This window comes from Phocoena phocoena, chromosome 7 (assembly GCF_963924675.1).
Source record: "Phocoena phocoena chromosome 7, mPhoPho1.1, whole genome shotgun sequence".
Classification (NCBI taxonomy): domain Eukaryota; kingdom Metazoa; phylum Chordata; class Mammalia; order Artiodactyla; family Phocoenidae; genus Phocoena; species Phocoena phocoena.
The window spans coordinates 48,622,643-48,766,821 of NC_089225.1; the positions used below are offsets into that span (position 1 = coordinate 48,622,643).

The 144,179-nt window shown below is 35.8% G+C and overlaps 1 protein-coding gene and 1 non-coding gene across 12 annotated transcripts; one reads left to right on the plus strand and one right to left on the minus strand.

Moving 5' to 3' along the window:
- The first annotated feature begins 19,090 nt into the window (after positions 1–19,090).
- On the plus strand, positions 19,091–108,894 carry LOC136125949 (sodium channel protein type 2 subunit alpha). Of its 11 annotated transcripts, none has more exons than XM_065880958.1 (26): positions 19,091–19,357; positions 20,267–20,385; positions 30,928–31,017; positions 31,750–31,878; positions 32,264–32,355; positions 33,426–33,698; positions 36,654–36,717; positions 38,280–38,421; positions 38,563–38,769; positions 40,561–40,848; positions 45,791–46,138; positions 51,898–52,030; positions 56,327–56,565; positions 62,415–62,588; positions 64,496–64,852; positions 70,494–70,973; positions 80,671–80,791; positions 89,124–89,278; positions 90,878–91,051; positions 94,758–94,880; positions 95,879–96,160; positions 97,464–97,517; positions 100,288–100,425; positions 100,791–100,895; positions 105,677–105,947; positions 107,699–108,894. In XM_065880958.1, exons 1-26 carry the CDS (start codon positions 19,091–19,093, stop codon positions 108,892–108,894), a joined length of 6,021 nt encoding a protein of 2,006 aa, XP_065737030.1. The 11 variants fall into 11 exon arrangements, with proteins under 11 accessions (XP_065737030.1, XP_065737037.1, XP_065737028.1 ...); XM_065880965.1 differs by having other exon boundaries at positions 45,791–45,991; positions 97,464–97,521; positions 100,292–100,425; XM_065880956.1 differs by lacking the exon at positions 32,264–32,355 and adding an exon at positions 32,451–32,542 and having other exon boundaries at positions 45,791–46,177.
- On the minus strand, positions 88,132–88,237 carry LOC136126208 (U6 spliceosomal RNA). The gene has a single exon (XR_010656096.1). It is a non-coding gene; the product is annotated as a U6 spliceosomal RNA (small nuclear RNA).
- Positions 108,895–144,179: the final 35,285 nt, after the last annotated feature.

The window sequence follows — 144,179 nt, forward strand, 5'->3', positions numbered from 1 at the left end:
CTATGCTGTATAGTATTGGAATTTGTGATGGTTCTATCAAGTATATTGGTTTCCTCTAATTATCTAGAGATCCTTTAGGCAGAGAGAAAGCTTTAAATTCCCAGTTGTTATAACTTTGCCATTTGAACGGTCCAGTGGCCCAAGGAAAACAAGAGCTAATCACAGCGGGGGCAGTGTAAGCTTGGCATCCAGGATCAAATCTTGGGAAATAAAGCATTATTTCCTGAATTCAGTTGTCTTCGTGGGGAGCAGTATTCCTATAATTTGTCTGGCATGGCTGCCTGCACCTGTTGTAAGCTGTGCAGAGACTTTGCCATCCAGTGAACATCCCAGAAATATTGGTGAAATCTGCAGTGTCCTATGATTGCTACAAAACCTACTCTTCCTCCAACCTTTGCCATAGGCTCCAGCAGTGATGATGCTGTTCTATGGGCACATTTTTCATTTATTTCTGAGTGAAAACTGATCTATCTTATGCCCGCAGTTCTGCATATGTTTGGCTTTCCTTCAGTCTGCTGCTGGTGGTCTATATCTAGAAAGACACTTATGGCATGTGCAGATCTGTCTTCCTAGTTTCCAGAAATGATACACATTTTCCCTCCTCAACTCGTCTCAGAGTATGCAACGCTCTTTTCACTTGCATCTGACATTTGAGAGGGTGGTGCATTGAAAGGAGAGGAATTCTGTGTCTGTGATTGAGAGACTGTTTCACCCAAAGTAAGTGCCTTCAAAACCTAAGATTAGTCATGAATAAAGGAAAGAGATATAGTAGAAGTATTCACTGACCCTAATAAATATGTATAGTTTTATTTACTTAATAGAAAACAATTCCCATTTTTATTATTCAGTTCAAATAACTTTTGTTCCTTTTCTTTTTAAAAATCTCGTAGCTTGTTTCTCTTCTTTAGAGATAACAAATCATTACCAGTGAAAAGAGGACTGGACTGGGAATCAGAAAAACAGAGCTCTGGGCCAGATCTGATACTAACTACCTATACTCTTAAATTCTATAAGCTTCAATTGTACCACCATTAAAGTGAAAAAAAAATGGACTACATTCTCTCTGAAGTGCTCCATAGTTCTTCTAGTTCATATTAATAGAACCATTGATGATGACATGTTTAAAAAACTATAGAGTTATAGGTGGACAAGGTTATTTCTTGTTTAGAAGACACGAGGTTCCTCTCACTCCACGTCTGGAATACTAGTAAAACAGAAGTTATGCAGTAGGTAAACAGAGTGCTGTAAATGATTTATACTTGGCTTTCCCCTACTAACTTTCTCGGTCCTATTGATTTTGTATCACTTGCAGAAATAAAGTATGCTGAATTACCTGAAGTAGGGGTACATCTCTGAGGTGAGAGTGATTCGGGGGATACCTCATATGGACCTTTTTTTTTTTGCTGCAAATTATCCTTAATAGAGAATATTGCTATGGTTCCTTCTTCACATGCTTGAGCATCCCATCATTTTATCACTCTGCATCACTGTGTATGATGTTGAATGTGTTTTAGCTGTTTGAAAAAGAGAAAAGTTATGATCTTTCCATCTTACTAAAGTGTTGATTTGTAATAAATTGTAGTTTACTATCACTAATACTGTTTCTTTGGGTATTGCTTAATCTGTACAATGAAAAGTGGCTTTTGAGTACTATAGTTATCTCTCAAATGGAATGGCTTCTGTTTTTTGTTTTGTTTTGTTTTGTTTTTTGCGGTACGCGGGCCTCTCACTGTTGTGGCCTCTCCCGTTGCGGAGCACAGGCTCCGGACACGCAGGCTCAGCGGCCATGGCTCACGGGCCCAGCCGCTCCACGGCATGTGGGATCTTCCCGGATCGGAGCATGAACCCGTGTCCGCGGACTCTCAACCACTGCACCACCAGGGAAGCCTGGCTTCTATTTTTTTAAACTGATAATGAAAAATATTGCAAGCGAAAAAAAAAAGTTGCAGCTCAACGTCTTAAAGTCAACTAGTGTTTTATCCAGATGGCTATCCTGTTTGGAAATGGTAAAAATGTACAGACTACGGTTCACAAAATACTGAGGTCTGGATGTTTTGCTTTTCTGTGTGTATGTCTTTTATGTTCATCTTTAATAATGATTGGTACTCTTTTAGCATGCTCTTCCACCTTATCCCTTAATGATGAAGCTGCATTTTGTTGAATTTTTAAGTATTGGTGGCTTTTTTTTTGTTTCATTATTGGCCTCTTTGGTGAAGCTTTAACTCAACTTTCCTTTAAATGAAAATTCCTTTATTCACTTTTTATATTGATTGACTGTTTAAAATATCAGAATATTCTTTCTTAATACTATTTTCATGTTCAGCCAAGCTAACAAAATTCAAATAAAGGAAAAGGTTATTTTTTTACTTTTTTGTTACATTTCATTCTACTATAATAATTTTTTAAATATTTTATATTAGTAAAAGATAAATCTAATTTTTCAACTCCTTTTTCTGGAAGACTATTATTTTTTTCCTTATTATAGAAAAAACAGTCTATGATAATCTAATGAACTGTGGAAATATCCACTTACTCTTAAAAAACATATGTATCTTATATTAATAAATGTTATGTTTATTAATCATTCAAACTTCACTCCGTTTTTTTTCTTTTATGAAATAATAAGAAATATTCATTCTTCACAGTTCAATATCCAGCTGACTTGGATTTCTTCCTGCAAAAGATTCCGCACTAGTATCCTTGATTTTACTCTTCCTCTTTCTCCAATATCTCAAAGCTGAATAATTTTTCTTTAATAAAGCTTTCATTCTTTTTCCTCTATAAATTTGGGATGGCTTCACGTGCAATTAGACTTTAAGATGAAGATTAGTGAGGGCTGGGAAAACCAGAGAAGTTGTCTACCTCCTGTGCATCAAGTCCCCTGGACAAGAACCCTGGAGTCATTTTGAGCTTCTGCAGTTCTCCTCCACCAATGTGAAAACTTAAAGCTTTACTGAAGCAACCTCAGAAATGCTCAGATCATCTCCTCCTGATCCCATCGCTTCTGCCTCATTTTGACATTCGTTGTCTTTCATCTGGGCGCTTACAATAGGCTTTTGTCTTACCTTGCGCCTTAAAAGGCTTCACACTCCAGACCTCTTCCACACTATCAGAATAATATCTAAGAAACAAACCTGGTTGGGTTGCTTTTCTGAATAATGTTCCCCAAGAATTCCTGTGCCCATAGTATAAAGTCCAGATTGCTTAACTTGCACTTGAACTCCACCCCATGGACTTTATACTCCAGTCCATATACATCCAGTTCTACTGGATATAAAGCCTGGGGAGATGGCAATGGTCACAGTCTGACCTGGTATAGTATACCTAAAATAAAATTTTGAAATCTTAACACTGTAGCAGGAAATAGAGCCATGGCTAACATTTTACAATTTACATAGATGATTTTAGTCAGCGTACATGGTTAAGAACTTGGACTCAGACATTAGGTTGCCCCAGTCCAAATTCTGACTTTTCTAGTTAGTCATCTGTTCTTGGACAAGAAATAAACCTCTTTGGACTTCCTTGTGTGAAATAGTTGTTCCTAACCCATAGGTTATTGTGAAGATTGAATTAAATAATACAGTGTACATGTAAAACATTTAGAACGGTACTTGTCCTTAGTAAGATTTCAACAAGTATTAGCTTTTTCTGACTAATTTTTTAAATGTTGGTTATTATGATGTTCTATTGTGTTACATTTCTGGAGAAGTCAGATAGTAAATTTTTCCTAATTTTAAGTTTAAATTCATCTCACACAAGGACATCATATCCTCTTTTATTCAAATGGGGAAAAATGCGAATATAATAATGACACTATATATGTATGAATTATTACCTAAATTTATGTTTTTTTAAAAGTCTCCTCCATTTCTCTATTTTTATTATTATATCTTATTTCTTTTGTAAACAACCAAAAAATCTGCTTCTTATCAGTGATAATTTAAATGACCTTATTATTCTTTCCTGTATTTTCCAATCCAAATCTTTTCTTCCTTTTTTAAAATCAATATCTGCACAGGACTTTACTCAGAAGATTGAGGTGATCAGATGAATTTGATCTTCTCTGTTGTCAATCTTAATTTAACTGTATTTTCATCCATTTACTTGGACTTTTCCCCATACTTAATGTTATTCTTCTTGATTTCAAAGCTTAATGATTTATTCTTTGTTCTTGACCCTGTCCTATCCTCATATTCCAAGAGAAAGTCCCCTTAAGCAAGTACTCTCTCCATATCTTTAATTTCCTATTCTTCATTAACTCCTTTTGTTCTGCCTTCGAGCAAGCATAGCTCTCTCTTACATTGAAAAATGATGTGCTCTTTGGTTCTATTTTGTCCCTGTTTTTCTTGCCTTGAAAGTGAATTTCTTAAACAAGTTTTGTGTACCAATTTCCTTTATTTCTTTATAACGTACTTGTTGCTTATCTACTCTCACTACTGTACTAAAATTGTAATCTTACATGTGTATTAGTTTAGTATTTTCATATTAATATTTTATAATATTTAAGATATTTTATAATACACACTTTTCTTCTTAATATTTCATTTTCCTTCTTAAAAACTTCAGCAAATTGCACTGACCTTTGGCATTCTATTTGACACCTTCCCCGCTCTCCCCTCTAATATCCTTCCCTGATTAGATCTGCAATTTGATCTAGGCAAGACCTTCCACTTCAGTTCAATTGATCTTTTCATTTGCTAATGCCCTGACCTGTCTTGTTTTCTCTTGTAGGTCAGAGCCAAGCCCTGCTTAGGGCTGAGCCTTTGATTATGATTTCCCTTCCCATAGGAATGTCCTCTTCTTCTGGTACAGCCTTTAAAGCTTAGCCTAAGTTCCACCTCATCTAGGAAGCTTTTGTTGATCACTTCAGCCCTCAATGCCTTTAACCTCTTATAAACAGAGAGGGATATAAAATGAATTCTTTTGGGGGGAGAGTCAAAATATGTAAGTTGCACTCTTGCATCTGTTGTGTATTTGCTGTGGCCAGTGACATAGCTGACTAAAAACTTTAGCTTCTTCATCTATTAGATGAAGTTATTCATACCTCCCTGATCTACCACCTAGGGTTGTTGTAAGTGATAAATATAACGTATATACAAACATTTTGTTAAATTAAAAAAAATCTGTCACAAACAAATCAACTCGTTAGCTGTATTGTTTTTGTACATTTTTCTCTTATGCTGTTACTGTACTCAGTACTGTCATTTAAATTTCCATGTGTTTATTTGGACTAAATTAGGTTTCAAATTCTTTGGGCGGGGCTGGGGGGGCAAGGAAGATTGATAGTGATATGATCAAAGACCAAAAAGAGCCAACTCCCAATGATCTTAGAGCTAATTATCTTGGGTACATAATTGGCTTGTACTTCCCTTTAAAGTGTGAATCCATGTCAGAGGAGCTTATAGTCTTATCTCGACCACATGGAGAGAGTAAATTGAAGATACCTGATAGAAACACTCTATCAACTGAAAGAGGGTCAACAAGAGAGTAAACAAAGATGGTTAGCTTGCTTCAGCTCACCTAGGTCTGGCTTGGTGTAGTCACACAGACTTACTGGAAAACAGGAGGTAGAAGAAAGGCAGTAGAGCTTGGGCTCATCCCATTTTCTTTAGTTGAAGTATAATTTGCATAAAATAAGATATGAATTAGTTTAAGTCTTGACAAATGTATTCCTTGTGTAACCACCATCTTGATCAAGATGTAGAACATCTCTATGCCCAGAACATCCCCAATGCCCTTTCCTGGTCAATTCCTCCTGCCTCCAGAGACAAACACTGTTCTGATTTCTATCACCATATCTTAGTTTTGCCTGCTCAAAAACTTTACATAAATGAAACCGTGAAGTATGTGGTGTTTTTTTCTTGGCTTCTTTCACTCAACACAGTGTTTTTTTTAGATTCAGACATTTTGTTGCATATATAAGTAGTTCATAACATTTTGTCAAGTAGTACTCCATTGGATAAATACACCTTTATTTATTTTTCATTAACCTATTGATGGACATTTGAGTTGTTTCTGAGTTTTAGCTATTATGAAAAAGGTGCTATGAACATTCCTGTATAGGTTTTTCTCACTTGTCTTGAGATTCTCAGCAGACTGGATAAAAAACAAGATCCAATGATATGCTGTTTTTAAGACACACATTTTAAGTATAAAAATACAGACGGGTTGAAAGTAAAAGAATGGCAAAAGATATAGCATGTAAACACCAAGCAAAAGAAAGCTGAAATGCCTATATTAATATCAAATAAAGTAGACTTCAAGACAAGGAATATTAATACAGATAAAAATGGTCATTTTATTGGGATAAAAGATCAGATTTGTAACGAGACATAGCATTCTTAAATGTGTATGACAAAATCATAACATTCTAAAACAGAAGAAAAAAATGACAGAACTAAAGTGAGAAATAGACAAATGCACAATTATTTTTAGAGATTTTAACAGTCTCTTTCAGTAGTTGATAAAACAAGTAGAAAAAAACCTGTAAGGACATAGGAGACAGATAGTATTATCAATTACCAAACATGAGGCTCAAATTGACAGTTATAGAATATTAGTCAACTACAGAATATACATTCTTTTCAAGTGCACATGGAACTTTCACCAAAGATCATATGCTGGGCCATAAAATAAGTCTCAATCTATTTGATTATTTGGCTACAGTGGAATTAAGTTAGAAAACAATAAGACATCTAGAAAAAGTCCTTTTTTTTGAAAAATTAATCAACTCACTTTTAAGTCAATCCATGAATCAAAGAAATCATAAGGAAAATTAGGAAGTGTTCTATACTGAATGACAGACTGCAACATGTTAAAAGTCTGTGTGTTTATGTCTTTTAACTATAATGTTGTCTCAGGAACTGAGTAATCAAATTTACATTTTCTTCAGAAGAATTGGGGAAGAGAATGGGCAGAAAAGCAGACTAAAGGCTTAGAATTATAGGGATCAACCCACCATCAGCCAGTGTTTGTTTTTTACTACAGTTGTTATTGAGTCACTGTACCTTGGTTGAACTAATAGGTAATATCCTTTCAATGTCAATAAAAAGAATGCTAAATAAATGTTTTGGCAATTTCACCCTGATAAATCCCATACTGGGATGTGTATGGTGCTTCCATTTCCATCCAATGAAACACTAGCAGAAATAGTCTAGATAGCGTTAATATTAACAGATTATAACTAAAGAGTAAGTTAGATGGTGATTAAAGAGTTGAATAGACAACCAAGGAAAATTGAGAAATCTCTGTTCTGAGATCTGAGACAAAGCCATCTGTCTCTGATTTTAGTTCAATCCTTAATGAATATAAGTAGTCTGACTAAATGATCTCTGGGGAGGCCCCCTTCCAAACACAAAACCTATGATTTTAATTAGCATTGGTTATGGTGCCAATACAAGGAAAAGAATTTGCTCAGTGCCATAAAGAAAGTAGGGGTTTAATTCTAAATATAAATCATATCTCCTAATTTGCAAATTCTTTTATTTGGAAGAACATTTTCTTTATAGAACTCAAACCATTCTCTCTCTCTCTCTCTCTCTCTCTCTCTCTCTCTCTCTCTCTATCTCTCTGTATCTTTTATGAGAAACCAAAAGAACATTCAGTTTGCAATTTGTGATCATGATTCGAACTTTTAAAAAAATGTGTGTCATTTCTTGCCCTTTGATAATTTCCAAGTGATGAGGCTGCTTTTATAGATCGGTCCTTGCTTTTAATGATTTCAGTATATTTTGGTTGGGAGTGAGAAAAATAAATGGGAAATGTCATTCATGAATATGAGCCTGGAAGTGAATTTGTAGAAGGCAAATGATCACTTTATTGGGGAGAGGCGGTATGTTTTCCTGAGGCTTTTGCCCTTTTCCCTTTTTAAGCCTGCTATTTTTCCTGTTTTAGTTTGCAGATGAAACTGGTACGGCAATATGGTGGGAGGGAAATCATGTGACCTGACATATGTGGGCTTCTGCATCTATGTGCATGGATAGAGAGCTGTTCAAAATCTAACCATCTTATGAGTTCTAATCATACTTTTATAATTCACATACATGGAGTTATGTAGGGAAACTTTTAAACATAGAACGTAAGTGGTCATTTCTTTTTGTTTAAAATACCCTTTCTCCATTCATTTCTACAGGCAAATTTAATGTTTTAATAATATGAAGAAAAATAATAAAATGAGTAAACAATGTTATAGGGCTCTACAGTTCAAAAAATGGTTTACTTTAAATCTAATTTCATCCCAACAGCAACCTTATGGATTTGATCAGGACAGGAATTATCCTTGTTCTAAAGAGAGGGGGAAAAGAAAGAAGAAATAGAAATAAAGAAAGAGAGAGAGAGAAGGGAGGGAGGGAGAGAGGCAGGAAGGAGCCCTTAAGGCTTGAGAGAAGAGTGGCTAATTCTCTATTTGTTCTCTCTAAAATGTATTAGGAGTGATTAGAAGCCAGGGAATATGCTAGTGAAGATAGCTGCCACCATGTTGAATAGACAAATGCATTAGCAGCACACTTTTCATACATAAAAACAAACAAACAAAAAGTTTTGTAAGCAATACCTGTTTCACAGCTGTGATTTTAATTGGTACTGTATCTTTTCATTGGTCTATTTTAAAACTGCATCACGGTCCCAAAGGAATATCCCTTTTCTAATCTTAAAATTTCAACAAATATTTCTAGGCATTAAGGATAGGCAGCATTTTGCTTTGCCTGCTTCTCTGATGTTGAGCTGTTTCTAGCTGCTAAATTTGGCTGCTGTATACTCCGTATCTATCCATAAGGCAGTTCTTGGGTCCACTCTGCAGACGGCCATCCAGATTTAGATTTTTCTGAGGCACCGGGCATGGTTATCCTGCTTTTAACATCCCCATTTTGTGCTCAGGCTAAGGACATTGAGTGGCAGTGAGCTTTCCTTCATTTCTGGTATGATTGTTGCTTCTCAGGTTCTGGCTTGGGTTCTGATCTTGACATTTATGTCACAGGTGTCCCCGGTGAAACTGCTGGGAAAGCAGATGGCAGGCCTAACTGAGGTTGGCAGCATCTGCTGCTATACTCACTGTCCCTGCTACCTGCTCCACTTTCTTCTTCCTGTTGATATGTGTTGCTTTGCATGGTCATTTCATTCTTTCAATGTTATTTACCTTTCTTTAGGCCTTTCCAAACCTGAATACCTTTCTGCAACTCTCAATGCATTTGCTTTGCTTGCGACCCTGTCATCCAGGAAGGCTCATGACATGGCTGGCTTCTGTGAGTCCTTCAGGGATTTTGCTTGAATGTTACTTCCTCAGCAAGACTTTCCTTGACCACTCTATTTCAAATTACAACACACCCTTCTTCTCCCTCACTCTCTACCCTGTCTTTTTTTTTCTCTCTCTCTCTTTCCTACATTATCTTTTTCCATAGCAATTACCACCACCTGCTATATTCTATAATTAATTTTCTTGTACATAATCTGTAGTACTGGGATACATAAAATATAAGCTTCATGAGGGCAGAGATTTGTCTGTAAGCATCTGGAAGAATGCTGGGTTTTAGTGAGCGCTTAAAAATTTTTTTGGTAAATGATATACTGGATTGTAAATAGCAAAAGATCAGACTTCTAGCTTTATATTTAGTCTTATTTATTCTGCTTCATATGGTGTTATTTGTAAGAACTTGAAGGGGTCCTAGCGTCTGTCATACAGAGTGAAGTAAGTCAGAAAGAGAAAAACAAATACCGTATGCTAACACATACATATGGAATCTAAAAAAAAAAAAAAATTCATGAAGAACCTAGGGGCAAGATGGGAATAAAGACACAGACCTACTAGAGAATGGACTTGAGGACACGGGGAGGGGGAAGGGTAAGCTGGGACGAAGCTAGAGAGTGGCATGGACATATACACTACCAAGCGTAAGATAGATAGCTAGTGGGAGGCAGCCGCATAGCACAGGGAGATCAGCTTCGTGCTTTGTGACCACCTAGAGGGGTGGGATAGGGAGGGTGGGAGGGAGATGCAAGAGGGCAGGGATATGGGGATATATGTACATATATAGCTGATTCACTTTGTTATACAGCAGAAACTAATACAACATTGTAAAGCAATTATACTCCAATAAAGATGTTAAAAAAAAAAAAGAACTTAAAGGGTATAGGGAAAAAATGGAATAAGTAGCATCTTCTGTGTGTGCTGGGTAATTTACTTATCATCTTCAATCCTCATTATAATTCAAGTACTTTGTTCAAAGAACCACAGCTAGAAAGTAGCAGAGTAAGGATGCAAACTAGTTCTGTCTGGCTCCAAAGTTACTGCCTTTTCTTCAGAAGCCTGGTGTACACCAAATAATAGTAAGTCAGTTAGAGCTCCTCAAAATGAGTGATGTTGCATAAATCAAGAAGATGAGTGCCAGAAAAGTTTGGTGGGAAAAAAAAGAACCTTAAGTTAGCTCCCTAGAAAATAAGCAACAACCCCAAAAGAAGGAAATCCCAAACTATTTAGAGCCATAACCCTCTTGGCTTAAGTGCCTGGACCTCCAAGGTAACTAATTTTTAAAAGGAAGACATGTATCTGGACACATATTTGCTGAAAATATATTTTTTACCATGTGAACTCAACAAAGGCAAATAGATTCATTCTTTATCCTAAAAAGAGGCAAGAAAAACTTCTACCATTGCTTTTCAGTGTTTTCTTATTGCATTCCAAGAAGCAGTAATTGATTGTATTTTTAAAACAAGCCAGATTTTATGTTAAGATCCTTTTTTACTGTGTCTTCTTTCTGACCTCTTTTGGTCTAGTTATGCAAATGCAAATTAAGTCTCATTTTTAATTCAGTTCCACATATTTATGAGAAACCACATGATGCAATAAGCACTGGAGAAGAAGGTGGTTAGCAGGTCCAGACAAGCTCCCTGCCCTCATGCTGCTCATTACCAAGCAGTGGCAACCACTGATGGGGGAGACAAAATGTTTTTATCACCATCTTCTGGATGTTAAGTTATCTCTAATCCAGAATTTATGTAAAATACCATAATAACTAATTTAATTTTGTCTCCATTTTTCTTACTTTAGTAAAAGATAATTTGATGCTCTGCTTTTTAGGCAATCATACAATCTTGAGGTTGGAAATATTTTTGGAATTGTTTATTCCAATTATTTGCCCAGATAAGCATCCTTTCTACAGTATCAGCTTGAAATCTCTCTGGTAACTGAGAATGACTTCTTATTAAAGAGTAGCTATTTTGCTTTATGCAGGTCTAAGAATTTGAACATTATTATTTATATCGAATCAGTTTTTTTCCTATGACATTCACATGCATCTTAGATCTGTTCTCTTGAGTCACAAGAGCCTGTTGTACATCCAGGCCCCCTTCAACATCACAGCTTGTTCAATACTGTCTCTTTGAGATCTTTTGTTTTTCATTTCTTTTATTGGGTATCTACTTTGTGCAAGGTATTGCTTTATGAACTTCAAGAGTTACAAAGAGGAGGACATCATCCACTTATCTCAAGGCAGTTACATAAATACAACAAATAGTGTGTAAAAAACAAGTGTTATTTAGCTCAAAAAAGTGAAGGACATAACAGGATGGAAGGATGTGGAAGTATTTATGGAAAATGCAGTATTTGAGATTTAAAACTGCTATTGTCTCATCAGGTTGAATTGGTAATATAGTGAATGTCAGGTCGTGAAAACGGCATAATCAATTGCTTGGAAGTGAAGGTACAGAGATCACAGTGCAAGTTTAGGAAAACTTGAACAAATTATTTTGTCTTTATGACAGGTAGGGGTAGGGGTTGACAGGATGTAAGACTGGAAAGAAAATTTGGAGCGTCCTTTAAATGTCAGGCAGGGGAATTTGTACTTTATGTGGATGGTAATGGAGAATCCTTGACGATACTTGGATGAGGATGACAAATGTAAGGCTCTAGTTTCACTAAAACCGACCTAGAAATAGTAATTTAGGGACAAATTAAAGCAAAGGAAAATGTATGTAGAGGTATGCATTAAGAAGTAAATACTACACTATTTTTCTACCATAAATATAATGGAAATTCAGAAAATGAAGAAGAAATTTCTTAACGTTTTCCAGAACAATGGCTTGTGAAGAATTGATAAGACTGTGAAAAGCAAATACATGAATGTTGAACTTTCTGGGCTGGTGAAATAAGCTAGAGAAACAGAAACAAACATATCTGTGTATATGTGCACAAGTGTGTGGTGTGTGCATGTGTGATGGAGAGGAGAGGCAGTGACGATAGTAGTCTGACTTTAGGTTAAGGGCACGTATTAGGAAACGTGAGGTCAGCTCAAACTATAGAGGTGGCATAATGTATGCAGTCACGTATAAAGTTCTATATAACTGAAACAACAACCACAAAATCAGAAACCTAGAATTAGTTGGTGTCATGACACATAAATTATCCCCAAAAGGAAAGAAAGTGTACTCAGTAAAAAGACCAAGAAAGCTCCTGAGTAAATATAGGGTTACGACTGTTAATTCGTCAGTGATTTACTGAACGGTTTATCTCAGGTGAGTACTATGCTAGACACTGGAAACCACAAACAAAAATGGGATAAGATAAGGAAGATGGGATAATGGAGAGAGAAGCTTTACAGAAATGACTTTAATAAAAATTTCAAATGACAAACAACAGCACTAAGGTATCTCTGAAAAAAGGAAAAGAAGCCAGCATTTACTAAGCATCTGCTATGTCCCAGTCATAGTTCTTAGTTTGTTCTTATAAATTTATTTCATAAAACTCAAAATGAGCCTTCATGTCTACTGATGAGAACACTAAGGTTCAGAGTTTAAAGCTTATTCCAGCGGAAGTCAAGCGAACCCTACAATAGCAAGATTATGAAGGGGAAACTGAATTACCCTAGTGGGTCACCAGTTTGTTTAATAGCAGTGGGCTTAGTGTACCCTACAAACATCTTAGCTAGAGATGGGGATCCAGTGACTTAAAAAAATCAGACTTATTTCACATTATCCTTTTTAATTTGTGTATCAATGGTACATTTCTCACTCCTGAGGCAAAATGGGACAATGAAGTATATTTGAATTTGAAATCAGACACATGTGAGTTTAAATGCTGGCTCTGTGTGACCATGTCAGGTTACACAGCCTATGTAAGCCTGGATCACCATCACATTAGAAAAGTGACCACAATACTACTTCCTTCACAAAATATTACAAGAATTAAATGTGGCAACTAATAGCAAGAACCAGGTAGAGTGCCAGAATTTAGGTCATGCTAACATGATGTGAAGAAACAAATCCATGGTCTCTTACGCACTCATTCTCATTTCTAGTTCTTTGTCTCTCTGAGGCACACACATGTGCGCACACACACACACACACACAGGCATGCACAAATTTTGTATCTAGGACACTTTGGAATGTAGCTATCTTTTGAGTATCGTTTTTCATTCCAAAGACCTGCTCCTGGCTCTGCCTGATTATTCTCTCCTGGGGAAGATGCCCAGACATTCAGATTTACTATCCCACTTACGAGGTTAGAGGCCACTTTTTTCTCCCCTATAAAAAAGGATGAGGGCTGAGGGGGACAATTTTAGGTAGCACTCTTCAGTGAAACAGAAGGAAGGAAGAAAACTGAGCTGGAAATATTCAAGCCTTTGGAGAACATGGAACTATCTCACTCTCATGGGGAGGACCATACCTTAGGAAATTTCCTTCCTTAGTTGACTCTTAAGATCCAGAAATAGAATTCAATGATTCTAGTATGATCGATCCATCAAAAACAAACTAGTATGTAATCAGATTAGAGGTGAACTTCCAGTTGATAAGTCATTTTGGCAGGGTTGAAGTATTTCACGGATGTGAACATGCATTTAAAATATCTGAAGATAAAGAAAGGTTGTAGAAACAAGTTGCCACCCTACCTGCAATAAAATGAAAATGCTTGTATAAAAATGGAGGGATGTTTCCTATATAATTTATTTTTTCCCAGGAAATTTGATGAAAGTGATTATTGTTACCTTGAATGATATTTCCCAGGGATCATGATAGCACTGGAGTACATCTCTGTTAAAGAAAAACAAAATGTGTTTAAAAAGATAACAGTCATTTAAAGGAATATCTATGCTTCTATAAAGAGTGTTGCTCAACAAATATATGATTATAAAATATTGAAAATAAGGTTTTTAAAAAGTGTTGTAACTAAAACTAGCATTTAAAGAAAAGTGACATTTTATCTGAACAGTACGTACTGAGCATATGTCTTTTATTTTCTGTTATGCTCTTTTTCTAATCTGTAGTGAGAAAACATGTAAGTCTGGTAGTTCAGAACTTTCTCACTCTTACGGAAATTGTTAGTTACGGAAATGATCTAGTGGATCAAGGTTAAAGGAAGAAGGATATGCAAAAACACAGTAAGTGATGATCAAAAAGTTCATGAGAAAATAGAGTCAAACCTATAGATTAAGGAAACTAGAAAATACAGAAAATAAATCTCCAGGTAATACTTAGCAAATCTTCCCTTAGCTTATGTTTCCAGTATTACTTTAATGTGCTGAAGAAAATTAAAAATTACAATTGTAAAATAGGATTAAAAGATCACTTTCAGAAAAAGATATTCCTTAGTCTTTCTCAGCTTTCTTAACTCTTAGGTACAAAATCGTCTAAGGTTTTTGAGCACTTATCCACAATCATCAATTATAAACTATTTTATAGTTATTTCCTTATCCATAAAATGTAATAAGCCACCAATTTTCTTAGTATAAATTTAATTTTAGAGTACTTATTAATATAAATGTGAATCTTTGTGGAAAGGAATTGAGTCATATACTATTATTTCTTTGTTATTGCTCTTTCATATCACTGTAATACAACTTTTTGTAGATATCAGCATGGGTAATAATATCCTTAATTTTTCTTTTATATTTTAATTTAGAAAATTAATGTTCCTCTTTTATAAGTGAGACAAATTTTAAAAACAAGACATCGAAAGGAAAACAGAAATGTCATTGGAATTTAGAAATCCAATTCTTAATATTCTTTCCAACCACTTAAAATTATATTGCTTGCCTTTCCCATTATTTATGGGTCTTCCAAATATAGTGTCTGGCCTTGAAAGTTGTAATACAAAATCTTCTGTCTGAAAAGTAGTACAACTGAATGAAATTTAAAACCATGTAACATGTCATTTAGCATTCTCATAAAATGTCAGCATGATGTTAACAAGGGTCATGGCAAATGCACGAAAAACTACTATGTTGACTTCTGAAAACGTCATCCTGGGAAATCAGTAACAAGAGACTGTGATTCTTATCTATATTTTACAAAAGACATTTTGAGACGGAAAAAATAGGTGTTGTTCATCGTATGTCTTGGATGTTTTGGTAAAATATTTTGTGTTCACCATTTTAAATATCCTAAGACACACTCACTGGCTAGGATCAATGGGAAAGAAAGGGGTGACCCTACAATTAATGTAAATGCACACAGCTTGGTGTGTTCCTGTTACTGAGTGATTCCACACCCCTGACCGTTCATAGGTTTCAAGTAGGATTTCCTCCCTAGTCCAGGATGAGGCATTGGCTTAGGAGAAGCCAATCAAAGCACAAAGCATTGCATCACCCTGGACAGCCTGATTACTTCAGAATGAGCATGTGACCCAACTGAAGCCAGTGAGATGTGCTGAGAGTTTTTCTGGGTCTTTGTTCCGATTGGATTTAAATCTGGGGGATTGGGAGGCCAGAGATGCTATAGCATCTTACTACAATGAGGAATGAAAAGCTATCACCACAGAAGTCAGAGCCAAAGGTTGCAGTATGATTAGGTGCTGGTAACATCAATTGGGCATGCCTATAGCTAGCCCCAAACAATAAACCTTGACAATGAATTCCCATGTTGCTTTCCTTTCTTTCTTTTTTTTTTTTCTTCCTCCCTTCCTCCTTTTCTTTTTCTTTTTCTTTCTTTCTTTCTTTCTTTCTTCCTTTCTTTTCTTCCTGTCTTCCTTCCTTCCTTTCTTCCTTCCTTCCTTCCCTCCCTCCCTCCCTCCTTCCTTCCTTCCTTCCTTCCTTCCTTTCTTTCTCTCTCTCTCTCTTTCTTTCTTTCTTTCTTTCTTTCTTCCTTTCTTCCTTTCTTTCTTTCTCTTACCTAAGCCACTTTGGGTCATTCTTTTGCTTCTATAACCAAAGCAGACATGCTAGAATGATTAAAAAATTCTTTTTGGCTATATCTTATTCTTGCTTGTTTCAATCAAATACCTTTTCTAATGAAAATGGTGAAGCTAGAAAATATGTAAAAAATATATTGACAATCATTATGACTGTTTCTGATTATAATTGATGCCACGTAGATTTTTATTTAATCTTTATTTTAGGATTTAGTTATATGAGGTGTTTTTATTCTTTGTTTTTGTTTTGTTTATGGCTGAATAAAGCTCACAGATTTTAAGTTTGAATCCTGCCTGTGTGATCTTAGGTAACTTTTCCTAACCTCAGTGTACTTCCTTTCTTCAGTTTTCAAATAAGGATCATGAAAGCCTTTATCTGATGGAGTTACGGAGAGGATGAAATGATATAGTGCATACAGACTCAGCCCGGTCAGTGACAGGCACATAGTTAGCCTGCAAATCTTAACTATGTTATTAATCTAAGTATTGGCATCTAGTATCTTACTGGCTTTCATTTTTTTCTGGCTGCTTTTCAGCCGCTTAAATTAGAGATAAAATAATATTGGCATCCCATTAGTTTAGTTTTATTTCTAGGGAAAGTTAACTTAGATAGCACAAAGGCCACCTCTTTGTTGAACTATCAGAGCCCTTTATTGGATTTCAGATACTCTGGGGCTGAGGCTAATGTTAAAGCTCATGTATGTAAGACTTTCATTAATATAATTGCTGTTTTATGAGTTTTTATTTTTAACCCTTCTTTATTTACTTTCTTTTTACTTTGAGTTATTTGTGTCGATTCAATTTGGCTTAGCAAATAAAAAGCATGAATGGAAACATTATCAGTTAACAAAATTAGTAATTCAAACCAGCTAAGTCTTAATGTTCTGTTCTAAGAAAAGCTTGTAGAAGATTAGAGCTCCATTACTGAGAGCTTTGGGCTGCTTCAAACATGCTTCTGTGTGTACACTGAGGGGTTTCTCTTCACAGTTCCCCGCCCTCTAGTGGTAGTTATAATAATGCCATTTTGTAGTCCCCGCACAGGAAATGCCTGTTCTTACTTCAGTTACCAGAATCCTTTCACAGGAAGTTAGGTGTGGTCTTTGAAGGAGAATTAAAAAAAAATGAAAAAAAGAAAAAAAGCATGATGGAATTTTAGCTGCAGTCTTCTTGGTGCCAGCTTATCAATCCTAAACTCTGGGTGTAAAAGATTCTGCAGGGGTAATGTTTTAATATTCTTATTATGCTTATTCTCTGTGATGCTTCTTTACCTTTACAGTAGAATCCTTGGGGGAATCTGCAGAGGACCACTTTCATTTTGAAGCTGCTGTCTGCATGTTTTAGCATGTCTCTTCTATTAGAGCATCCAGGCATGGCAGGTTCCTCCTTGAAGTGTGCAGGGACCTTCTTCACGCCTATGCCTGTCACTAGGCCTAAGGGTCTCTGGGGATGGGTGAGGAAAATGAGGGATGTATTGGAGGCTCTGTGATACTGAGAGGGCAGTCTTCTAGCTGGTGGCTGAAAGGTCCTGGTCTACTTCAAAAAAAAAATGTGGAAATGGTACAGTAACTTATGTTATTTTAGATTTCCCTGTTTGATCTAGCATATCTACAGAAATGATCTGGATGTGAATGAATTTTACTTTTAGAAAATGCACCTCATGTAATTAAATGGTAATTTTCATTCCTGTAGGGTAAGGGTTAAAATGGATTGATATTTTAAAAAGAAGGAAAAACAGATAAGTGATTGTATATAGATGGCATTCTGGAGTCAAGATTTTGGTTGTATTATTTCAAAAAACATAGAAACTCTTGCCACTGATTCAGAGATAACGTCTGAAATGATTGGTGTGCTCTCTTGAGCTATATATGTTAGCCCAGTAAAATATGATTAGAATACAGTAAAACTCCATTTATGTTATCACAAAGACCAGCATAATAGGAGTTCATGTAAAAGATAAACTATCTTAAACTTACTATTTTTTTCAAGTCCAAATCTGCTACGTGGATTCTTAAGAAATGGGCACTGTTTGAGAAAATGAGCTATCTCTACAGTATTTCCTAAGGTACTGCAAATTTGTTAATCTAAGAAGCAATTACACTAGCTAGCAGCAGGTTGCTAAACCAGGGGGTCCAAGCTCCAGACCTCTTGACGTGGGTGACTTCCTGCCTGGTTTGGCAGGAGCTGGGTCCCTTCCTGTGCAGCTTCCGAGCAGTTCCAAATGCAATCCGGCATTCCCTGCTCCTTCCCGCTCCCTTGCTTTCAAGCAGTATCTACCTATGTTTCCACAGCCTGGCATTTCAGGATTTCCAGAGCTCTTTACCAGGTGCGTTGATTTTGAATAAGCTCTTTGAGGTGGAAAAGTAGGCCAAAGGGAACATGGAAAAAAATGGAGAGATACATGCAAGATCTTTGCACAGCCCAGGTTCTGCAGTTTTTGGTAATTATTCATCTCTTGTTATGGATCTCGGATATTTTTTTCAGAAGGGATGCTGAAAAAGATGGCTGCCAAAATATTCACACAAGTGAAACAGCAAGCACAAACCAGTATTCTCCATTTCTGAGCTCTGAGTTGGATATTTTCACTTAAAACATTTTGGGAGTGGGAGATTAGATTACCTCATAGACACCTACTGAATGTGAAAGATAGATCTCCATGCAAGCAGATGAAAGCATGCAGGAGAATCCCCTGAGTGCCAAGTGCAACTTCCTTAGTAAAATATTACAGATAGCTTGGTTTATATATTTTATCTCAGTATCATGTAATTGGCTACAGTCACGTTTTATCCTAATGACCGTTGCTTTTTTTCCCTCTCTCTGTCTCTCTCTGTCTCTCTCTCTCTCTCTCTCTCTGTCTCTCTCTCTGTCTCTCTCTCTCTGTCTCTCTCTCTGTCTCTCTCTCTCTCTCTCTCTCTCTCGTTTCCATAGCACTTTCTTATGCAAGGAGCTAAACAGTGATTAAAGGAGCAGGATGAAAAGATGGCACAATCAGTGCTGGTACCGCCAGGACCTGACAGCTTCCGCTTCTTTACCAGGGAATCCCTTGCTGCTATTGAGCAACGCATTGCAGAAGAGAAAGCTAAGAGACCCAAACAAGAACGCAAGGATGAAGATGATGAAAATGGCCCAAAGCCAAATAGTGACTTGGAAGCAGGAAAATCCCTTCCATTTATTTATGGAGACATTCCTCCAGAGATGGTGTCAGAGCCCCTGGAGGACCTGGACCCCTACTATATCAATAAGAAAGTGAGTTCTTAGTCAAGTTGCCTTTACTTCCCCTACTTCCTAATTGCTTCCGGGCTAGGGCCAGGGATGTCAGGTGAAGAATGTTGCGCCTCGTCCCCTCTGTCTGAAGTATCATTAGGGTACTAGGTAGGCTTGACCATGTAATGGCCCCATTACCCTAGAAGCCTTCTGGAAGCACTCATTTGAACCCATGTCCAGGACAGGCAGGGAACTGAAGGGGCATCCTGCAGTGGGGGAAATGAGGAAGGGCAAAAGTCTGTTTACCTTACAGTGTGGTGAAGCAGAAAGTTAAGACAAGGAGTATATTTTTTTATGCAGTAAAAATATTTCCAGGAGTAGTATCCAAATTCCTCTTTACAATATCTAGCTCTACATAAGGTACTTTGATCTTCAGCAGGTTTATTCCTTCACACCATAAACTTTGCCCATTCCATGGCTCCCCCCAGAAGAAATAAAAGCAGGTGGCTTTTAAGTGCCCAAAAAAGAGTGTGATCAAACACCACCTCTGGAAAACCCTGAAGTTCCTCTGAGAAAATTTTTATCTAACTGAAAAACGAATCAAAGCCGCATTTTTGAGCTCTTTGTGGGTTATAATTACAGTTTTTAAATACTGATATTAAAACTTGATAAGGAAAAAAAATCTTGATAAGGATGCTAAGTATTCCTATGGCAGTGACTACAGATTTTCTTTATGTTCTTAAATCCTCATATCACTTACGAAATTTAGGAGAGTTTATAGGGCTCAGAAAGAGAAAGCACACAGCATCATGTCATATGTTGGTAATTAGTATATTATTATATTTTGTAAGACAATATTTCTAAAAAGTTGTCTCACTTTTTTCTTAAAATATTCTTAATTTTAATACTAAGATTCTAAATTCTGTTTTATGTGTTTGTTTTCTTTTTCAGACGTTTATAGTATTGAATAAAGGGAAAGCAATCTCTCGATTCAGTGCCACCCCTGCCCTGTACATTTTAACTCCCTTCAACCCTATTAGAAAATTAGCTATTAAGATTTTGGTACATTCATATCCTTTTTTCAAATAGTCATTTAATATGATTTTGCTCTTTGACTGACTTATTGAGTTGGGAATTTTTCAGAAATATGCGTGGTTGGCAATGTTATGTGCTCTTTCTTTCTTTTTCCCTCTTACTCAACAGTTCGCATTATTGCAAAATGGGATCATAGGTAAGTGAAACACTTTGCCCCATCTTCCAAATATTTCTTCTTTCCCTGACTTACTACTTCTTTCTTTATTCTTTCCTCCTCTTCTCCCTCTGAATTGCCTACTACATCCAAGACTTCTTCATTAATTTTGACAGTATTACCAGGCTCTCCTTTTATAAGTCTTCAAATTTTACAAGGTTATCTATATAATGGGTAAATTCTGTGAGTTAATTTTCTTCATTACTTTACATTTGGAAAATATATGCATAATCTGAATTATACAATTTTATATCTTTTTCATCTGAATTTTACTACTTTCTGCTTTTCATTTTAGCATTTGAAAGCTTTGAGTTATAAATGTTTATAATTGTGATGGAATACACATTAGCCTTTCAAATGTCACTTTTTTGGGTCACTTGTTCCTATGTTTTATTCAAGTCTCAGGTCCTGCTACAATTATCTCTTTCCAAAGGTTTAATTTCTATTTATACATATATATCCTCATTTCATGCTTCATTCTCCTCATGAAGTATCTACTTCCTAGAGATGGAATTGATGACGCCTTGGTGGGAGATGGTGATTTGATTTACTCCTGAAGGTAAATAGAGTAGTTGTGAATGAGAAGTTTTATTCCAGGCCAGGGACAGTGATCTGGCTGACAGCCAGCCCTACAACAACCAAGGAAGCAAAGGTTTGCAAGACTGGCTGTGCTACGCAGAGGCATTTACAGGAAGCGCACAAAGGCCTTAGGATGAGGAACTGATATATATCAGGAACTAGAGGTAAGGAAGGGGAAACTGAAAGTTAAGCAAAGTCTCAGGTAGGACAACTTTAAATTTTGTTTCCTAATTAGAAAGAGTCATTGCCTGCAATTTACAACATGGTCAGCCCAGGGCTTGGCTTTAAGGCTTACAAAGTAAAAACTTAACTTCCTCTAGCAGGCCCAGAAAATATTTGAATTAGATATGGTAGGGAATTAGAAAAGATAAGGAATTCAAGAGATGGGATAAGCTTGGTACAGGGAAGTCATCTAATTTCTGGGTGGAGGGGCTGTAAAGCATGTCCCCAGACTTGCCTGGCATTGTGGCAAATGATGTCTTTAGAAGCGTGGCATTCTGGAATTCAGTTTCCTTTTAACCTCTAGGTCATTCCTTTTTCACCCCCGCCACCAGTTTTGCATAGACGTCAACATATTTTAATTTCATACGTTAATTTCATGTTTTAACATTTAATAATTTTTTGTTAGTTTTTTTTAAGCAATAATGATTCCTTACTTCTGTTTTTCAAGTAAGAGAACCCAGTTGTACAGGGAGAAAAAATGCTTTGAGTTAGCTTTAGGAATGAATAATGAAATTGAGATTTAGATTTGAGTCTCTTGAACTATAAATTATGGTCCATTATTATGTTTGAGTATTTATAATCTGGGCACTGAATAAATCTTTCCATAAATTATTTATTATATTTAAAAATAATTATACATCCCTATATAATCACAATTTATACATGAAATTATGTGGAAAATTCAGACTTAGCCCAATGCTCTGTTCATAGTAAATACTGAGAGAGTACATATTGAATAAATAAGTGACAAATGAGTCAAGAGGTTAAATAATTAGATGCAAAACAACTGACAAAATGGAAGGTTTGAAGAGGTCAGAAAAATCGATTTTTCTTGAAACTGAATGATGAAATAAAATTAAGAAAGCCCAATGTTATAGGAAAAGGCAGGATTTTTTTGTTGTTTTAAAACTTTTGTGGGGAGATAGTATTTTTTTTGAAAATCTATAATCTCCACTCCAAAAAGTTCTATATTAGGAGACCCAGGAGCCCTAACTTAATGCCGTCTGGGAAAAGAGACTTCCAGTGGTAGAGCATGAGAGCAGTTTTAGAAGTTCTGATCAGAGACTCTGGGCATTGAGGACCGAGTTTATGGTGGGGGCTATTCAGGAATCAAGATACAATTTAATTTGAAGGTTTGCACTTGCTTCCCAGTAGAAAAGAAAACCTCCAAGGGGCAAAGTTGTTAGGAGGCCTGCAGTGGTGCAAGTTGAAATGTGAAGGCAGCCAGGTAAATCTAAGACTTGCCAAACTGAACGGTTGACTCTCCCAGAACCTTACAAATGGCATATAGTTACAGATTTCTTCCAACGTAGAAAAAGTAGATTCTTAAAAATCTCTGATTGCCTGAATTAAAATACTATATTTCAGATATCTCACCTTGGAGTAGAGATATGAGAAAAGGCAGGTAGACTGATAGACACATTCTTCAGTCTTTTGGTGATAAGGCACATTTGCCTAGAGATCCTCGTAAACTTTGATGTAAATAATACTGTACAGTTTGCAGGTGATTTTCCCAATGATTTTGTCTTATTCCTCACAACGCAAATCCTAAGCTCAAATCCTGGTTTTCTGACTTCAAGTGTCTTTTGCTATAAGATAACCATGCTTGGGGTTGGTAATGGTGGGTCTTGGGCACAGTTAAGAGGTTGTTGTGTATTTATTATCATTAGTTTATAATCCAGAATATGGCCAGTCACAATCAAGAAATTTGTATCTTAAACCTAGATTGGTATCTCTATTTCCACCGAAAATCCTGACTTATTTCTTAAAGAGTTGTTATCTTCATTAGGAGCTGTTGCATATCAAATTAGCTTTGTTTCTTGATTTTGGCAGAAAAATCTTAGCTTAATATATTTTTGTGAGGGTATATTTTGAAAACTGAAAATGCTGTTGATGTGCCCATTACCTTGTTTCAATAGTTAAATAAAATATGGTTATATTTTCTAGATAATAAACAAGTAAAAAATAATCCATATTCCTAAAATTCCCTATCAGAATTTTCAATGTGTTGCATGTCAGTTTTTATTATTTTACTTTAATACGCACACTCTCCTTTACTTTGCATTTGTTACTCATTCATTTGTTCATTTGCAAATATTTACTAAGTACCTACTGTGTGGCAGATGTTCTTCTAGACACGGGGATGCAACATAGAGCCAAACCTAGTCCCTGCTCGCATGTGGTTACATTCATGTGTATGTGTGTGTTTGAGAGGAGAGAGATAATAAAAATAAATCAGCTAGTGATAAGTGCTATTAAGAAAAATAAAGCAGTGTAAAAAGAGAAGAGTGGCAAGGTCCTGTTTTAAATCATATGATCAGGGAAGTCCTCTATGAAAAAAATAGCATTTGAATAGAGAGTCAAAGGAAGTGAGGGAGTGAGACATGGAAATCTGAGGGGAAAAGGGAATAGCAAATATGAAGGCAAAGGATAAAAATGGAAGTGTACCTGGTGTGCTCTAGAATCAGCCACGAGCCCAGAGTGCCTGGAGGAGAGTGGGAAAGGCAGAGAGTAGGAGAGGCTGAGGTCAGTGAGAGTGAAGGTCGGAGCTGAAGTTGTAGGCTGTGGTGAAGACACCAAATTTATGCTGCATGAGATGGGGAGAGATGACTGGAGGGTTTTCAGCAGAAGAGTGTCATCACCTGACTCAAATTTGAGAAAGATCACTCTGGCTGCTGTGTGGAGAACAGGCTGCCTGGGGGGAAAGAATGGAAGCAAGAAGATAGATTGGGGGCTTACTGCCATTATGAAGGCAGGGGACGCCGGTGGCTTGGCCTTTGGTGGAAACAATGAGGGTAGCAGATGTCATCAAATTCAGATGTGTTTTTCAGAAGAGCTGAACGGGATATGCTGAGCAGTTGGACATGGGGTGTGAGGGAATGAGCAGAGCTAAGGAAAACTCCAAGTGTTTAGTCTGGTCAAGAAAGAAAAATGCAGTTACTTGAGCTTGGGACAACATTAGGTGGAGGGATATGCTGGGTAAAATCAAAAGTGTGGATTTGAACATATTTTTTTTTCTGAGGGGTCTATTAGACTTTCAGTGGAGGAGTTGAGAAGTTAAATGGAAATACAAGTCTGGAGTTCAGAAAAGGGTTGGGCTGGAGGTATAACTGAGAGATGTCAGTGTATGGATGGTATTTAAAGTGATGGCAAAGACCTGAAACACTCCAAATCACACAATAATGCAGAACTACCTATCATTCATAAGGGGTAGGAAAATACACAGCTTTTGGTTTCAGAAAACCTGGATTCAACCCCCACCTCTGATATTTACTTACTGGCTCCATGACCTTGGGCCAAGTTACTCCAACTGTTTTGAATCTCAGTTTCTCCATCTATAAAATTGCAATCGTTATATATACATCAGTAATAATAACTACATAAGTACCTGACACCATGACTAACACTTGGTAGGAACATGATAACTGGTAGCCAGGACAGCTATTGTTGGTAGTAGTAGCTACAATTCTAGGAGCAGCTGCTGCAAGATTAGCAAAGGAACACTCTCATATTGTTTAAGGAATTCCACAAAGAATTCTGTACAAATCTCTACTGTCTTGAGGCTTGATTTTGCAAACAAAATGTTTATACAGCACCAGAGTTAGGAGCTGTTAATCGACCAAAACATAATGTGGTCAGTTCCAGCCTTCTCATTTTGCAGATGAGTTCATTGAAGCCCACACATGTTTAGTCTTTTTCTAAGACTACATTTTATATAAGTGGCAGAGCTAAAACTTCAGGTTAGGTCTTTTGCAATTTCCATCTAACAGAAGAAAATTGATTTCTGAACCCTCGGGTATAAATAATGTACTGGGGGCATTGCCAGTATCTCTGTCTCTGTGTATTTCAAAGGTTATTTTCAGTGGCTCCAACTTACTATTTCATTAAATAGGAAGTGAGCTTTTTAGCTCATCCCAAAATTATATGGTATCTATGTAGAAATTAAAAAATCACGGTTTTCATCTATGTAGAAATCAAAACCCCAAAATTATATAGGTCTAAGGGAAAGGAGGGTAAACAGCTTATGATTTCTATTTTTCCTGCTTTAATGCTCAAAAGTTATCACGTAGTTAGGAATTTGTTAATAACAAAATTAAACAACTCAAGAGTTAACATTATGTGTGTCACATATATATGTGACATTTAGTCAATATTTCTGCTGTCTCACAAATATGCATCAATATGTAGAAAGAGGCCTGTCTTACTTTGCTTTGAATTCTCCATTTTTATGTTAGAAAACCTCTTACATAAAACTATCTTCTACCTCTAGTTCATATATATTTTAAGTTGAAAATTTCTCTGCAACTTCTCTGGATATTATGTATTATTACAAAGCCCCTGGACAGAACAAACGATGTCTTCTCCTTAAGAATAACAAAGAAAAAAAAGAATAACAAAGAAACGCCCTACATTTTTATGTTGAATAAACAAATGATTAATAGTAATAAAAATGATTGTATCCTCTAAGAAAAGTATTAGGACTCTTATCTGCATTTACACAAGAAAACTGAGCCTTAAAGAATTAACTTGCTGAAGCCCATGTGTTTGGTAAAGGATGCATCTGATCCACAGTTCATCACTTTAAAACTCATGCTGCTTCATCCTACCTACATGGATATAGAGGTAGACATCTAGTTTCCATGTCAAAAGTTACATAAACCATTTTCAGTATAAACTTGAAGTCTTTCCTCATCTTACACACATAGGAAATATTTTAGACTTGCCAACTGACGGGTTAGTATCAATCAAAAGGTTAACACATTTTTATTAATATCTGGTATAGAGAAATTAATAGATTTTAAAATCCTTTTTTTCCTGATATTATATGAGGTTAACCTACCTCTATTTTATTTTATATACAAAGTCTCTTAAGGAAATACTATTCTAGGATTCATTGTTCTTTCAAAAAATGTACTTTAGTTGATGTCATGGAATATATATTTAGAAAATAAATATATGCGTTTTGTTACTAGTTCTAACCCCTTGAAATCTACCTTGACATGGAGTTTCTATACTTTTTCAATGTATGGTATCACCAATACCATGTCTACATTTTTTTTCATATTTGTATATTTGTTATCATTATCTGAAATCCTACTATTTCAATCACTCACCAAACTCCGAGAATCTTAAAGATATGTGACTGATAAAATGCATTTATAGTGATTTAAAAAAGTAATGGGTTTTGAAACTCTCTATTTAGAGATTATCTATTAAACTAATAGCATAAAAACCTGACTCTAGTTATCTCTTATTTGGTTTAAAAGCAAAATAGTTTTATTTGCTTTCCTTTTTGAGCATCTGTCAGGATCTTTAACTTAAGCATATTTTTATTATTAAAATGATAGTCATACAATGTGAAAAACATGAGTTTGAGTGTAATGACTTATTAATTTTGACTTACTGGGTAATATTCACTCTTTCTATTATTTATTAATATTTGAATATATATTTTACATTATTATATATACTTAATTTTTATCATTATAAGGAGTAAATATTTTTAAGAGTCATAAAACCATGGCTTAGTCTGTTACGTGACATAAATCTCATGAGGCTATCAATTTCCACTTTATATTTATCCAGTGTTCTCTCTTTCAAAAAAAGTGTAGAAACTTGTGAACTTGATATATGTGAAAACAAATTTCATGCTGTATTTCTGATCCATATTAATAAATATATCATTAAAAAGGGAAAATTTACTTCACTTAGTAATAAACAATCTTCTGAACTGACATCATTCAATAGTCATCGGACACTGCAAAATGGCAAAGGTATGGTGGTGAACAATATAGACATGGCCCTTGTGAAGCTGACTGCCTAGCAGAAAAAAAAATCAGTGTTAAAATCAGTCATTGGAGGAATGGTATCAGGTGCTACAAGTATGTATTACTGATAGACCTAATCAGGAAATGTGCTATTGTGCACAGCATTTTACTGAAAATAACTTTTAATCTGAGTGCTGGAGAAAAAGTTGGAATTGGCTAGGTGAAGTGGAGAGCATGTCCAGGGAAAAGAGGTGATATTTGCTAAGATCCTGACTTGAAAAAGAGCTTATTTAATTCCATGACCTAAAACAATTGCAATAATATTGGACTGGGGAGAGTGGAATGAAGAGTAAAGAAGCTGAAACTGGAGAAGTAGAGAGGAGTTAGATCTCCTAGACTCTTCACTCTTTGTAAGATATTTGATCGCCATCCTAAGGTAGTGGAAAGCTATTGAAATTACATTTACAAAGGTCATTTGGTACAGTATGCAGAAAGGATTGAAAGGAGTCAAACATGGATTCAGAAAGACCAGTTTAGATGAAATTGCAGTAATCTAGGTTAGATTTGATGGACACCTGGGCTATGTAGTGATATGAGGATTGGGGGAAAAGTTCACTGAATCCAGGCATAGCAGGTAGAATTGACAATATTTGGTGTTAAGTTGAATGTGGAGGTTTAAGGAAGAGAAAAATGCAAGATCACTCCTAGGTTCCTGACTGGATCATGAGCCATTTTCTGTGATACAGAGATGTCAAAGGGGCAGTATTTTAGAGGGGCAGAGGAATAGGATGAAAAGATTTTTAGTTTAGTTTTAGAACTGAAAAAATTTGAAGTGTCAATGAAATGAGTAAATATAAATGCAGATGTAATATGTACAATTGGGTACCATGGACAGTTGAGTTCAGAAGAGAGGGCTAGTCTGGAGAGAAATACTTGAGATCAGTGGGCATGTAAATGTACTTGGAGCTATGTATGTTGATGAGCTTTACTAGGATAAATATAGCAGGAGAGGGGAAAATGGCTTGGATATCTGATGTCCTTTTCAAAAAGGGAAATATAACATTTCAAAGGATACAAAAAAATTGTCCATGAGACATGAAAAATCAAGGGGTTGGGACTTCATGAAAGCAAAAATAAGAGAACATAATGAAAGGGGGAAGAAGAATCATGCTTGTCAAATGCTGCTGAGAGAGCAAGTCAAATAAGAACTCAAAATTATCCTTTTGTTTTCAGGGACAAAACATGAAGATGTTTGTCATATTTAGAAAGAAAACTGGTAGGCTAAGGATGTGATAGATAAATGAGGGAAAGTAAAGATAAACATCTCTTCCAAGAAGTTTGGCTGTGAAATGGAAAAGAGAAGTAGTTAGTAGTAAGTAGTTAGAGGATTGTGGGTTATAGGAAAGTATTTTCTTTTTTTCCTCCGAGATAAGAGAGACTTAAGCAAGTTTGTGCTGATAGGAAGAGGTAGATAGAGTGGGAAGTGTTAAAGGTAAGAGAAAGAAGAGATAAGAGATTTCTGAAGTGTTCTGGAAAGGTAGAAGGTGTCCAGAGTATGAGTAGAGGGATTGAAAACTCCCCCCATTGAAACAAGAAGGAGGAAAGGATCTTATTACATAGAGGTTTGTCAGTTTGGGGGTGGGAAGTAAAGACATGGCATTCTGATCCTATCTCTTCTCTCAGTGAAGTAGGAAATAAGGTCATGAGTTTGAAATGGGGAGGGAAGGAAGAAGATTGGAGGTCAGAGAAGAGTGAAGAATATTTGGAATTGTCTTTGCAGAGTAGGAGGTGCAGTGAAGTGGAGAAATATTTAGACTGTGTTGAGTGTGGGTGAGGCTGGGAACCATGTATTTTGAATGGCGCCAACCGACCAAGAGGAGTCATTTTCTCCAGTAGAGCCTAGCAGCCTAACAGACACAGAGGATCCTCTAGTTTTATATACTAATAGCAAGTCATCTTTAATTTTGTCTTACTTTTTGTTTCTTTGTAGCAATAAAGGAAAAATGTTTCTTCTTTGAAATGGTGTTTTTCTGTGTTCTCTAGGTTGTAGTGCCCTCATGTGGCTGATCCACACCATTCACTTATGACTGTTTTCATGTGGATGCATTTTAACAAGCTGAGAATCAAGCATGTGCCTTGCATCACTGCCAGTCAAAATGAAAAATCAATGATTGCTTTGACTAAAGTCAGTTGCGGGTGCAAAGAAGCTTCCTTTATAGATTAATACATAACACAACATATAGATAACACAACACTATTCTATTTTACTACACTTAAAATCGTGCTGATATGTTACTATGTGTAAATAATGTGAAGATTTATAATAAAAATAAAGAGTGAGGGCTTCCCTGGTGGCGCAGTGGTTGAGAGTCCGCCTGCCGATGCAGGGGACACAGGTTCGTGCCCCGGTCCAGGAGGATCCCACGTGCCGCTGAGCGGCTGTGCCCGTGAGCCGTGGCCGCTGAGCCTGGGCGTCCGGAGCCTGTTGCTCCGCAACGGGAGAGGCCACAACAGTGAGAGGCCCGCGTACCGCAAAATAAATAAATAAATAAAAATAAAAATAAAGAGTGAGAAGTGATATTAATAGCATTTATTCACTGGAATTTTTATACAGTTTCTAAATCTATATTGATAAAGCTCTTGTTTTGCATAAGTACAGCTGAATCCTTCTTGTGCTTTTTATTAACTATGAAAGAAAGTTATTTCAAGTATTACTACTGAAAGTTTTCTTAAAGAGCTTTTGTTGCTGTTTTTCAGTATAAAGGAGAGTGAACTGCATTGGCTATGCCTACACAGGCAAAGTGGGGTAGAGTGAAACAAACCACATGTTTCTTATAAGTAGTGTTCTCTATGATTTAGGAAATTAAGAAAGTAATTTATTGAGTATCTACCATGTACAAGGCACATTAAATTGCAGGAGGTTTAATATATTTTAACTAATTTGATTCTGACAGCAATCCTGTGGAATGGTTATTCTTTCTCCCTTTTATAGCAAAGTGAACCAAGGCTTAGGGAAATTATAAGTAATTTGGCCACAGTTACAAACCCAAGAAATGTCAGTACTAACACCAGCCATCTTCTCTTACTATTCAGAATTTAACGAGCAATCACCGTATATTATATATTCCACTTAGAAAGAATTTTATTGAAGATATTCCACTCAGATGACCCTTAGGATGGAGTTATAATGCATTCAGTTACAGTCGGCCCTCCCCATCCATGGGTTTCATATCCATGGGTTCTACATTTGCAGATTCAACCAACAGTAGGTGGTGTACAGTGTTCAGGATCCATGGTTCCTTGAATCTGAGGATGCAGAAACCATAGATACAGAGGGCCCACTATGGGACTTGAGCATCCGTGGATTCTGGTGTCCGCTGCAGGTCCTGGAACCAATCCCCCATGCATAATGTGGGATGACTGTAATTACTGGTATTCTCTTGTTGAATTTTTGTCAGAGTCTTCATACATGCTGAGCTTGCACTTCAGTCGTTGAGTCTGTCATTAAAGAAAGAAAAAAACTTAAATTGATAAATTACTTACCAATCAGCTAATTTCTTTTCATTTAATCTTTTTCATTACTAAAATCACATAAGTAGCCTCCAAATAATTGATGGCTTGGCCTGACATGACTTGGTTATGGAGTTGTTAAAATTACAGAAATGGAAAAAGCAAACTCAATAATAAAATAATAAGGGCATAAAAGTTCTAAACTTCATGGTGGTGAAAGACATATGGTGTATGAAAGTGAAATTTTCCACTGAATTTTGTCTTCCTTGACGGTATTCTTCTACTTTATTCAATGTGCTCATTATGTGCACTATTCTTACCAACTGTGTATTTATGACCATGAGTAATCCTCCAGACTGGACAAAGAATGTGGAGTAAGTAGAAGATTTAAAAAAAAATCTTGCAATATTGTTGTCCCTTTATGTGCATTTAACATCTTGAGACCTCATCAGTTTCTTTAGCAAATCATACTAGCTACTACAAACCAGTTAGACAGTGATTCAAGTTCATTTCAACCACTGATTTTCTGTAGGACAAAGCTTGCACTGGCTCATTAAGTTGCTCCAATTACTGCACTGATTTGACTGCCAATATTTGTAGCTCTTTATCTTCCTTATGCGTCTTACACTCTTTCAAAGGTAATCAGTGATTACTAATATCTGATGATAAAAACTATACCTAGTTTGTATGTTCTTTTCCTCATGGCTATCACCTTTCTATGTTTTATTAGTATATATTTCATTGCTGTTAATGATGTACATTTTATTAGACAAAAAAATCTTCATTTATTTTTGTTAATAACTATTTCCTTAAATTAGACCAAAACTAGTGTATTTCAGGTAATATTTTCATATAGAACCATATTATTGGGGCTTTCAAATGAATTAATGTAGCAAATACAATACTCATTTATAGTCAATGAGAATGTCTTTCAGAATGTAATGTTTCTTTCTTCCTTAAGTACTACCTAAGGTCTACATTATAGGGAGACCAATACAGAACTATATGGAAGCCTCTAATTTGTATTTGTTGTTTTTCTCCTTTAAGATATGTACATGTAAATTACCTACTAGACCTTTAATGTGGGCTTGGCTATTTTCTCTCAGGTACACCTTTACAGGAATTTACACTTTTGAATCACTTATAAAAATACTTGCAAGGGGCTTTTGTTTAGAAGATTTCACATTTCTACGGGATCCGTGGAATTGGTTGGATTTCACAGTCATTACTTTTGCGTAAGTATCTTAATACATTTCCTATCCGGGAAGAGTAAATCATTAGTGGGAGCCTACACTGTATTTCTCCTTGGTGGTTTCCCTTAACAGATCAAGCATTTTTCTTGGTTATGTGAATTTAGGATATTTTTCTTCCAATCAGATTGTGCACTTTGGAGAAATTAGGGACTATCATAGTAAATTACATGGCTTTGATTTCAATTAATGCTGTAAAGCAATAAAATAAATTTCCCAAGTAACAGAGATTATGATTGATGACAATGCCATTTTTCTCTTAATTGGGAAATCTGATGGCAACACTCATTGAAGTTGAAAGATCTTGATGAAAGACCAACTTAGACTTAGATTTCCCTAAATTCTGAATAACTCTGATTTAATTCTACAGGTATGTAACAGAATTTGTAAACCTAGGCAATGTTTCAGCTCTTCGAACTTTCAGAGTCTTGAGAGCTTTGAAAACTATTTCTGTAATTCCAGGTAAGAAGAAACTGGTATAAGGTGGTAGGCCCCTTATATCTCCAACTGTTTCTTGTGTTCTGTTATTGTGTTTGTGTGTGAACTCCCTATTACAGATATGTGACAGAGTTTGTGGACCTGGGCAATGTCTCAGCGTTGAGAACATTCAGAGTTCTCCGAGCACTGAAAACAATTTCAGTCATTCCAGGTGAGAGCTAGGTTAAACACCGAGGCTGACTTTAGCAGCATTGGTGCTACAATCACAGCTTTTGTGCGTAAGCCTTGTTGCTTCTCACCTATTGCAAATAAATTTGTAAAAAAGCAAGAATCAGTACATCATATTTTGGGTGGATTTGATTCTTTGCTTTTACTAGTTGCTTTCTTTAAAATGATCTGTTCTAAATCAGCCTTTGAGTTTAACAAGTTTTTGCATGAGGCATTTGCAGTAACAGGCTACATGGTTTGCGTCCTGTAACATCAAGCTTTCTGCATAGAAGCTAAACTGTAAGGCATTCAAACTGCTGCAGATTTGACCAGTTAGGTCTAAAACTGGTAATTTTCTTAACTTCAGATAAATGAAAGAGCAAGGGATAGCATGAGTGCTGCATGGGGCTCAGTTTTCAGATGTCTTCCTTTTTTAACCCATACTCAAGCTTGCAGAATTCACAAATATATAACCTCATAGCTCAGTGACTTCAAGATTTCTTACTACTTTATTCATATAGATTTTTATAAAATCAATAAGAGGTTAGGGAGTAAGACATCTGCAAATAAAGGCAAAAAATTTATACAAGGTTGATGTTTAAGCATGAATAACAAAACCATTTCTTTTGCTCTAAGGAGTATTTGGAAATACACTTTTGGTTTATTTCCATTCACGGTTTTCTAATGAACGTACAAATTCTGCTTTCATTCATTTTCACCGGCTAGCAGGCTTTTCATGAAAATGTTATTCAATCACAAACATTAAACTAATATTGTTGGCATTCTGCATGACATCTTTATTTTCCAGGACGAGCTCATGATGTTTTTGTCTGTGAAGTAGCTGTCGAATAGTATATTTAAATTCCTCCCTTTGATTTTATGTGTAGGCCTGAAGACCATCGTGGGCGCCCTAATCCAGTCAGTGAAGAAGCTCTCAGATGTAATGATCCTGACTGTGTTCTGTCTGAGCGTGTTTGCACTAATAGGATTACAGCTGTTTATGGGCAACCTGCGAAACAAATGTTTGCAATGGCCCCCAGATAATTCTTCCTTTGAAATAAACATCACTTCCTTCTTTAATAACTCATTGGATGGGAATGGTACCACTTTCAATAGGACAGTGAGCATGTTTAACTGGGATGAATATATTGAAGATAAAAGTAAGACATACTCTTTTGACCATTAAGCTGTTTAGTCCTTTAAATATTAAAATATATATATAGTGAAAATTGTCTCAATTTTGATGTGAACCAAATTACTTAGACCAATTTAACATAATATATATGATACAGAAGTCAAATGGTATCTTACTCCTTTTTCCTTATCTTTCAATCAATGCGATAAAAGTTATCGTTTGAAGATGTGTTCTTTTCCTAAACCAGTCTTGACAGCAATACAGTATAATGCTTTATAAACAAAAATATTCATTTGTTGGGGATTGATCAGGAGTTTTCAGTCATCTTAATAAATAAATCAGTAGTTTGAACTATTCAATGTATTTTGCTGAAATGGATTATTAAGAAGACTGAGGAAAAAATAATCTGGCCCTATTTGGTTTGACTCAATATATGTTTTGAGTGCATATGATGTATCTGGAAATGGAGAAACTAAGATGAAATCTGAATTTGTGTACTCATCAGAAAGTTAAGCAACCTCAGTCCAGCAAGTTACTTATTGATGAGAAAGTGCAAACTCAAAACCTACCTTTATAATATTCTTATTCCAGTTTATCTCTTTGGTATCAATCATTGTGTTAGAGTTGTTTATCAATACAGTTTGATTTTATTTTAGAGATGGACATCAGAATATACTTATGATTTAGTATAACTTCTTATCATTGAAGCCTGCCCCTCTGTCATTGGAATGTCCAAGTCCCTCCCTCTCTTTTTTTTTTTTTAATTAATTTATTTTATTTATTTATTTTTGGCTGCGTTGGGTCTTCGCCGCTGTGCGGGGCTTTCTCTAATTGTGGAGCACGGGCCCCAGGTATGTGGGCTTCAGCAGTTGTGGCACATAGGCTCAGTAGTTGTGGCTCACGGACTCCAGAGCACAGGCTCAGCAATTGTGGCGTATGGACTTAGTTGCTCAGCGGCATGTGGGATCTTCCCGGACCAGGGCCCGAACCCATGTCCCCTGCATTGGCAGGCAGACTCCCAACCACTGTGCCACCAGGGAAGCCCCTCCCCTTCTCCTTGTGCAATTAGCTAGCCTACTTCCATTGATCTCTTGATTATCAATACTCCATTGGGATACTTAGTCTGAGGTATCCTTCATGGTTTTTAGAACCATGTGAAATTTTATCACTTCTCACATTATATTAATGTTTTAAGAATTAGTATTCTCATGAAGATTTTTACTGAAGAGATTAAGATTCTTTGGACAAGTGAATAAATAAAACAAATGATTTCATTATTTATGAAATTTCCCATTTATTAATGTTATAATAACAGCACAGTGACAATCTTTGCACATAAATCTTTTCTCTATTTCTGATTGTTTCCTTCAGATAGATTTCTATTAGTAGAATTTTGGGGGGTTAAAGGGTATGACGACATTAAGGCTAGGGAGACATAGTGTCATATTGCTCTCCAAAGAGGTCAGACCACTATATACCTCCTATAGCAGTGGCCATCTTACTGAATTCTCATTAATATTGATTATTACCATATTTTAACATCTTCTGATAGAAGGAAAAGTGTATCCTCTTTTTCATTATTAATGTAGTAGAATCTATAATTGTTTATTAGTATCATTAGCAAGTTATATATTTAATGTAATGTGAATTATCTGTTGACATTTTTACCTGTTATTCTATCAGGCGATAGTATACTTTGGGAAATTCATAAGATCTCTGTAATTTATCAAGTATGTTAACATTCTGACTTTTTCTGGCGAATATATTCTCCAGCTTGTTTTTTCTTCTTATTGTTTGTTTTTGATCCCTAAGTGATTCTAATTTTTAGGCAATCAAGTCATCAAAATTGTTTTCTTTTTTTCTATAGCTAAGATTATAAAATGCTTCTGGATTCAGAAATAATAAAAATTTTCACCTAGATATTCTGCATGTAAAACAGCCACCTGTATATTCTGCATTTAAACAGCCACCTGTGTAGTCTAGATTGAAAAGAAAACCTACATATTTTTATATTATATTAATGGACTTGTCTTTAAATCTTTAATCCCTAAATATCTAGAATGATTTTTTGATATATGTTATGAGGTAAGGATCTAAAGTTTTTTGTGAAACTATGACCCAGATTGACCTACATAATATATTAGGGTATTCCTTGAATATAGGCTTTTAAGTATTCCTGAAAACTATAGTAAAAATTTTTTTGTGGGGGTTATGTGTGTGTGTGTTTTTTTAATGTATATGTGTCTGTATGTTTTTGTATGTGAATATGTAAATATGTATGTTTATATATGTGTATGTTTCCTGAGATCATCTTTGCAACTTATTAAATTTATATATAAGGTATTCCTTAAGAATAAAAAATAAGTATACTTAGAAAATACATATCTCCAAAGAAGCAAATTTATCTTGAAAGACAGTATTCAAGCCAAAACTCAAAGCAGAACACTTACTTACAGTATCATGGAAAGAGCAAACAGCTCAGTCCACTTTTCACAAGAAATTAAGTTAAAATTGGTAGGGAAAACAAAGGTCTGAATCTAGTTTGGGTCCAGGCAAAGCATAGTTGTAAAATAAAATGTTATTTCATGGCAGCATTTAGAAGCAACAAGGCTTTCCTATCTCTCACTTTTTGTGCCAAACAGCCTTAATTTGACAGCTATTTTTTGAATTATCCCAAGCAATTTGAGTTTATATTTGCAATAAATGCTGATAGAGAATGCTATAATAGTTATTCCTTACCAAAATTTTCTTTCTAAATCAATCTTCTAAACATTTGTTTAATCAAAAATGTTTTTTGATATTTGTTTAATATTCAATTATTATTAAAATATTTTCATTGAGCCCTATATGCATTTATTATTTTATCAATTTCATCATGGTTTAAGAAAAGGTAAGCTTTGTTACCTAGGCACAATGGCTGAAGTGTTTTGAGGTTTTTTTTTTTTTAATGATTCTTTCTATTCTTTGCTCTTTTAAATAGGTCACTTCTATTTTTTGGAAGGGCAAAATGATGCTCTGCTTTGTGGCAACAGCTCAGATGCAGGGTAAGTGATGTTTTGTGTTGAGTCTCAGTCCACACTGTTGCGTAGGCCTTAATAACCTGCTACCTTCCACCCATCCAGCCCCCGCTTGCTCCTCATTCAAAGCCCTGCATAAATTCCACTTCACGCTGACTCTCATAATAGCTGGGATAAGTGTGGATTCTCACCTCCTTCACACACTCACTCATACGCAGCAATTATTTTTCCATACTAGGTCACAGCTAATCTTGCAAATTAGTTCAATGGAAAATATAGGGAAAAGCAGTACATATACATAAGAAGCTTAAGTTAATAGAATTCATAAGCATGTTCTTTTATAAGTGTGATATTCTATATAAGCTAATGTGGTCTCCATGGCATAAAATGTAAGATATCTGAAGATAATGTCAATATCTGAGGTGTGGTGAGTACATGTTAAGCATATTTTAGCAAAGCGGTTGACAGCATAGACTGGAGAGTTTACATGAATTCAAACCCAGACGTCACCAGATAACGTCACCTCTCCTTGCCTTGATTTCCCCATGTGATAAATAGGAATAATTATAGGGTGGCTGTGAGAATTAAATGGATTAATGAATGTTTAGCTATTACAGCATTCAATAAGTACTTTTAATTATTATGATTGTTATCATGTGGATGCTTATTATTAAGAAGTATTGTACCTGGAGCTAAAGCAAGGAGGAAAATTCAGAGAAATAGTTACCTTTCTCTAGTTGACAAGATTTTAGAATCATAGACAGAAATCTAATGTTCTTTCTGTGGAAGATGATATTGTGGACATTAGTAGCTAATACCTGTAGCAAAATTCCCAATGGTATCAGTGTCAGGCTTTGCATTTGGCTCATGTGATAAAGATTGTGCTGCCTTTATCTCCAGATCTTAGTGATAAGTAAAACAGACTGATTTTAACTCTTTCTCTGTACTATACTAAATGTTTTACATATGATATCGTATTTGATGATTGTAAGTTTGGGAGGCAGGTTCTGTTATTAGCCCTTTCTTACATATGAGGTTCTCCAAGCCTAGCAAGTGTGGGAAACTTGCCCAAAGTCTCGCAGCCCAGAAGTGTCAGGCACAATATTGAGGCCAGGTCAGCTTGATCATTAAGGTCATATTATGAAACCTTCACTCTGCAGACTCATTCATTCCTCTCAATGTGACCCCACCATCTTTTCTTTAGCCCTCTTGCCTACCTCCACATTCAGCACACTTCTGCCTCTAGATATCTTCAGTGAAAATCAAATCTTTCCCTGTAGACTTATTTTTCTGTTCATGTTCACAAATCCCAAAAGATAGTAATCATAATATGATTGCTTTTATATGGAGACATGATAAATATAATAATGACAATTATGAATCACAGAGGAATCCACAAATAGACTTAGCAGATTCTGTTGTTATGTAAATCAGTCCACTTAAGTGCTGGGTTGAGCACTGGCTAAAGTGAGAGAAATCTGCTTTCCCTGGTGTCTCATAAAATGGATATTGGCGTCTATAAAAACAGGAAAGCCAGCCATCCAACTTATAGTTACTGACTTCCTCTCTTTCCTTTAACCTAATAACAGCCAGTGTCCAGAAGGATACATCTGTGTGAAGGCTGGTAGAAACCCCAACTATGGCTACACAAGCTTCGACACCTTTAGCTGGGCTTTCTTGTCCTTATTTCGTCTTATGACTCAAGACTTCTGGGAAAACCTTTATCAACTGGTGAGAACAGATAAAATGATTCTTCTGGGAAGCATGAAATACTGAGATCAAGAGAATTGCTATAATATACTTTATTACTTAGAGTGTGAGCTTATAACATCCTGTATAAAGTTTAATAAAATATCTCTTCTATTTTTGCAGACATTACGTGCTGCTGGGAAAACATACATGATATTTTTTGTGCTGGTCATTTTCTTGGGCTCATTCTATCTTATAAATTTAATCCTGGCTGTGGTGGCCATGGCCTATGAGGAACAGAATCAGGCAACGCTGGAAGAGGCTGAACAGAAAGAAGCTGAATTTCAGCAGATGCTTGAACAATTAAAAAAGCAACAAGAAGAAGCTCAGGTATAGTAGCAAGCTTCGAGCCTTTTTGTGTTTGTTTATCTCAGCTCTCTGACCACACTGTCGAGATCAGAGTCGTTTAACACACAAAATCAGCAGTGGTAATTGATATTCGAAACAAGTCAGATGTATTTGGTAAGTGTTAGGAGCCTGTTTGGTTATTAGGAGATTATTATTTTGTTTTGATGATTATTTACAGTCAATAGTAATGGCGTCCAAACATGATGAATTATAATGAACTTTGTTGACCTTTTTTTCTCCCTTGTGACCTTTTATTCACTCAAGCTCACAAAGTAGTTATACCTACATGCCTTCAGTCGAAGTATTTTCTTAATCTTCTGAGGAAGCAGAATTCAGTTATAATTGCTTCTTCGTTAGTGTTGCTAGAGGTGGGAAAGGTCAGAAAACCAGGGTCAAACTGAGAAGATTATTTCATAGAGTCTGGAAGAAAGACAAAGACCTATTTAATATTTATTTTCTATTTCAAGTGTTTAAATGCAAGTTTGTGGATTGCATAAGGAAAACACTGGTACATAAACATACTAAATCATTACATTCTTTGCCTACCACTCTGTAAATCCTATAATTTGGACTGTTGAGGCTTCAAAATAAGGCAAGAATTTCTCTAGTTATGTTTGTTTGACTTAATGCCACTAATCCAATTGCCTATATTCGTCTTTTCTTGAATGTAGAGTACAGTTCCCTTTTAACACAGAATATCCTGAATATCAATATGTAATAAAGATCAGATAAACAAAATATACTGGGCTAGCAGCAACAATACTGAGCACTTTATCTTTCCAATAACTGAACTGTTGAAATTTACAATATCAATATGTAATAAAGATCAGATAAAATATACTGGGGTAGCAGCAACAACATTGAGCACTTTTTCTTTCCAGTAACTGTATTGTTGAAATTTACAAATTCATTCAGATGCCATGATCTGGGATTTTCTTATATACAATCTGTAATCTGCTTTCGTTATGCATTTCTTAGTGAAATAATCATTTTAAGTCAAAGAGAAAAAAAGGTTTATTGAAACAAAATACTTGACTGAATTAAATTTAATAATTTAGACTGGCACTAAAAGTCATTGTCAAGTGGAAGTGTGATGGATCAGGTTAAAATAGGAAACCTTTAGGGCTTCCCTGGTGGCGCAGTGCTTGAGAATCCGCCTGCCAACGCAGGAGACACGGGTTCGAGCCCTGATCTGGGAAGATCCCACATGCCGCGGAGCAACTGGCCCCGTGTGCCACAACTACTGAGTCTGCACTCTAGAGCCTGTGCTCTGCAACAAGAGAGGCCGCGATAGCGAGAGGCCCGCGCACCGCGATGAAGAGTGGCCCCCGCTCGCCGCAACTATAGAAGGCCCTCGCACAGAAACGAAGAGCCAACACAGCCATAGATAAATAAATTAATTAATAAATAAAATAAATAAAAACAAAAATAGGAAACCTTTAGTTCTTAAATTCTTTCCTTCTTATGATGTTGTTTAAATCACAGAAAAAATCATTATGATAGTTGAGTATCGTATTCATCTTATTAGATAATTAGAAAGTGTAGTGTGAGGCTACAGGTTGAAGATCTTCATTAAAGTCACATGTATCATCTTCCACTTTTCATTTTAATTCTTTAATCGGTCTAACGACGATGCATTGTTTTACAAATACATACTAGAATGGAGAATCATTTTTCAAAATCACATACTCATGATACCAAAGATGAAGTAAGCGGTAACATAGAGTTTTTCCAAGTGTATATACAACTACCATCTCCCTTGAACCCTTCTAGGCAGCAGCGGCAGCAGCATCTGCTGAATCAAGAGACGTCAGTGGTGCTGGTGGGATAGGGGTTTTCTCAGAAAGTTCTTCAGCAGCATCAAAGTTGAGCTCCAAGAGTGAAAAAGAGCTGAAAAACAGACGGAAGAAAAAGAAACAGAAAGAACAGTCTGGAGAAGAAGAGAAGGAAGATGGGGTCCCCAAATCTGAATCTGAAGACAGCATAAGAAGAAAAGGTTTCCGTTTTTCCTTAGAAGGAAGCAGGCTGACATATGAAAAGAGGTTTTCCTCTCCACACCAGGTAAAAATATTAGATTATGTAAATTGCATTGTCAGAACAAACACAATTTTTTAAAGATTTGCCAGAATTTGGTTAGATAAAACTGCCTTCTTCCTGGATGGCACAATGCTTTCAGAATGGTAATGATCATTGAGTGCTTTGGTTATCACCTCAAGGAATTTGTGAGTTTTACGACTTTTTGGAATTCAGGAATGCATTTTTAGAGCATAGATCCCACTGGGCTTGGGAAGGCTTGTGATTCTGAGACTTCTCAGGGCAATTTTCTACATGAGGAATAATCAGCAGATGGTTACTGTCCCTTCTTAGCTGTGGTGCCTGGACCCAGTGAATGGTAGGTTTTCTGAGTGACAGGTTCCTAAAAGTGAAGAGTGGATTCTTTCAGACCATCTGTGCAGTTGTTCCCATGCATGTGCGAACTTCATATGAGGAGTGTATTCTTCGTGTCCTTGTTTCAAGGGAAACCGAAGCAAAATTTTTCTAAAAATGTAATCAAAAATTTTAGGTAGACATGCACTGAGAAGATTTATGACACTAAGTAAACAGTTGTGCTTAATTGCTCTTGATTATCTTTGTCTCATGTTTAATGAGACTTACATGAAAAGAATTCCTTGACTTACATAGTGTAGAAAATGATATCTAGATGCTTCTGGCTTATGTACCAACACAAGCTGCTGAAACTTTGAAATTTAGGATCCTTAATTGTCTTTGAAATTACCAAGAGAATTACCAGAAATACAGTTTTTCAGTAGTGAAAGGTTAATATCCATACAGTTAACAGTCACAGTTTGAACAGCACCGATAACAGTGATAATAGCTAACACCTATGTGGTGCATTTCTACTTGAAGCCACTCACTACAGCCCTAGGGTGGTACTATAATCTTCATCCGTAATCTGCAGATGTGAAGACAGGGGAAGGCTGGTATTCTTCGCTGAGTGCCTGTTTTGTGCTTGGCATTCTTCTTACTCTACCATAATTAATGTTAACAGCCCTGCGTAGTACTACTTTCACTATTTTTTAGGCTCAGTGAAGTTAAATAATTGCCCAATGTTATCTGGTTATTAAAGGTTGAAGGGGCATTCAGATTTATCCTGACACTGATACCCTTGAACTTTCCACTGTATCAGGCTGACTAGAAAGAATATCTTAAAAAAAAAAAACTTTTTTTTCCCTGGCAGTCCAGTGGTTAAGACTTCACCTTCCAATGCAGCAGGGTGCAGGTCCAATCCCTGGTCAAGGAACTAAGACACTGCATGCCATGTGGCATGGCCAAAAAAATTTTTTTAAATAATAATAATAAAAGAAATAAAAATATTTTTAAAAATCTTAAGAAACTTGAGGAAATTTACAATTTGGTTTCATTTAAAAGATACGTATATTTAGGATTATACATGCTGTTTGTACATTTTTTAGTATACACAGTCTCACATAGCCTTATGTTTAATACATATAAATTTTTATGTCAGCCTGATTCACTCCAAGTCCAGGTTACATTATAAGATAGGATAAGTTAAAGGCTTAGTGAGGTTTAATTCAAATTTGAAGTAGAATTTGTTTTTAAATAAATATCAACATTTACTCACCCCTATTCATGTTGTTGTCACAATCATTATGATTACATTAGTGGAGATACTAATCTTAATAAATGTGAATTTTTAAAAATCAAATCCCCTTTTTAGAGCATTGTTTGTTTTGAAGGAAGGGAAAAGGAGAAGGAGGGAGGGAGGAAAGAAGGAAAGTAAGTTACCTGAGGAAAAACTACCTAAATCTGAACTGCAAACCAACAGATACCACAGAGTTATTCCAATTTGCTTCATTTCAAGTCCTATAGAACTAATTCTAGGCAAAATAGTAAAGTCCGAAAATGTTAGGCTCTATCCCATCTGTTTCTGTAAATTTTGTCCAAAGACATAACATTTTCCCCATACTGTCTTCTTAAAACCTCTGCTTCCTAATTGGGCATTATAGGTGATCACTCATACAACATGTAACATCTGGCTCAAATTGATATTCGTTTCTGAAGTGGTGTGTGTATAAAAATAGAACTAAAGATTTTTATCTGATAAAGAAGTAGACAAACAAGTAACTAAGAAGATGGAGAGGGCAATGGAGAGGCACAGAGAGAGAGAGGGATAAAGGAAGAGGAAGAAAGGGAGGGATGCTGAAATCATATTAATCCCACTTTGCAAGACCCTGTAAGTACTACTGAAAATAGTGAACCAGGTTCTTAACCTGGGTACAGTGATGAAGGGTCCATAGCTTTTGTTAGATTTTTCAAGGGCCTAAGGCCCCAAAGTATTAAAAACTATTGTTTTGTAGTGACATGATAGGCAACTGTGTCGGTAACCATTTCTACTTTCATATTGAAAAAAATATAACGAATACTTTTATCATAGGATTGTAATTTTCTCAGTAGAGTAAGTGGATTGTATGAAATATTTTTTAGACTTCAATATGACTTGTTAGTGTGGGAGAAGGGAAAGAAGAAAGTCAAGAGTGCAATCTCTAATGACGTCTCAAGACAACCTGAATATTTTATTTTGAAGCCTTTATAAGATACTGTTGACTTTCTGAAGTTATTATTTCCCTCCATATTTGTGATAAACGAGGAGTTTTTAGAGATCCATTTGGTATGGCAGATTTTTTCTTACTGTCCATCCTCTATTTGTGGTATAGCATTTGATTGCTATGGATTTATGTAATCAATGTAAACAGTGGAAGTTGATGCTAACAGATGGGAAACAATCATTTTTCATATAGCTGCCATATGTAAACTATGCTCTTGTGTGGCATAATTCACCTTTGAACTTTGAGAAACACTGTGTGCAATTTAATAACATTTCTCTCTAGCCCTTCTATTGGCTCTAATTGAGGGGAGTACTTGTAGTTAAAAAAAAACTCTTACTAAGAGCGGTACGTATACATAATTTCTACTTTATTTCTTATTGCCAAGCATTTCTTATCTGGCTTCTTTTTGAGGTAATGATAACCAGTAGGTCAAAAGTTCTGTAACTGTTATGTCCTTATAGCTAATTTAAAGTCCCTTGTGAAAGGAGAGAAAGGAGACATGAAAGAAGTTGGATAGTGTAGGAGAAGTTTTAAAAATACTCGTATTGGGGACTTCCCTGGTGGTCCAGTGGTTAAGACTCCACACTCCCGATGCACAGGGCCCGGGTTTGATCCCTGGTCAGGGATACTGTGTGCTGCAACTAAGACCCGGCACAGCCAAATAAATAAATAAATATTAAAAAATAGAAAAAAATAAACAATACTCATATGGAAACAATAAAAGAAAAGAATAATGAAGTTGATAACAGGATGAAAAAACATGGGTATAGGAAAAGAAGAAATAAGTTCTGCTGTGGGAGCAGATCCGTATTCTTAGATGTGTTTCTGTAAATAATGAATAAGATCATATAACATAAGATAGTGTTTAAAGATTATAGACATTTTATAGATGTTATTGAGAAAATCATTCTTTAGCTGAAAATAAAATTAAATGTATACTTATTAGTCAGGGAATGTAAAAAATATATAGGTACAAAATAATAATTTTAGTTAGCTTTAAATCCTTTGGAGATAAAAAGATGAAACTAGTAATGGTTAAATGATAAAGTTGGTATTCTATTAATAATCATAGAAATTCAACTTAAGCCAGCTTAAGCAAAAAAGAGGATTAAATTATATAAATGATATCAATGAGTAGCTTTAGGCACAGCTAGATCCAAAGGCTCAAAACATGTTATCAGGGCCAAGTATTACTCCACATCTCCAGGCTCCTCCAATATGCTGATAAGATGCCCACCATGGCTCCAAACTTACATTCAATATTTTTTAGCAACCTCAATCGAAAATGCACCTCTTTCTCAACAATTGTACAAGAAATTGGTGACTGTCAAGGGACCATGCAGGGTCTCCTACCCATTTTCAAAACAGGCTCTATGGCCAGAGGCATGGAATACACTCATTGACTAGACCTGGGCCATGGTCTTGCCTGGGGAGCAGGTCTTGGAGATAATCGGGGTACTGTCAACAGAAAAAGAACAAATGGGTATTGGACAAATAGAAACAAGTGCTCACTAGAGTGAGGTTGTAAAAGTAGACTAGTAATAAACAGGAAATGATTCGTTGTGCTCAATGGTACTATGTTTGAGAATCAAAGTAAACTGAATGATAACAATGACATTGTAGTCATCTAGAAAATTGTCAAATGGTTTTGACCAGATAGTTAGTGAAGACCAGGTTTTTGTAAATATGGTGCTCTTGAGATTTCTTGAGACAGAAGAGTGAAAATCAGGGAATGAATCGTACAGTTCTTTCAGCTAGATTTGTTTAAATTATTCATGAGGACTGTTATAAAATATGCAAAGGGAAGGAGAGAAGTTGCTCCTTGTACTATAATTAAACAGACCTACTAGCAAGATTGGTTTTATTTTCCTTGGTGGTGAGATCTGCATCTGGGTGTGGGCACTGGTGAACTCTTACTGGTGTAGTTTTGGCTTCAAAGGATCAAAACTTAGTTGTGTGCTTAATTGCTTTCCACTGGATTGTTAAATAAGAATAGTTTCTAGAGAAGGGTCTAGCAAAGATTTCAGTTCTAGGTGCCAGAAATGAGACAAAACAGTCTTTGTGTGTGGGGGGGTACTTATGACTATCTGAAGTCATGGGTAAAGTAAAAGAAAATGGTAGAAAATGAGAGCTCAGAAGATGAAAATCAAGGAAAGGAGGAAAAGGGAGAGCAAAACAAAAGACCTGTACCTAGTAGAAAGTGCCAGAACCCCACCAGCAGTTGCCACAGGAGCCCTTGCTTCCACCTGTCCAATGCCTTACCTTTGGTGAGTCAACAGCTATGAAATGAAGAGTCCAGGCTCATATTGTTCAGGACACCAGCACTTAATTCTGTTCATCTGTTTTTTGTTTGTTTCCTTTCTTGTTATTGATAGTCTTTATTGAGCATCCGTGGCTCCCTTTTCTCTCCAAGACGCAACAGTAGGGCGAGCCTTTTCAGCTTCAGAGGTCGAGCCAAGGATATTGGCTCTGAGAATGACTTTGCCGATGATGAGCACAGCACCTTCGAAGACAATGACAGCAGAAGAGACTCTCTGTTTGTGCCGCACAGACACGGGGAGCGGCGCCCCAGCAACGTCAGCCAGGCCAGCCGCGCCTCCAGGGTGCTCCCCGTTCTGCCCATGAACGGGAAGATGCACAGTGCTGTGGATTGCAACGGCGTGGTCTCCCTGGTCGGGGGCCCTTCTGCCCTCACATCTCCTGCTGGACAGCTCCTGCCAGAGGTGAGGCCAGTGAAACCTGCAGCTGTTGGCGAGGGAGCTGTGGCTGGTTGCAGGCAGGAATGGGTTTCGATATCCACACGTGTGAATTTTACAGAGTCTAACGTTCAAAGGCCGAAATAAGTTATGAACTTATTTTGTCAAATTGTTCAATTCAGACTTTTCTCAAATGAATTAAAAACGTAGGTTGGGTCTCATAGACTATAATTAGAAGTATTCCTTCATCATTATTACTACAGAATGAAACTTGCCAAAAAGTATAGCAACAATTTATCATGCATTATGATTAGTTAATATAAGCAAAGTAAATGCAAGAAATGATATAAATACTTATCTTAAGGATCTTGTTATCTCTGTTCCTTTAAAAGAAGAACTTGATACTTCCACTTGAAGTAGATAGTATTACTAAATACATCTAAATCCTGCAATGCAACATTCTTCCTCTTGGAAGGTCAGAGTGCTGTAACATTTTTAGCACCCAGTCAAATGACCATTGTACATCTGTGTGGTAAAGAAGCCACTCGAAGTACCTGGTAAAGTTATGTGTTGTAATTATTAGGGCAGATTTCAATTTTTATATTACCGTCATGAATTTTTAATTAACATAGTGGCCCTAAATCATGCATATGAAAAAGGGTCTCAACTAAATACCAGACACTTACAGGGATATGTTATTGACGTTTCCTTTGTAAAACATAGGTGCTTTTTAAGTTTGGTATTAAATAAGATTTCATTTGCCAATATAAAAATATTCTAGCAATGTCATTGGTTATACTTTATAGCTTACAGAGTCATATTAAAATCTTCTCAGTATGATTTTTTTTTTTTTTACACAATTCTACTCATTATAGTTGGACGAGCTCTTTAAGCTACATTAAAATCATATGGAATCAGCTTTCAGTCATCTAATAGAGGAGATTCTTACCTTGGATTATAGACATAGCCACTGATCTTCACTTTTTTCACATAGCCTCTCCCCACCACTTTCTCCCAGAGAAATGTCCAGGTATCCTGGAGTCAGATCAAATCATGAAAAAAGTAGAACTCTGTTGTGAAAGAAACTGGAAGAATGCAAAGGGATTGTCAACTTCTCTTAAAAAATAATCATGGCTAACTATGTGCTAGATACTGTCCAGAACACTTTACATGCATTAATTCATTTAGTCCTCACAACAGCCCTTTATCGTAGTTACTAATATTACCCTCATTTTATAAGGAGGAAACTGAGGCCTGTGCATGGTGGAGCTAGGGTTTGACCCCAGGTATGCTGACTACTGAACCTACATTCTATGTGTATTGCAATATTACCTCCCATTAATTTTCTTAAATGGAAAAGAAAACATGGCCAAGGAAACAAAAACTTTCATTTTAACCCAGTGTATCTCAAAATATATTTCATCCTCAGACTACTTACATCAGAATTCCGTGGGATACTTTTCAAAGTGGAAATTCCTCATTTCCCCCTCCCTCCACCCCTGGCAACCACCATTCTACTCTCTGCTTCTCTGAGTTTGATGACCACAGAGTCCAAAATTTCATTTATGCAAGATAAATAAATTCTGGATATGTTACTATATAGTATAGGACCTAGAGCTAACAATACTGAATTGTAGATTTAAAATTTGCTAAGAAGGTAGATCTCATGTTAAGTGTTCTTACCCCAAATAGCAACAACAACAATAATAAGAGGAGTGGAAGGAAACTTTAGAAGGTGATGGAAATGTTTATGACCTGACGGTGGTGATGGTTCATGGGTGTATACTTATCCCCAAACTCATCAAGTTGCGTACCTGAAATATATAAAGCCTTTTACATGTCGATAATATCTCAATAAAGTGGTTTAAAGAAAGAAATGGAGATTTCTGGGCGCACACTTACTCAGACCAAAAGGCCGAGGAGAGCAAGATCAGGGATTTCTTCTTCCTTGAAAAGTATCTCACATGGTTCTTACACATAATAAAGTATGAGTATCACTGATCTTGATAAAGGTTAATTAAACAAACAAAAATAAATCCACAACTTCTTTGCATAAATACAAAGAGAATGTCAGTCTGTCAGAAGATATTTAGCATTTATCAATAATTACCACAAAATCCTGTCATATCAGAGAGGGTGGGATAAATCTCTGAAGGCAAATTGGGGCAGTTTGAAACAAAGCCTAGTGTGATCTCTATTTCCTGCTGCCTTGTGTCCATCCTTCAGTGCTACAGTCAGGCGTGAGGCAGGGCACTGCAACATGAGCTGCAACATATGGTGTCACATGAGCTGAAAGTGCAGGCCAAAGAAGGGACTTTGCAAGACTGCATAGAGGAAAAGAGAACAGAAAATAAAGAGCTGCAAACAAATGCCACCCTCCAAAGCACACAATATCCTACACTTTACACATAAATTCAACTGAAGCAATGTAACTTAAGAAGGAATTTCCTTGGTAATATCATTAGAGATTTTGGAATCTAGCACTAAAAATTAGACAGATATAGGATTACACATATAATTTTATATAGAGCAGAAGTGACTAGATGACCTTTAAGCGACCCTATCTTTTCTTTCTTTCTTTCTTCCTTCCTTCCTTCCTTTCTTTCTTTTCGTTTTAACATCTTTATTGGAGTATAATTGCAATGGTGTGTTAGTTTCTGCTGTATAACAAAGTGAATCAGTTAATACATATACATATATCCCCATATCTCTTCCCTGTTGCGTCTCCCTCCCTCCCACCCTCCCTATCCCACCCCTCTAGGTGGTCACAAAGCACAGAGCTGATCTCCATGTGCTATGTGGCTGCTTCCCACTAGCTATCTATTTTACATTTGGTAGTGTATATATGTCCATGCCACTCTCTCACTTTGTCCCAGCTTACCCTTCCCCCTCCCCATATCCTCCAGTAGGTCTGCGTCTTTATTCCCATCTTGCCCCTAGGTTCTTCATGACCATTTTTCTTTTTAGATTCCATATATATGTGTTAGCATACAATGTTTGTTTTTCTCTTTCTGACTTACTTCACTCTGTATGACAGACTCTAGGTGCATCCACCTCACTACAAATAACTCAACTTTGTTTCTTTTTATGGCTGAGTAATATTCCATTGTATATATGTGCCACATCTTCTTTATCCATTCATCTGTCAGAGGACACTTAGCTTGCTTCCATGTCCTGGCTATTGTAGATAGAGCTGCAATGAACACTGTGGTACATGACTCTTTTTGAATTATGGTTTTATCAGGGTATATGCCCAGTAGTGGGATTGCTGGGTTGTATGGTAGTTCTATTTTTAGTTGTTTAAGGAACCTCCATACGGTTCTCCATAGTGGCTCTATCAATTTACATTCCCACCAACAGTGCAAGACGGTTCCCTTTTATCCACACCCTCTCCAGTATTTATTGTTTATAGATTTTTTGATGATGGCCATTCTGACCGGTGTGAGGTGATATCTCATTGTAGTTTTGATTTGCATTTCTCTAATGATTAATGATGTTGAGCATTCTTTCATGTGTTTGTTGGCAATCTGTATATCTTCTTTGGAGAAATGTCTATTTAGGTCTTCTGCCCATTTTTGGATTGGGTTGTTTGTTTTTTTGTTATTGAGCTGCATGAGCTGCTTGTAAATTTTGGAGATTAATCCTTTGTCAGTTGCTTCATTTGCAAATATTTTCTCCCAGTCTGAGGGTTGTCTTTTCATCCTGTTTATGGTTTCCTTTGCTGTGCAAAAGCTTTTAAGTTTCATTAGGTCCCATTTGTTTATCTTTGTTTTTATTTCCATTTCTCTAGGAGGTGGGTCAAAAAGGATCTTGCTGTGATTTATGTCATAGAGTGTTCTGCCTATGTTTTCCTCTAAGAGTTTGTTAGTGTCTGGCCTTACATTTAGATCTTTAATCCATTTTGAGTTTATTTTTGTGTATGGTGTTAAGGGGTGTTCTAATTTCATACTTTTACATGTACCTGTCCAGTTTTCCCAGCACCACTTATTGAAGAAGCTGTCTTTTCTCCACTGTATATTCTTGCCGCCTTTATCAAAAATAAGGTGACCATATGTACGTGGGTTTATCTCTGAGCTTTCTATCCTGTTCCATTTATGAATATTTCTGTTTTTGTGCCAGTACCATACTGTCTTGATTACTGTAGCTTTGTAGTATAGTCTGATTCCTATAAGTCAGGGAGCCTGATTCCTCCAGCTCCGTTTTTCTTTCTCAAGATTGCTTTGGCTATTTGGGGTCTTTTGTTTTTCCGTACAAATAGTGAATTTTTTTGTTCTAGTTCTGTGAAAAATGCCAGTGGTAGTTTGATAGGGATTGCACTGAATCTGTAGATTGCTTTGGGTAGTATAGTCATTTTCACAATGTTGAGTCTTCCAGTCCAAGAACATAGTATATCTCTCCATCTATTTGTATCATCTTTAATTGCTTTCATCAGTGTCTTATAATTTTCTGCATACAGGTCTTTTGTCTCCTTAGGTAGGTTTATTCCTAGATATTGTCTTCTTTTTGTTGCAATGGTAAATGGGAGTGTTTTCTTAATTTCACTTTCAGATTTTTCATAATTAGTATACAGGAATGAGAGATTTCTGTGCATTCATTTCATATCCTGCTACTTTACCAAATTCATAAGTGACCCTATTTTTTCCTTCCAACTTTGCCTTTCTCTGACAAAGCAAAATATTTTAAATTCTGAGAGGCAACTTTTTGATTTAAAGAGCTTTAGTTTCAGAGAGGGGTTATTTCTTTTCTCATTAATTTTACTTTTCTTTCACAGTAAAATTAATTTTAGAGCAACCTAAATGAATGTTTATTCCCATTAATGACAGTCCTATCAATTGAGTGGAAAGTCTGCTTTTGATATGTATGCATTAGAGACATGCAGGTTAATAAAATAATGTTAAATATTCATAGCACAATAAAGTAGATGAACAGGACTCATATTACTGTTTTAGAAATAAGGAAAATCCTCAGAGAACTAAAAGTGACTTATTTATTATTAGCACTCAGACCCACATTAGGAATACTTGAGTTTTGCCCTTTTTTCCTGTGACCATTAACTTCATTATTTGAGCTCCTGACATAGGAATAAATTTCTGCCCATATTGAAATTCTGTTGAGTTTATTTTGGAATAGAAACATGTCAAGTCATTACAACATTGCTAAAAATCAAAGAGCCTCCCCCCCCCCAATTTGATGTTTTGCCTTAAATTAGAGTTTCAATGCCAAGGATGGGTTGTCTTGTAAGTGTAAGACAAAGTTATAGATAGTTCTAAAAATTAGTTTTATTATTAAGGATGTTGGGAAATGTTACCTGTCTATAATGAACAGAAGCATTTTAAAGTGGAATTCTCATTTTAGGAGAACATATTAGGGAAGCCTTTAAAGTTCTTTTCATACATTAAACCACATGAATGTATATAAATAAAGATCTAATAGCTCAACCTGTGAGTAAATCAAGGAGTGATATGCTTCAGTTTGAAGTTCTAGATAGGACTGGCTGAAATGCTAAAAGGTTATCTATCCTGTAATAGGCATGATCCCTCCAGCCCAAAGCTCCAAGATGGAAGAATTAGAAAAGTCCATCTTGATCACAAACCCAGGCATCCCTGAAAGCTGAGAATATGATGGGCTTTTAAACACTTCCAAGAATGATGATTCCAGCAATGTCTTAATGAGCTGTTTACATCTGAGAAAGCATGGTGAATACTTAAGTAACACCTATTACAGGAACACTTTGGATTTTGCTACCCTTAAAAATAATAGTTATTTCATATGAAAATTTTTTTTAGGGCACGACTACTGAAACGGAAATAAGAAAGAGACGGTCCAGTTCTTATCATGTTTCCATGGATCTGTTGGAAGATCCTACAGCAAAGCAAAGAGCAACGAGTATGGCTAGTATTTTGACCAACACCATGGAAGGTATGTCAGAAGTCTTACACACAATTACTTTGCGGTGCTCTGGTAATGATGAAAAAAACTCTCATAAGTTCTAAGAAAATTCTTCCTGACTTGACACCAAATCATCATTATGTCTTTTACTAAATAAAAGTAAAATCCATGTACAACACATGGATTCTATTGTCTCATACAGATTTTTACATTTAGCCTCCAGGAATCTACTGCAAATTCGAGGTATACTTGGAATACCACTTTGGTAGATAAAGTTCTAAGTTGTAGAAGCTTCTTATGTGCATGACATAAAAAGGAATGTAATGATAAATGTTTATTTTTATGGTGATGCTAACCCATTTAAATTGTATTAACTGCTTGAGACTCAAGCTATAAACTCTTTTGGTTTAACCAGATGTATAAATGAAAAAATGAGAATTAGGGTTTGATATTAACCTCTTTGAAGCAAAGTTTTCAAAATTTTGTAAAACTACTTTTGTCTCTCTCTGATCAGATATTACAATATCTCAGCTTTCTCTTTAGTTGCAGATTATATGTGAGTAGTGAATATATTGTTTAGAGGTCTGGATCTTATAATTCCAAAATAAAGACTTTGAGGACAGCTTGATTTGCGATCAATCATTGGCTCTGTGTGTTAGCTTGAGACTCTACACTTGTTCCTTCATCAGTAAAGTGTGGGTAATGACGTTTAGATTAAAGTTGTTGTAAAGATTAAATAAGGCCTCATATATAAAGTACCTATGTATGTAGAAGCACCTGGCATGTAGAAGACAGTCAATAAATATTATTATTGGTTGTTTTATTGTTGTTTTGTTAATTCACATGTTTGTGCCTTTCTATACTGTAAGTGAATTCAAACATCATCAACTTCAGCTACTTGGAAAATACTTTCATGTAAAATATATTCTATCCTCCTCCCTTGCTGTCCTTTCCCCTTCTCTCCTTTTCTCTTTTATAACCCCTCCCTTTTCTTCCCCTCCGAAGTGTGTGTGTGTGTGTGTGTGTGTGTGTGTTTGTGTGTGTGTGTAGATGTGTCAAAGGAAAAAGAAAGATGGAGAATGAAGGAGAGAGCGCGAACATGTGCTCATGCCTTTCTTCCTGTTAGTTATAGTTTCTCTTGACACTGGATAGATTCTTGCAATAATTATTTTCCAGTCTGAAGGCAAAGATCCCGTGATACTAATATCAGTACCAAAAGCCTAAAAGTCACAGCTAGGAAAATCTCACAGTGTAGATGGCCTTACATATCACAGCCATGTCAGTTACTGCAGGACCCAATTTTCATAATGTCCTAATGCAATATCAGAAATCTTTTCACTGATTTCTATGGAATATTAAACTCAGTACGTTCTTCCCCAACCTCGCCTGCGTTAGCTTGCACTCCCTCTCCCCCCCCAGCTGCCAGTAGCTTGCTCCTCCCTGTCCCTCCAGGTAAATCTTTTGAAGATTCTCTGGTCTTCTGCTCCTTGCCATAGCAAAACCACTGAGAGGAAGCTGCCAGTGGTTCTGCTACCGATGTCAGCAGCATGTCTGCTCCCTAAAGCGAGAAGTAGAGAAGGAGACAGGGTAAGTCTAAATTAACAGTCCTACTTTGAACTTCTGATAGCATTAAGTTTGGGCTAACTTAAGAAATTACTTAAAAAACATCAACCCACCGCCACAAGATTGGACTTGTCCACTAATTAAGATACGGAGTTAAAAATGAGTGCACCCACGTCGCCCTCCATGCAAATGTGTCTCATGGACTTGCTTAGAATGAAAAGGATGTCCTAGAGATAAGTGTAACTTAGGAAGCAGGAGACTGAGTGTTTGGTTTTAATATCTGCAGAGCTTTTAACTTTATATTTATGTGGGGGAAAATGGCTGAGTTTTCATTCTGTTTTTCATTGGTTGTGTAGAATGCAAAGCCTACTTTTTTTTATTCGATTATATCTAAACATTTTGAATCTGACATTAATCAAGGCTTGTTGTTAGCAGTACATAGCATATACATGCAACTAGAGCTGTCTTTAATATAATCCTTTTTTGTTCCTAATAACAGTGGAAAGGTGTCTTAGGTTGACATAATCTGTTTATTTGGAGATCCTTCCTTCTATGTCTAATCATGGTTTAGTTCACCTTTCCTTTTTGGAACCAGGCTTGTTGATCCAGGCTGGCAACTTTTGTTTTCCTTCTTTTGAACTACAGCTAAGTCTCCATTGTCCAGGCAATGAATGAATGGCCTCCTACTTAATGACACTGTAGGAGATAAGGAAAAATGAATTGTTTGCTTTTCAAGTTTTTAAAATGCAAAAACCATATGGAAATGTTTCCAGGTCAAATCCTTGGGAAGGTGGTGGGAGGGTGAGGTACAAGCACTGAGGAATTGAGGGGAGCCAGCAAAAGATCTAAACTGGGCTGTAAATGATTTTCAGTGTGGATAACCCACCCAGGAAAAATGGAGACGTGGCTGTAGTTCTCCCTGAGTGCTTTGTTTTGTTTCAAAGTGTGATATTCTTTTTTATTTTTTTATTTTTTAGCATGAATAATTGAATGATTTTATTTTAGAATTTAACAACTCCGCTCCACTTTTTCCTGGTGTCAAGACGAGCAACACTGGCTGCATTTTGAACTTTTCTCTGATTTACTTTTTCCACACAGTTTCTATTTGCTTCTCTTTATCTGCTAAATTACAAGTAACATTTTAAAAAATACTTATTCTGACTGTACATAGGCAAAGAGCTTTTTCAATTCTCTTTTGTTATTTACTGTAAGTAGTAAAGCCTTTTTACCTTCAGTATAAATATGGGTTTATTCGGGAGTCTTAAAAGCTTATACAAAACAGTGCATGATAACTATATTTATATTTTTCTTCTGATTTACAATTCAACTATTGTTTACTGTTTACAAAATTACATTTAAGAGAAAAGGAAATAAGCTGGGTGCTTGAAGAATTTCAGTATATAAAGAGATAATTGAAGAATCTACCTCTCATGGAATTCTGTTAAAAATAATAAGGAAATTAATTTACTTTAGGGAAGTAGTAAACTTTATAATATTGGTAGTGAATGTTTATCAGCAAAGCAAAAATCACTACCTATGGTCATGTTTGTCCATTGCATAAACTCTCTTGAAAAGTTTAATTCTTAGTAAACTGTACCAGGTTTGGAGGGATATTCCAGTTGCCACGGTAGTAATACTGAAGTGACCAACCAGAGTCATGCTATGGATGAACAAAGAATCTTTTCCTCTATTTTAGTGCTAATCGGTGATGGTCTTACATTTGGCAGAGCAGGTAACAGAGTGCAGCAATGATATTGGCAGAAAACAACAACTTCTGAATTCTTTTCTCACTCAAGAGTTGATTAAGAGAGAAATATACCAAAGGAAAAGAGCAGATAATTACCCACTTCCTAATTCTCCCAAATTCTTTGCCATTATTTACTAAGTTTCAGTATTTACAGTATCACCTTATAGATCTGTGCATTTCTGTCTTTTCTCTCCTATTATTTAGTTGAAATTCTTTTTGAAATCATTGTATTTTTTAAAAATAAATGTATTTTTATATGAAATCTTATATCATAGGTTTGGTGTGATAGTTACACATTTTAATATATTAAAATAAATGCATACCATTAAAATTTATGAATTCTACATATGTTCTACCTAAGCTCCTCTTGTATTTTACCAGTAGTACATAAGTCCCATTTTGTGAAACAGTTAAGTTTTCAGTTTCTTAGGTTTGATATTTCCTTTTCTTTTGTGCCATCTAGTTAAATTAAGAAATACTGCTGAGTTTAATATACAGGCCTATATCTAATTAGGCTTAACTAGAAACTTTTTAACTAAGACTGGTGACACTGACAAAACTATCTCATTAAAATACACGAAGAACATATCTAATCCAAGAAACTGAGATTCAGCATGACTGATAAAGGTTTTAAAGACATCTCCTGAGAGGTGTTCTTTGATAATGTATGTCTTGCTCTATCTGGAACATAGATGAGCTTTAAGTATACTTAACACAAGTCCTACCCATTAATTTCTGATAGCCTTAAAGATAATTATCAGACTATTTAATATTGTAGATAGAATCTTGGAAACCATGTTTAACCAAGATAAGTTTGGAAAGTTTACTAGCCTTTCTGTGCCCACACTTTTTATGACAGCTAATCCACTGTAAGTGCTTTCCTGCTCAACCATCAGATTAACCTATAATGCCTTTTAACAACTTTAGATTTTTAAAAAATCACTTGCAGTTTAAACCAAAGGCTGCTTAATAGGAAGGAAGCAGTTTTCATAAGTATTCTAACCTTTTTCTTCCAGAACTTGAAGAATCCAGACAGAAATGCCCACCCTGCTGGTATAAATTTGCTAACATGTGTTTGATTTGGGACTGCTGTAAGCCATGGTTAAAGGTGAAACATCTCGTCAACTTGGTTGTGATGGACCCTTTTGTTGACCTGGCCATCACCATCTGCATTGTCTTAAATACCCTCTTCATGGCCATGGAGCACTATCCCATGACGGAGCAGTTTAGCAGTGTGCTGTCAGTCGGGAACCTGGTAAGGCTCACTGAGGGTTACTCTACCCATTGAAAGAGTTCATGATTGCCTTAATGAGTTTCACATATCACTCTCAAATTAAATATGAATTAATTGTCGTATATACCTGGACAGCAAAAGTTCAGCATCACTTTTTTATAACAAAAATATACTGCTACAGTTTAGCAGTGGAAAAGATTCAAAGATTTATGTATAGTTTGATTTAGAATTAAATATAAATTGCCCATTCTTTACAAAGATTATTATGAATTATGGAGGATATTGATTTATGGTAAAATCCTGATGTGTTTCTCAGGTATTTAGAATAGATTCTTTCAGACATGTCTACATTTGCCAAACAAATTATAAAATATGCCAAGTCAGATAATTTTGAAATATCATCTGTTCATAACTGAAGATGGATTTTTAAGAGAGGAAACATCATAGAGGTTATTATTTCTGTTTGAATTTGTCCTATAAATTTAAGAATTTAAAAATGATTAATTTTTGTATACACTTTTACTTAAAATTTTGTATTAACATTCATGGATACATGGTAGAATGATAGAAATGAAAGTAAAGTGGTCTTTTACAGAGAAACAAAATGAATAAATTCAGGCAACAAAAGTATATTAATATCAATATGAGGCTTATTAAGTTCTCATGAACCTCCCAACTTGATAAATGAACATATAAACAGGTTCTATATAGATAGTAAATGATATATTCTGAAGTATAATACACAATATTTTTAAACTCTGAAGTAACCACTATTTTTTTATTATAATCCAGATAGATCTTAACTGCTAAAGTTAACACATATATGCTGACCACTTATTTTGTACCAGGCATTATATTAAATGGTTTATGTAAAATCCCTCTCTCTAGGTTCCCACAAAGTCAGTCCTCAGGTAGATACTATGAATGTCTGCATTTTACAGTGGGAGAAACTATACCCATGAGAAATTCACAGAGCAATGGAAGCTCTGAATACTGTATCAGAGACTCTAAAAGATATTTCGGAGACTACTTTAAGCTCTGGCCAAAAATCACAAAACTTTAGGAAAGAACAATAACATTACCTGGTCCAAATTTTTTCACATATATAGGAATCACTTCAACATTATCTATAAAAAGTGAGCAAGAGATCAAAGAAGCATATGGAGGTGGATATTAGGAAACAACTCAAATGGGCTTAAGCAAAAATAAAGATAATTCATTACTTCAAGTAACTAAAGTCCATTTGGGCATAGGTCCACATTTTAATCTGGCTAGATTCAGGTTCTCAGTCAATGTCATTGGGAGTTAGCATCTTGCCAACTTTTTCCCAGTATGTTTTTTCATCTCTGTCTGGGTATTCTATTGATGGTAACAGTCTACCAACTTTTATCCTGACACAGCTCTTTAAGCAGAAGGATTGTGCCTCCTAACTAGTGGTTCCAACAAAAGCCCAAGAATTGAATATCATTGGCCTGGTTGGAGTTACATGACCATTTCTAAGTCAGTCAGTTAATCTGATTCTAGGGTTAGAATGCCCTATTTGGCCAAACCAGAACCATGTCTTATCACTGGAAGCAGAGTAAATGAATACAATTATGAAGAAGAAAATTAGGTCTACCATTATCAGAAGAAGAGAGAGTGGATGCTGGAAAGACGTAAACAACAAATGGACAGTTCAAAATAGGACTTGTCTTATGTGTTAAGGAAGATAATGAAATAGCAGAAAATATATAGACAGGATTCACATTCTTCTCAAGTACATATGGAATATTCCCCAGCATAAGCGATAGGTAGGTCATAAAACAAGCCTCATTAAACTTAAAAAGATTGAAATCAAAGTATTTTTTCTCACAAAAATAGAATGAAATTAGAAATCAATAAACAGGAATTTGGAAAATTTATAAATATATGGAAATTAAAAGCAGACTTGTAAATAACCGATAGGTTAAAAAAGAAATCACAAGAAAAATTAGAAAATACTTCGAGATGAATGAAAATGAAAACACACCGAACTGAAATAGTGCCTAGAGGGAAATTTATGCTGTAAATGCCTGTAGTAAAAAAATAATACTTCAAATCCATAATCTATATTTTCACCTTAGGAAACTAGAAAAAAGAAGAGCAAACTAAATCTTAAACTAGCAGAAGAAAGGAAATAATAAAGAATAGAGTGGAAATGAATGAAATAGTGAATAGGAAAACATCAGAAAAAAATCAACAAACCCAAAAGTTGATTTTTTGAAAAGAGCAATAGAAATGACAAATCTTAAGCTATACTTACCAAGAAAAAGAGAGAAAATTCAAATTACTAAAAGCAGGAATGAAGAGGGGACATCACTATTGATCTTACAGAAATAGAAAGGAGTATACAGAGTACTATAAATAATTGTACCAACAAATTAGATAACCTAGAGGAAATGGAAAAATTCCTAGAAAGTAACAAATCACTGAAACTGACTCAAGAAGAAATAGAAAATACGAAAAAACTTATAACAAGTAAAAATTGAATTAGTAATCAAAAAATGTTCCCACAAAGGAAAACCTAGGCCCAGATGATTTCTTTGGTGAATCCTACCAAATATTTAAAGAATTAACACCAATCCTTCACAAATTGTTCCAAAAAAAAAAAAGAATAGAAGGAAATACTTCCCAAGAGTTTGGAATTTAAAGCTGACCAAGATGGAGAAATTGAACAAAGACTTTGGGCTTTCCTTTAAAACCCCAAAGGGGTTACACTAAAGGAGTAAAGGCTATGTCAGAGAACCAGAAGATTCAACTAGGACAAAGAGCAAACCAAAATAGCTGTGCCCTACTTAAGTATTAAACCTAACTACCATAAGTTCAAAGTGGCCAACCTATAATTTAACTTCCTGCTAGGACAAAAATCAGTACTTTTTAGAGAAAAATAATTGAATCAAAACTCTCTACATTATTCACATCACATAAAAAATTACATGATATATGAAGAAATAGGAAACTGTAACTTGAGTTGAGAGAAAAAAATACTCAATTGAAGTAGATCCAGAGATGGCTGAATTACTAAAATTAGCATTAAAGGACATTAGAGGACCTATTATAAATACATTTAACAAATTGAAGGAAAAAAATGGTCATCAAGAATAAACAGATGGAGAATATGAGCAGAAAAAATAGAAACTATATAAAAGAATTAGCTAGACATTTTAGAACTGAAAAGTACAAATTTGAAAATGAAAAATTCACTGGATGAGTTTAAAAGAAAATTGCAGATGTCAGAAGAAAGTGTCAAACTTGAAGCAAACCAGTAGAAATTATCCAATTTGAACAGCAGAGAAAAACTTACAGGAAAAATGAACTAAGTCACACTAATCTGCAGAATACCATCAAGTGGTCTAATATTTACATAAGGGAGACTCAGAAGGACAAAAGAATGGAACAAAACAAATATTTGGAGAAATAATGACCAAAATGTTCTCAAATTTGATGAAAGATATTAACTTAGACACCTTAATATTAAATTGTAAAATTTCAGTGAACATCAACAAGGATAAATATAAAATTAACTACATTGGACACATCTTAGCCAAGCTGTGAAAACAAAAGAAACTTTTAGAAGCAGCCAGAAGAAAAATACGTATTATATACAAGGGATTAACATCTCGTCAGAAACAGTTCAGGCCATAAGAAAGTGGCCTGATGAAAAAAAGAAGTTAAAACATTATTCTATGGTGAAACTATCTATCAAAAACTAGTGTGAAATAAAGAATTTTAATATAAACAAAACCTTAAAAAAGTTGTTACACCGGAATTATGCTGCAAGAAATGCTAAAGGAAGTTCTTCAGGCTGAACGGGAAGAATGTATTAGATGGAAATTTGAGAATGATGGTCACTAGAAATGAATAAATGTGGGTAAATAGAAAATACTGGTTTTTTTCCCTTAATTTCTTGAAAAGACAACTGATTATTTAAAGCAAGCATTTATAGCATATGTAAGTATAAACTATATGAAAATATTAGCACATGTGATTGGGGTGGCCAAGATTTCTTGGAAAAGAGACAAAAAGTGCTATACATTATTTAAATATTTATAGAATATTCAAACAATAGAATTCTACTCAACAATAAAAGGAGGAAAAACTGGTAATACATGCATGGGTGAATTTCAACTTGAACTATTCAAGAGATATTTGGAAAAGTTAGCAAGACTCTCATGTTTCTGAGCTGGCCACCGAGGTAGAGAGTCATTCCATTTAAGAGAAGCAAGGTTGTGCAGAGAAAGTGATGAAATGAATTTTGGACCTGTTGAATTTGAGGTACCTGTGAGACAGTTATCCAGTGGAGGTGTTGAATAAGGAAATAAGGATGTAGTTCTGGAATTCAGGGGATATGCTTGAATGGGAAAATAGATCTCAAAATGTAAAGTTATTGTAAAAAGAAAATTAGATTAAGAAGGTTGAGGACAGAAAGACCTCTGAAAAAATCCAGTGTTGAATGATTTGTTGGAGGAGGAAAAGCAACTGAGAAGTATCCAGGGAGATGTGGATCACTGAAGCCAGGACAGAAACTATTTTAAGGAACAAGGAACAGACAACGTTGTGAAAAACTCCTAAAGAGGCAAGCAAGATAACTATTAAAAGTTCAATTGAATTTATCAATGGCAGTTTCGGTTATGTTGGTGAAATTGGTTAAAGCAGTTTGTGCTGCTGGCAGGTCAGGGGGTAAGTTAAAGAAATGGAACTAGTGAGTACAGACAAGTACACAAACTCTTAACGAAGTTGGGCTATGAAGAGAAGACAGATGGTGGTAGCTAATGGGGGAAGTTGAATGCAAGGAGAGTTTCTTTTATGATGCTGGTGGTAGTTTTAAGGTGGAGAGGGACTGAGTATCTGTTGATACTTGTAAAATCCCAAAAGGAAGCAGTCAGTAGCAGGAAGAGGTTGAAACTACAGGTTAATTGATAAAGTGAATTCTTCAAGAAGTCCAAAGAAGATACATAATTGCAGCTGCAGAAATTAGAGCAAAGCAGTGACATGTCTTTAATTTTTAACAGGAAAAGAAAAAGCAAAGTATGGTGTGGATGTAAGTAGTTTGGTAGATATAAGGAAACTGAGTAAGTTCAGGTTGACTGACTTCCATTATCTCTGAGATGCAGAAGTACTGAGAGTGGAGAATAAAGAAAAATGGTTGAAGACACGTGGAAAATTTAAAATAGTTGTAGAGAAAGAAAATGGAGAATAGAGAATGCTGCTTCTCTTTGGCCAGGAAAATAATTTTTTTTTTTTAAAAGCATCCTTAACATCTATAGGGCTAGTGGTGACCTTGTTTATTACAGACAATATAAAGCCTTTTTAGCACCAGCCTTGCCTGCAGGGCCAAGGGAGGGAACCAAACTATTAGGTAATTATTTGGTGAGTTTTTGGAGGGCTAGGGAGAAGAATATTAATTTTATTGTCTTAATTCTTGTATTCTTTATCACTTGATAAACCTTAAATATAGTAAACAATTAAATATTGATTTGAATACAAACCATTTGAGGATACTAATTTCCTGGACCCAAACCAATTTTTGTGTGTGTGTGTGTGGTACGCGGGCCTCTCACTGTTATGGCCTCTCCCGTTGCGGAGCACAGGCTCCGGACGCGCAGGCTCAGCGGCCATGGCTCACGGGCCCAGCCGCTCCGCGGCATGTGGGACCTTCCTGGACCGGGGCACAATCCTGTGTCCCCTGCATCGGCAGGCGGACTCTCAACCACTGTGCCACCAGGGAAGCCCCCAAACCAATTTTTAAAACTCAGAATTGAATCGTGATTTGTTGGGACTAAATTAAATTGCTCAATAGTTATTTATGTTTTCAAGAGTCTTCATTTGTGTAATAAACATTTCTCCCTTAGGTCTTCACTGGGATCTTCACAGCAGAAATGTTTCTAAAGATAATTGCCATGGATCCATATTATTACTTTCAAGAAGGCTGGAATATTTTTGATGGTTTAATTGTGAGCCTTAGTTTAATGGAACTTGGTTTGGCAAACGTGGAAGGATTGTCAGTTCTCCGATCATTTCGACTGGTAAATTAACTGAGAGTAAACATAATGTTTTTATAAATAATTTAATTAGTAGTCACTCTTTTCTAGAAAAAAATTACAAGATTTCCCATAGCTTTAATATTATTTGAATATACTTCTAACAAAGCAGGTGGTAATTTCTTCTTCCTCATAGTTTTAATGCATAGATTAAGTTTATTCAAATGAACAGGCAATAGTTCTGTCCTTAGTAATTGAATTGCAAGGCTAATGGGGAGAGAGAAAATGGAGGTCATAGATAAACGCATATCAAATTAAACAACACAATATGTACCTCTCAGCTATATAGGGGTTTGCTTACCCATGATAAGGCTTGGTTGCGGCTTTGGGTGGGCTCATCTTTCTACCAGAGGCTAAGGGATCATGGAGTTGCCCACTTTGCCCCCTTAGAAGCCAAGACCCGGGACTGGGTAGAGTGTACAGGGAAAGAAGACAGAGCTCCTATACATCTGCTCCTTCAGCCAGGTCAGGAAGTCACCAAATACACTCTCTGAGAAGAGTTGCCTGTGTTATACTTTAATTTTAAAGAAAGGGTCTTTCATTTGATCTTTATATTTCAAAGTTTATGGATCTTTTACAGATGAGACAAAATATCACTTGACACATTGCCATTTGAAGTTTGGTATGTTTTATTGTGCTGTTTATTTGAGTTGGCTCTAACTTTTTGTGATTTATTTTGAAACAACAGAGGTTGTATATAGTTAGTAAAGACAGATTCTTATAGGCAACTTATCTTAACAGTGATTAGTTTCAAGACTTTGTTGTGAAGTCTGTTTAGAAACTCCCTTACCACTTTCAAATTTGTGTTAAGATCCTTAGAGCTGTGATTTCCTTTCCTAGTCTTCATGGATAGCTGTAGATCTTAATTTGAAGCTAGAAGGATGCAAAAAAAAAACAAAACAAAAATTAGCAATGATTATATAACAAGTAAATATGGGCAACTACTTTTAAGAAGCTTAGTAAATCTTTGTGATAATGTGATGCATTGGGGAGATAGAAGGCATAATAACATCAGTGTCTTGCTTAGTATACCATGCCCTTTTGCATTAATTATTCTCTGGGAATAAATTAAAATTTTTGGTTCTTATATCTGCTCCTTTGGGTCACCTAGCTGCCATTAAATAATGCACTACTCTTGACCTGACATTTACTGAAGCATCGGAAATAAAATGCTGCTGCTATTTAATGGTAAATGGTACTCTAGAGGCTTCTAATACAACCAATGTGTCAGGCACAGTAGTGGAGAGCCATTCCACACTATAATGAGTTGATTAATTAAATCACTGAAGACATAAAGGTTGACAGAATACAGCTTTTTACTCAAGTCCAAGTATTTCTTCCTTGAATATAATAAATCTCCTTTAAAATACAGCCTAATATTATAGCAAGCTACAGATGTAGCAGTCCAGATATTTAAAGAAATTAGTTGGTTTTTCTCTTGTACCTTATATAAGTGTCGTTTGCACTTGTGCATTTCAGCATTATATTTCAAGTACACTGAAAAATATATCCACTTTGGGCTTTTAAATAATGAGAGCCTCTACTTTTCTGAAAGAGTCTTTTCTAATTAATCACCACTAATGTTAGATATCTCAGTTCCTTACAGAAAAACAAAAAGAATCGTATAAATGCTTATGTGAGATTCAGGAATATTTGGTGAATCTTATTCTTTGAATGCTGATGAAAAACCGTATAATTATTTTATTTACAATATAAACTATTTCAAAATGAAAAATATCCCATGGTAACAAACTAATACATTTGCCAGATAATAGTTTGGCATATGAATAATCCATCATCTAAAATTGAGACACTGTAGACTTTTCCTACAAACAAATATGCAGATTCTTCAGAATGCAGAGCAGTAATGGCCTTCTTGCTTTTGTTTCCAGCTCAGAGTTTTCAAATTGGCAAAATCTTGGCCGACTCTGAACATGCTGATAAAGATCATTGGCAATTCAGTGGGGGCTCTGGGTAACCTCACCTTGGTGTTGGCCATCATCGTCTTCATTTTTGCCGTGGTCGGCATGCAGCTCTTTGGTAAGAGCTACAAAGAATGTGTCTGCAAGATTTCCAATGATTGTGAACTCCCGCGCTGGCACATGCATGACTTCTTCCACTCCTTCCTGATTGTGTTCCGAGTGCTGTGTGGAGAGTGGATAGAGACCATGTGGGACTGCATGGAGGTCGCCGGTCAAACCATGTGCCTTACTGTCTTCATGATGGTCATGGTCATTGGAAACCTGGTGGTATGTGGTAAAACATTTTTCTCATTTTCAGTAAAAGACAATGTAACCATGAAAAAGTATGTTCAACTGAGGAATGTTTTGAATGTTTTTTTTTTAAATCAATTCTCAATTTTCATGGTGGCAGGAGTCAGGTATAGCTCAGACTATTGAAATCCACATGAACTCTTTTTAAGTATTTCCTTATTCATTATTTTTATTTTTTCCAATTTTATTGAGCTATAATTGATATGCAACATAAACTCTTAAAATGTCTTTTGAACCAAAGCTGTTCTTCATCTCTGTACCTCTTATTGATCATGGAGAGGGCCATTTTTGGCTTTTATATTTCAGTTCTTGTACTAAGCATGGAAGTGCCATGAAGAACAGTCATTCATTTTATTTATAAGTACTAATAATAGTATCACTTGAAAATGTTTCGAATTTGGGTTCTCTACAAGTTGGAGTTTAAAAAAAATAGTGATAATCTCAGTCCATTAAAAGCACATAAGGTATTGTTGCCTAGAAACTACAGTATGAACAAGTAACACTGACTCAAGAATCACTTGTTTATCATTTCTGTGTAAAATGAACCATGTCCAACACATCTCTGCTGAGTCCTGGAGGCATGGGAAAGATGATAGGAAGATATATATGGCATTGTGATATGACATTTACCTAAACAGGAGTAAAAATAGGAACTAGTAAGTGAAAAAATGTGAAAGTGAAGTGTTATATGTCAAGTTCACAAGATGGAAACTTTGCTTTACAGTGGCAAGGATGATCAGGCAAGGCTTTGTCAAGGAGTTCAGCCCTGAAATATCTTTAGTGAGATGTAAGATTTAGCTCGGTAAGAAGAAAGGTAGACTGTCCCAAGCCAGGGAACAGTGGACCCAGTGGTTGGGGAAGAAAGGACAGTAGATTCTCTAAGAGGGATCAGGCTCTTATACTTTAAATATAAAGTTATTATACTAAGGTGCTTGATTAGGCCCCAGTCCAGTGGAATAGTCATAACCAATATTTTAAAGTATGCAATTTATAGACTTAATTTCCTTTCACATCAAAGCAACTTCCAATTCCCCAGAGGAAAAGAAAAGGGAGGGGGAAAAAAAGCAAAAGATTATTATTTATTTCTATTTATCCCAAGATTTCAACCTCCTCAGTATTAGCTTAGATAATTCTAACCTCTTCTTAAAATAACAACAAACATGAACAGTGTACAGTCCAGAAATATGAACAGTGGCCTAAAACAATAAACATTTATTAATTATTTCATAGTTTCTGTGGGTCTGAAATTTGGGGGCACCTTATCTGGGTGCTTCTGGCTTTGGGCCTGTCATAAGGTTGCTGTCAGGATGTTGGCAGGGAACTCAGTTATCTTGACTAAGACAGGAGGATCAGCTTCTAAGAAGCCTCACTCTCATGGCTATTGGCAGGAGGTCCCAATTCCTCTTTGTTGGCTGTTGGTAGAAGGCTTCAGTTTTTCTCCACATGTATCTCACCATAGGGTTGTTGATTATTTCATGACATGGCAACTGGCTTCTCCCAGAGCAGGTGACACAAAACAAAGGGCAAGGAGAAAGCCCTCTTTATGTTCTAATCTTGAAGTCACGTACTGTCACTTCTGCCATATTGTATTCATAAGAAGCTAGTCACTAAAAGGAACTCACACTTAAGAAAAAGGGATTAGGCTTTCACTTTTGAAGAGAAGAGTATCAAATAATTTATATACATAAATATATATATATATATATATATATATATATATATATATATATATATATATATATATATATATATATATATATATATATATATATATATATATATATATATTTTGGTTTTGACCATGCTGCGTGGCATGCAGGATTTTAGTTCCCCAACCAGGGATCAAACCCGTGCCCCCTGCAATGGAAGTGTGGAGTCCTAACCACTGGACTGCCAGGGAATTCCCCTGTAGATTTACTTTAAAGCCACCACAATTCCAAATACAACTTGCTTGCTTTCAGAAAAGTGCAATATTGCATAGAACAGAAAGAAATGGTCATAAGGTTAATAGAAAAGAAACAAAGAAAAGGTCATAGGTTTGATTTTAGATTTGATTTGATTTCATTTATATATTTGGCATACATTGGAAGAAAAGAATAAAAGGCAGAGAACAGAACCCTTTATGACAACGAGTGAGCAGATCAGACACAAGCAACAGGGAATTCATAGTGGGAGTAGTAGAAAGTAAGTTTGGGGCCAAACTGTGTAGAGTTTAATTTATGAAAAGGCTGACTTTGCATAACAAAATTGGAGTTTTTCTGTAGGCAATTCAGAGCTACATATGGCTTTTTATCAGGAAAGTGACAATGAGCAAGTGGGATTTTGGTAGAATTCATGTAGCCAGAAAACACAGAGTGAACTTAAAGAGAAGGAAACTCAACATATCACATGTCATCTATTAGTTTACTGAAATAAGACACATGTCTCTAACTGTATGGAGGATTCAAGTTGAAAGAGAATTTCACGAAGTATCCATGCCTATGGATGACATTTAATATTAATTTGGATGGCTGTATATGCATAAAAAGATATAGCCTATAAAATAATAATTTCCATCTATTGGCATAAATTTAAATTCTGTACATTAAAAAAATTTTTTTTTATTTTTGGGTGCATTGGGTCTTTGTTGCTGTGCGCGGGCTTTCTCTAGTTGCGGCGAGCCGGGGCTACTCTTCGTTGCAGTGCACGGGCTTCTCATTGTGATGGCTTCTCTTGTTACGGAGCACGGGCTCTAGGCACACGGGCTTCAGTAATTGTGGCACGTGGGCTCAGTAGTTGTGGCTTGCAAGCTCTAGAGCGCAGGCTTAGTAGTTGTGGCGCATGGGCTTAGTTGCTCCGCGGCATGTGGGATCTTCCCAGACCAGGGCTCAAACCCATGTTCCCTGCATTGGCAGGTGGATTCTCAACCACTGTGCCACCAGGGAAGCCCTAAGTTCTGTACATTTTTTAAAAAATTAAAGAATCTCCCTTTTTTTTTTTTTTACTATAAGTTAAAAAATAGTCCTCCTTTTGTGATATCTTGGATATTTTTTCTGGAGTAACTAGGTAGTAATAGTATCTGTCATGTTTACCACTATTAAGGAAATGTGTTCATATCACATTTGCTTAAATAAGACTGACTGAAACTGATGCAGTGCGTCCTACAATCCTTCCTTCTCATCCTCACCAGAAAGGATAATGTCCCCCAAAGACAAGCTGACATAACTTCCTGTTAACACATGTAAACTTCTGTATGGTGCTCCACCACGAGAAGTGTGAGTAACCACTGCCTAGTCCACAGACAAGACAGAGGTTTGGCCACAGACTGCTTTTCCCCAGGCTATTATTCTTGGTTTACTAACACTATGGCCAGAAATCCTTTTATAGGTTCAAGGCAAGTGCTGCAGAAGGAAAATACAATTTTTTGAAGATTACCACTTCTAGAAGTAGCCACCGCAGTCTCGTCTGTGTCTAAGAGAAGGTGGAGCATCAGCACACAGGAGGGATGTGAAAGTTTTGGGTTCTTCTCACCAATTAGGAATCAGGATGGAGGGACTTCCCTGGCGGTCCAGTAGTTAGGACTCCACATTTCCACTGCAGGGGGCACGATCCCTGGTTGGGAACTAAGATCCTGCGTGCCCGTGGTGCGGCCAAAAAAAAAAAAAAAATAGAATCAGGATGGAGACAGTATTGATACGTGCAATATATTTCAATCCTGAACCCCAAATGGAAATTATTATTCCAAGAGACTGGGGGACGTGTGAGTCATTTTCACTCAATGAGCTATCAGGTCTGCCCATGACCACGTGTGAGACAGATTTCCAGGTTTCAGTCCCTGAGTAAGTTAGTTGAACTGTATTCCCTTAAATTGCCTTTGATCACAACCAACACCTTGGCCAGTTGTTATGCAGATCAATCCCCTGTGGTAACAAAGGAGCCCTAGAAAGAGATTAGCTTGCTCACACAAACATTTCCAAGAAAAAAGATAAATTGAAAGATAGTATAACAGAGAGTAGGTTGTATCGTAGTATTAATAACAGTGATAATAACAGCTAAACTTTCTCAAGGGTTTACATGTGCCAGTAGCTTTGTGAGAGCCACATGGATTTTCTAATTGAATCCTTACAACAATCTTGTAAGCTTAGCACTGGGAAAATTGACAGAAACTGGATTCTTACCCAACATTATAATTCTAATGAGAAAGGGGAGCAGGCCATATAGATATAACAGTAAATGACACAAGTAGATACCTGTTCCAATGCTTTGAAGAGGAACTGTAAGTTGGATCTCACTCTGGGAAGGTTGATATTTGTCAAGAAAAAGTTCATTAATAAACCTTAGGAAATCAAATCTAGAAAAAAATTATGGTACCAAAATTGTTTTATAATGGATAAAACCCAAATGTAGCCTTTAATTTTTTTCTCTTGCATCTGTTTTTTCATCCAAAAAGTAAATTCAAGGCAAATCACAATAAAATATAACTTTACTGGTAAATTTCTGATGTGAAGGAGCAGGTCTTAGTATGAATACTAGCAGATGTGGTATAGCAATTGAAAGATGTCAATGTAGACTCACAGAATTATGTGCAGTCCTTGTTGGGTCTTATAGGTTTTTACCTTTCTTACCACAATTGGTTAGACTAACTCGTACCGGTTAGACAAAGGAACTCTGAGCCTCATTAGCTTATTTGGAAAGATAGGAATATAGCGAGAATGCAGCATCCTTTTCATTGGAGTTTTACTTAAAATTTTTTCTAGGATTCCTCTTCTGTACTATTTACTTTTTGTCTTTGGATCCCTTCAGGGCCATATCCTTTTTTGTTCTGTATGCTTGAATAGTCAGGGACTCATGAACATTATCAATCAAATTCTGAAAAAAATTATATTACTTGGTCTTGTGCCTATGGGAGTACTCTGTTCCTTAGTAAATTACCTCTTTTTGAGTGTACACAGTGGGTTTATGGTCACTAATCTTTTCACTTACTCATATCAGTGGGTCCTATTTTTGGAGACCCAAGTTATAGACTAATTAGTGGTCTCTAACCATTTCTTTATAGTATTTCCAACCACTGTATAAATCTAGTGGCCATTATTTTCTGAACCAAAAACTGGGAACTTTGATCTAGCAGTAGATATGTATATTTTTTAAATAGACAAGTTATCCAAAGTGCAAAAATTGGTACAAACACATAAAAATAAAATCATATTTAAATATATTGGAATCATCTTTGGCTTCAGGAATAAAACTATAATAAATTATCCGTGTCCTGGAAAACCCAAGTTACATGGGGAAAATACTTAACATCCCAATAAAAGGTTTTTTTCTTTTTCACTGTATAGATATCTAGATAGCTAAAATTTTAAATTTGGAATTGAACTTAATATAGAAGTTTTACGCAACAGTGGTTTCAGTAATTTTGCAATGACTAAAAAGGAATTAGTGTTAATAGTATTGTTTTATATTGGCCAGGTATTTATTTCATTCACCTTTTTTTTTTTTTCCAGGATAGTTTACCATAAACTAGAAAGAATACCTATCAGCAAAAAGTGAGGTGTAAGAACAGTTTTGGAAAATTTGTAGTTTGGAGCAATAGAAACAACAGAATGTTTTGATCACCAATTTTCCTATTGTGTTTTAGGTTCTGAACCTCTTCCTGGCCTTACTCTTGAGTTCATTCAGTTCTGACAATCTTGCCGCCACTGATGATGATAATGAAATGAATAATCTCCAGATTGCTGTGGGAAGGATGCAGAAAGGAATTGATTATGTTAAAAGAAAAATACGTGAATTTATTCAGAAAGCCTTTGTTAGAAAGCAGAAAGCTTTAGATGAAATTAAACCTCTCGAAGATCTAAATAACAAAAAAGACAGCTGTATTTCCAACCATACCACCATAGAAATAGGCAAAGACCTCAATTATCTCAAAGATGGAAATGGAACTACCAGTGGCATAGGCAGCAGTGTAGAAAAATATGTTGTGGATGAAAGTGATTACATGTCCTTTATAAACAACCCCAGCCTCACTGTGACTGTACCAATTGCTGTCGGAGAATCTGACTTTGAAAATTTAAATACTGAAGAATTCAGCAGCGAGTCAGATATGGAGGAAAGCAAAGAGGTAGGAATTTCTACGTCAGAAGATACTTTGGTGTTATGTATGCTTTAAACTATCAGACTTTTAAAAATTATATTTTCTTTCTGTAAGAAAATAGGAAATATCTATTGACACAATTTCTATGGCAAAATTGGTGATAGATAAATTGACAGTACCTTAATATATAACTAGACAAATGATATGTTGACTCATTTTTTCAAATATTCACCATTTTGAATTATTGATAATATGAATATTCAGATTAATATGAATTTTTGCGGATTTTAAATAATTTTTGATTTGTGAACACTGCCTCAGTTTATACACTTTCTTCCTTATAATTCTCCCACAATGGTGGTTTTTTTGTATGTACTAGAACAATACTTGGTGAGAGGGCAGTTCCAATTCTCATTTTGCTACATTCTTGGCTCTTATGGAATAATTTATAAACTGTGATCTTATTTAGTTTTCACAGGCATATTTATTAATGGAAGTATGATTGGGATATTGACTTGATATTTACATATAGTTTCATGTTTCCTGAAGTAAATAATTTTTTAAAGGAAGTGAAGGTAGTGATGAAGAATCAGGTTGAAAATGTTTTTAACCCTACTGAACCCAGTACATGCTCTCTAAACAAACAAAAAGCCTTGATACATTATAGAATGTAAAATTCTAAATTTACCAACTACAGTTAAGAGTCTTGGTAGTTTAAAGAATTCTTTGATTTACTAGAAGAGTATAAATACCAGGATATGTTCCTGGTTTGTTTATAGGTTAATAAGCACAGAGTTGGGAATAAAGAGAAGGAATTAAAACCTTGATGTTTAACTACACAAAAATGAAGACAGAATTCCCAACAATTAAAGCTTGCATAAACAAATAAAAATAACAACGAAAAAAAAAGATTCATTCTTTTTTTGTCATTTGAAGTGATTGGCAGGGAACAAAAATACCTCTATTATTATTCTCATCCTAAGAAAGATGATTTGGGGGAGTTTGAGATGCTGAAGGGTACAGTTTAAGTAGTGCAACAAAGTCACAAAAATTAGGGATCAGTTAATAAAATTATGAGCAAAAATATATTTCTAAGAAAGGAACCTTAGATATTTCAATCAGTATTACTATATTTATTCTATAAGATTACTGAAGAAGACGCTATTTCCATTTGTTCTTGTTTGTAAGATAGGTAGTATTGCTAATTCAGTGATTACATAGAAGTAGGTGTTAAATGTGAAATTCAGAGAAAGTTTAAATATAGGTACTAAAATTAGCATATAGGTAACAAGGCCATAGCTACTAGTTTCACAAAATAACAGATGAGATTAAAGGGGAAAATTTTAAAACCTTATAGCCTGGGACAAATAATTGCTGTAATTAGTTGAACTCAACTGTTCACTAATAAGATCATTATTTTAAAACTGACTAATATCTTAAGATCTAGTTAATAAAATGTTGGATAATAAGCATATTTGATTGGGCTATGCTGAAAGGGTGGGGACTAACTTCTGGCATGTATATTACTAGAAACTAAAATTAACATTTGGAAGATAGAATTTGGTCATTAAATTTTAATATATATTCCCCTCTCATTATTTTGACATTATACCTAATAGCAAATATCTCCCTTACAGTACGGAAGTCAATTTTTATTTTTAGCTAGTAAAAAATGTATTAACTAAGAATGAATTATGGAGAATCAAATGTTGAAGCCATCAGTCAATTTAAACTTCCGGCTGAGGATCTTTTGAGGTATGGTTAACTCATCATCCAGTCTTCCTAATTTTCAGAAATTTTAAAGCCTCAGACTTCTCCAAAGGAGCATGTATTTTGCCTCATCTCAAACCATTGTGTTTGACATTAGAGAATTATCTAGTTAAGGTGGGGCTTATAGAAGGAAAAATCCAAACTCTTCCCAGTTTCTCTTGTTACCATTGAGCTTTTTCATCTGTTTTCTGTTTGAGTTAGGTACTCCAAAGTAATATATGTGAAGTCAGTACTTTGGAATTGGAGGCAGAGAACTGATCTGCCAGTTGAAAGTAGACAGAATTATTTTATTGCTTTAGCTGTAGAGTCCTTTCAATACTTTCCCATCATAGTGATTGTTACTTGTGTGCTAAAATTTATTATTTGGTGAAATTTTTAATTATGGCTTTATATCAGACTTCCTAAATATAAGCTCATAGACAAATAAAGGATTAGAGCAATAGTCTAGGAAGGGACTATGTGCATGTTTTAATTTTTTGGTATTTTACCTTGTAACTCTACACTAGAAAACAAAAGAGAACTGACATAATTATTCAAGAATTGCAAATATTCCCACCTCAGATATCTTTTTAGTGCTCTGCCTTCAAGTTAGTTTTGTCTGGTCATTTTCTTAACTGGTAGGTTTGGATTGTGCTGTTAAATATCACATGTGGAGTATTAATAAATGGAATAAGGCTAATTGACATTCTTTGCTAAATGATTTGAAAAATTAAAGGAAAAAAATGGAGCACCTTTTAATTTTTGGAATGCCTAATGAATTCCTTTTTATAGGGCAGACTAACCAAGTGGACCCAGAGGTTGTTTAGGTGTTTGAACTAAATCCTCTTCTATTTTATCTTTGCCAAATTTGTGTGATTCTTTGACAGCTTTCTGTAGATTCTCTAGAGTATATTATTTTAAATTCATATCTTAATTATATGTTTTAACTCATGTTATTTTGACTATATATAATGTAATTCCTTTCATACTTTGTGATTTTGAATGATTGATTTTTCTTATAGAGTTTTAATAATGTTGAAGCCGCAATGATTATTTTTCAAAGTGAAATTTACTAGTGCAATATGGTGACCTTCACTGCTTACCGTTCTTACTTCTCACAGGGGTAAAATCAAGCTGGAGCCATCAAGAATGCAGCTCTGGTGTTTTTTAACCAGCCAGAGGCTCGTGCCACCACTTTTATCCAGGTTACCTAAGCAAGTTGTACATATATAAATATAATTAGTTTCTAAATGAATTTTGACTGGCCTGCATGTTACTCAGCTACATTCCTTGCCCATCCATTGGCAGTAAAATAAAAACATGCACAGCTGCTCTTACGCTGAGTCATAAAGCATGGTCAGGCAAGTCTGGCAACCCTAACTTTTTTTAAAAAATGAGTTAGCTGCTAATTTTCTTACATAGATTTTTATAGAAATTACATTCAGTGAAAAGTAAAAGTGCATGCCTTTATGAATTATTTAGTTACCATTTAACATTACAGAGTTTTGAATGTGCTAAGGGTCTAAAAGGAGAAATATAAGATACTCTTTGAAAAACTCTTGCAGAAAGCTTTCTCTCCCCTGCCCTTTTCTTAAATAAATAAAGCCCCAATGAGTGTACTTTGTTGGTATTTTTTTGTTCAGTGTCATATTAAATTTTTCTGAAGGGTAATCTGCAAATTAAAGCAATCCCTTATTCATGTGCAAACTTCCTAAAGGATGTTTTAATGTGATTAGAATGTAAATGAATTGGAATGTTATGTTTTGGCTGCTACCAGCATGGGTACAATTTTTATCTGCTTCATTTCAGAGAAAATGCCATCTCTCTATTTAGCACTTTACCAAAAGTTCTTTGTATTTAGAATACAATTCCCTTGGAGAATCTGTTGATATTTACCCCTAAAACTCTTGAGAATGAAAGAAAAAGGAAATACATTTTATACACCAAAAGAAAGGAAGGAAGCAAGGAAGGAAGGAAGGAAGGAAATAAGTGTTATAGGTGGTATATTCATTCTGAAAAGAGATCTGGAATCCACTTTCTTCATCGTGTTGCTCCTCTGTACTTGGTGTTTTTGCCTCTCTTTTATTTCATCCAGACCTGCTGGGAAACTTTCTCTTGAAGAATATTATTTAAATATATCATGCACTGCAAATTCATATAGGAAGAGAATCAGTGTGAGCTTTTGCTCCTTTCGTGTTTATTAAATGAAGGGACTTCCTAGTCACGCAACTAAGACAGTGAATGTAACACCTTTCTATGGGCTCCATTTGGAGGACCTTTCATTTCCTGATGTTGAAATCACAGTTTTGTGCTAAAATATGTTAATCAAATTGCTCAACCCAACTTAGTTATTTTCAAGAAATGTTAATTAAAATGTTTTGTCACTTAGATGCAGTTTCCTCTCCTTCTACCATTAAAATCGTAAAACAACCCTAACATAAGCATATTTGCCTCTTTGGAAGGAGCAATAATCATGCCATTTTGGGAACATTCTTTTATATCTTAGAACAAAATATTCAGTCACTGGCACTCTACATTCATGAAAGATAATGCCTTATATTGGAGGAATGAAACCAATATCATTGATCATATAAAGTGAGACCCAAGGTAAAAAATGCTCACAACTAAACACAGATACATACTAAAAACATATACACAGGGACTAGAGAGAATTATTTTTTCCTATTATATGTTAATTCTTCAGAAAAGTGTGAGATTTGACTCCTTAGGATAATGGCTTGTTTTTCCTAGTTTCTTAGAAAGAGGTAAGTTAGTTTTCTTATTCTCTGAGTATCATTTTCCAAGTTCCTGTGTAGAGAGGTGTATGAGGGAAAGTGACAATCAGGAATATCGTCTACCGGTATTTAAGAGATTTAGCTGGAGTAAGTGTGGTGGAACACAAACTAAATAGAACTGATGCAGATGACTTCATTTATTCTCACCCTCACATTATTACACTTTCCAACTTCCTTGAATATGTCTCTGGCCAGAAAACGTTGTCTGCTCCCTAAAAGAGTAGTATACTGAATTCCAACACAAGGGGTAGGAAGGGAGAGAAGGATGTGTAGAGATGGTTTGGGTAAGCAGTGGTAGAGTGGTTTCAATAGAAACCCATCTATAATTTTATACTGGAGAATGTGTAGTCTTCAAGGGAAAGTTTTCCAGTGGGAGAGTGATTAAAGGATAAAAAAAGCTCTAAATATCCTTAATGTAAGAACAAAATTGACCAAACGTGTCTTTGGGGCACTGTTAATATGCTGAGGGGTAAGTCAGCATGACGTAAGGGTTACTTTTGCCATCCCAAGACATATTTAAGACCCTGCTATTTATGGATCATAGAATTTTATAATGTATCTATTATAGAGACAAAAATGATTATCTGATAATATAGTATGATGATAATGATAGTTTTGATTTTGCCTTCTTCCTTATTAAGAAGAGCAGTTCCTTTCTAGTATTAATGTATCACTTTGGCCTTAGGCCTATCCCAAAGTAAGCATAACCATCACTTTCATTGTTTCGATGTTAAGATTTTTCATGTAAAATGACCTAGAGTTCTTTAAGTACAGATTAGGATCCATGTGGAACAAAAGATTGCCATTTGTGATGACCAAAATAGTTAGATATGGAATATTTGATTTAATCTATATTTGAATTATCTCTTTTCTAAAAAAATTCCAATTTCTTTTATTGACTAAGTTTAGAATATACATTTTCCCCAAAATATATACAATATTTACTAATTACGTTTTCTCAAAAATATATCTTAACTTCATAATAAGAAAAAAAAGTGTGCCTTTGAAAAACTTAACAAGAAGTGATGTTTTCCCTCCCTTTTTCTGTTGTGATTAATTATTTTCAAAAATACTTTTACTTTCTGAAAGAAGGACTATGAGTTTGGCATGTAGATGTTTAACAATAGTTTGCAAAGTAAAAGTTAGAAGTATAATGTTTAAAAACGTGAAGTGAAATACTGTGTGTCTTGAAATTTATTTATTACATCATTAAGCAAAATATGATTCTGCCCTGTTTAACTCCTATGATTATAATTCCCCAGCACTTAGAGGAATCCAGCAGATTTTCAATAGTAAGAGCCCTGTAACATGAAGTTTTCACTAAAAAAAAAAGTTCAGCTAATATTTTCATCTGAAAATAAATGATTGTCAATGCCAGGCATAGCAAATAACAGTTTGTTATTCCTGTTTGATCTCTTGACTATCCTGACATTGAGGGAACATCCATATTTTCTTAAAGGTTGAGTAAGGAAGGGCTGTTCTAACAACATCATTCAGTCCACTTGTCTTCCAGCAAATAAGCACAAATAATAAAAAAGGAACCTAAACATCTAAATTTTACCAAAGGGAAGAATAGAACTTGAAAATAAAAAACTGGTTCTATTTCTAAGTAGTTAATATATTGGTCTCTTACTCATGTGGCATTTTACAGTGAATGGTGCCTAGATTGGAGAATTTACAAATAATCTTTATTTGAAAATTCTTCTTTTAAGTATATGAGTACTAATAATTCCATAAAATGATGTGTATTTGATAATTCTAATTGGTGAATTTGCACTGTAGTTAAAATTAATCATAATTATGACCTTATCTGAAGCTGAAGAGTTTTATATTCTTAATTTGATTCATTTGGTTTTTATTGGCTCTTTAAACATTTTAACTGTTTTCGTCAACATATTTTATGATATTATGATATTTGCCTCTTATGTGATTTTAAGGAAGTCATTGAACTGATGTTATCAAGAAAGATTTTATATATCAGAATTTCTTGCCTATATCTCAGGCTTATTGTTTAAAGTAAACTTCTGTTTATAAAATATCCCAACATATGTTTAGCTTCACTCTACATTAATACATATAAAGATATGAATATAAGAAACCAATACTAAGTTCATGGTCATGAAACATGGGAATCAACAGTATCCCAACACTATCTTGAACCTATGATGTTTAATTACATATCACATCTACTAAATGTTTTAAATTGATAAAGATTGGCTTAACTTATGGATCATCAAATAAATTCTCTAGGGAATCCTAGCAAAGTGGGATACAGAAGACCTAGAGTCCAGCTACTGACTCAGTATGACTTTTGACAAGATGATTAAAGCCACATTTCCTTCTTTAACTAGACACTGGGTTGGTTGGTGTTGAGGATTAATGTGTACCCTAGATTTTTTTTTTTATTTGTAAACCAAATAAAGTTATTCAAGTAATAAATGTGACAGGTAGATCCTGTGCTGTTCCACATCAGGGAAAAGGTGGAGGAGGATGAGATACTGCCTTTCCTTAGAGAGGTTCCATTCTTTGCTGGGATTGTAGATCCATGTACATAGAGTAGAAACAGGAAAAACATTGTCAAAATGAGTCAGTCTTAGTTTTCCTGACTCCAGAGTTAAAGTACAGTTTACTTCGTAGTTTCATCATAGGTCTGGTTAATTGGAAGCCTGATGTTTAGACAGCACTCCAGATTCTAAGGGTTGTTGGTCATTACCTACACAATTTAGAATCTTGAAGGATTTGTGTTTCTCTGTACTTACATGAGAATATTACATGTATTCCCTTGAATGTAAAAGTAAGTATTAGATAGGAGGTGTTAGAAGTAGTTAGTGGTAGAATAAAATAGTGCATGCGTTGGTCATTCATTCATTTACCCAATAAACATCTATTAAACACAAACATTGTGATGGGTCCTAGGGATGTGCAGAGGCGGCAAAAGCATGATCTTTGCTTCGAAAGATTGTCTGGTGAGATACATCTTCTAGAAAAGCAGAATACTTTTATGTTGTACTTTTGAAAAAGTAATGATTTGACCTTTAAATATATAAATGTTTGGCTTCAATTAAAAAGATATCTATTAATTCTATGTCAGTACTAAGGCACTGCAGTAAATGAAAGGCATTGTAGTTGATGTTACAGAGATCCTCTGGAAACTTTTGAACCAAGATTCCCTGGAATGTGTTGTCTGGTGACTTCTCCCAATCCCTGCAAGGACTAGCCTTCATTCTTTTATGAAGAAGTTCATTCATTCATTCATTTTTTAAAAATTGTTGAGTACCTGACGTGTAATATAGCCAGCACTGATGCAGGCTCTGATGCAGTCATTTGCCAATGTGGAGCACCCTGAATATGGATTCTCATTTACCCCCAGATCATCCCCCAATCTGTAATTGCAGTGTTATCCTTTTTCCTAAAAGGAATGTTTTCCATTTGTTATTGTGGGCTGTTTGTAGTTAGATTATATATGACCAAGCTTCACTTATTCTGATTACCTATGTCATGTTTCAATATCCAGTAAATGATAAGATCAGTATTTTCAGGTCCCTAATGTGTAACAGCTTTATGTGAATCAGATGGATGGGACTGATAGGTTAATTTAGCCATTTCTTAGTCAATTACATGTTTATAAACACAGCTACACTTATCAGAGTCTAATCAAAACATGAAGGACAGGAAATTAGAAAAAGTCATATATTTCATTTAAAACAAAATATATTCAAATTTTAACAGTAAAGATATTATAATTGAGTATCTGTCTAGTATTGTGATATACTTGGTGAGTAGAAAAAGAAATCAACAAACTTCAGGCACCTTATAATATATAATCCTTGATTTAAGTAGTTTGGTTAGATTTAAAAATAATCCTGAACGAGTTCTAATTGAGGATACATATATATTTATGCTTCTATCATTGGTATTGTTAAATTACACACACAAAAGCATTTTCAATCTTATCTATAGCTTATATAAATATTTTTACTTTATCAGCACCACTATGCCAAGGAAATATTTTATATAAAGAAAATTATTTTCAGGAAATAAAGGAACCAGCTTCCTCTGGAAATCCATACAATCCTTAGCCCAAATATAATGTTTCCAGTACTGACTACAACATCTATTTTAGAGTGGGTTCAACATATTTCAATGTGCATTTTATCATATGCTTACCTCATCCCCTTTATAAAGCAGCTCCTATCAGCTCAGCCATTTCCTAATGTTATGCACTAATGGTAATAACATTGTAACAGGTCCGAGAATGCTGTGGCCCAAACTACTCTGATTCCATGTGGCACTCATACCTGGCCCTGTGTCATTCCTGCAGCATTTTAAGACCAGGTTAAAGACTGGATCCCTTCATTTATACTGATCCCATGAACGACCTGACTTGGCTAAAGTTTGTTGTATTTCAAGATTTAAAACAACTTCTTTCTATTATATTTTTCTTTCGGTGGTATTTGATTTAACCTAAAGGAAAACAAAACAACAACCAAAGATTCATTTCTGCCTTTATTAACCGGAGAGGTAAGAGTGCCAGAGTAACAAGTAGTTTCCAAATGCACAATGAAACACAGGAGTGCATTGGCCAAAGAGAATGCAAAATATCAGCTCTTGCTATAAAGCTAACAATGTGCTGCTCTTTTCAGAATTAGAAAACTATAGAATATATTTAATAACAACAAGTGGTATATGTTTTCATGTCAATGAAAAGTGGGTAAATTTAGATTGTTGCTGTTTATGTGCATCTGATCAAATCTTTTCTGCATTTGACATGAAAATACACTCATACAGCTTTTGTTGGTTGGGTCACAATTTTAGAATAAAACAAACTAGACCATTTGCAAACTCATTTACAAAAGCAAGATCACAGACCACAATACTACTCTGGCAGCTTACGTAAGATCTCTGCATGATTTTATTTCAGAATCTCTCTCTATGCAGGAGCTTAATCAAAAAATATTTAAGTTGTTAGCACCGTGTTTTTAAAGAAAAAAATTTTGTGGTGCTGTATCTAATCTTGTGACCCCCACCTCTACTAAAGCAGACTGGCATTATGTTTAAGATATTCTTAAATTACAGATCAAGGAAATGAATACAGAAGACTTAAGGGCACGCCTTTGAAATTTTTATATTGTAGATTAAAGAAAATATTTTAAAAGCTTTTCTGTGGAATTGATTTTCAGAAGCTAAATGCAACTAGTTCATCTGAAGGCAGCACTGTTGACATAGGAGCTCCCGCTGAGGGAGAACAACCTGAGGTTGAACCTGAAGAATCTCTGGAACCTGAAGCCTGTTTTACGGAAGGTGAGGAAACAATGTGTGTACGCTCATTAGACTTCTCTGATCTAGCCATCTATTCTCTCCCTCCCGGGCTTGCTCTAATCATCCATATCTATCCAACAACTCTTCCTTTACTTGTCTGTTTGTTGCTTTTTCTATATCAAAACACAGATGATTTTTGAAAAGGTAAGATTTAATTTATGTAATCAGATATTCTATTTTTGTGAATCCTGTTCAACTTTAAGAAATGCTGTTAACTATCTGGGTTTTTTGGTGGCCTTCTAGAATCTTTGATAGGAGAGAAAGCCAAATCATACATCTCTCTCTTTAGCTTTAAAATAAAAAAGAAAACAATTTTAAATCAAAGAAGTAATTTATTGTTTACCGTTTTGTCAGGTCATAATGGGTATGAATTGATTAATGTATATTTCAAACTGTCCATGAATAACAATTACCTGTATCTGTCAAGGTCAAATATTTTGTATTAGCTCTGAATGATACTAGATTGTAGATAATGAAATGCCAAAATATACTGAGTCATATAATACAGGGCTCCATGCCATTTGAGTAATACTAAGAGGATTTTGTGAAGAAAACTAAAATTATGTTATCTGAAGTATGCATCAGTTATCTCTTGAACAATAATGTTGTGTATCAAACCACCCAGAACTTCTTATCATATAACAAAAAAACATATTTTTGCTCACAAGCCCATGGCTGGCTAGGTGGTTTTGCTGATCTTGGTTAAGATTAGTCATACGGCTGAGGTCTTAGATGAGACTGCTGCCTGACTCAGCTCCATCCACACACTGGCCCAGGCTTGTTCTCATAGCGAAAGCAAAGGAGCAGGAGAGGAAGCCTAAATGCCAAGCACTTAATCCTCCACTTACATCAGGTTTGCTCCTGTCCTGTTCACCAAAGCAGAGTCGCCAATCCAGATTCAATGTGGGAATGCGCTACATACAAAGAGGCGTAAAAAATTAGTGCAATATTACAGAGTATGAAATTCCTTATATTTCTTATATAAATCACTATTGTAGGTACAGAACTTTTTCTCTAAAGCCCTAGGAATCACTTCATTCTTAACTCATTTTTTTAGTTAACAGCTATTTAACAATTCATACTATGTCTTAGACCCAGATTCAAAAATAATTGCTTAAGCAAAAGTTTATTTTAATAATAATGACTGTAGTAATGCTATTTAATTACAACTGATTCTAAAAGTGTTTCATTCATTTTCATTTTATTTAAGAACGTTAAAGCAGTTTTAATTTAGACTTAAGCTAACTTTAAAAATATGTGATTATACAAATGTTGGAAATCAAAATTGAGGTCAATAGATTCAAGGCTTTTGCAGATGATTATGTTACATACACCTATTGCTTTTGGACTTAAATGCATTGGAGAAAACAAATATTTATATATTAATTGTCAATTTTTAAATTATTTCAGAGAAAGAGCTATTTGTTCAGCATAAGTTATGAGGGAAGCCACTTTTCTTCACTATTTCCTCCAAAATTCTGCACACATTTCAGTGACGTTGATTATGAAAAAAATTATGACTTTATGAAACATTTAAGTGGTATATCACAAAAATAATTTCTGTAGCATTAGTTATTACTCCTTCCAGACCATTAGCTTATTTTTAGGGTCACAATATATGCATAATAATATTTATGGTAATATCAGCATTTGTCTTTTGTGAAGTTGAAAAAAAGCATTTAAGTATGAAATGTCACCAACATAACATTATAGAAAACAAAAATAATACATAGACACCCACCAACCAACTTTAACAATTTGAATATTTTTGTAATATTTGCTTCAGACTTTTTATTTAAGAATAAAACAGGTACAGATTTGGCCCCTTTTGTTCCCTTTCAGTATCCCATTCCCTTGCTTTTGTCTCAGAAGTGAATCAATATCCCAAATTTGGCATTTATCCTTCCCACTGATGTTGGTCTTTTTATGTTAAACAGTGTTTTTTCATCCCATATCCTCTTTAGGGGGAAAAAAAACCCTTAAATCCAGTTCCATTTAATTCATTACAACAAATATTTTCAGGGCATGTAATTCTTCTTAATCCTTTGGGAGTCAGAAATGTGAGAAAGATCTTGCCTCAAAGAAACAAGAAATACAATGCTATTTCTTTCTTTCTTGAGAAACTAATAACATTTAAGGGGACTTCATTAAATTTTCATGAAACAGGATATGATCTGGCTGACGTTATAAAGTATCATCTGTTAAATATTTATGCATTAAAATATTAAGCTCCTTCAAAATGAGGTTTCCATTTTTCTATTCATTGAAGGAGAGCTCTCTGTCATGGTTAAAGCTCTATGTCATGACTCCTCTCTCACACCCCAGCTCCCCAATATACTGTGTGCTGCCAGGTCCTGTCAACTCAGCAGTATCTTTTGATTCCTGACCACTATCACTAGCATTACCCTTGCTTTCACTTTCTTTAACGTTAAGTTGACTGAATCTCATAGACTCTGGACTCCTTTTCCATCTTCTCTCTTCTAGTCATCCACTGCCTTGTGCAAGTAAAGATCATTCTAAATCAGTATTCTTATCAGGTAAATCTCCATAACTCCCAAATAAATCCCTCAATGTTTTCCCCATTAGATAGCACATAAAATCTAAGTTCTCTAACTGAATCATTCGGGTCCTTTTGAGATTGGCTTTAGAGTGTCTTTTCTAGTCTTGACTCCCAATTCTCTGCTTCATACAATTTCTAGACTTTTCCATCACCAAAGTTTATTAATATCACTTTTTCTGCATTCCTTTACAGCTCCATGTACTAGACCTGATTCTTACGCATCCTTCAAAGTCTAGCCCCAAGTCCACTTTTTCTGTAAAGCTCAGTATTAGAAATTTATTTTTTAACATCTTTATTGGAGTATAATTGTTTCACAATGGTGTGTTAGTTTCTGCTCTATAACAATGTGAATCACCTGTACGTATACATATATCCCCATATCTCCTCCCTCTTGCGTCTCCCTCCCAACCTCCCTATCCCAACCTTCTAGGTGGTCACAAAGCACCAAGCTGAGCTCCCTGCGCTATGCATCTTCTCCCCATTATTGTAGCTGTCTGTTTTACATTTGGTAGTGTATATATGTGCATGCCATTCTCTTACTTCATCCCAGCTAACCCTTCCCCCTCCCCGTGTCCTCAAGTCTGTTCTCTACGTGTACATCTTTATTCCTGTCCTGCCCCTAAGTTCTTCAGAACTTTTTTTTTTTTAAACTCTATACATATATATGTTACAATACAGTATTTGTTTTTCTCTTTCTGAGTTACTTCACTGTGTATGACAGATTCTAGGTCCATCCACCTCACTACAAATAACTCAATTTTGTTTCTTTTTATGGCTGAGTAATATTCCATTATATATATGTGCCACATTTTCTTTACCCATTCATCTGTCAATGGATACTTAGGTTGCTTCCATATCCTGGCTATTGTAAATAGAGATGCGATGAACATTGTGGTACATGACTCTTTTTGAATTATGGTTTTCTCTGGGTATATGCCCAGTAGTAGGATTGCTGGGTCCTATGGTAGTTCTATTTTTAGTTATTTAAGGACCCTCCATACTGTTCTCCATAGTGGCTATATCAATTTACATTCCTACCAACAGTGCAGGAGTGTTCCCTTTTCTCCATACCCTTTCCAGAATTTATTGTTTGTAGATTTTTTGATGATGGTCATTCTGACCAGTGTGAGGTGATACCTTATTGAAGTTTTGATTTGCATTTCTCTAATGATTACTGATGTTGAGCATCCTTTCATGTGTTGGTTGACAATCTGTATATCTTCTTTGGAGAAATGTCTATTTAGGTCTTCTGCCCATTTTTGGATTGGATTGTTTGGTTTTTTTTGATATTGAGCTGCATGAGCTGTTTATATATTTTGGAGATTAATCCTTTTTCCTTTGATTCATTTGCAAATATCTTCTCCCATTCTGAGGGTTGTCTTTTTGTCTTGTTTATGGTTTCCTTTGCTGTGCAAAAGCTTTTAAGTTTCATTAGGTCCCATTTGATTATTTTTGTTTTTATTTCCATTTCTCTAGGAGGTAGGTCAAAAAGGATCTTGTTGTGATTTATGTCATAGACTGTTCTGCCTATGTTTTCCTCTAAGAGTTTTATAGTGTCTCGCCTTACATTTAGGTCTTTAATCCATTTTGAGTTTATTTTTGCGCATGGTGTTAGGAAGTGTTCTAATTTCATTCTTTGACATGTAGCTGTCCAGTTTTCCCAACACCACTTATTGAAGAGGCTGTCATTTCTCCATTGTATATTCTTGCCTCCTTTATCAAAGGTAGGGTGACCATATGTGCATGGGTTAATTTCTGGGCTTTCTATCCTGTTCCATTTATCTATATTTCTGGGTTTTTTTGCCGGTACGATACTGTCTTGATTATTGTAGCTTTGTAGTATAGTTTGAAGTCAGGGAGCCTGATTCCTCCAGCTCTGTTTTTCTTTCATAAGATTGCTTTTGCTATTTGGGGTATTTTGTTTTTCCATACAAATTGTGAAACTTTTTGTTCTAGTTCTGTGGAAAATGCCATTGGTAGTGTGACAGGGATTGCATTGAATCTGTAGATTGCTTTGGGTAGTATAGTCACTTTCACAATGTTGATTCTTCCAATCCAAGAACATGGTATATCTCTCCATCTATTTGTATCATCTTTAATTTCTTTCATCAGTGTCTTATAGTTTCCTACATACAGGTCTTTTGTCTCCTTAGGTAGGTTTACTCCTAGGTATTTTATTCTTTTTGTTGCAATGGTAAATGCGAGTGTTTCCATAATTTCTCTTTCAGATTTTTCATCATTAGTGTATAGGAATGCAAGAGATTTCTGTGCATTAATTTTGTATCCTGCTCCTTTACCAAATTCATTGATTCGCTCTAGTAGTTTTCTGGTAGCATGTTTAGGATTCTCTATGTATGGGATCATGTCATCTGCAAACAGGGACAGTTTTACTTCTTCTTTAACGTTTTGGATTCCTTTTATTTCTTTTTCCTCTCTGATTGCTGTTTGAAAACTTTCAAAACTATGTTGAATAACAGTGGTGAGAGTGGGCAACCTTGTCTTGTTCCTGATCTTAGTGGAAATGGTTTCAGCTTTTCACCATTGAGAATGATGCTGGCTGTGGGTTTGTCATATATGGCCTTTATTCTGTTGAGGTAAGTTCCCTCTATGCCTACTTTCAGGAGGGTTTTTTATCATAAAAGGGTGTTGAATTTTGTCAAAAGCTTTTTCTGCATCTATTGAGATGATCATGTGGTTTTTCTCCTTCAATTCGTTAATATGGTTTATCACATTGATTGATTAGTGTATATTGAAGAATCCTTGCATTCCTGGGATAAACGCCACTTGATCATGTTGTATGATCCTTTTAATGTGCTGTTGGAGTCTGTTTGCTAGTATTTTATTGAGGATTCTTGCATCTATATTCACCAGTGGTATTGGCCTGTAGTTTTCTTTCTTTGTGACATCTTTATCTGGTTTCGGTATCAGGGTGATGCTGACCTTGTAGAATGTGTTTGGGAGTGTTCCTCCCTCTGCAATATTTTGGAAGAGTTTGAGAAGGATACATGTTAGCTCTTCTCTTAATGTTTGATAGAATTCACCTCTGAAGCCATCTGGTCCTGGGCTTTTGTTTGTTGGAAGATTTTTAATCACAGTTTCAATTTCAGTGCTTGTGATTTGTCTGTTTATATTTTCTGCTTCTTCCTGGTTCAGTCTCAGAATGTTGTGCTTTTCTAAGAATTTGTCCAGTTCTTTCAGGTTGTCCATTTTATTGGCATATAGTTGCTTGTAGTAATCTCTCATGATCTGTTGTATTTCTGCAGTGTCAGTTGTTACTTCTTCTTTTTCATTTCTAATTCTATTGAGTCTTCTCCCTTTTATTCTTGATGATTCTGGCTAATCGTCTGTCAATTTTGTTTATCTTCTCAAGGAACCATCCTTGAGTTTATTGATCTTTGCTATCGTTTCCTTCATTTCTTTTTCATTTATTTCTGATCTGATCTTTACGATTTCTTTCCTTGTGCTAACTTTGGGGTTTTTTGTTCTTCTTTGTCTAATTGCTTTAGGTGTAAGTTTAGGTTGTTATTTGAGATTTTTCTTGTTTCTTGAGGTAGGATTGTATTGCTATAAACTTCCTCTTAGAACTTCTTTTGCTGCATCCCATAGATTTTGGGTCGTCGTGTTTTCATTGTGATTTGTTTCTAGGTATTTTTTTGTTTCCCCTTTGATTTCTTCAGTGATCTCTTGGTTATTTAGTAGCATATTGTTTAGCCTCCATGTGTTTGTATTTTTTACAGATTTTTTCCAGTGACTGATATCTAGTCTCATAGCGTTGTGGTCGGAAAAGATACTTGATAAGATTTCAGTTTTCTTAAATTTACCAAAGCTTGATTTGTGACCCAAGATATGATCTATCCTGAAGAATGTTCCATGAGCACTTGAGAAGAAAGTGTATTCTGTTGATTTTTGATGGAATGTCCTATAAATATCAATTAAGTCCATCTTGTTTAATGTATCATTTAAAGCTTGTGTTTCTATATTTATTTTCATTTTTCATGATCTGTCCTTTGGTGAAAGAGGGGTGTTAAAGTCCCTCACTATTATTGTGTTACTGTCAATCTCCGCTTTTATGGCTGTTAGCATTTGCCTTATGTATTGAGGTTGTCCTGTGTTGCGTGCATAAATATTTACAATTGTTGTATCTACTTCTTGGATTGATCCGTTGATCATTATGTAGTGTCCTTTTTTGTCTCTTGTAATTGTCTTTATTTTAAAGTCTATTTTGTCTTATATGAGAATTGCTACTCCAGCTTTCTTTTGATTTCCATTTGCATCGAATATCTTTTTCCATCCTTTCACTTTCAGTCTGTATGTGTCCCTAGGTCTGAAGTGGGTCTCTTGTAGACAGCAGATATACAGGTTTTGTTTTTGTATCCATTCAGCCCATCTTTGTCTTTTGGTTGGAGCATTTAATCCATTTACATTTAAGGTAGTTATCAATATGTATGTTCCTATTACCATTTTCTTAATTGTTTTGGGTTTGTTATTGTAGGTCTGTTCCTTCTCTTGTGTTTCCTGCCTAGAGAAGTTTCTTTAGCATTTGTCATAAAGCTGGTTTGGTGGTGCTGAATTCCCTTAGCTTTTGCTTGTCTCTAACGGTTTTAATTTCTCCGTTGAATCTGAATGATATCCTTGCTGGGTAGAGTAATCTTGGTTGGATGTTTTTCCTTTTCATCACTTTCAATATGTCCTGCCACTCCCTTCTGGCTTGCAGAGTTTCTGCTGAAAGATCAGCTGTTAACCTTATGGGGATTCCCTTGTAAAAAATATGGAACACTTCATGAATTTGCCTGTCATCCTTGTGCAGGGGCCATGCTAATCTTCTCTGTATCATTCCAGTGTTTTATATGTGCTGCCAAAGTGAGTGCAGTATTAGAAATTAATCTGCTAGTAAACTCTCACAATACCTATTTTGCTTTCTATAAATGTAATATCTGTGGGCAAATCTCCCCTACTCAAAATACACATTCTTTTTAGACAAGGCTGTGTTTCACACATTCTGGTTTTATAATTTGTCCAATACAATTCCTTGAATAAACAGCTATTCAATAAATATTTGTTGACAAGCCTTTGATATAGTAGACTGCAAAGGTGTCTGTTACATTATTGCTGATAATAGCTAGAGTTAAAGAAACATAAATATTCAATAATAGGTGGTGTGATGAATTGGGAGACTGGGATTGACATATGTACACTAATATGTACAAAATGGATAACTAATAAGAACCTACTGTATAAAAAAATAAATTAAATAAAATACAAAATAATGTTCAATAATAGTGGAATCTTTATATAAATTTTGTTTATGTCTGGTAATCTTATTTAGAGAAGCATGTGAAACCTTTCAAAATTCTATTTACTTGTAACAAAAAGGGAAATGTTTATATTATACCATTAAGTTAACTAATTAGAAATCAAATATATATAAAGTCTGTATATGAGTGGAATCATACTCATAGGATAAGGATAGGATGGAAATATCAACTTTTGGTGATTTTACTTCTTTCTGTTGTTCTATAATATGTTTTTATAACGCAATATAATTCATTATAATAGTCCCATAAACACTACAAAATAGTTGTTGAATGAATGAGTAAAAAAAGTATAGATGATTTCTATTTCTACAAGTGAAAGCCATAGTAAAAACTAGTTATTTACAATATATCAGGTAATAATGTAGATGAATCTCACACCAACACAAATATACATAATCAAAGAGTAATTTTTTTCTTCATTTACTTTGACATATTTTAGACTGTGTGCGGAAGTTTAAGTGTTGTCAGATAAGCATAGAAGAAGGCAAAGGGAAACTCTGGTGGAACTTGAGAAAAACTTGCTATAAGATAGTGGAGCATAACTGGTTTGAAACCTTCATTGTCTTCATGATTCTACTCAGCAGTGGGGCACTGGTAGGTGAAATATGATTTGCTCTTTTACTTTTACCTGAAGTTCTTCACCTTTCCCCTTAATGAACCTCCTCTTACATCTTTTTACAGCAAGGTGTTTGTGAATATGAGAGACATTGTATGATATTTTTAGCACACTACTTAAATAGTAATTTTCATTGTTCTGGAATAGGCCTCAAATTGAATCAAATTTAGATCAGTATGATTTTTTGTGAATATTTAAGGAAGGATCTTTCTTTTAGTCATCAGAACCAGTTCCTGTTAAGAATGAGTATGTAGACATGATATGGGATTATCAGCTAAATATCAAACTGTTTAACATAAGCTCCATTGCTACATAAAACCCACCTGTCTTGTTCATGCTGATTCACTAGTGCCAATCACATTGAATGGCAAATAGTAAACTAACTTAATTACCAATGAGTAGCAAAGTGAAAGCATTACAAACTTATTTTATATCTGATTTCATTCCACAGAATGGTCAATTTGGTCAAAATATTGATTAATATAATGAAAACAGTGTGTCCCGTTTTCCATTTGGTAATGTAAATGTGGTTACATTTCTTTTATTTGTTTATTTTTCTATTAGTTGCTAGTGTTTGGTGAGTTGATTTTAGTAGGAGGATCATGGCATTATATCTGGAGGCCTCAAAGCCCACCTCTGATTTGATTAAGGATTCTGCAGCCTGTCATGTACTTGGAGCAAAGAAGGTCAGCTCTGTGTTTTAATGCCAAGTGGAGAGGGAACTGTGACATCTTGTCGGTGACTAGTGCCCTTGCTGTAGCAGCTCACGGTTGTCAATTATACCCAGTCAGAGATCACCAAAATGCACCAACATGCACAAAGGCTGGCTTCTGAGGGGGCTTCTAGCTTCAGCTATAGATAGAGTTGAAAAGCATTTAGGCCCTTGTATTGAGCCCCACTTACAAGCCCAGATCCCCCTTTTCTCCAAAAAAAAAATAAAATTCTCCTTTCTCCTTGATCCAGACCACCAGGTTACCCTGATAGTTTCTCTTGTAAGAGGACTGAATTAGATAAATGCTCTTTTCATTCCAGAAGGCCTAGGGACTCCTGCAAATGAATTCCCCCTCCCTTTCCAAAGAGCTCTGCAAAATAATGGCAAAGGGAGGTTCTAGATATACACCACACACATGCCCAGATTGAGCAAGAGAGATAGAGGAGCAAGCTAGAGATCATAATCCATTCCCCTTTCCCAGGCTAAGGGGGCTCCTTGCCTTACATTTGCATTACTGAAGGGCTACAGTCCACAACTCTGCACTGAACAAAGCAGATCTGCTTGCAGATGATTTTCTGCCTCCTGCTGTAGAGAGAAGCAGCTGGCAGTGTCTCAAAAATTTTAAGCTCTTTTGGGGTACCCTGATACCAAAATTTAAAAATTATTTGAATTAATTGGTTGATAAATGCTCAGTCAACAGTCATTTGCATATAGATAACTATAAAGCAAAGTGCAGCTCTGGGCAGCACAAAGTGTTCCACCCTTAAGCACCTGAGAACAGGCTTGCAGCATGTTTTTCTCTAATAAAATACCAATTAGAGACAGTTCATGAAAATGAAATTCAGTGAAGCTTTTTCACTTACAGGCCTTTGAAGATATATATATTGAACAGCGAAAAACCATTAAGACTATGTTAGAATATGCTGACAAAGTTTTCACTTATATATTCATCCTGGAAATGCTTCTCAAGTGGGTTGCATACGGCTTTCAAGTGTATTTTACCAATGCCTGGTGCTGGCTAGATTTCCTGATTGTCGATGTGAGTATTCCGAACATTCTTGTTTCATTCTGTTGGCATGTGAACGATATGTGCTAGCAATGGTGCCTGGCGCATAAAAGGCACTCAGGAAGTACTGCATGGCCCCAAATATAAATGATGGTTCCCATCTTCCCAATAAGAAAATACCCCAAAACAATTTTTTTGCTGGTTTAAATGTATATACTTTCAGAGATGAAACAGTCAAATGGAACTTATTGTATGTATTGATTTAGTTTAAATTAATATTTAAGATTCCAAGTTATACAAAATAATATATTACCATAGAAGTTTTGCTTTTATCACTCTCACATTTCATACAATAACTGTATTTAAATTCTTCAAGGGCATCTTTGATGTTACTATAGTCATCATCACCAGAGCCTGTTGCAAAGTGTTTGTCCCACAGGTGGATTACTAATTCCAAAAAATTTGAAAGTCCAAATAGCAAGAGACACTTCTTGATTTGTATGATGGCAGAAACAGATTGGCTATTGGACCAATTATTTAAAAATTTTGTGAAACCACGAAGGTGTTGAAAATAAAGATGCAGTATCAGAATATGAAGCTTTAAAAATATGAATATAAGGTTATTCCCTGATTTTTGAGGGAGAATTCTGAGGAAGATCTCACCTTTTTTAATGCATATAATATCTTAACTAAAAAAAAAAATTTAAATCACTTTCATTTAGTTTTGGAGATTTACTTCTTAAACCCCTTTTAAATTAATAGTCCATTTTGAAAGACTAGAAAGGAACTTAAAGGCCTTTTGTCTAGAAAAGACTAGGCGAGCCAGTGAGAATAGGGGACAGGACACCTGCGGGGAGGGGACGGGTGATGCTCAGAGCTAAGGGAGGAGGAGGGCTCTGGAATTTTCAGGAAAGCACAATGTGTTAAGTAGTGTACTTTAAAGATAATATTCTGTTGATTATAATAATTCCTTGGCAATTAAAGATGTATTTTGAAATATAAAATTTACATATGTTGCTAGCAAAGAAAAAAATGGACCCTTTCATGGAGAAAATTATTTTTTACAACTTCAGGTGAAAAATATATCAACTTTTAATTTAGTAGGAGTTTTCTGATCACCAAACAGAGGAAAAAATTTGTAAGAGAATTCTTTAAATTTAAGAGACAAAAATATCTTTTTTCCCTTGAATCTGCCTAAAGCAAATCTATTCTTAAATAACATATAGAGCTACATGAAGAATTATATCAAAAGTTTACCGGCAATGAAATAAGACAATAACTAATACTTAAAACCACATCTGTGTGGACATTACAAACAAAGGAAAAATATACCAAGACAGTACCAGTTATTATATTTGTATAATGAGATTATGGATGATACTTTTCTTTATTTTCTGTATGTGTTATGATTTTTAATAAAAATATCTGGTATTTAATATATCTATGTGATAATAAAGGCATTAAGTCAACACTACCTAAATATAAAGAAATTCTTAAGAGAAATCTAGTTGAAGTCTATAAGCTGCTACTCATATTACCTAGCATACCCTGATATTTACCTTCTTAGATTTAAGAAAACTATTATGATAATGTATTAAACTAATCCATACTTTGCTTTATGTCAAATATATTTATTGAGCATCTATTTTGTTATGGAAGAGACAAATATGAATGCCACTTTTCTGGGCCTATGGGAGCTCACAGACAACTAGTGAGGACAGATAGCATACAGCGAGAAGATGACATCTATATTAAAAGTGCCGTCTGCTTCACTGAGGAAAGAGCAAAGGCTTCATGAGGCCAGGGCAGTGTGAGCTGGCTTTTGAGGGATGACATGTCAGCAGGTACAGATGAGGGGAAGGACACCAAAGCCTTAAAGACACTGATGCATGCCAAGCAGGGCTTGTTCACAAAACAAGTGAGGGAAAGCGTTCTGTAATTGGATGATAAGGTAAGAAAGGTAAGTTGGAGAAGAGGTTGAAGGACCTGAGATGCCATACAAAGAGATTTAGATTTACGATTTAGTAATGAAGCCGCTAAAGAATTGTCTATGGAAAGTGACAAGAAAAGCTCGCTCTTTCAGGGAGAGAAATTTGGTGGAGGTGTCAGTGATGGAATAGAAGGAGATTACTATTTACAGGCCAAAGACCAATAAAGATCAAAAAGAGAAGAGGGGGCTTCCCAGGTGGCGCAGTGGTTGAGAGTCCGCCTGCCGATGCAGGGGACACGGGTTCGTGCCCCGGTCCGGGAGGATCCCACATGCCGCGGAGCGACTAGGCCCGTGAGCCATGGCTGCTGAGCCTGCGCGTCCAGAGCCTGTGCTCCACAAAGGGAGAGGCCCGCGTACCGCAAAAAAAAAAAAAAAAAAAAAAAAAAAGAGAAGAGGTTCTACAGATATCTCCTTTTCATATTCAGCTACACAAGACATGTAAATTTGAACATTTTACTACTTCTTTAGCCAATAAATACTACCCCGGTTCAGAATTTTTTTTCTTATGTCTAACTTTTATCTTTCCTCCTTTAATTTATGCCTAGCTCTTTTTCATTTTGTCTTTAGAGAAGATAAAGTACTATAGGTCCTCTTGTTTTATATGTAGAAGATCTTCACAACAAATGATAATTCAGTAACTATTTTTCAGTTATCTGTGAAGTGGAGACTTACAAAGCCTAAAAGTTTAGATTTTAGGAAAAATATAAAAACCACTTCAGAAATTTTTATAGATTAATTTTTTCTAAATTTAAAGGTTTTTCTATCTCAGAGGACATGTGCAAAATTAGTTTGAATAAGTCAAGTTTTGTTGTAAAAATTTTCTCTGTGCTTCACTTATTTTTCTTAAAAAATGTATTTTTTAAATACACACTAACACCATATTCTTAAAACCTATATTACACATCTGTTTTCAGTTTTCTACTTTTGAAATTCAGGTGCACTTTAGGAGAAAATATCTTTTTTTAGTTTATATGTCTTTAATAAGTTTTCTATGTATTTTCAAAGGAAATCAGACATTTCTGTGCCACCTATGGCAGTTGTTCTTTTCCTTTTTAGCTGAGATTTTACAACTTCTATCAAACGCATTAGTCATCTATGTAAATGACTAAAGAAAACATTTTTCTGACAATTTCTAATTAGTTATACCAAAATCTCAACATTTTTTAATGAATTATTTTAATTTTCCCTAATTAATGATCTTATGCCCTCACACTGACATTTACAGGAAGACTAAGCCACTGTTTAGAAGCCTAGATCTTTCTGAATGTGTTTATATTCAGAGTCAATAGTGGTTTGCGTAGTTTACTTGCATACTTGTACTAAGTTTTAATTTCTCTTTCAGGTCTGCTCAGTAATATGAGAAATGATAAAGTTTTACAGATCTATAGATGAAAATTTCATTTCGGTGTCATTCTTTTTCTTGCTTTACATTTAATTTTTTTAAATTTTCTTGTCAAGAATCGAAAAAAAACACATATAGTTTCTTCTTTTTCATAAGTTTATAGCAGTAGTTTTCAAAGTGTGGCTCACAGGCCAGTATCATTAGCCTCACCTGGGAACTCGAAGAAATGCAAATTCTCAGGCCCTTCCTCAAACCTTGGCCAGCGATTTGTGTTTACAGCAAGCTCTCCAGGTGATTCTGATACTCACTAAAGTTTGAGAACTACTGGTTTATTACATAGAGCAAGGTTGAACTGTATAAGCATTTTTGTTTGTAAATGAGAAAATTGTGTTGCTTTTTCTGTATAGGTCTCATTGGTTAGCTTAACTGCAAATGCTTTGGGTTACTCAGAACTTGGTGCCATCAAATCCCTCAGAACACTAAGAGCTCTGAGGCCATTGAGAGCCTTATCCCGGTTTGAAGGAATGAGGGTAAGACCAAATGCTTTAGAATTTGTTGGAATTAGAATTGAGAACAAACTGCTGCTTTGAACCTTAGACATGACAAATCCATGCTGAATTTGTGTCTTCTACATTCAGACTCACATAACCAATCAATCAGTAATATTTGTCAGACATCCATAAACTTGACATTGTTGGAGGCACTCACAGAACATAATGCCTGAATGGTTGCTTCTAATTAGAAACAATTAGATTGCTTCTAACTAGATTTGTTCACTCTGTGGGAAATTTCTAGCATGTTGTATAGGCTTCTGATGTGAGTCAAGATTAGCTATATTCCTTCCATTTATAAACGTGCACAAAATCCCACTCACTGTAATTTGAAACCACCACATTGTTCCTCATCATTTTTCTTCCCTGTTCCATAGGATGTATTTTGAGCCTTTTAAAGTTCAAATCTGGCCTTTTCGCTTTCAAACGAAGGCTGAGATGGCTAAAAAGTAGGTCATCTGTGGAAATCTAACACTCATTTAGAAAGGTGGTACAAAAGAACTCAGAGGAATTTGTGCTGCCATTTGTCATCCCCTGGGGCACAAAACCTGAGACCACATACCCTCAGCACTGAGGAAATGGTGATGCCCTGTCTCCCTACATTTAGCTATTCAGAAAAGAACTTTTAGATGCTTTTTTTTGTGATATTTCAAAATAGTTACTTAGGACTTTCTCTGAATGTTGCAAAAACAACCAGAAACAGATGATGTGTGTAGGTGTGTGTGCTCCTATGTTTGTATGCACATGATTGCATAGAAAGGAATGGCTAGCTCTTAAATTCTTTTCACTTTACCAATTTAAAATCTACTGTTTTTGAAGTAGCTGTTTTAATTTTTTAAAAAGAGAATCAAACTTTCAGTACTAGAATGATTTTCATATTTTCTATATCAAGTTTGCATATATAATGACCAAATTCCTAGCCTTTCCATAGATCTGACTCTCTTTTCACTTCTTTTTCCATCTCATTTCTGTGCCAGGTTGTTGTCAATGCTCTTTTAGGAGCCATTCCATCCATAATGAATGTACTTCTGGTTTGTCTGATCTTTTGGTTAATATTCAGTATCATGGGAGTGAATCTCTTTGCTGGCAAGTTTTATCACTGTATTAACTACACCACTGGAGAAATGTTTGATGTCAGCGTGGTCAACAACTACAGTGAGTGTAAGGCCCTCATAGAGAGCAACCAAACTGCCCGGTGGAAGAACGTGAAAGTCAATTTTGATAATGTGGGACTCGGGTATCTTTCTCTACTTCAAGTAGTAAGTAACCACCTTATTATTCACTGTGATGTATTATGAAAAGGAGTCCAAAATTCTTCTTTCTCAGTGTTTGCAAATACATACTTCCTCAAGCCCATCTGCCTAGATTCTTCCTCAGTCATGGCCGAACTGTCTTTTCTGCACCATGTTGAAAACTGGACAGCTCTACAAAGTTTATAGTCTCTCAGACTAAGCCTTAGGTTCCCAGCACAGGTCTTTGTTATTGAGATTTCTGTGTAGGTTCCTACTGTTTTCCCCCATCCCTAATCTAAGCAAAGTAGAGGCAGTGGCCTGAGGGTGGGGTTAGAAAGGCGGTGGGGAGAGGGGTGGTAGATTTCTGTCCTCCTTCTCAGGTACCAGACAGTCTCTAAACCCTCGCCAAGTCTCCACCCGCCCAATCTTCACCAACACCGTAACCAAATGTACCCTCACATGAACTCTACCTTGATTCCCCTCTTCCTTCCTGCTGCTTGAATGCTTTCAGATAGGGAGATTGCTCTCTTGCAAATGAAAACCTTCCTATCAAGTCTACTATGTCTGCTATAATTTCATAAAAATCCATTCAACTTCTCAACTGACCACTCTAAGTCATGTCCACATGCTCCCTGAGATGATCCACCTACACAATACCCAACACTAGGTAAATATTGCAGGGTCCTGTGGCACTAAGGAACTGAAAAAAAAAAGTACAAGACTTGTCTTCAGAATTACTATGCCCACACAAACACACAAAACCGAAATATTTTAAAAAGTAAATTGCAATTAAATATAATGTTTGCTTCAGATTATAATGCTGCTTTTTATAGAATAACTGCCTCAAAATAGTATATTTAGCAATACTGAGGAGAGTTTCAAGAACAAACCATCATGGTTGATGGTTAGTGATAATACCACTTAGAAAGGGATGAGCAGAAAAGAAAGCATTAAGATCAAACAACACAGCATATTTTTTCATTTGTCTGGAGGTAGTACTATATACGTGAAATTATTTCATGTTATATTCTTTAGATACAGCAGAGTCAAAAGTTATTGATAATTGCTTTTATGATAGCATATTGTTGTAATCCATCATGATTTCATTATAGATGTTAAAGTTGCATAAAAAGATGTTATAGAAGAATGTAAAGGAAGAGTTTTCAATGCATATGTTATAAAACTTGGCTCAAAGAGTTTAAATATTAATTCAAAACTATTTTATATACCTGTTTTGAACGAATCTTGGTCAATCAATCTGATATTGAATCTCTTTTCTAGAATTATAATTTGTGAGGGAAAAAATTAAATGATGTGACTTTTTTTACAGGCCACATTTAAGGGATGGATGGATATCATGTATGCAGCTGTTGATTCACGAAATGTAAGTCTGTTTAGAGAGAAAATTGTTTAATTTGATCCAGTGAATATTTCTGAAGTGTTGTTATTTAGTGATATTGTCAGTAAAGTGAAATCATAGGTAAATTTATAGATTACATCTATATTAGAAAAATATTCAACCTTATATTACACTTTCCAAAATTTGATTTAAATGTATTTCTCTACTCACTGTGAATCTTTTAACATATCTTTCCTAGTATCTAGCATGGTACCTGGCACTTAAAAATTTGTTGACTCTATTTGTAAAATGAGACATCTCATTTTTGGTTCTGATAGTTCTGGCCATGAATTAAAAGCCTGCACAGGCACTTTCTTCATCTGTCACAGATTTCTTCCAGCTTTTGATCTTTCCTCTGATAGGAAGGATCTGACTAGTGGTGAAAAAAGCAAACAGAAAGCAAAATAAACATATAAAAAAATCCTAATGATGTTTCTCTCTGGGAAGTGAGATTTTTGTGGTAGAAAAAGGGCCTTTCATAATCTACCTTATACACATCAGCACTTTTGAAATTTTTTGTATAATCTCCATTAATTTCTCACTAACAATAAGGGAGGAAATCACATTTTGCAAAAGAGATTGGCTTCTGGTAATATTGCCAGAGTATAGTAATTAAGCTCAAAATATTATATCCCTGACACCAAAAACCAGGTGGTAACTTAGAAAGAATTCCTGATTTTTTTTTCACCTTATTTAAAAAAAAAAAAAAAAAAAAAGAATGAAAGCGCTTAACACCCTGCATTGTATCTATTACTATCAGGAATCCCAGTTATGGGTTTTTTTGAATAATAGTTATAATTTATTATGTATTACCACTCACTGTGCTGGCTTTCTTACATTATCTCAATTTTTTGCAGTGGTTTCCTACCTATTTGATTAATTCATTTAAAATTCTTTCCACCTTTCTTATCAATAACCTACATGACACACAACTTGCTTTCAGTTTCTTCCTTAGTAACCTAGCATACACTGTCTGCTATGTAACCCCTCAGCATTCAAGCACTTCACAAAAGATGGAGTCCAATTGGCCACTATAATTATGACAAGTTATTCATTCTTACTCTCATTAGTTAATAGAGAAATGCACATTTAAACCAAAATTAGATATTACCTACAAACCTTCCTGATTGGCAATATTAAAAAGTTTGACAATACCAAGTGCTGCTAAGAATAAACAGCAGCAAGAACTCTAGTATGCTGGTTGGGGGGAAATGGATAAATATTCCTTTAAAAAAGTTGAGCATTACCAACATTATTCATTAAAGTTCAAGATATTCTTTAACCCCACAATTCCATTTTTAGCAATATATTCTATAGAAACTTGTGTACATATATAGGAGAATCTATGTATAAGAATGAGCATAACTTTTTTTGCATTAGTGAAAAACTGGCAACAACTCAAAAGTAGTAGAAATAGGCAAATATTGAACATTAAACAGTATTGAAAATGATATATGAATCCAGTATACATAATAATGCAGATGAATCTTAAAATGTAACTTTTATAACAAATGTGTCTACTAGACAAAATGTAGACACAACTAACCTTATTGTTCAAGAATGCATACTTAGGTTCTAACTCTAGAGAAGAAGCAAGGAAATAATTACTGTAAAAGTCAGGATAATGATTACCTGTAGCAGGGATGGTAGAATTTATGTTTGGGAAGGATACACCAAGGGTTTCTGACATCTTGGGTTGTAAAGTTCACTTTAAAAGAGTTTATTACATCTAACACTTATGTACTGTGCACTTTTGTATTTAATTTTAAGACATTTTAAAATATTTTATGTCACTGTCCACTACACACATGCATGAATAAAATGAAAGTCTTATCAAAGAATAGGCAGTTTTACAATATTTCCAATATTTTCTATTTTACCCTATTTCATTAGAAAAAAAATTCCATGTTGGCCATTACCCTCTAAATTGATTTCATGACACAATGGGTCATTACCTGCATTCATTGTCACCTGTGACTAGTTAACTGAGTTGGTTAGAACAATGTCCTGTGAGACCTGAACTACAGGTTACAGCCAAAGCTTAAACCAACCATCATACTTTTTTCGTCAGAACTGTGCTGGATGAGAGAGGGCATCATTTTTACAAAAACAATGCCTAAGGCCTGCAGAATAGGATGAATCAATAGCCTCATTTTCAGGATGGAAAGATCCTACTGATGTACCTATGTCCACACGTACAGTAATAATTCTAGTCTATCAACAGAAATATGTAATAGAAATCAAACCTTTACTCTTAACCTATTACTATTGACCAGGTGCTGTTCTAACACCTCTCATATACGATAGTAACATTTAACCTTCCCAACTACCATATGAGGAGTAGGTTCTATATTTTTCCATTTTACAGATGAAGAAGCTGAGTCAGAGAGAGTAAAATTTGAAAGTTTTTAACATAGAATATTGTGACTACAACACCTCTTCTGTAGGAAGAGGAAATCCTCACTTTGCATGCCCCACTGGGGTCTTGAAACTTCATTGAAAGTGCATTCATAATCTAGGCATTTATTGGGTGAAATTAATTATTCAGACTTTTCTATGAGTTGTTTCATTTTCTCAAGTCAGTGAACCTTATTAGAGACTCTTCAATAGGTGTTAGATTTGATGTTTCATAAAATCTGTTTGATTTTTAAAATTTCCAGTCATAGAAACATGCTTTGAGAATCGAAAATTCACTGATGTCCTTTTTATGAAACATGGATTAGGTCTAATAGTTATCATTTTTCATATTTTGTAGGTAGAATTACAACCCAAGTATGAAGACAATCTGTACATGTATCTTTATTTTGTCATCTTTATTATTTTTGGTTCATTCTTTACTCTGAATCTTTTCATTGGTGTCATCATAGATAACTTCAACCAACAGAAAAAGAAGATAAGTATACTAAAACTTCATCTTTGCTCTAAAATGTGAACTAAACATATCACACTGTTTCCTTTTGGCTCCAAATGCAGTCAACAAAAAGAAAGAATATAAAATTCAGAAATTGTTTTGAGAGACTTAATCATCTATGACTTTTTAAGTGATTGATAATTCAGATAGCATGTACTGATATTTCCAGTATAGAAATCTGACTAATATGGCATAATTTATGCATTGAATATATGCATCTCTAAAATACGTATATTAATTAGTAGCATTAGAATAGAATGTGGAGCCATTTTTCACACAATTACTGAGATGAATTTTGTAGCTAGCAAAGAACGTGATTTTTACAAGTTTTTCTTTCATTTCTTTACTTTGGAGGTCAAGACATTTTTATGACAGAAGAACAGAAGAAATACTACAATGCAATGAAAAAACTGGGTTCAAAGAAACCACAAAAACCCATACCTCGACCTGCTGTAAGAATAACATACTTTCATCATCAATAAAAGCTATGCTATCTATCACTTTTACAGCCCAAATTGCTAGATACTAATTTTTGTGCATTTGCAAAACAAAGTTTTTGCCTTAGCAATGTGACTAGCTAGTCTAAATAGCCTAAGTATTTGTAATTTATATATACATACTATGTAGAAATTATCTAATATATTTTATATACAGACATAAAATACATATTACTAATAATGTTCAGACTTATATGCCAATATTATTCCATAGGATTGATGTCATTGAGGAGCTTCTAATAATGCAGGGAAGAAAACATATTCATATATACATAGTGTGGGAATATTGAATGTTCTCAGAGTGCAGTGGGGACCAATTGGGATAATTGGTACCTCTTGGATATGCCCCATATTCTGTCCAACTCTGCAGATTGAATGGAATCATTAATGGAAAAAGTCTTGTTTTTTCCTGGTTTTTAAGAAAAATCTGTTTCCTCCTAGCATCTTGCCCCTATATCAGATGACATCATTCTTTAAGACTTTTCGTGGCTATTCCAATTGTATATTTGCCAATGGCTGCTGGTTCTGTTTGGTTGCTTCAAGGAATTGTTGTCAGGAGAGTTCCTGAGTTTTTCTATGTTTCAGAAGTCCTCCCCCAAGGTATACATGGTACAAGGCAATCCAGTGTTCCCGAGGAATCATGACTCTATGACTCCATTAGTGACGATGTAAAACTGGCCAAGCTAAAACTGGCCATGCCCACGTTTTGTTTGTAAGTTAGCCAAAAGCTCAAAGAAAGTGGATAGTTATATTGGACAAAACATTAGGAATGGACAATTTGAGCCTACTCTTTGAGAAATAATACAACTTGAATGGATGGGGAGTAAAGCAGAGTAATGCCCTATATAAGAAAACATATACTCCAAAGCCATGGAAATAAATATTGCAGTGGAGAATAGTGATATATTTGAAATAGTGAGTAGTAAACACAAGGTTTTCTGGGTTAAATGAGTCAAGGTTACCACTATGAGTCTGAAGAAATCGATCTTAATTAAGCCAAATGAAAATATAATATAGTTAAGTGAACAGCATAGTAATGTGAAGAAAAAGAATTTTAGAGACTGGCATGAGAAGATGTTAGAGACAAAATAGTGCTGGGCCTTGGACAAGAAGATGAACCCTTATATACAAGAAGATGAGTCCACAATATGGGGTCATGCCAATAGGACTGGAACATAGGAAATAAATGAGCCAACAAGAAGACTCAGTGGGATGAGGCAGCTATAAGATATAGGAAAAGAGGGAGGATTATTAGTATCTACATTTCATTATGTAGATAATGAAAAATGTAAAACAGTTAATGTTTTGTGAAATTACCGATTGCACTAACATAAAGTCTTATAAAGGCATTTGGAAAAATTAGGTCTTAGGAATACGAGACAAAGATTTTAGAGTTGTCATTGTCAGACATAATTCAGTTGAGCTCTGAAGCTTAGATTCATTTTTGAAAGATAATTAGAATATATATATATAAAAAAGACCCCAAAAGTTCTGAGCATGAAGCCTTGGGCACTTCACCATTATAGGAAGAGGTAAATCAGTGAAGGAGTGAGATTTATCAATAGGCAACATATATATGTAGATAAATGATTGAGAACGAAATTTTTAAATGGCTGTTTAATTACATCAAATGACATAGGTTTACCTGGACAGGGACAGGGATGCACAGGAAACGATCAGTGCACTTAACTAGACTATTATTGGCAACAATTTGGCAAATTAAGAAATGATTTGGTAAAATCCATCCTTTCAGTCATTCATTAACAATGTACTATGCTAAACACTTGGATTTAAATATCGAGCAATAAAGAGTCTATTTGGTAATCAAATAGTCACCCCAACAAATATAGAAATATCCAAGAAGGAAAGATCCATTTGGCTATGAGAGCTGATAAGAAAGAGGGGACTGATGAATCAGGGAAGTTAGGGAAGGCTTCACTGAAGCATGAGCTGAGGCATGGAGAAGAATGAGGAAGCGTCAGTAGGCAATGTGGGAAGAGAAGAGGAATGTATATGTGAAGGCCCTGAGGTAGGAAAGCCAGTGAACTGGAGTGCAGAGGGTGGGGGTTCATTTGGGACATGGGGAGAATGAAGAGGTTAGGATGGTCCACACTTTTCTGGGCTTCATAGGCCATGTTCAAGAGTAGTCTTTGTCCTTAGAGCAATGGGAAGTCATTGAAGGGGACCTGGTCCATTTGGGTTTTGTGAATATCACTCAACCAGCACTGACAGAGGCAGTATGTGCATTGTAGACTCGTTTTGGAACTATTTCAGAGATGATAGGTAGAGTGGTGTGGAGATGAATAAAATGGATGGATTTTTAAGCTATCACAGGAATGAAATTAAAAGGTTTATTAATTGAATATGAAAGGTGAAGAAGGAAGCAACAAAGATGACTTATGAGCTTCTGCCTCACACAACTGGATGAATAATGGTGTCATGCAGAATATGAAGTAGGGACATGAATGGAGAAAAAATTGGGGATGCTAGTTTACAGAATTTTACAATCAAAAAGGGAGTCTGAAAGAGAATGAATGTTTAGAAGAAGTAGTAAAATAAAGTTTCTAAAGATTGAGAGATTAGGTGGATAGCAAAGCAGGAGTTCTGAAGAAGAAGAGATTGAAGAGAAAGGGAATAAATATAGAATAAAGTTGCGCAGGATGTGGCTCAAGAACAGTGTAGTCTAGGTTAGAGAGCAAAAGGGACTGAGTCCTCCAATGAATTTGGAGTAATATATAAAAAAGATAGGTGTGGGAGACAAGATAATATGAAATGAAAAAGGAAGTAGAAGAGTTTCTTTACACCAGTTGACTTTGGTGTTCTCAAAAAAGAAGAATAGAGGGCAAGAGAATGGGAAATTGCTGAGAAGTTTGAAATTATCCTGGGACCAAGTGAGGGACAAAGGATTGCTAATCATTGTCAAGGGCCAAGGTAAAGTGAGAGAACATAAATCTTTGGTGAACAAGGCCTCCAAGGTTATATAGCTTCCTCCAGCATATTCTGGGATTTAAACCGGAGACAGTGATCTATAACTGGGAATTGGAGTTGTATGTTGAGGTAATCCACTGGAAAACTAAATGGACAGGGAATCTAAGGAGCTTTTTATTGATCATGCTGATATGAAAATAAACACCAAGTTTCTGATTTTATGCAATTTTGAATCTACTACACTGTAGGTGCTATATCTGTGGAAGAGAAAAAGGTTTTAATTAAATAAGAGCAAATTGATGTCATAAAATGTCATCACTTTTATGACAAATGTAAGCACAAAGTTTTCTGAGATCACAGAGTGCTTAAAACTTAAAACTGAGTTAGGATTCACCAGACTGAGAAGGGCTGTCTGATAATATCCCTTGACAGAGGTGTTAGGACAGAGGAGACAGATAAACAAGATAAAATGATATGGTACAAGAGTGGTAGGAAGTATCAGAAGGGTAGAAATAAGGGGACCATAACTAGCCTTGGAAAAGTAAACTTCAGTACACAAGAGCTAAGAATGAAGTGTTTAGAACTGGAATTAGATGCATTTATTAGGTTGAAGAAGGCCCTAGAAAGGACAGACCCAGCTGAAACAATGTAAGTCCAATCCAGCAGGCTAAATATGTATTCAGAGCAAATAGCAAAATATAACAAACAGGTGGTGTTTGATGTCCCAGAATTTCAATAGGGAGTAATGGATGCTTCTATTAGGGAGAGGACAAAACACTAACATAGAGAATCCAGACCAATAAATGTGTCGATCTGGGAAAGCAGACTATGAGCGTAGAGGTAGCAGAACGTCTGTAGTTCTAGTTGAGAAGGTAGAGGACAACCTAGCAGAGATAAGCCAAGGCCCAAGCTCTAGAGTGCCTCAATACCAAGCAGATAGGGGCAAAAAGGAAGAAAATAGGGTCCGATGGGCTTAATTGGTTTGCAAGATGAGGACTTAATTTCATAAACAAGACGTAAGGCCAGTTAGTGCTTGGAATAAGGTCCAAATTGAATAGGTCAGAGTTTGAACATTTGAATTGTGAACTGTAATTTTTTGAAGATAATTTTATTCTTATAGAAGAATCACCTCACAAAATCCTCACCCTACTTTCCTTTATTTTAACCTCTTACATAACCATAGATTGGTTAGCAAAACTAAGAAATTAATCTTGCTGTAATACCATAAAACAAAATGTAGAATTTAACTGGATTTCACCAACTATTCCACTAATGTCCTTTTTCTTGAACTATAATTCTAAAAACATCTTCTCAACTGAACCTTGAGGTAGAATTAAGGTAGAATTTAAGACGCTTTGGATTTGCCGGGGGTTGGGGGGTATATAAAGGGAGAAACTAGGCGGGGGGAAATGACAGGAAAAGCAAGAGAAGTATTTATTCATTAGTTCTTCAAAGTTAATTTTGATGCTCACCCCCAACACAGGCAATAACAAAGACTCATTATAGTGGCAAATATTTACTAACTGTCCATTGTACACATGGTGATGTTCTGGGCACTAAGAACTTAACAGGTGGTTCTTAACATAAAATCAGTTTATAAAATCTGGTATCATGAACAGTATAAATAAAACAAATACATTTGGAAAGAGTTGGATATTCCAATATACACATTTTCTTCCAAGTGTAAAACAAACATAGTGTTTTTTAATAAAAGCTACATTTTCATATTGCTATATTAAAATCAGATAAGTTGAACTTGATTTTTTTTTTTCAGTTTCTAAGTGAACTTTACATACTCTTTGTTTCAGAACAAATTTCAAGGGATGGTCTTTGATTTTGTAACCAAACAAGTCTTTGATATCAGTATCATGATCCTCATCTGCCTCAACATGGTCACCATGATGGTAGAAACTGATGACCAGAGTCAAGAAATGACAAACATTCTGTACTGGATTAATCTGGTGTTTATTGTTCTGTTCACTGGAGAATGTGTGCTGAAACTAATCTCTCTTCGTTATTACTATTTCACCATCGGATGGAATATTTTTGATTTTGTGGTGGTCATTCTCTCCATCGTAGGTAAGAAGAGCTGCTTTTACTCAGTTAAGGAATTTAGTAGTGAAAATTTGTGCTTTAAAGCTTTAAAGTTTTTTTCGCTAATCTTACTCATTCACCCGGAAATTTCAAATAAAAGTCTAATTATTAGTCCATTCTCAGCTTGTCATTTCTCTAATTGCATGCTGTGTATGAAATGATGTAGAAAAAAAGGAATTTATATTCTGCAGGTTTCATTTATCATCTTGTCTCATTTCAGAAGAAAATAACTGCAACTTTAGCATAATAATCCTGTACTCAGTCATACTCCTGTAGTATAGATAAGTATTGTTTTGAATAAACAATTCACACACACGTACACATATAAATCCTTACAAGTAGTCAAATAGTCCATAAATAATTGTCCTTGATAATTGGAATATCATGTTGTGTGTTTATATATATTCACACTCATACAAGCTTCATGTTATCTTTGGGTTCAGATAGTTTTCTATGGTGTGTAATATTCTTTTTCACAAGTACATATTTTGTTCAAAAATTCAAAGCAAATTCATTTCATCAATACATGTTAAGTGTTTGTGTGTAGGAGATTAAATCAGGTGCTAGAAGTAAGGTTCTGCTTGTTTGAGGAAAGAGAACATATACATAGAGAGACAAATAGTATTCCACTATTTATATGCTTCTGCTGGTTAAATAGAAAGACAAGGTAGCATTCCATTTGATCCTGACGACTGTGATATGCAGGATAATACAGTGATTAAGGGATGAGACTCCTGGGTCATACAGACCTGACCGAGCGCTTCCCTATTTTCACTACTTACCAGCTCTGTGACCTATGGCAAGTACCTCACCTTTCCAATCCTTAGTTTTCCAAGGAACATTTTTGTGAAGTGTGTTATGAAGATTAAATGAGATTATGAAAGTAAATGCACTTAGCACTGTGCCTCGCACAAAGAAAAGACTTAGTAAATGTTAAGCCTAACAACGACAGCAAAAGTAGCTATTATCATCATTTAGCAATGCATAAAATCATTGCCAGGATTCAGTCCCAAGTATGTCTGTCTTGAAAGCCTGGATTGTCTCCAGTACGTTGTGCTGCCGCCTCCCAAATAAGATGGATCAAAACCATCTCAGAAGAATAAGAACTCTCATATTCCTGATCCAAAAATCATATGCTTTATCCATTAAATCTTACGCAAACACTAGAACTAGTATTTAAGAAACATAAATTTCTTGGGCTTCCCTGGTGGCGCAGTGGTTGAGAGTCCCCCTGCCGATGCAGGGGACGCGGGTTCGTGCCCCGGTCCGGGAAGATCCCACATGCCGCGGAGCGGCTGGGCCCGTGAGCCATGGCCGCTGAGCCTGCGCATCCGGAGCCTGTGCTCCGCAACGGGAGAGGCCACAACAGTGAGAGGCCCGCGTACCGCAAAAAAAAAAAAAAAAAAAAAAAGAAACATAAATTTCTGTGCTTGGCTGCCATATACATTGTGTCCTTTATGGATGCTTTTCTTGAACCAGAAAAAATGACCATTAGTACCTTCAGTTAGTATAAAGGTGTTAATGTTATAACACTAAACATACCAGTTTCATTTTGCTAAACAAATATTACAGATTGTATGTATGTAAATGTGTGTGTGTGTGTGTGTGTGTGTGTGTATACCTAATTCTCATGTCCACATTTTGTAAAACTAGTTAGTGCTTATCTTAGAAATGTAAATTTTCATTTGCTGCCATTAAGTATAACCTTATTTTTGTTTTATCTTGGCTTTCCATAGGTATGTTTCTGGCTGAGCTGATAGAGAAATATTTTGTGTCCCCTACCCTGTTCCGAGTGATCCGTCTTGCCAGGATTGGCCGAATCCTGCGTCTGATCAAAGGGGCCAAGGGGATCCGCACGCTGCTCTTTGCTTTGATGATGTCCCTTCCTGCGTTGTTTAACATCGGCCTCCTGCTCTTCCTGGTCATGTTCATCTACGCCATCTTTGGGATGTCCAACTTCGCCTATGTTAAGAGGGAGGTTGGAATTGATGACATGTTCAACTTCGAGACCTTTGGCAACAGCATGATCTGCCTTTTCCAGATTACCACCTCTGCTGGCTGGGATGGATTGCTAGCACCTATTCTTAACAGTGGACCTCCAGACTGTGACCCTGAAAAAGATCACCCTGGCAGCTCAGTTAAGGGAGATTGTGGGAACCCATCTGTGGGGATCTTCTTTTTTGTCAGTTACATCATCATATCATTTCTGGTCGTGGTGAACATGTACATCGCTGTCATCCTGGAGAACTTCAGTGTTGCTACTGAAGAAAGTGCAGAGCCCCTGAGTGAGGATGACTTTGAGATGTTCTACGAGGTTTGGGAGAAGTTTGATCCTGATGCCACCCAGTTCATAGAGTTCTCCAAGCTCTCTGATTTTGCAGCTGCCCTGGATCCTCCTCTTCTCATAGCAAAACCAAACAAAGTCCAGCTCATTGCCATGGATCTGCCCATGGTCAGTGGGGACAGGATCCACTGCCTCGACATTTTATTTGCCTTTACAAAGCGTGTTTTGGGTGAGAGTGGAGAGATGGATGCCCTTCGAATACAGATGGAAGAGAGATTCATGGCATCCAACCCCTCCAAAGTCTCCTATGAGCCCATTACAACCACTTTGAAACGCAAACAAGAGGAGGTGTCTGCTATTGTTATCCAGAGGGCTTATAGACGCTACCTCTTGAAGCAAAAAGTTAAAAAAGTTTCATGTATATATAAGAAGGACAAAGGTAAAGAAGGTGATGGAACACCCATCAAAGAAGATATCCTCACTGATAAACTAAATGAGAATTCAACTCCAGAGAAAACCGATGTGACACCTTCTACCACGTCTCCACCTTCCTATGACAGTGTGACCAAACCAGAAAAAGAAAAATTTGAAAAAGACAAATCAGAAAAGGAAGACAAAGGGAAAGATATCAGGGAAAGTAAAAAGTAAAAAGTAACAAAAAATATTCCATTTTGTGATCAATTGTTTACAGCCTGTGATGGTGATGTGTTTGTGTCAACAGGACTCCCACAGGAGGTCAATGCCAAACTGACTGTTTTTACAACTGTATACTTAAGGTCAGTGCCTATAACAAGACAGGGGCCTCTGGTCAGCAAACTGAGACTCAACAAACCGGAGAAACAACATCGACAGGAGGTTTCTGTGTTCACAACCAGCTGACACTGCTGAAGAGCAGAGAGTAATGGCTACTCAGACTCTAGGAACCAATTTAAAGGGGGGAGGGAAGTTAAATTTTTATGTAAATTCAACACGTGACACTTGATAACAGTAATTGTCACCACTGTTTATGTTCTAACTGCCACACCTGCCATATTTTTATGAAATGTATGCTGTGAATTTATCACTTTCTTTTTAATTCACAGGTTGTTTACTATTATATGTGACTATTTTTGTAAATGGGTTTATGTTTGGGGAGAGGGAGTAAAGGTAAGAAATTCTATGTTTCTCTACTGTATAACTGGATATATTTTAAATGAAGGCATGCTGCACTTCTCATTCTCACATGAAAAGAAATCACATCACAAAAGGAAAGAGTTTACTTCTTGTGTCAGGATGTTTTCAGATTTTTGAGGTGCTTAAACAGCTATTCATGTTTTTAAGGTGTCTCATCCAGAAAAATTTTACTGTGCCTGTAAATGTTTCATAGAATTCACAAGCATTAAAAAGTTGTTTTATTTTTTCATAATCCATTACATGTACCTGTATATATGTATATATGTATATGTGCGTGTATATACATATATATGTATACACACACCACACACACACACACACACACACACACACACACACACACACACACACATACCCCATTACATAGTCATTCAGAGTCCTGGCAGCATGACTTTAACATTTTTGATAAGTGTCCTTTGGCATAAAATAAAAATATCCTATCAGTCCTTTCTAAAACCTGAATTGACCAAAAAGCATCCCCTCCCATCACTTTATAAAGTTAATTCTGCTTTATCCTGCAGTATTGTTTAGCCATCTTCTGCTCTTGGTAAGGTTGACATAGTACATGTCAATTTAAAAAATAAAAGTCTGCTTTGTAAATAGTAATTTTACCCAGTGGTGCATGTTTGAGCAAACAAAAATGACGACTTAAGCACAGTATTTATTGCATCAAATATGTACCACAGTAAGTATAGTTTGCAAGCTTTCAACAGGTAATATGATGTAATTGGTTCCATTATAGTTTGAAGCTGTCACTGCTGCATGTTTATCTTGCCTCTGCTGCTGCATCTTATTCCTTCCACTGTTCAGAAGTCTAATATGGGAAGCCATATATGTCAGTGGTAAAGTGAAGCAAATTGCTCTATCAAGACCTCATTCTTCGTGTCATTAAGCAATAGGTTGCAGCAAACAATAAAGAGCTTCTTGGTTTTTATCCTTCCAATCTTAATTGAATACGGTAAAAAGCCTGATGTACAAACATGTTGCAAGCTGCTTAATTCTGTTGAAAATATATGGTTAGAGTTTTCTAAGAAAATATAAATACTGTACAAAGTTCATTTTATTTTATTTTTCAGCTTTTTGTACATAAAATGAGAAATTAAGAGTATCTTCAGGTTGATGTCACAGTCACTACTGTTAGTTTCTGTTCCTAGCACTTTTAAATTAAAGCACTTCACAAAATAAGAAACAAAGACTAACATGCAGTGTAGGTTCCTGCTTTTTTTTATTAGTACAGTAAACTTTGCACACATTTCAATGTGAAACAAATCTCAGACTGAGTCCAGCATTTATTTGCTTTCAAATAGGGATGCCTTATTATAAAAGAGGCTTAAGGAACGATCAGTTGATATTCTTGGCATCGCTTGAATCAGATGTTTCCACCTAGTCTTTTTATTCAGTAAATCATCAGTCTTTTCCAGTGTTTGTTCACACAGGTAGATCTTATTCTTACTGACCCATATGGCATTAGAACTTTATCAGATATGATATGAGGTCCAAGCTTTTCTTTTCAACAAAAATTATATAAGTGAAATTATATTACCAGTTACAGCAAAACACTTTGTGTTTCTTTCACAAGCAACATTAAATGTAGATTCTTTACACTAAAGCTATTGACTTGTAGTATGTTGGTGAAATGCATGCAGGAAAATGCTATTACCATAAAGAACGGTAAACCACATTACAATCAAGCCAAAAGAATAAAGTTTTTGCTTTTGTTTTTGTATTTAATTGTTCTGTCGTTGTTTCTATCTTTGAAATGCCATTTAAAGGTAAATTTCTATCATGTAAAATGATCTGTCAGAAAAAATGTAAAAATACACATTGAATATAATAATTCATCTTTAAATTTTTTCATTTAATGGAAATTAATTAAGAAGAGTGTACTGGATATCTAGTTTTAATATTGGCCCAAAACCTAGATATGGTATTGGATACAGTAGTGGAAAATTACAAAAATTAATAAAAGATTGACTAGCATTTTAAGTTGTGCATCCTTTCTCCTTCCCGTCTACCTACTGCTTTGTTTTGTTTTGTTATTCTCTTTTCCATTTTGGTTCCTTCCCTATGTATTCTTGATGTACTTTCTATATACTTTTCCATCACTTCCTTGGGCTCTCAGTATTTTTCATTAAGGATATTCTCATTTTTTCTTTTCTGTTCACCAAATCTCTTGCTTATTATAGTCTGTAGACAACAGATCTGTACACTTAGGCCCCTAATAATCTGCTGCACTAGAAAAAGTTCATATAATATCTTCATATTCATTTCTATAATTTTGGAAGCAAAAATTCCAAGTGAGCTTAGATCTCACTCTTTATAATATATAAAAAAATTCCCCAAATGACACAGATTTGGTTTTTCCACTTAATTATGAGAAGTCTGAAATGTTTTTGAGTTCTGATTACCTATTAGAAATATCTGAGAAGCTTTAATAAATGCCAATGTTTGAACCAAAAGCAGACCAATTGAATTCATATCTCTGGGGATGAAACGTAAGCATCTAATTTTTTTAAGGCTCCCCATTGATGTTGATTTATACTTAGGGTCGAGGACCAATGAGTTAGGGTATCCTTGCTCAATATGAAAAAATGTTCTGCAGAAAATGCACCTGTTCCCTTCAGCGCTTCATTGTATAAGTCATCATATACAAGTTCCCGATATGATGGCTTTGGGGGTGTTTATCTTGCAGTGAGAGAGGTTTTTATCTTTTTTTTTAATTTTGTTGAAGTATAGTTGATTTACAGTCTTGTGTTTAATTTTTGCCATACAGCAAAGTGACTCAATTATACATATATATTCTTTTTCATATTCTTTTTCATCATGGTTTATCACAGGATATTGAATATTGTTCCCTGTGCTATACAGTAGGAGAGAGGTGTTTATCTTTTTTTTTAAGCTTTTTTTAAAAAAATATTTATTCATTTATTTATTTGGTTGTGCCGGGTCTTAGCTGTAGCAGGCAGGCTCCTTAGTTGCAGCTCCAGGGCTCCTTAGTGGCAGCTCACGGGTTCCTTAGTTGTGGCATGCAAACTCTTAGTTGTGGCATGCATGTGGCATCTAGTTCCCTGACCAGGGATCAAACCCAGGCCCCCTGCATTGGGAGTGTGGAGTCTTACCCACTGCGCCACCAGGGAAGTCCCAAGAGGTGTTTATCTTAAAGTGTGACATTGACCCATTTGTATCAGGGGTTCTTTTCTAGGACTGTAGTTGGTGGAAAGGGAATTCTATCAGAATAGTTTAGAGATCTTCAAATTATACATACACACACATACAAAATGGCACCCCAACTATCCCTAGTGCATATGGGGTGGTTTAGGAAACAGTATGGATTCATAGAAATAGTCCTCCAGATGCCCTGTTGGGTAAGAACCATTAAATCTGGACAATGGGAGGCAGCTTATATAAAACGTTCATTCAATTTGTCATTGTCAAGTCACATCTAAACAGGAAAGGCTTCCATTCTTATCTTGGGCACCCCTCATCATCACTTGTTTTCCTAAGCTCTGGTATAATACAGATCAATGTACAAAGAGAAGGGAGGAGTGAAAAAAAGAAGGGAGTGGTTGAAAAGGGAGAGGAGAAGGAAGAAGAGGGAAGAAAAATGGGAAAGTCGAGGAAAGGAAGGGAGTATAAGAAATAGGAGGGGATGCTCATGAATTATCCTCTGAAAAAAAAGTCTTTTGTTGTTAATATGTACAGCAATAGTGGGGGAAGAGGGAAGGAAGAGGCGTGGGTGAAAGAAATTTTGCTTAGTTGTCAATATGTCAGATCCACAATATAAATGTGCTTCTCCTCTCTTTTTTTAAAAGAAAAAACACCTACGAAAAAGTTGAAGAGGACATTATGCAAGTAAACGTTATGATTGCATGAATCGTGAGTCTTATTTATTTATTTATTTTTGGCTGCGTTGGGTCTTCATTGCTGCACGTGGGCTTTCTCTAGTTGCGGTGAGTGGGGGCTAGTCTTCGTTGCAGTGCACGGGCTTCTCATTGTGGTGGCTTCTCTTGTTGTGGAGCACGGGATCTAGGCACACAGGCTTCAGTAGTTGTGGCGCATGGGATTAGTGCTCCGCGGCATGTTGGATCTTCCCGGACCAGGGCTCAAGCCCGTGTCCCCTGCATTGGCAGGCGGATTCTTAACCACTGCGCCACCAGGGAAGTCCCTCGTGAGTTTTTTTTATTTCATCTGAACTAAATAAATATTTGAGTGTCTACTACATATCAGCTTTATGATAGGAGCTGAGAGATCAAACATGAACTTAACTGTCCAAAGGAGGGTTATAGCCAAAGGTGAAGAAGCTTGAAGGTTATGCTAAAGAGTCTGGAATTTATTCTGTTGGCAATGAGGAGTGATTGATTGCTCCAAGCAGTAGAATGAGCAGTGAAATCAGATACATCTGTACCTATTTAAGCTGATAGTAATAAGGGTATCTTGCCAGTTTTTTGCTAATATTTTACAGAGATCTCATTTTCCCATCTCTTTTTTTTTAAGGTGTCTGTGTTTTTATCTTTTTAGTACATATTTTTAAAAGAATATACCTAGCTTTTATTTTATAAAACCCAATTTGACATTTTCTATTAATAGCCTATCTTAATCTACTTACATTTGTTTTAGGTACAGATGTATTTTATTTTATTTTTATCACTATTTTGTGCTTTCTATTTTTCAAGCTTTTTTCTTTGTTTCTTCCTTCTTTGCTTTGTCCTCTTTTGCATTGATTTGTTATCATCATTTTCCCCCCATCTCTACTGTTGTGAAGATGCACATTATCTTCCTTCCTTCCTTCTTCCTTATTTCTTTTTATAAGTGATTACTTTTAAATTTTAACATGTATACTTAATTAGTGAAATATAATCAATAGTTGCACCCTTATCTGGAGCAATGAAGTTCCAAGACTGATTTCATATCATTGCTCACTTCTTGTGTTATTTTTGTCTACTATTTTAATTCTACCTTGTCTGGCACCCAATGAATTAAACAGTATTATTATTGTGGATTTATGTAGGCAGTGCTGTTTTTTTTTTTTTTTTTAGATGTTGGGGGTAGGAGTTTATTAATTAATTTATTTATTTTCGCTGTGTGGGGTCTTCGTTTCTGTGCGAGGGCTTTCTCTAGTTGTGGCAAGCCGGGGCCACTCTTCATCGCGGTGCGCGGGCCTCTCACTATTGCGGCCTCTCTTGTCGCAGAGCACAGGCTCCAGACACGCAGGCTCAGTAGTTGTGGCTCATGGGCCTAGTTGCTCCGCGGCATGTGGGATCCTCCCAGACCAGGGCTCGAACCTGTGTCCCCTGCATTAGCAGGCAGATTCTCAACCACTGTGCCACCAGGGAAGCCCGGCAATGCTTATTTAGACTTATTTAGATGTTAATTCATTTCTTTCTTTAAATTTGCTTCTTTTGCTTACGTCTTCATTTTGTGTTCTATTTCCTTCTTGAAATAGATGAGGAATTCTGTTAGCAAAGTTTGTAGATAGCAAACTCACTCAGTTTTTCTTTTCCTGAAAATGACTAGTCAGCCACATTTTTAATACATTAGCTTATATTATAATTATTTTTGATGTTTTTATTTTTTTTGCATCATTATAAAATTACTTTTATTAATCTGACTCAGAATTTATGCTAATGTAATTTGAAGATATTTATTAGTATCTTTAATTAAGACAATTTCAGGAAAACTCTTAGCTTTTAGCATTATAAATATTTTCCCATCCCATACTTTTCTATTCTCTCCATCTGGAACTTTTGAGGATTACATGTTGAAATTTCTAAATCTTTCTCCCATGTCTCTTAATGTCTCTCTCTTATTTTTAGTGCTTTTTCCGGATAATTTGTCAGATTTTTTGTATCAGGATAATGCTGTCTTCATAAAACAAGTTAGGAAGTGTTCATTCATTCCTGAAAGAATTTCTGTAAGAGTTGAATTATTTCTCACTTAAATATTGATAGAATTCACTAGTAAAGCCATCTGTAACTTGAATCTTCCTTGTGCAAAATTGTAAATTAAAGATATTAATTTCTTTAACAGATATGGGGCTACTGAGATTTTTTTCCATTTTTTTTTCCTTTTGATAAGTTGCATTTTTCTAAGAATTTCCTCATCTAAGTTATTGCATTTACTGCATAAATTATTCAAATCACTCCCTTTTTATTCTTGTAATGTCTGTGGCCTCTCTAGTCATATCCCTTTTTTCATTTCTGATATTGAAAATTTGTAATTTATCTCTTTTTCTTGATTAGCTTATCTAGGGATTTCCTCAATTTTATTAATGTATTCAAAAACACTAACTTTTGGTTTACTGATTTTCTCTACAGTTTTTCAGTTTTCTGTTCCATTGATTTCTGCTCTTTTCAATTCCTCTACCATCATTTTCATTTTCTTTCCTTACTGGACTGACTAGACATCCATTATAACATTTAAGAGGTATGATGATAATGGTTAGCTTGTTTTCTCTTGATCTGAGTATGGGGAAGATTTTAATAATTCACTATTAAGTATGCTGTTTGGTGTAGGTTTTTAAAATAGATATCCTTTATCATCTTAAAGAGGATCCCTTCAGTTCCTAATTTTCTAAGAAGTTTTAAAACCACTTATAATACTGAATTTTATTAAATTTTTATTGTATTATATTTAGGTATTCATAGTGTTTTTCTCCTTTATTTTTATATTGCAGTAAATAACATTCATTGATTTTAGAATGTTAGATCTAATTATTTTCCTGGAATTGAATTCAGTTTGGTCACTTTCATTATCAATTTCATATATTGCCTTGTTTCTTTTTTTTCATATTTTGTTTCATATTCTTACATCTATTTTTGTGAAAGAGTTTGGCTTGTAATTTTTCTTTCTTTTAATGTGCTGGTTAGATTTTGATTTTAAAGTTATGCTAACCTCTTAAAACAAGATGAAAAAGGTTTTCAACTTTTTGTTCTCTGGTAGAGATTAAGATTGGTATTAATTTTCCCTTAACGGTTTGGATAATTTACTAGTGAAGGCTCCTGGGGCTGAGTTGGTTTTGTGTACAAGGTTTTAGTTTTTTTCTTTAATAGAGAACCATTCAGATTTGCTGTTTCTTGTTTCAGTTTCTGTAACAAAATTTTCAAGGAATTTGTCCATTTCAAATGAAATTTCAAATTTATTCACATAAAGTTGTTTATAACTTTGTTATCTTCTACAAATCTGTAGAATCTGTATTAATGACCCTTTTTTGATTCCTGATATTGGTATTTTGTGACTTTTTTCTTTTTATTATTCAATCTTTCAAAGAACCAACTTTTGACATCTTTTCTACTGTATATCCTTTTTATTTCATTGGGGTTTTTTTTGCATTTATATTTATAACTTACTTTCTTCTATTTCTATGATTTTTATTTTCCATTATTTTCTAAATTATTGAAATTGATTTGTAGCCTTTATTGTTTTTTTAGTAAATGCATTTAGGCTATATATTTCTCTCTAAGCATGACTTTAATAACATCTACAAATTTTGTTATATTTTATTTTGTTACCATTCAGTTAAAAATATTTTCTAAGTTCTATTGTGATTTTGTCTTATCTTATTGGAAGTTTAGAAGAGTACTGCTAAATTTCCAAATACTTCAGGAATACCTAGATATATTTGTTTTGACTTCCAATTTAATTTCTGTTTATTCAGATAATATACCCTGAATAATTTTAACCATTTAACATTTGAGAGGAATTGCTTTTCAGCTCAGCATCTATCAAATGTAACATAAGTTTCATGTGTAGTTGAAAATGAAATGCATTATATATTTATTAGATGCAGTGTTTTATATGTTTAAAAGATCAAGTTTATTGGCCTTCTCATTCAGAATACATCTTTACTGATTTCTTCTGTCTGTTTTTTCAATCATTTACCAAAAGGGTATGTAAAAATCTCCCAATGTATTTGTGAATTTGTTTGTTTCACTGTTAAGTCCTGTTAACTTCTGCTATATATTTTTTGATTTTTATTTGGTTATTTGATATTTATTAGCACCTAAAATTTATAATTGCTACATTTTTGTAGTAGATAGACCCTTTTATCATTATGAAATAGGCTCCTTAATTTCTAGTAATAATAGTCATAATAATTGCTAGTAATAATCTCTAGTAATTGCCCTAAATTCACTTTGTCTGATATTACTATATCTACAGTGGCTTTCACTTAGATGGCGGTTGCATGGTATATCTTTTTTCATTGTTTTACCTTTAATGTTTCTGTAACTTCATATTCAATATTGAATATGGAGGTTTTATTTTGTATCCAGTCTGACAATCCTCATCTAACAATCTTTCACACACACACACACACACACACACAATACACTTGGATTTAAATTGATGACTTCTTTTGGATTCATTATTGGTATTTTTTTTTATTTTATACATTTTCTTATTATATTGTTTTTAGCTACCCCACCAACTGCCACATGCTTCTGTGACTTATTAAATTCTAAAATAAATTAGGGGGGTACCTTCAAGATGGCAGAGGAGTAAGACGTGGAGATCACCTTCCTCCCCACAAGAACATCAAAAATACATCTACATGTGGAACAACTCCTACAGAACACCTACTGAACGCTGGCAGAAGACCTCAGACCTCCCAAAAGGCAAGAAACTCGCCACGTACCTGGGTAGGGCAAAAGAAAAAAGAAAACATAGAGACAAAAGAATAGGGACTGGACCTGCACGTCTGAGAGGGAGCTGTGAAGGAGGAAAGATTTCCACACACTAGGAAGCCCCTTCGCGGCCAGAGACATGGGCTGGGTGGGGGTTGGAATCTTTGGAGCCTCGGAGGAGAGCACAGCAACAGGGGTGCAGAGGGCAAAGTGGAGAGATTCCCACACTGAGGATCTGTGCCGACCAGCACTCACCAGCCCGAGAGGCTTGTCTGCTCACCCGCCGGGGCGGGCGGGGGCTGGGAGCTGAGGATCCGGCTTCGGAGGTCGGATCCCAGGGAGAGGACTGGGGTTGGCAGCCTGAAGGGGGCTAGTGCACCACAGCTAGACGGGAGGGAGTCCGGAAAAAAGTCTGCGCCTGCTTAAGAGGCAAGAGACCGTTGTTTCCTGGTGCGCGAGGAGAGGGGATTCAGATCACCGTCTAAATGAGCTCCAGAGACAGGCACGAGCTGAGGCTATCAGCCTGGACGCCAGAGACAGGCATGAGATGCTAATGCTGCTGCAGCAGCCATGAAGCCTGTGTGCAAGCACAGGTCTCTATCCATACACCCACCCTGGAAGCCTGTGCAACATGCCACTGCCAGGGTCCCATGATCCAGGGACAACTTCCCCGGGAGAACACACGGCATGCCTCAGGCTGTTGCAACGTCACACCAGCCTCTGCTGCCACAGGCTTGCCTCGCATTCCAATTATAACTACCATACCCCTCCTTTCCCCTGGCCTGAGTGAGCCAGAGCCCCCTAATCAGCCGCTGCTTTAACCCCATCCTGTCTGGGCAGGAACAGAAGCAACCTACGTGCAGAGGCAGGGCCAAATCCAAAGCTGAACCCCAAGAGCTGTGTGAACGAAGAAGAGAAAGGGAAATTTCTCCCAGCAGCCTCAGGGACCCTGGATTGTATCCCCACAATCAACTTAATGTACCCTGGATCTGTGGAATACCTGAATAGACAACGAATCAACCCAAAATTGAGGCGGTGGACTTTGGGAGCAACAGTAGACTTGGGGTTTGCTGTCTGCAACTGACTTGTATCTGATTTTTATGTTTATCTTAGTATAGTTTTTAGTGCTTGTTATCATTGGTAGATTTATTTATTGGTTTGGTTGCTCTCTTTATTATTATTATTATTACTTTTTAAATTGTTATTTTAATAATTTTTTTGTACTTTTATTTATTTATTTTTCTTTCTTTTTTTTCTCCCTTTTCTTCTGAGCTGTGTGGCTGACAGGGTCTTGGTGCTCCAGCTTAGTGTCAGGCCTGAGCCTCTGAGGTGTGAGAGCCGAGTTCAGAACATTGGACCACCAGAGACCTCCTGGCCCCACGTAATATCAACTGGTGAGAGCTCTCCCAGAGATATCTGTCTCAACATTAAGACCCAGCTCCACTCAATGGCCAGGAAGCTCCAGTGCTGGATGCCCCAGGCGAAGCAAGTAGCAAGACAGCAGCACAACCCCACCCATTAACAGAGAGGCTGCCTAAAATCAAATAAGTTCACAGACACGCCAAAACACACCACCGGACGTGGCCCTGCCCACCAGAAAGACAAGATCCAGCCACACCCACCAGAACACAGGCACCAGTCCCCTCCACCAGGAAGCCTACACAACCCACTGAACCAACCTTACCCACTGTGAGCAGACACCAAAAACAACAGGAACTATGAACCTGCATCCTGTGAAAACGAGACCACAAACATAGTAAGTTAAGCAAAATGACAAGACAGAGGAATACACAGCACATGAAGGAGCAAAATAAAAACCCACCTGACCAAACAAATGAAGAGGAAATAAGCAGTCTACCTGAAAAAGAATTCAGAGTAATGATAGTAAAGATGATCCTAAATCTTGGAAATAGAATGGAGAAAATAAAAGAAATGTTTAAACAAGGACCTAAAAGAACTAAAGAGTGAACAAACTATGATGAACAACACAATAAATGAAATTAGAAATTCTCTAGAAGGAATCAATAGCAGAATAACTGAGGCAGAAGAACAGATAAGTGACCTGGAAGATAAAATAGTGGAAATAACTACCACAGAGCAGAATAAAGAAAAAAGAATGAAAAGAATTGAGGACAGTCTCAGAGACATCTGGGACAACATTAAATGCACAAACATTCGAATTATAGGGGTCCCAGAAGAAGAAGAGAAAAAGAAAGGGTCTGAGAAAATGTTTGAAGAGATTATAGTTGAAAACTTCTCTAACATGGGAAAGGAAATAGTTAAGTCCAGGAAGTGCAGAGAGTCCCATACAGGATAAATCCAGGGAGAAACAGGCCAAGACACATATTAATCAAACTATCAAAAATTAAATACAAAGGAAAAATATTAAAAGCTGCAAGGGAAAAGCAACAAATAACATACAAGGGAATCCCCATAAGGTTAACAGCAGATCTTTCAGCAGAAACTCTGCAAGCCAGAAGAGAGTGACAGGACATATTTAACGTGATGAAAGGGAATAACCTACAACCAGGATTACTCTACCCAGCAAGGATCTCACTCAGATTTGACAGAGAAATTTAAACTTTTACAGACAAGCAAAATTTAAGAGAATTCAGCACCACAAAACCAGCTTTAACACAAATGCTAAAGGAACTTCTCCAGGCAGGAAACACAAGAGAAGGAAATGACCTACAAAAAAAAACCCCAGGGCTTCCCTGGTGGCGCAGCGGTTGACAGTCCACCTGGCGATGCAGCGGACACGGGTTCATGCCCTGGTCCAGGAAAATCCCACATGCCGCGCAGCAACTAGGCCCGTGAGTCATGGCCACTGAGCCTGCGCGTCTGGAGCCTGTGCTCCGCAACAGGAGAGGCCACAACAGTGAGAGGCCCGCGTACCGCCAAAAAAAAAAAAAAAAAAAAAGAAACCCAAACAATTAAGAAAATGGTAATAGGAACATACATATTGATAATTACCTTAAATGTAAATGAATTAAAAGCTCCAACCAAAAGACATAGACAGGCTGAAAAGATACAAAAATGAGACCCATAAATATGCTATCTACAAGAGATCCACTTCAGACCTAGGGACACATACAGACTGAAAGTGAAAGGATGGAAAAAGATATTCCATGCAAATGTAAATCAAAAGAACGCTGAAGTAGCAATTCTCATATCAGACAAAATAGACTTTAAAATAAAGACAATTACAAGGGGCAAAAAAGGACACTACATAATGTTCAAGGGATCAATCCAAGAAGAAGCTATAACAATTGAAAATATTTATGGACCCAACATAGGAGAACCTCAATACATAAGGCAAATGCTAACAGGCGTAAGAGGGGAAATTGACAGTAACACAGTAATAGTAGGGGACTTTAACACCACAATTTCACCAATGGACAGATCATCCAAAATGAAAATAAATAAGGAAACACAAGCTTTAAATGACACATTAAACAAGATGGACTTAACTGATATTTATAGGACATTCCATCCAAAAACAACAGAATACACTTTCTTCTCAAGTGCTTGTGGAACATTCTCCAGGATATATCATATCTTGGGCCACAAATCAAGCCTTGGTAAATTTAAGGAAATTGAAATCGTATCAAGTACCTTTTCTGACCACAACACTATGAGACAAGATATCAATTAGAGGAAAACAACTGTGAAAAATACAAATACATGGAGGCCAAACAATATGCTACTAAATAACCAAGAGATCACTGAATAAATCAAAGAAGAACTCAAAAAATACCTAGAAACAAATGACAGTGAAAACAAGACAACCCACAACCTATGGAATGCAGCAAAATCAGTTCTAAGAGGGAAGTTTATAGCAATACAATCCTACCTCAGTAAACAAGAAAAATCTCAAATAAACAAACTAACCTTGCACCCTAAGCAATTAGAGAAAGAAGAACAAAACCCCCCAAGTTAGCAGAAGGAAAGAAATCATAAAGAACAGATCAGAAATGAATGAATAAGAAATGAAGGAAACAATAGCAAAGATCAATAAAACTAAAAGTTGGTTCTTTGAGAAGATAAACAAAATCGATAAACCACTAGCCAGACTCATGAAGAAAAAAAGAAAACTCAAATCAATAGAATTAGAAATGAAAAAGGAGAAGTAACAACTGACACTGCAGAAATATAAAGGACCATGAGTGATTACTACAAGCAACTATATGCCAATAAAATGGACAACCTGGAAGAAATGGACAAATTCTTAGAAAAACACAACCTTCCGAGACTGAACCAGGAAGAAATTGAAAATATACACAGACCAATCACAAGCACTGAAATTGAAACTGTGATTAAAAATCTTCTGGCAAACAAAAGCCCAGGACCTGATGGCTTCACAGGTGAACTCTATCAACCATTTAGAGACGAGCTAACACCAATCCTTCTCAAACTCTTCCAAAAAATAGCACAGGGAGGAACACTCCCAAACTCCTTCTACAAGGTCCCCATCACCCTGATACCAAAACCAAAGATGTTACCAAAAAAAAAAACCAAAAAAAAAAAAAAAACTACAGACCAATATCTCAGATGAACATAGATGCAAAAATCCTCAACAAAATACTAGCAAACAGAATCCAACAGCACATTAAAAGGATCATACACCATGATCAAGTGGGCTTTATCCCAGGAATGCAAGGATTCTTCAATATATGCAAATCAATCCATGTGATAAACTGTATTAACAAACTGAAGGATAATAACCACATGATAATCTCAATAGATGCCAAAAAAGCTCTTGACAAAATTCAACACCCATTTATGATAAAACTCTCCAGACCATAGGCATAGAGGGAAGTTACATCAACATAATAACGACCATATATGAGAAACCCACAGCCAACATCATTCTCAGTGGTGAAAAACTGAAACCATTTCCTCTAAAATCAGGAACAAGACAAGGATGCCCACTCTCACCATTATTATTCAACATAATTTTGGAAGTTTTAGCGACAGCAATCAGACAAGAAAAAGAAATTAAAGGAATCCAAATCAGAAAAGAAGTAAAGCTGTCACTGTTTGCAGATGACATGATACTATACATAGAGAATCCTAAACAAGCTACCAGAAAACTACTAGAGCTAATCAATGAATTTCGTAAAGTAGCAGTATACAAAATAAATGCACAGAAATCTCTTGCATTCCTATACACTAATGATGAAAATTCTGAAAGAGAAATTAAGGAAATACTCCCATTTATCACTGCAGCAAAAAGAATAAAATACCTATGAATAAACCTACCTAAGGAGACAGAAGACTTTATGCAGAAAACTATAAGACACTGATGATAGAAATTAAAGGTGATATAAACAGATGGAGAGATATACCATGTTCTTGGACTGGAAGAATCAACATTGTGAAAATGACTATACTACCAAAGCCATCTACAGATTCACTGCAATCCCTATCAAACTACCAATGGCATTTTTCCCAGACTGGAAAGAAAAAATTCACAATTGCTATGGAAACACAAAAGATCCCGAATAGCGAAAGCAATCTTGAGAACGAAAGACAGAGCTGGAGGAATCAGGCTCCCTGACTTCAGACTATACTACAAAGCTACAATAATCAAGGCAGTATGGTACTGGCACAAAAACAGAAATATAGATCAATGGAACAGGATAGAAAGCCCAGAGATAAACCTGCACACATATGGTCACCTTATCTTTGATAAAGGAGGCAAGCATACACAATAGAGAAAAGACAGCCTCTTCAATAAGTGGTGCTGGGAAAGCTACATGTAAAAGAATGAAATTAGAATACTTCCTAACACCATACACAAAAAGTAAACTCAAAATGGATTAAAGACTTAAATGTAAGGCCAGACACTATTAAACTCTTAGAGGAAAACTTAGGAAGAACACTCTTTGACATAAATCACAGCAAGATCCTTTTTGACCCACCTCCTACAGAAAGGGAAATAAAAACAAAAATAAACAAATGGAACCTAATGAAACTTAAAAGCTTTTGCACAGCAAAGGAAACCAAAAATAAGACGAAAATGCAACCCTCAGAATGGGAGAAATGTTTGCAAATGAAGCAACTGACAAAGAATTAATCTCCAAAATATACGAGCAGCACATGCAACTCATTATCAAAAAAACAAACAGCCCAATCCAAAAATGGGCAGAAGACATAAATAGACATTTCTCCAAAGAAGATATACAGATTGCCAACAAACACATGAAAGGATGCTCAACATCACTAATCATTAGAGAAATGCAAATCAAAACCACAATGAGGTGTCACCTCACAATGGTCAGAATGTCCATCATCAAAAAATCTCCAAACAATAAATGCTGAAGAGGGTATGGAGAAAAGGGACCCTCTTGCACTGTTGGTGGGAATGTAAATTGATACAGCCACTATGGAGAACAGTATGGAGCTTGCTTAAAAAACTAAAAATAGAACTCCCATATGACCCAGTAATCCCACTACTGGGCATATACCCTGAGAAAGCCATAATTCAAAAAGAGTCATGTACCAAAATGTTCATTGCAGCTCTATTTACAATAGCCAGGACATGGAAGCAACCTAAGTGTCCATTGACAGATGAAAGTATAAAGAAGATGTGACATATATATACAATGGAATATTACTCAGCCATAAAAAGAAACAAATTTGAGTTATTTGCAGTGAGGTGGATGGACCTGGAGTCTGTCATACCAGTGAAGTAAGTCAGAAAGAGAAAAACAAATACCGTATGCTAACACACATATATGAAGTCAAAAGAAAAAAGAAAAAAATGCTTCTGAAGAATCTAGGGACAGGACAGGAATAAAGACGCAGATGTAGAGAATGGACTGGAGGGCACAGGGAGGGGTGAGGGTAAGCGGGGACGAAGTGAGAGAGTGGCATGGACATATATACACTACCAAATGTAAAATAGATAGCTAGTGGGAAGCAGCCGCATGGCACGGGGAGATCAGCTCGGTGCTTTGTGACCACCTAGAGCGGTGGGATAGGGAGGGTGGGAGGGAGGGAGATGCAAGAGGGAGGGGATGTGGGGATATATGTATACATATAGCTGATTCACTTTGTTATACAGCAGCAAACAACACAACATTTTAAAGCAATTATACTCCAATAAAGGTGTTAAAAAAATAAAATAGAATAAATTAGTACCTTTACCAGCTTCTATACTTTGCTAGGACATGAGAATACTTTTTTTCTACTTCACCCCTGTCATCTGTTGTGCTATTATTGTCTTATATTTTCATTTTACCTATATTTAAACTCTGGAAGGCATTATTGTTACAGCCAATACTCACTTAGATTTCCCATATTAATGCTTTTTATTCCTTCTTGAATTTCCTTACTTATGAATCATTTGTCTTCTGCCTGAAAAAAACCTCCCTTTAGTATTTTCTTTACTGTGGGTCCAGTCTTATTGAGTCTCTGAAGTTTAATTTGCCAAAAAATGTTTATTTTTTATTTTCAATTTTGAAGGATATTTTTACTAGATATAGATTATTAAGGTAATATTTTTTTTCTATTTTAGTATTTTGAGGGTGACATTATTTTCTGTAAAATGATGATTTCCCCCCAAAACACCTAAAACCATGTCTCTCATACAAAGTTTTTAAAAGTCCAAGATTTCATTTAACTCCTTAATTAATGAGAAAATCCATAAGAACCCAAACAGCAGGATCAAGTGAGGACTGACTTACAGATCTATGATCGCTATCTGACAACACTGATTTGCTTTGCTATGAACAGGAATCATTTGCTGGCCGCAGATGGATTTCACATGAACAGAGACACTGCAGTTTCTTGATTCAAATTCCCTCTTTTCCACATAGTGCCTCCAGATATCTCTGATCCACTGTGCTTTTGGCTCTTTCATACTTTGCTTTCTACCTCTCCCATGCCAGAGCTCCAGTGAAATTCTGGATCCTCGTACCTGTTCGGAGCAGACCATGTGACATTGTAACCACCCTCTCGATTCTTCCTGTACCTACAGGACAGCACCACATTGCTCCCAGGATTTGCCAAATGGGGTCATCTCTAAACATCTTTCAAATTTCTTAGGCTATGTCCTGAAAAGTGCAGAATATGCCCTCTGCTTGAGAGTCACTTAAATCTATCTTTGAATGGTAATGGTCTACCACCACCACCTCCAATATTAGTTTCAACTATGAGGTGGGAAAGAGAATCAGGTCACTCATATCTAATCCCCTTCTCTTAATTTTTTCTCTTCTTTTGCTCCACTGACCAGTAACAGGAAATGTTTTCCCTTTCCTGTGAGACAAGAATTCCCCTTATATAATAAACTATTCTTCCCATTCTAGAGCCTATACTGTATTCAATTCTCTGAACTTTGAGTCTTAATATGCAAAAACAACATTACTATAAATTTATAAATATCAAATTTGGAGGGGAGCAATGTTTTTCCCCCTCCAAATTGTTGTAATTGATATATGAATTCCTGTTATTTGAAACAAGAAAATGTCATGGTTTTCAGGTAGAAAGGATTCAAGAAAAGGAGAAAAACTTATTTAGAAGTCAAAATGCAACAGGAGATAACTCAAACATCTTGGTCTACATAAATAATCATATATATTATACTTGATAAATCTTATAGCATATCATTGAACTCAAGCTTCATGGGGTAAGACGGCTTATCACCACATGCTCAATTCTAGAAAGGCTTTCTATAAAAGATTGGCATTATTAGAGGGAAATATAAGTAGCTATAACTATTGCCATTATTTTCCCCACTAACAAGCATTCTCTTGCAAAACATGCCAGTATTTTAGGAAACCATATTCTGATGTGTCTTGGTTGGCCCCCCCTTTTTTTTTCTTTTTGGGGTTCCTCAAAAAGTTAAACATGGACTTACCATATGACCCAACAATTCCACTCCAAGGTATTTAACCACGAGAAATGGAAATATATATTCACACAGAAACTTGTACACAAATGTTTATAACAGGATTACTCATAACAGAAAAAACGTGGAAACAACCCAAATTTCATCGTTGGATGAACAGGTAAACAAATTGTGGTATATACATACAATGAAATATTATTCTACAGTAAAAAGGAATGAAGTACTGATACAAACCTCGAAAACAATATGCTAAATGAAAGAAACCAGACACAAAAGTTCGCATATTGTATGTTTCCCTTTATGTGATATATTCAGAATAAGCAAATCCATAGAGACAGAAAGCATAATAGAGCTTACAAGGGGATGGGAGGGCAGAATAGGGAGTGATTACTCAATGGTTATGAGTTATTTATGGAGCGATTAAAAAGTTTTGAAACTAGCGAGAGCTGGTGGTTGCACAACATTGAGAGTACACGAAATACCACTGAATCATACATTTTAAAATGGTTATATTATGTGAATTTCACCTCAAAGAAAATTTGTTTTTAAAAAAAGTTTACATTATTGAAACTCTATCCACTAGAGGACGCTGCTTCCATTGAGAAGCATGACTAGTTTTTGGTGGAGTAGATGGAGTTAGCCTTGCAAAAACATTTTCTGCTTATTTTCCTTCTATTTTAGGTGTTAAAAAAAAAAGTAGCCAATTTTTTCTAGGAAACATTCCTGGAAAAACTATGAATTTGCATTTGAATATACCTCTTCAAGAAAAAAAGTTTGTGAAACGTGTATTAAGAAAATATTTCTTTCCTTGCATATAGAAGACCTCTTAGTACAAAAATTAAACCAACATGAATAAATTATGAAACCAAAGAAAAGGTTAATGGAAAGCATTTCAGAGGCTCATATAAAACTTAATGAACAAAGTGTCCAAGCATTCATATAAATACAAAGTTTCAAATACTTTTTCATTATTACTGTAAGTACTTGAGAGAGTCTTGAAAGTGTTTATCCATATTTTCATGAGCACAGTAACATTTAGTTATCCAACTCAGCTCATGTCTTAACTTCTTTCTCTGATTCATGAAGTACTTCATCATGTATTAAAATTAATAAAGCTACATTTGTGGAAGTCATATCAGGAATAAAATAATTAGACCATAATCTCCCTGAGCTACTGTGGCTAGGGCTTTTAACAAAGTAACACAGGAAGTGTCATGTATCCACATGTGTGGAATATTTATTTTCAGCTCCAAAACCACACAATAAGTTACTCTTCCTACAAAACGAAAGTCTTCCTGCCACCATACACAACAACTTCCAACTGCGGCAGGGAAAAATTAGCCCAAGAAAACGAGTCCACAAAGTAAATCTGATCCAAAGGGCTCTGATTAGTACCATACAATTATAGTATTGTACAGCCATTGTTGGGTTAATTTATAAAGTTGGCAGTCAGCCTTTTCCAAGGCATACTAACAAGGAGCAAAGACTTCCTCGGGAATCAGCTGATAAACACTCTAAAGACCATGCTCTGAACAAAATCAGAATGATACTAAGTCCTCTATGAAACAAGAAGCAGGCATATCAGTATAGACAGTTTGGGACAAGACTCAATAGGGGCCTGGCTAAAAAAAAAAAATTCCCCAAATCCAGAAACATAAGCTTAATCATAGGCCTTTAGCAACATCTGGAAATATACCAGAATCTACTCTATAATCAATATATAAATCATATATAGATTTTCCTAAGGTGTTTCAATTCATTCTAAAACCAACAAATGGAGTATCTATTTTTCATCTCCACCAAATAACTCTCAGATATACATATATATATATATATATATATATATATTTTTTTTTTTTTTGCGGTACGCGGACCTCTCACTGTTGTGGCCTCTCCCGTTGCGGAGTACAGGCTCCAGACGCGCAGGCTCAGCGGCCATGGCTCACGGGCCCAGCCGCTCGGCGGCATGTGGGATCTTCCCGGACCGGAGCACGAACCCGTGTCCCCTGCATCGGCAGGCGGCCTCTCAACTACTGCGCCACCAGGGAAGCCCATTTTCAGATACTTTTATGATAGCATATTAGTTTTCAATTTCTGAGTAATAACCACAACATGGTGGTTCAGACATGTTTATTATCTCCCAGTTTCTATGGATCAGGAGTTTGGGAACCACTTACCTGGATCCTTTTCTTAGGACATCACAAGGCTGTAGTCAAGGTATTGGCCAGGGCTGAGGTCTCACCTGATGCCTGAGGTCCTCTTTAAAGCTCATGTGGTCATTGGTAGAATTCAGTTTCTTTTAGCAGTAGACCCATGATGGCTTGTTTCTTCAAGGCCAGCAGAAGAGAGTCTTTTCTGCTTCAAGTCTCTGAGTTCACTCTAATGACAGACACATGTCATTTTACATTTGTCCAAACCCACAGAACGTAAAACACCAAGGGTGAACTATAATGTAAACTATGGACTTGGGTGATGATGATGTGTCATGTAGGTGAATCAATTGTAACAAATGTACCACTCTGGTGGAGGACATTGATAATGAGGGAGGCTGTGCATGTGTAGGGGCAGGAGATATATGGGAAATTCCTGTCCCTTCCTCTCATTTTTTCTGTGAACCTAAAAGTGCTCTAAAATAATTAAGTCCTTTAAATAAATTTAAACCAGTTGGATACCTTCATTACATCTCCAAAATGTAAAATATTTTATGAGACACATGTTAATAGTATGCCCTATGATGAAACTCACCTGCTTTAGAGTTTAAAATTGGATTGATAATGAATTGCTGATTCTTGCTTTTCATTGCTAAAAAATATAAGTCCAAATAGGCTACAGAGAATGGTTAAAAACTAACAATTGTATGCATTTCTGTTTGAAGTTATCATTGTGTTTAGTACTTAGTCACTGGGATAACAATTACTGATATCACCGAAGCACATGCCTCGCCCACCTGCCGTGTTGCTGTGGCCACGTGAGTCTCTCTGCCTCAGTTCCTGTGTTGGTTGCCCTCATGGGTAGCAGCACTCCCAATGCTTATTGCTCAGTCTTGCTCTACTACTCTTCTTCTGGTCCCACTTTAGCTCAACACAGAGGAGTAATTCAAGTCTCCTGTTGTCATTCATTTCTTACACCAAGCTCACTGGTGAAAAGTGGCAGGGTACACATTCATACACGTAAATTGGCAGTGAGCCCAAACTTCAGAGTCTGAGATTGTGTCACCCCTGGGTAATCATCTGGGTTTACAGGCCATGTTCACTCAGCAGCTTAGAGGCAGAGTAGACCCAGTCCTGGGGAGAAGCTTGGCTTCCTGCTATGAACAAGTGAGAGGAGCTCTTCCAGTTAGCTAATGGGAAACATGGAAATAATTTGTTCCCTAGACAATCTGGGTCTGACATTATGTCCTCTGGGTAGCCTTCCTAATGTCTCAGGATTAGAAGTCTGGCAATCCGTCTCTTGGAGTCTGTGCCCTTGGCCGAAGAGTGGCAGCAATAGAGTCAGAGAAACCAGAGACTTACAGCTTGAGAGATATTTTACCACCAGGTAGGTAATGCTATACTAAGCAGAGAGACAGTGATGTTCACTATACCCAACAGAGAAGCAGGAAACTCTAACTATGAAGTAGCACAGAATAGAACAGCAACAGTTGGGGACTGCCACGTGGAACAGTGGCAGTGCCAGCGGGAGTAAATATGAGCACGTATATGTATTTATGCAAAACACAAATTTGTGGAAATTGGGACCTCCTAGAAATATTTGTGAGGCTGGAGACCATGTAGAACAGGAAGATCAAAAACTAGAAATATTTGGGTAGCTAAGGTGACCAACCATCTAGTGTTTTTTTTTGTTTTGCGGTACGCGGGCCTCTCACCGTTGCGGCCTCCCCCGTCGCGGAGCACAGGCTCCAGATGCGCAGGCTCAGCGGCCATGGCTCACTGGCCCAGCCGCTCCGCGGCATGTGGAATCTTCCCGGACCGGGGCACGAACCCGCGTCCTCTGCATCGACAGGCGGACTCCCAACCACTGCGCCACCAGGGAAGCCCCCAAACCATCTAGTTTACGTGAGAATTTCCCGGTTTTAGCACTGAAAGTCCCATGTCCTGGGAAATCCCTCAGTCCCAGGAGAAGGGTTGGTCACCCTAGTTATAACTTACTGTGTTCCAATTTGTCCTATATTCTGATTAGACCTGGGGAAATTTGGATCATACATTTAAAAATTATATATACATTTTATTATTTTCTTAGTTAAAAATTCTAGAAGTGAAATTGCTGGGCCAAAGATTGTAGTTAACTTTGTCATTTTTGACACACATTTTCAAGTTGCCCTTGAGAGAAAAAGAATTAACCTCCTACCAAATATTAAGGCATTTTCAAAGCTATAGAAACTGAAATCGCTTGTACTGGCACAGGAATAGATATAGCAATGCAAGTATATTCATTCAAATCCAGAAATAGATTTAAATATGTATAGGATTTAAGATATGATAGATGATATTTCATATCAGTTGGGAAAATATGGATTACTTAATGCATGTAATTGGGCAGCTGTATAGTCATCTGAAAGAGAAGTAAATCCCAATCTTCCTCCTTATAACAAAATAAATTCTAAATTTACCAAAATTTAAATATTAAAATAAAAACATAAAAATATAGAAAAACACATCATTTTTTTTATTATCCTTGAGTAGAAAATGACTTTCCAAGTATACAAAAATCCTCAAAGTCCAAAGCAAATAACTGATTCTCTTGAACATGTATAAATATTTCTTAAAAGACGTGCATATTCAGGATAACATTCAATAAATAAATCAACAGGAAAAATAATAAAGTGGAACAATATTTTCAACACAAATGACAAAGAATTAATTTTTTTAAAAAAGAATTCACAGAAAACAAAATTCAAATAACCAATAAATATCTGATGTTTGGTATCACTAGCGCTTAAAAATGCAAATCAAAACAGCACATTTTTAACCATTCTATTGGCAAAGATGAAAAAATTTGATAATATTCAGTCTAACATGGGTGTGGGAAAACAGGCATTTTTTTTTACAAGGTTCTTGTAAATTGAAATAACATTTTGGCATGGCAATTTCACAATATTTATGACGTTTTAAATTAACGTATCTCCTTTAGCCAGCAAATCCATTGGTAGGTGTTTATCCTTTAAATATATTTACTCAAATACACAATGATACAAAAAGAAGAATGTTCGCTTCTGCATTAGTTATAAGAGCAAAGAACTGAAAATAACTTAATGCTTGTCAGTAGAGTTCTGGTTAAATAATGTGACAACTACTTAATATAATACAACGCAACTGTTGATAGAATGAAGCAGATTTATATTAACAGAAATGGATAGTTGCTGTGGCGCAGTGGTTGAGAGTCTGCATGCTGATGCAGGGTACACGGGTTCATGCCCCGGTCCGGGAAGATCCCACATGCCGCAGAGCAGCTAGGCCCGTGGGCCATGGCCGCTGAGCCTGCGCGTCTGGAGCCTGTGCTCCGCAACAGGAGGGGCCACAGCAGTGAGAGGCCCGCGTTCCACAAAAAAAAAAGAATAACATGTTTAGAATGAGTTTATTTGTATAAAAATGTATATACAAAAAGAAATATTCTGGAAGGATAAACATGAAACCGTTACTCATCACTTCTGGCAAGTATCAATAGAAATAGGGCCTAGAGGTTGGGCTGGAAACTTTTCTTTTATATTACACTCATCTGGATGATTTTGTTTTGGCCACAAGCATGGGTTTTTAATAATAGAATATTACTAATAGGATTTTTAAAGGACGTACCAATCTGTTCTTTCACTCGTTTGCCTACTTTCATGATATCTTCCCAACAAGAATGGGTATTTCCTGAATGGCTTCATTCAGGTTGATCACAGTTGAATGTCAGGGAGACGAGGAAGCATATCAGCCTTTTGCAGTGCGTGATGTTCATTCTGTTTGCCCCACTTACATGAATTTTTTCTAAATTAAGTGAATACAAAGGTTCTGAGTATATCCCCTAGCCTTAGTTCTGGAACATGCCTCTTAAACTCATAAAAAACAAAAAAGACTCCTCCTACCCCCACCATCTCTCCCTTTTTACTAATCAGTAATCAAATCATTAACAAATGGCCCTGGATCAGTGGGTGGTGCTGTCTGTTGGTCAGAAACAGAAACTCAGACTACCTCACACTGTATAAGTTTAATAAAGGGATATGTGTGGAAATCAGGCAAGAACCCCACAGAAACTCAGAAAGAGGTGAATGGTTGAGATGCAGTGAAATTGAACAAGGTGAGGTAGAATTATCCACACAGCATTAGGGTTCATTTATTTTGTCACCTCATTAACCGAGCACATCCTTCTTGGGCAATGATGGAGACTTATCTCTGCTCCCACCAGCCCCTACCCAGCTCGTGCATCTCATTTGTAGCTTCTTCTTCTCCTTCATGTCTTCACTTCACTCATGGCTCTCATGGCCCTGCCTCAATATGGTCTCCTGGGTATCTTCTCGGCTTCTGTTCCCACATGGTCTTCTCCTGCAGATTCTCTCTCTGTTTCCTGGCTTAAATTCCAGAGAAGGACTCTAGCTCCACTCATGACTTACCTGTGCTTAGAGATTTCTATTCCAGGCCACTTTGGATGGTTGCCTTTGGGATAGGAACCCATCTTGTGCACATAAAGGATTGGAAAATATAGAACTGACTTACCATAGGTTGGGGCCAATGTGTAAAAGTGAGAGAATTATTCTGGATTTTTTTGCCTAAATAGCTTTAAAAGATCTCTGCAAGGAACTGTGGAATTTATATAATAACAAGAAAATGACACTTCTGCTATTACGATTTAGACCTCTCCTTCAGCCATATAATCAGGTAAAAGCAATGAATCTTACCTGATAAAAAAAAATCATATCTAATAAAAAGTTGTCCAAAAAACATTAGACATTATCAAGTCTAGAAAAAGATTATGTAATTTATCCTTCTGATTTTCTGGTTTATATATATTTTATAATATACACAATATACTAATATACTATTTGATTAGTAATTACTAAGTAGCCATATGTAATTAGGGATATGTTTAAAAATTAACTGATAGTGTTTATATTCAAAAAAGTTATAAGCTACCCACTTGACTGTCAGCTTTATGAAGTCAGGGCTCCTTTCATTTATCCACATTTCTCACTTAGCACCTAGCATTTAACCATGTTGAGAAGCTCTTGTAAGCCAGACCAGATACTAGTTTGTTTATTGTATACCACAGTCCTGAGGATCCATGTATTTTTTAGAAAGGGGTAAATCAGTATAGTAGTCAATGACTTCAGCAGAAGTAGTACTTGTGGATATAATGTGACAGAATCAGTGTGCCCATCCTGTACAACGCACTGTGCCTGCCCAAGCAGTGTGCAAGGGCAGGAATCCCATGCCATGACTGAGAGCTGAGAGCTGGAATGGAATGAAGGGCTCTTGTCCAAGAAACATTCAAGCACCGCAGGAAAGGCGTGCAAGGCTAAAGAGCTGAGAGGTAGCGCCTTGTCCTGGCATGGCCACACTGATCACAGGGATGTATAATTAGGCCTCTGGCTGTGTCACCATCCCGGGAGCTAACATATAGGTAAGTTAACAGGTCAGCAGGGCCATTAAGTTGAGGCACAGAAAAAGGTTTCAGGGAGGAGCCAGGAATCTGGAATCCTAGAGAAAAAATTGAGTCAGGAAAAAAAATGGGTAGCTGTCTAACAGAGACCAGAGCAGATAGAGAATCCAGGGATGAAGCTAAATAGGTACTCAGCTAAATAACTGCATCAGGATGGCCCTTGTTAGTTTTGTTAAACTGCTAGTTTCTCAGTGACTTTTCTTGGACCAATTGGAAACAGTTTATAAGTATGAGGTAGATTTTCAGAAACATGGTCAAGGGCCATTCTCCCTGTTAGAATCTTTTTAGATGCTATAGTCTCACCAAACAGAAGTAATTCAGGTATGGAATATATGGAAATATATCCGGTAATAGGAAGAGATTTTCTATTATTAAAAAGATAAAATTCTTAGGCTACTTTCAAAGATGCTTCAGAAAATGTCCCCAAACTTCTGTCCATAGCTTAGCATTCATTTTTATGTTTCAAAATACCTTGGAGTCAAACCACACAGACCGGAAGTCTTTACTCATGCAAGACACGCATGTTCAAGTCTCTATATTTCAATGCCTACGTGTTGGTCCCTGTTGTATAGTGAAGAACTTAGCTGGTCTTTGTCTTCAGTTTCTGGGAAGTAGCCTCTAAGTCCTTGGAATTTTCCAAGTGATAAGGGTATTTTTGTTATTCACAGTGGTGGTCCCTGACACTTTATACTTGTGACCTACTAGTTACCTACTCATAGGGGGGCCCTAGAGAGTTTATGCTGAGATGACTCAGGACCAACCATGTAATTAGAGGGTTGGGGCTTTGAGTCGTGTGACAGAAGCCCAATATCCAGGGAGAGGAGGGTGGGTATAGATTTAGTTCCATCATATGGCCAGTGACTCACTCATTCATGCCTATGTAAAGGCAGCCCAATACAAATTCTAGACACTGAAGCTTGGGTGAGTTCCCCTGGTTGGCAATACTCTGTTGACTTAAAAAACAAGCAAACAACACTCCCAAATACCATTTATTAAACATCTATTCTGTTCCAGGCACTATACCAGATTACAGCAGTGACAAAAGCTGCCAGTGCCCTCTGCAGAGTGGAGGTGAAGACTTTGGGGTCTTCTGCTGTGAAAGTTGCAGAGCTCGCAGCTGTCACCGGAGCTGTTGAGCTCCTCGGGGACAAAGGCTGCCGGTGTCCTCTGTACAGCAGGTCACTGAGGATCTCGATGGCACCTGCCACGTGGTTGGTGTCGATACTGATTCTGAGAGCCCCTGACCTTCTTTTCTGTTTCCCGCTTTCTCCAGATGTTTCAGCCAATCCAATCTCCTCGGCAATCCTTTCTGTGCCGTTATACTCTTTTTCTTCCCTCCACTGAGTTGCTGTAGGATCTTAATTGAATGCTTGAGCCCTCCCAGGGCTATTTTTATTCATGAATAGCAATCTGTTTTTATGGGAGGATGAAAAGTAAGGATTTCCTACTCTGTCTGCTTGCTAAAGTCCTAGATCTGTCTCTCTAATCACACAGAGTATTTAAAAGACATGTACTTAAGGGTCAAGATTTAATAAAATTAATTTTTACTGCTTCATTAACATTCTTAAGTGAAACTGGCTTTTTCTATCTTTCTTTTTCCCACGTGTTTGTGGCAGGAAGAATAAAATTACTAGAAATGGAGGACAGTAGGGTGCCACTGATGGTCTTTGTGCTAAAGCACCAGCAGTTTTACCATTATTGCTTCTGCATCATCTATGCAAATGTCAACAAAGTGGGAAAGAAAGCAGAAAATGTCTTAGTGTTATTATGAAAAGCATTTTGATCTCATGGACCCACTGAGAGAGTACTGGGAGCCCCAGAGGGTCCATGGAACACACTTTGAAAACTGCTGCTGAAATAGCACTCCCTGTTGCTTAGAGATGCTTCCACTAAAATGTAAGCTTCTTGGAGTCAGGTTCACTCCTGTCTTGTTTGTCATTTTAGTTTCAAAGCCTAGAAAACTGCTCAGCATGAAATATTGCAAAGTAACTATGTATATAACAAACAATGAATTTAATGTTAGTCATATCTGAAGCTTGCACTCCACTGTTTTGCTTTCAGTGTTCCCCTAATAAATGTCTATCAGTTATTTTGGCTGATAAGACAAAACAAAACAAAACAAACAAAAAAGCAGACTCTATAAAGCTGGTCTCTTAAAAGGCTTACCCTGCATGTGATGATATCCTAAAAACTACGTAGTCAAAAGAGATCGTCTTTAATTCCATAGTGGAACTGGTCTCGTGCCTGAACGCAGAAGTGGCTTCTGATGCATGCTCTAGTAACTTCCCATCCTTGAGCCCTGCATGGAAGGTCAGCTTTTCCATGGCAACCGCTATAACAAATGGTGCAAAACACATTCTTTCCTTGACAATAGCTTCCCTTAAAAAGGCAGTGGGGAGGGTAATTATAAAACATTTAATGTCCACTTGCCTTTTCAAGCACTTAAAAAAAAAAAAGTACTTGCTTCTTATTTCAATTATTAGTTGCTGTGAATAATAGGGTATTTTTCACCACAGCTCTGACTGTATTTGTTCCGTAATGAACTTGTCTGATGGAGAGCATAACATCCCCATCAAAAGCCATGCTGCAAGGGCAAGTGCCTCCCTGCATTTGCACCTGCTGTTTTCTCTGCAGAGAACGTCCTCCCCCCCTAAAACCTTACCTGTCATTCAAGCCCTAACTCCAGTCTCACCTCTTCTCTATGGCCTTGTGGTCTTCCCCACATGCAAGTTATGTTTCCATCTGTTTCCCCCTGTCATTTATACATACCCTACTGCAGCACTGATCATGATGAATTTTAGATCTTTACCAGCAGGGATGATGTAATCGTCAACTTTGGGTCCCCAGGACCTGGGACAGTGCCTGAAACAAAATAGATATTTAACAAATGGTCTTCGGGATTGTTGTTGTTGCTGTTTTTTAAGGCAATACTATTATCCTGTTGAGAGAATCTAAGCAAAGTTGTTTTATCTTCTGATTATCATACAGATACATCATTATACATGCTCCACTATGAGATACATTATCACCTCAGAGAAACCAGATTTCATAAATGCTATATAAATCCTGGCAACATGTGGTCCAGTCCTGCCTTGAGTACATGCAAAAAGATAATAAAGCAGCAAGAAAAACAATAAGAAGCAGTTTAATTCTTCCATGTTTTCCAGAAACTTCAAGGAAAGTGTGCTTTCATAAAGATAACAGCCCAACTCCTTAATACTGTGGCAAAGAGTGGTCCATGGAAGCATTAGCTTCACTGGGAGCTTATTAGAAATGCCAAATCTCAGTTCCCAGTCCCAAAATATCCAGTTTAACAAAATCCCCAGGAGATTTGTATGCTTGTTAATGATTGAAAAGGACTAATCTAACTTCCTAAAAATCACCTTCATCCATTTCTCTCATTTTCATTGTTTTCAAAGCAGCTGCTCCCATATCTCTCATCTATGGGTGCTCTGTGATTCTAAATTTCTGCCAATGGGTAATAGAGATACTTCTAGAAAGTAAAACAAATCCCACCTCATCCCCATCTTTCTACAGAGGAAGGAAGGACTGTGAAGGTAAGAAGAAAAGGACCCTGGGAAGGATGAGGAAGATGCAAATCTGAAGAGGGAAGGTGCTTGTAGGTGTGGGTGGTTTACTCTGGAACATCTATGGTTTGTTGTATAGTCAGTGAAAAATAGAACAAATTTTATTTTTATCTTTTTAAAAAGTGTACACTCTTGAAGAAAACTACTTCCCTATTAGAATCCAGATTACTCTGCTCAGATTCAGCTTTTTGGAAACAGTATTAATTAAAACAAAACTATTAAATCACCATTGGTGATGGTCATGTGAGTTCAGAAAAACATTGTAAAGTCTCTGATCTTTAAAGAGTAGAAGGATAAACCACTGATTTACTCTAATTATTTTATTTCAGCTCACCTGTCTGTGATCTGTGATTTAGCAATTCAGAAGTGTCTCCTTAAGAAAAAAAGAAAATGTGTTTTTCCCTAAGCTTATTAAACTGTTGACTTGTGGTTCTAACTCATTACACTTAGCAAAAATATGAACTTCAATAAGAATCTGATACAGACGATCTAAGGAGCCTTAGATGTTGACTTTTCACAATGCACGCTGTCATTTTTTTAAAAAATATATTCATAGCTTGTTGTTTTATATTAAAGGGATCCAGAATAAACCACTGTGGCATAAAAAATTATTTTGAGCTGAAGACCTTTGAGTTGCTGAAATCCCTTATCTGCCTAAAAGCAGAGCCTCCCCAAAAAACCCAGCTGTCACAAATCACCTCCCGGGAGCAATGCTAATTTCTTCTTGGAGACCAGTAGTCAGTACTGCACCCAAGCAGACATTGCTACAAAACCATCCTATCTCCCATCTATTCTCCTAAAGCCCATTTATCTTTTAAAAAGTCATTTGTTTTTCCATAAGTGGCCTTTTTAATCCCCTTCTAAGGAGTCATTTGTTCTCCCAGAAGTGCCACTCTGCTCCCCCCCACTCCCTCTTAAGATGGTATATAAGCCCCAAATTCGCCTCCTTAAGTCACATTTCTTTGTGAACTCCCTTGTATACACATGTAATTACATCTGGTTTCTTTCTTCTTGCTAATTTGTCATTTGTCAGTTTAATTGGAGGTCCCAAACACTTAACATAAGAGGGTAAAGTTTTTGGTTTGCAGACAATATTCAATCTTATCAAATTTGAGGCAATCTAAATTGGTATTAAAATGGCAGGCATACCCAGACCAGAATTAGTATGATTTAACAATTTTATAACTATTTACTCTTAAAAATGTTGGCAAATGTGAGCTGAATTCACTCTGCATAATCAATAGAACCATAGGAAGCATGGATTAGCATCAGGGACACCAACAGTGCATTTACGTGACTCTGAGTCTTTAACCATTCAGGGCTCACAAATTGGTGTTTTCTTCAGCCGCATGGTATTAAAAGAAACAGCGAATTTTGACTGCCTTTACGAGAGGCATATACTCTAGTTTTATATCATTCCCGCTCCTCTGTAGTATTCGACATACTTGTGTCTTACATATTTTTAATAACTTTATAGCACCTGAAGGCAGTTGAGCAAGTGTCTCCTGATTTTAACTAGATTGCTCAAGATAACTGTAAATATGCACTAAATTCTGAACAATATCAACCTAAACAGAGAGCTAGGCCTAAGTCCATATCGTTAAATTGCATTTCAGCAGATTTTTGTTACGGCAACATTATACAAAAACAACAGTAATTCCCATTAACAATAAAAGAGTACTCAAATAGATTTTCTATATTAATAGTTCTAAAACTTTTGGGGGTAACACACACTAATTAAGAATGTGATAAAGGCCATATACTTTCTGTCCAGCAAAATGTACTTGCTTCCCCTGTCCCCCAAATACTTCACAAGCAACTTTAAGTTGTTTATGGGCTTCCTAAAGCCCATTTGTAGAGTGCTTTTCCATTAAGTACTTAATATGGTGAAAACTAAGCAACTCGCAGTTAAAAACTGAGCTTCTGAACAAGCTACTACATTAAGTGTGTGTTAGTGTAATGGTGACGTTATCTCAGATCTCATATTGAATGTTTTAGGTTACAAACTCTTGGAGAAAAGACTATATCTATCATATTTTTTTCCCAATGCAAAGCATAATTCCACACCTGGTATTACTACTACTAATACTGCCTTCTTAATCTTTAATATTTGACAAGTATATTTGAAAGTTGCAGATAGGTTGGAAAGTTGATGTATAAGGGATTTGGAAAGCTTTAGTATTTGCTGTTCATGGCAGAACAATGCAAAGATTATTATTACAATACATTTTTATAAAAGATGTGACTTTATAGTAATTTAGTTAGCACTATTTTGAATCCATGGGCTTATCATTGGCAGTTATGCTACATTATGCTAAACCTATAGATATTTTATTTTATCATGCATGTTTCTACATGATTGCAGAGACCGTCTCTCACAGGATACTATACCATCCATTTAGTATTTTTTTAATTTTTTTTTTTTTATTGAAGTATAGTTAATTTGCAATGTTGTGTCCATCTCTGCTGTATAGCAAAGTGACTCAGTTATACACATATAGACATTCTTTTTTTAATATTCTTTTCCATTATGGTTTATCATGGGATATTGAATGTAGTTCCCTGTGCTATACAGTAGGATCTTGTTGCTTATCCATCCTATATATAATAGTTGACATCTGCTAATCCCAAACTCCCAGTTCTTCCCTCCACTACCCCCCTCCCCATTTAGTATTTTTGATAGTTGATTAACAAAAGAAAAGAAATGGCTGCAGCAGAAACTTGGATACATATTACCAAACAACCACAAAACTGCTATCACATACAAAATCTGCCCTGCTCTTACTTCAAGAGCTGTGTTGATATTAAATGATTTATACTTGACATGTGTGATTTATAAAACCCCCATTAGGAAGAAGTAGTTATTGCTGTATATCGAGATTTTGTTTCATTTCTTCTAACAATAAAAATTAGGCTGAGGCTACTTTGTTCTTTAAAAAGAATAAACTTAGAATATATAAAAAAATCTTTGGATTCCAAGAAAAAATTAACATAAGAATTTTAATATGCTGGATTATTTTTACTCATTGTTAATCTCAATAAGTGCATTCAATTGAATCCTGACTCCACAACCTAAGAAATGCAAAATTTTTGAAAGTTGACCATGCATTATATTGTAAAAAAATTTTTTTAATTAAATTGAACACTTTGGCTGGTGTACAGTAATTTTATTCAATATTAGTTCTATTCCCCCTCCCCTATTGATGTGATGGAGTAATGGCTTCATGCAGAATTTTCAGAGCATCAAAGTCTGATAGTGTTTTAGAACAATAGCTGTGCAATCTTTGTAAATATATAAAATCAACACTGTTCTCTAGACGTTTTCCTTCCAAGTACTTAAATAAGCATGCAGTTATTTCCTTTGTGGAGAAAGTATGACAAAGATTTGATAACATCTAACTGGAATTATTTTGGTTCACTTTTCTCTGAGGAATTAGTTGATTTTCAAACTTAAAAAAAATAAACAAGGGACAATTTGTTTAAACAACACCAAATCTTGGCTTCTCCTCACTTCTATCTCTTTCTATACATACCTATCCACCAACAACTGTGATACTTAAAGGGGCTTCAATGAACTCCTAAGACTTTGCAGAGTACAGTTTGAAAATGATTACAATTTCTCTATACCTACACGTCTCTGCCAATAGAACAAAAAACCTAAAATAAAATTTCTTTTCCACCATGTTTATGTTTATAAAAAGTTTTATTTTCATACTTCCTATCTCAAATTTAACTGAAATTAACCCACTTAAAAAATATTCGATTAATACTGGCTTTTTAGTCATTAAGGTTTATATGGACCAGTCACTGCATTCAATTGATTATTTGTGTGTCAGATTGAATAGTGTTGAAAGTAATGCTAAAACTCTACTAAAGAAATCTGGGAGAGGGCTTCCCTGGTGGCATAGCGGTTAAGAATCCATCTGCCAATGCAGGAGACACAGGTTTGAGCCCTGGTCCGGGAAGATCCCACATGCCGCCGAGCAACTAAGCCCATGCGCCACAACTACTGATCCTGCTCTCTAAAGCCTGTGAGCCACAACTACTGAAGCCCACGTGCTTACAGCCCATGCTCCACAACAAGAGAAGCCACCACAGTGAGAAGGCCACACACTGCAACAGAGAGTAGCCCCAGCTCGCTGCAACAAGAGAAAGTCTGCATGCAGCAACGAAGACCCAATGCAGCCAAAAATAAAGAAATAAATAAATTAATTAAAAAAACAAAGAAATCCAGGAGGGTAATTAAAAGGTGAAAATTATCTAACAAATATTTATCAAGTATCTACCAATTATAAGGTACCACAATAGGCTCCATGTGAGTGCAGAGGGTATCTGCGCTCACAGAATTTATCTAATATAGTTGAAACTTAAATAAGTAGCTTATATTATAATACAAAGAGTGTAAATGCCTTGAGTTATTAAATAGAATAAGAGTTCAGAAGACAGAAGAATGATTAAGGCTGCCAGAATGGTTGACCATTTAAGCAACATAGACCCTGAGGAATGATCAAAGCATAGATAAAGAAAATGTTAAGGAAAAGAATGTAATAGAACAAAGGAACAGAATTGGCTAAAACACAGATATGAGGAAGCAAAAAGCATATATGGAAAATGGTGAGTATCTAGAGTGGTCCTATAGGACAGCGGTTGTCAAATTGTGTCCCAGGAAACCCTACAGTCATGTAGAGGTAAATGAAGTGCCATGATAAAGGGGAGGAATGCTAAGTAACTGGATGTTCAGAGAGCCTTTCAACACCCAAAAAACTAGACCACCTCTATCTTTGTTTCTATATATATTGAGGTTCCATATATAATTCATTTTGAAAAAACTTTTCCTCTACTGAAACAAAAAATAGTCAGTGTTTTAGGATTATTGTTGAAAACTAAATTCAGCCAGCTTAAGGAAGATAAAGATGATTTATTATAAAGAAACTGGGCATTTCTCAGAAACCAAGAACAAAACTGTGGGCAAGAATTGAGCCTGTTACTACAAGGGTAAGAATTAATAAAGCCTCAGAAAGGAACTTAAATCCAGAAATAGAAAAATATCAAGAGTTCAGAAAGCATGCTTTCTCTGTTTCTCAATTTTATTTCTCTCAGTGAATAGACTTCATTATTCTTTCTTCTGCAGAGAAGTTTTATTTGCTTCTTTGTCAACACAGTTGGCAGAAGCAGACAGATCAAAGCTACCAAGTGCTTCCATGGTACGGGGACTGGCTAACTGGAGCTGTGATAGGTTAAAAGTCATGAAGATTAAAAAGAAGAAAAAAAAGATGAACAGAGAATCTGTGACCTGCGGGACAACATCACTTGGCCAAATTTATGTGTAATTGGTGTCCCACAAGAAGGGTGGTAGGAACAGAAAAAATATTTGAGGATATAATGGTTGAAGTTTTCCAAGTTTAATAAAACTTATAAAACAGTAGTTCAAAGATGCTTAACAACCCCAAACAGAATAAAAGAAAACCATATAAGGCATATTATAATCAAATTTTTGAAAACCCAGTCATAAAAAGAAAATCTTGAAAATAGCCAGAGAATAAAGACAAACTGAATACAAAAGTCAAAAGAAAAGAATGATGGCAGATTCTGGTCAGAAACACAATAAAGCAATATTTTAAATACTTAAAAAGGGAAAAAAATCCTTTCATCCTAGAATTCTATATTCAGCAAAACTATTTTTCAAAAATAGAGGTGAATTAAAAATCTTTTTAGAAAAACAAAAGCTTAGAGAATTCATCACCAGTATACCTTCACCACCAGAAATATTGAAGGGAGTTCATCAAGTACAAGGAAAATTATGTCAGAGGGAAATTTGAATCTTCACCAAAAAATGAAGAACACCAGAAATGTTAAATATTTAGGTAAATATAAAAAATATATTTTCTCATTTTTAAGTTCTTTAAAAGATAATCAGTGCAAAAATAACACGCTGAAGGGTTTAAGCATATGTAGAAGTAAAATATTTTACAAAAATAGAGAGAAATGGAAATAAACTAATTTTACATTTTTATACTAAACATAAAATGGTATAAAATGGTATAATATTACTTTATAATA

Coding starts and splice junctions, on each gene's coding strand:
- LOC136125949 (XM_065880956.1), top strand. CDS start 19,091: ATGGCACAATCAGTGCTGGTACCGCCAGGACCTGACAGCTTCCGCTTC. Junction 38,770..40,560: donor AGCAACAAGAAGAAGCTCAG/GTATAGTAGCAA, acceptor GAACCCTTCTAG/GCAGCAGCGGCAGCAGCATC. Junction 91,052..94,757: donor TAGATTTCCTGATTGTCGAT/GTGAGTATTCCG, acceptor TTTTCTGTATAG/GTCTCATTGGTTAGCTTAAC.